Here is a 144179-nt window from a genome sequence, read left to right as displayed (position 1 = left end):
GATGATTTAACTTTTTGTGCTGTATCTGAAGACTCAGTAACATTTCTGACTGCTTGGAACCAGTTTTCATATTGTTCTGTACCCTTAATCTTGCCTATACAAATACCAAGTGTAGCAACTATTTCATTTACAAAACAAAATTCTCCATATTAAAAAGGTGATTTTCCTATTGTGACAGGGTCTTCTTCTTCACCTACTCCGGGCTTACAGGATTGCTGCCCACCCATCAAACCATGCAAACCATATGGTAGTTGGCAATTTCCAAAAAAGGGTTGACCAGCAGCAGCTTCCCTTCGCCTGCTCCCTTTGTATCTCCATTTTAAACCTCGTGCCTTTCAGCAGCTCATCAACTGGCTGACGAAATTAAAGGGCACATACTCAACCTCTTATTGAGCTTGACAAAAAGATGAACCGCACCAGTCCTATCAAAGCTACTCGGCTGGGTCAGCAGATCGTCTTCTGCATTGACACCTCCCACTGCTCCTCTACAGCCTTTTTAATACAGCCTCTCACATATGTCTGGAGACGTGCAGCCTCCCTGACAGGGACTGCACTACTTTAGTCGCCATTCATCTCTTCTCCCGCTAATGCCAATCCTTACACTTGTCTTGACTTCTATAGCGCCAAGTTCTAGAAGGCCATTGGCACTGTTGCTCCTCTAAGGCATTTTCAGGGGTGATTCTCTTCATCCTCCTCAAAAGGTAAAAGAATTTGGCCTTTTTGCAATTCCTGCATATCCATAGAATTAGCTGAGAAGAGCCAAACTTTGAACAGTAAGCTCAAAATGTGACCACCCAATTCTTGGAACATGGTTATTCACAGAAAGTGATAAGCCAAGCATATTAGAAAGAGTCTCTGGATATGAGGAAGGAATTATTCACGGTTAAACAAGTTGATCAAAAAGCCTGGTCTTTCGAACAGCCTATGGTCTACTTTCAGGATATATGGATGGCATTACAAAAGCGAATTGGTCAATTTTATACACAGTTCCTGATTGTGAAAAAGTGTTTCCAACCCTGCCTGTTTTGGCATAGAAATGCCAAGAATACATCAGGGACTTTTTTGTACATTCAGACTTGCAGAGGATGCTATATACTCAACAATATTTCAGACACCTGAAAAGGGCGAATTTCGTGTCTGAGATGTATTCACTGCAAGGTCATCATAAGAGATGGATATATTCTTCATTCAAACACAGGAAAGGAGCTCAAATGACTGCCAGCGGCTACATATACTGCATCACATGCGGTGTATTCCCTTACATGCCATCAGAGTAAAATGTTTATTGCTGAGACCAGTATATCCGAGAGCATACACAGGGCACTAGAAATAAAGTTAGGAAGTCAGCATTAGTGTGCTATTTAATAAAGAAATGCACACAAAGCTCCCCAACTGAAGTTCCAAGTAGTGGAAACTGCAAAAATGTGCATGCTTTGTGGATTGTTATGTTATGTTATTTTGCATTTATATAGCACCTTATATACCATTGGTATGGTCTGAAGGCGCTGGTAGGTTGAAAGCCCTTGGGAATCGAAGTTCAGGTCAGTAGAGAGAGTAGAGTGAGTCAAAGGTGCGTGTGAGAACCGGGTATGTGTGCAGCTCGTGCGGTATTCGTGTAATAGCTGCTTCTTAGTGGTAGGTGTGGTGGTTGAGAGATCAGGAGTATGTGTTCATTCTGGCAGGATTTATCCAGACCGGATGTGGCTGCGTTAGGCCTGAGGAGAACACCTGGCTGGGGGGGGGTGTAACCAGCAGTGTTTACTTAGAATGATGTGGAGTGAGCGGCGGATGTTGGTATGAGAACAGTTATACCGAATGATGTCATAGTATCTCTGTGTTCTATTTGAGTGGTGATGTAAAGGAGAGAGTAAGCGTGGTGGTGTGATACAATGAGTTATATGCTCTTTTGAACATTCTCTGCATTCCAAACCATACTATATACGTCACGCAATTCTATGCGCTCCAGTCGGTTCCATGCACTCCTATCCACTCCATGCACCCCAGTCTGCTCCATGCATTCCGGTCCACTCCACGCATTCGTGCATTCCAGCCTGCACCGCACGCACCAGTCCGCCCTGTGCGGTCTAGTCCGCCCCGCGTATTCCAGTCCGCCCTGAGTACTCCAGTCTGCCCCACGCATGCTCTCTTGTCTGCCCCACGCATGCACTCTTGTCTGCCCCACGCATGCACTCTTGTCTGCCCCACGCATGCACTCTTGTCTGCCCCACGCATGCACTCTTGTCTGCCCCACGCATGCACTCTTGTCTGCCCCACGCATGCACTCCTGTCTGCCCCACGCATGCACTCCTACCTACCCCACGCATGCACTCCTATCTGCCCCATGCTCTACACATTCAGCAGTTCTACATACTCATCTATTCTACGCACTCATCGGTACTGGATGCAATCTGTGCTCATTTGTTCTATGTACTCGTCCAGTCTACGCAACACGTCCGTTCACTCTGGGCACTCATTCGCTCCAGGCACTCATCCGCTTTTTGACCTCACACGTACTATGCATTCACCTGTTTTACGCACTCGTCCCTTCTACGCACTCGTCCACTCTACGCACTTGTCTCCTCTACGCACTCGTCCCCTCTACGCACTCGTCCCCTCTACGCACTCGTCCGGTCCCCGCACTCATCCGGTCCCCGCACTCATCCGCTCCCCGCACTCATCCGCTCCCCGCACTCATCCGCTCCCCGCACTCATCCGCTTTAAGCACTCGTGCTTTTCACGGATTCAACAGCAATATCCTGTTCTATATAATCATCTCTACACTCATCTGTTCTATACCTTCATCTGTTCTGTATACTCGTCCGCTATATCCACTCGTCCGCACTATCCACTCATCCGCTCTATCCACTCGTCCGCTCTATCTGCTCTATACACTCATCCGCTCTATACACTCATCCGCTCTATACATTCGCCCGGTCTGTACATTCATCTGCTTCAGGGATCTACAAGCTCTACACACTCTCCGCACTTCAGTATTCATCCGCTATCCACACTCACGCACTCTACTTGCTTCTCCTGGGGATACTTGCAGATACGACCTGGAGCCGTCACATGCTCTACATACTCATCCGCTCCACATACTCATCTGTTCTACACACTCATCTGGTTCACGCTCATCCGTTCTGCACATTCATCTGTTTTACGCACTCCTGCGTTCTACTCGTTTCCCTGTATTTACGCACTCATCCGCGCTATACGCTCGTCCTTTGTCGCTCTACACGCCAAGCCGCTCTACACAATCATCCGCTCAACATGTTCATCCATTCTGTACACTCATCCGATCTACATATTCATTCGATTTCCACACTCATTCGAACTATATCGTTATCTGTTCTTCCACTCATGCATTCTTCCACTCCACGCATTCATTTGTTCCACCTGCTTCATCCATTGTAACTATTTCATCCATGCCATTCACTTCGTTCACTCCTCATGCATTCTGTCCATTTCAGCAGTTTGATTCTCTTTACTCTTTCCGTATGATTTACTCTTATTAACCATTCTACTGCTTTGATCTGCTTTATTTGTTTAATTCTGTTTGTCGTCCTAGTTTATATTAGGGGTTATTAGCTGTCATTTTCTCGCATCAGGTAGTTTGTTGGATTGGTGTTATTTAGTTGCTGTTAGTCTGTTTGAGTTAGTTTGGTACGGGTTGGTTTTAGGGGAAGAGCCAAGTTTTCAGCAGTTTGCGGAAAGACGTTAAATCCTCAGTTAGGCGGATGTGGGGTGGGAGTGAGTTCCATAGCGTGGGGGCCAAGGCTGAGAATGATGATCCGCCTAACCTGACTGAGTTTGTCTTCGGTATGACTAGGAGGCCGGCTGAGCTTGATCTTAGGGTGTGTGGGGGGTGATAGGGTTTTAGCTTGTCTTGAAGATATTGAGGTCCGGTTTTATGCAGTGCTCGATGGGAGATGCATAAGGTTTTGAAAGATGATTGATTGGACCACGTAGAGTCTGTTGGGAAAGGAGAGATATGGAAAGATGCGCCTAAGGGTTTTAAGGTGGTAGTGGCAGGCCTTTGAGACGTTGTTGACTTGGCGCTAGAGTGTTAGGTCAGAGTCAAGGGTGCATCCAAGATTTTTCACTGATTTGGAGGGGGTCTGTGAGTTGCCCATGGCGGATGGCCATGGTAGTGGGTGTGGAAGAAGTTTGGAGTTGCCACATACCATGATTTCGGTTTTGGAGGGGTTTAACAGGAGGTGGCTTTGGGTCATCCAGAGTTCTATGTCAAGGAGGCAGGAGGCCAGGTCAGGTCGGGAGTTGGGTTTTGAGTTCAGGAGTTTCAGAATTAGTTGAGTGTCGTCGGCGTAGTTGTAGCACAGGATGTTGTGTGAACGAATTATTGTTGGGTAGGTGATCAAGTAAAGATTGAACAGGAGGGCGGATAGGCATGCTCCTTGTGGGACTCCCGTGTCGACTGGTCGGGCTTGGGAGGTATAGGTGGAGAGTATCGTTATTTGGTACCTATCTTTGAGGAATTAAGCTATCCATTTAAGAGCGGTTCCACGGATTCCTAGGGAGTGGAGGCGGTCCAGGAAGATTGAGTGATTGATCGTGTCAAAGGCGGCGGATAGGTCGAGAGGGATTCGCGCGGCGCATCCCTCAGAGTCTGCCGTCATTTTAAGGTCATCCCAGTTTGAGGTTAGGGTGGTTTCAGTTCCGTGACATGCTCTGAAACCTGATTGGGCGGGGTGTAGGAGATTGTTGGCTTCGACAAAGGCATTTAGTTGGGAGTAGGCGGTTCGGTCAATGAGTTTGGCAAGGAACCTGGTGTTTGAGATGGAGTGGTAGTTTTTGGGCTCGAGAGGGTCGAGCGAAGGTTTTTTAATTAGAGGTTTGACATGAACAGTTTTGAATGCGTCGGGAAAGATACCAGAGGAAAGGGAGGCATTTATGATGGATCTTGCGTGTTCTCCTGCGCAGGTGGAAGCGAAAATTTCTTTGAGGGTTGTGGCTGGGCAAGGGTCCAGCGGCGAGCCAGATGGTTTGCGGGCAGATAGAAGTTTGAGAAATTGCTCTGGTGATATTGGACTAAAGGATTCGAACGTTGGTTGCGAAGTCGTTGCAGCTGGTGGGCTGGTCGGTACAGGCGGATAATTGCCTGGTGGATGTAAGAGAGCCAGTTTGGTGTCTAGAGTATTTGTTCTTTCAAGAGCCGTGGTGTAAAAGTGGAGGGAGAGTGAGTCGCACAGTGATTCTGAGGGGGTCGGGACGGTCGTGGTGCAAGCCGGATTGGTGAATTCGGAGATGATTTTGTGGAGTTCTTTGCTTGGGTTTTTGCAGTTTAGGATTCGGGAGTTGTAGTGGGCTTTTTTTGCTTTCCGGATTTTGGCCCTGTACTGATGAAGGTGTCGGGCCAAGGTGGCCCTGCTCTCCTGGGTTTTGTCTTTCTGCCATTTGCGTTCTAGGTATTTATATAGTTGTTTAGTGATCTTCAACTCAGGAGCAAACCATGTGGGGAAGAGGCCACGGCGGGTTGATGGTTTGCAAGGGGGTGTGAGCTGCATCAGAGATGCGTTAAGCCATGAGTCAAAGGCGTTAGGAGTTAGTTGTTTGTTGAGATGGCAGGTAGGTGGTGCAGACTGGAGGAGTGCGTCGGCTAGGTCCGGGGTGATTATTAGTTTTTTCCAGCATTTGCGTAGATTCGGAGGCTCAGATTCGAGTACGGGAAGTGGGTCGGGTGAGCAAATGGCGAAGGAGAGAATGAAGTGATCGGACCAGATGATAGGGGTGGGGGGATTTAAATGAATCAGGGTGTTGGAGCTAAAGATGGCATCAAGAGTGTGTCCTTTATAGTGAGTCGGGCCATTTATGTGGGGTTGGAGGTTAATTGCGTCTAAACCGTCAACCAGAGAGTGTGTCATAGGGTTGGTGGGGATGTCGAGCCATATGTTGAAGTCTCCAAGAAGGGTGAGGTTGGGATGGTTTAGTTGAAGGGTGGCAATAGAGTCACAGAGGTTGTTTGCGAATTGTCTATCATAGCCAAGGGGCCTGTAGATTATTAGGAAGCTGTGTGAGAGCGACGGGGAGAGGGATAGCTTAACGAGGAGAGATTCGCAGGAAGGAATGGAAGGTTGATTGTCGATGATTGAGGCGTGGAAGAGAGACTTGAAGACGAATGCTACTCCCCCTCCTCCGGAGGGGCGGTTCAGTGGGATGAGGGAGTAGTCAGGGGGGAAGGCTTCATTAGCGATTGGGGCGAAGTCGTTGGAGAACCAAGTTTCAGTGATGAAAACTAGGTCTGGTTTATCTGAGGCGAGGAGGTCAAAGATGCAGTGTCTGTTTTTTGCTACAGATCGGGCATTAAATAGGATGCAGTTCACATTGGCACGCGAGGTTGGTCTCGGAGCTGGAGCGGGAGGGGGTGGTGGCAGAGAGAGTGGAGACTGGGGAGGCGGAGGGGTAGGGTGGGTGATGCTTGATGGGAATAGTGGGCGAGCAGAAAAATTGTGGGGCTTTGGGTGGGATTGGGTGGCTGCGGGTGTTAGGATGATCGGGTTTGGTTCGGGGGATTTGAAGGTGGGGTGTGGGCGGTTAGGAGTTTCAGTTGCAGTTGATCAGAAATTGAGGGAGAGGGGTTTCAGGAAGGATGAAGCCACGGGGGAATTAGGTGATTGCGGGAATGAGGTGGTGGGTCGAGACAGGGGGGGTGAAAAGTGCTCAGAGATTGAGGCGGACCAGGTACGTTTCCTCTTTAGTTTCTTTGTTGCTATTGGGGTGTGAGAGTGGGTAGGGGTGTCAGAGGGGGAGAGGGATGCAGCTTCGGTTCTTGCTAGGGCTAGGCGTGCAGTTTTTAGGGAGGGGAAAGGGTGCAGTCTGGGGGGGAAGGTGGCAGAGGTTTGTGGGCAAGGCGGTGGGTGGATGATTGCAGGGTGGGGTGTGCCTGTTATGATAGTGAGGGGAGCGGGCATGGGTAACATTGGCTGGTCGGTGGTGGGGTTCGGGGGAGGAGTGGTATTAGGGTGGTTGGCTCACCATCTTGCCCCTCTGGCTTGGTGTTTGGAGAGGGGAATGGTAGGGAATGAGAAGGGGGCGTGGGATGATTTGGGCGGGGGGGTGGGTCGGGAAGGCAGATCGGGGTGTGGGGGCGGTCCACGGTGGTTGTTTCCGACAAACTCTGTTGGAGTCGGTGTACTCATGCTTGGTACGAGCTTTTAGGTGGAATTTAAGAGGGCTTTCTAATTGTAGTTCTAAATTCAGTGGGGGCACACTTCCAAGTTCAATTTGCACAGAGATGATATTAGACTATTAGGTGCACTTCTAGGTTCGACTGTGGATAGAGGTGATATTAGGCTGTTAGGTACTATTAGGTACACTTCTAGATTCAACTGTACACAGAGATGATATTAGGCTATTAGGTACCATTAGGTACACTTCTAAATTTAACTGCACACAGAGATGGTATTAGGTCTACCTATAGATTCAGTATTGTATAGAGGGGATATTTAGACTATTAGGTGCAGTTCTAAATTCAACTGTACACAGAGTTGATATTAGGTCTACCTCTAGATTCAATTTTGTATAGAGATGTTGTTAGGTCTATCTCTAGGTTCAATTTTTGTGTAGAGGGGATATTAGACTATTAGGCACAGTTCGCTCAATTCGACTTTATACGGGGAGGGTATTAGGCATGATTCTAAAATCAACTTTGTACATAGAGGTTATTAGGGAGATTAGTCGATTCAACCAGGCACGGTATTAGACTAATAGGATATTGGGCATACTTCTAGATTCAACTTCCTCAGAGAGGGCACACTTCTAAATTCAACTTTCACAGAGAGGCTATTGGGCGCACTTCTAAATTCAACTTCTAAATGCACTTCTAAATTCGACTTTTACATAGTCTATTGAGCACACCTCTAGATTCAACTTTCACAGAGAGGCTATTGGGCACACTTCTAGATTCGACTTTCACAGAGAAGCAATTGGGCACACCTCTAAATTCAACTTCTAAATGCACTTCTAGATTCAACTTTTCACAGAGGGTATATTGGGCACACTTCTAGATACAACTTTCCGTGAGCAGATATTGGGTACACTTCTACATACAACTTTCAAAGAGTGGCTATTGGGCACACTTCTAAATTCAACTTTGCACAGAGGTGTTACAGGGCACACTTCTAAATTCACAAAGGGGCTGTTGGGCACACTTCTAAATACAACTTCTAAATGCACTTCTAAATGCAACTTTCACATATAGTCTATTGAGCACTCTTCTAAATTCAACTTTCACGGAGAGTCTATTGGGCACACTTTTAAATTCAACTTCTAATGCACTTCTAAATTCAACTTTGCATACGGGTGTTTATAGGTTGCACTTCTAAATTCACAGAGTGGCTGTTGGGCACACTTCTAAATTCAATTTTGCACAGAGGTGTTACAGGGCACACTTCTAAGTTCAACTCTCACAGAGGGGCAAATGGGATACTTCTAAGTTCAACTTTGTATAGAGAGGCTACGGGGCACACATCCGAAATGTTGAAGGTTGAGTGGTAGGGTAGTATGGCGAGAAGTAATTGCTTCTGTCCCCGCCCTTGCTACACTTACTTGTGGGTGGCTTCTTGCTTCTCCTGCTGATACCTGCAGATACGACTTGGAGCCGTCACTGTGGGGGCCGTCCTTTGCCTCGGGGTCCTTAGCCGATGGGGCTGCTGGGCAGGGGGCTACCCTGGGGAGATTGGCTATGAATGGAAGTCCTCTTGACTGGACCAATGGCAGGGGGTGGGCGGGAACTGGAGGCGGGAGGGGGAGTGGGGAGGGAGAAGGGAGAAAGTACGGTGCACAGGGGCTTTTAGGCCCAAGGATTTCTAAAATGCACATTAATTACGGGGCAACGCTAGGTTCAGGGCACACACTCACCGGCTCGTGTCTTGATGGCAAAGACATGGCGAGCGCCGGCAACGGGTTGCTAGACCTGGAAGACTAGAGGAGATTGCCCAATCACAGCACGGGGGCGGGCTTGGAGGTGGGAAAAAAGTTAAAAAGTTGAAACCAAAAACAAAAAGCTTTTGGGGTTTTTATTTTAGGTCCATTTATCCAATAGGCATTAATGACATTTGGGACCTTCAGTTTTCTTTCAAAAAGACTACTTTTACAAATCAGTTTTATTTGTCTATTACAAGGTGTAGTTTATTTGAGCAACAAGCCAGGTAGTCGTTAAAACACATTTGCAGCAGATTTTGATACAACAGAATGACTTGATGCTTATGAGAACAGGCCAATTTAACAATGCACTATTGTCTACAGAGTTTGCATATTAATAGTCCTCAATAATGTTGTTTCATTTTCAGATGATTTTTCCTTGTATTTCCACGTGATACTTCAGAATAGGCAGGGGTGAGCATAAGGCAAATTGTAAGCCTACAAAGGCAATTATTTAATGAGCACATGTAAGTGTCTGCCTGTTTAGAAACTAGACATAAAAAGAAACAAGTAGCGATTTCTCCCTGATACACAAATGCTTTGAATGTATTTCTATGAAGTTATTTTAGTACGTGGAGAGAGCCTAGATCTAATGTTTGTGTTTGCGTATAGTATTCTGATGTCAACATTGTTGAAGGGCTGAGTTTTATTTTTGCAAAGATTTTAAAATTAGTATTTTTTAAGTTGGTCCAGAGTAGACATATCACAATTGCATTGCTGTCTCAATAGTTAGAAACAGACAATAAAGAAATGTACCACTTGAATTTCGCGGAGCAAAGCAGAGTGAAGTCGAGTGTTGGCTGTGTTGCCTATGGAGCCGTGGAGCCGTGGCAATGTGATTCTGCTGTCTGAGAGCACTGCTGGCTCCTTGTGCGCTCTTCTCTGACATTATACGCAGAGCATTTACCTGTAAACCCTTCAAATCGACTCTGCCTCAGAGTACTTTACATTCAGCTCCTGATGCGAGAGTTGCTGGTTGACCCAAACTCATCTAAACTGAGGTGGACAGAGGGTAAACTCATGGCTGAACTCGGCCCTAAAACGCACAACCAATGCAAAAGAAAGCTTCCTGATGGCAATGCAGGACCTTCCTTATCGAGTGATTCATTTCTGCAACAACGTGGATATAAAGACGCGGCCACTGTGCCTATACCGCTTTAACGTACCAAGTCAGAGGTGAGTGAATCCCTGCATGATTCCTTTGTCCAGTCAATTGAACACTTATGAGCAAATGGTCCTGTTGGCAAAGGATCAATGCAGGAGGTCACAGGACTCTCAGCTCCATTGTGGGGGCAACAGTATTACTGTGAACCAGGAGCCTGAGTCACCCATTAGCCTTCATAATTTGTGCTGCCCCGACACCGAGCACGATTGGAACCAAGATGCATGCGTGGAAACGAATCCACAGATAATCAGTCCGCATACCAAACAAACTGTTCAAAAGGGCCGAGCAGACTGCACTCTCCTTTTGCCATTCGCTAATGGAATTGAAACCCAGAGCCCATATTCTGAGGCCATCCGTGCAAGAAAAGCAGATGAAAATACCTGCAGTGGCGAAATAGAAACAAAAGCCATAATGGACGATCTAAAAGACCCCCTTAAATTCATGTTCACAGAACATGAACTGAAGATGTATGCGCAGCGATCCGCACGCCTTTCACTAGACATTGCTGAAATCACTAATCTAATGCAAGATGCACATAAACGCAAACTTGTATTCGGTTCCACTACTGCTAAGAAATTAGCAAAAGACAAGGCGGCGGATGACAACCTGGTGGATTCACATAAGGCATTACAACAAAAAAGGAATAAACCTCAGTTTGACCTATCCATCTCCCAGCATCAGACTAATATTCCACATTGGAAATACTGCCTCCTCTCGGTATAGAAGAGAGCCAATGTACTAAAAATTATTTTATTGGAATGCCTAACGCCCTGAGCCCCATTGATGCCAGCTTGCCACGATTGGCTAATTGTGAAAATCTGCATCAGCAAACAAGAGCCACCCAAGAGATTCAGACTCGGGCCCAATTCAAACAACACAAAAAGGAGAATTCATTCTCTACACCCCAAGAAGATGATACTAAACCTCAACATCTACCAACATCAATGATGGAACTGCAAAATGTACTCATGGCTATGTTGAACATCTCTCTAGCACTATTTTTAAAACTATATGAAAGGATTAGCAAAACAATGAAAGATCAGGCTACTGTGCTAGCACTGATACATACCAAACAAATATTCATGGAATCCTTCTCAACTAATCTACAAACAAGACTTGACACTGAAGCAGAAAAATCAATGATGTGCCAAGCTCAATTACTTGACCTGGCCATAAAAACACCTTGATCACTGCACTCTTGGAAACTGCAAAATCTGTAAGAGTTGAAAGACTAACTTCCACATCAAGAAAAGCTATACACGGTGGACCTGATTATCCTAGATAAGACACAAATTAGATTACAGAGAAGATTAGATCCATTATCCAAATATGTCAAAACAACCATCTGGTGATGAATTCAGATAAATCACAATGAATGATATTTGCAGTCCAAAAAAAAACAAGGACAAAAGCTCTGTCAGTCTTCCTTAATGGAACAAAACGTACACAGGTGTGTTCTTACAAATACTTAGGAGTGTTGTTGAATACGAGCATATGTGAACAAGCCTGGGTGTCAATTCTAACAGCCAAAACAGACTCCCTCGCTAGACAGAGATTCTTCAAAGGAAATATGGAAGCTTCTCATTGTGCCCCCTTATCGCATTCTATCGTAAAAAAGTTACACCTATATTAATCTACGGAGCGGAGGCCACCCTAAATGTACTCTGGCAGATCTGGAACAAATTAGAAGGCCGATTCTGGAGAAAAGTCCCATCTCTTCGACAAAGATTTCCAATTACAAGAATACGATTCGAGTTGGCACTGCAATCATTACACTCATCGTACTCTCGAAATCCTGGGATTTATACCGGAAGACATTAAATGAGGACCATATACCCCTGTTATATATATTGATATCCAAATTTAAGGCTGGACACGATGAGTTATTAAACAAATGAAATTCAAATGTGAAGACCTTAAATACCACGGCAGAAACCTTGAAAACCAACCCAATGCTAATTAAAAAGAAAACACAGTCCCAAGACTGGATTGAAACACAAGAACTTAAAGCCCCACATAAATTGTCTACTAACTGCGCCGACAATATCCAAAAATTGAATCCACTTCCAACATACCTCAATTTAACTGTTTATCTTGTGTAGTTGATGCCAGGCGGAGCTAGCTGAGCATGCAACCGTTTTGAACAGGATTTGCAACCAATATGGCCGAGTATCTTGTGAACCGAAAAAGAGACAGGATGGCTTTGTTCTCCCCTAAAGGCACTCCTGGTAATGCTTTTTCTAGTAGTAGCTCCAAACCAGAAACTTTGGCCAACAAATTCTTCCGTCTAGAAAGGTTATCTAAACGCGAAATAAACAAATACTGGGAAAAAGTATCTTTGGCCAATTACATTGAACACAGTATGATCCCTATGGGCTTACGTATACTCATTTTTACAGATTTCACTAATGACGAGGATCGGGATCTTGCCCAGGAATGGGAAGAGAATTTAACTCTTAGCTCTGAAAAAATGTTAAAATTATTAATCACACACGCAGAACGTGAATGCGAAAGGGTTTCTACGCAAATCAACACTTTCCAAAAAGAAATAGAAAATAGGAGTAATCCAACTGCTGCCAAAGAAAAGAATTATGACAAAAAGCATACCATACATAAAGATTACCAAGACGAAATTAAAATACGGAAAGTTTGTAAATTTTTTCGTGATGAGAGAGATTACAACAACAACAGAGTATACACTTTTCAGGTGAAATATGATAAAGATAACATTGGCCCTATGGTGAAAACACCCACGGCAACACTGGTTTCCTCTGAGGTAGATTCTGAGGAAGAACAGTTAAACCAATAGAGGGGCAGGGGGGCATAATCCAACCCCTGTCTTATTTCATCGTAGAAGGGGCTTTATGGCAGAAATTAAGAGATACAAGAAGGGAAATATTCCCAACTATAGGACCACTTCTAATAAACATGTGCGCTTCAATGTCCCTTTAGGACGAGCTATCGCAACACCAACTACATCTTCAGAGGAAGAAGAGGATCAAGGGACAGATACAGGGCGAAACACAAACACACGTCAGACACGGTCCAGTCTCAGGAATCTCAAAGCCAAGTCCATTCTGAAACCTTAGTTTGTAATTTATCATCTAAACTATTAACCACAGCAGAGTTGTCTTTATTGAATAAAGGTTTGTCTTTTGCACCCAGTCGCCAGCCTGATCTGATTGATTTCCAAATTGATCTTTTTAAATTCATACGCAAGTGGAAACTCAAATTCTTTCATACTCAGGTCAAACAGTATAAGCCAAGTCAGACTCCCAAATCAGTGAGTGAATTGACCATAGCAGACATGGAAGATACCACACTTCTCATGTCTTTAACAGAAGATCCAAGTTCTAGTGAATCGTCAATACACCAGGAATTAGGCATGCATCAGTACAAACTGAAATTACCAGAATACAAACGCACACCCAAATTTGTACCACCATCACAGAATGAGAATGTAATAGACACATTCTATCAAGTGGTGATATCATTACATAGATTATCGAAATAACACGCATAAAATGCATGATAATCTCTCGAATTCAGAAAAACAGGCACTCAGCAATCTCATCAAGGACCCTAACATAGTCATCAAAGAAGCCGATAAAATCAGCAATATAGTAATACTCAATAAGTCAGATTACATCAGCATGGCCAATGAACATTTGGCCACCGCAGGGTGCTACAGACTGCTCGAAGGGAATTCAACACAACAAACAGTATCTGATTTATCTGCCCTTCTTCAAAACTGGCACTCACGTGGGTTACTCACTGACGATGAAAAGCACTATCTATTTCGACCCTGTCCGGTCATTCTGACCATGTATTTCCTCCCCAAAATCCATAAACAGTTTTATGAATTGCCACAGGTTAGACCTATTATGAGTGGTCTAGGATGGGCCACAGAAGGCCTGTCACAATACATCGATACTGTCATCAAGGGTATGGTTCCAACGCTCCCAGCCTACTTACGGGATACCAGACACACCCTACAAATATTCAATCCATACAATGGTCTGATCACTACCTGTTAGCCAGTTTTGACGTCAAAGCTTTACATACTTCAATTCAGCACAATTTGGTGCTAGACACTATAGATTTCACATTCCGGAACCATTCTTCTTCTTACACTGAGCACGTAGCAATGATTAAAGACTTCTTAGCATTCCCCTTAGATCACAACCAGTTCCTGTTCAATCGTCAATACTTTGTGCAAACCAGGGGCGTGGCCATGGGGGCCAAGTATGCTCCTTTGTTGGCCAACCTCTTTATGGGGTACTGTGAACAAAATTACATTTACAAATCACATAAATTCACTGACAACATCATTGTATGGAAAAGTTACATCGATGACGTTTTCGTGAATTTTCTGATTATCTGAATGACAACACATTTGGGCCCTCATTACGACCCTGGTGGTAAGTGAAAAACGATGCCGGTAAAGGATTACCGGCATCGCTTACCGCTCCGGCCGATTTTGACCTGATCAAGCGCTATTAGCGGCACCGTAATTAACGGTGCCGCTAAAAGCGCCATGGGCGCGGCACGCGACCTCCCATGCTGTAAATACCGGCATGGCGCAAAGTGGGGAACATTACCAGTCACGCGGACATGCAATTAACGCCCTTGTGAAGGCCGTAAAGTACCTTACCGCCATGGTGCAAATACCGCCATCGCGGACCAACCGTAAATGGCCATGTGCAGTGTTCCCAACTTCCACAGGTGCACACAATCAGCACAGGTGGAGGCAATACAGACTGGACAAGCACAAAAGAAGCACACCCCACCCCTTCCCACACCATTCACTCTCCACAATGATTCCAATACTACTAGCAATGCTGGGGCTGGAGGACCTGATTGCAGTGGAAGTGCTACAACAACAACAGGCAGCACAGAGGAGACGCAGGAAGAGAAGGAGGGAAAGGCAGGGCCAGCATGCCCCACCAGCACAGTCAGTGGCACCACGCAAGCAGCCCCCAATCCCACGCATCAGAGCCAGTCCATTCAACCTAACCGCTGAGCAGATCCACACCCTGTACCGCCTGGACCGGGACACCATCACCACCATTACGGACATGATACATGACGACATTGTCAGCCTGATTGAAACACGCACCGCCATCCCACCCCTACTGATGGTAGTGTCTGTGCTCCACTTCCTGGCCACAGGCACCTACCAGCACACAGTGGGGCACTTGCATGGCATTTCACAACCATTATTCTCACGTATGCTGAACCAAGTGCTTGATGTCCTCCTCAAGCACACAGACGACCACATTTCCTTACCACGGTCTGCCCAGGAGATCTCAAACACCAAAGTGGGTTTCCATTCAGAGGCCGGCATACCTGGTAGCATTGGCGCCATTGACTGCACCCATGTGGAATTGGTGGTCCCACATGCCATGGAGGTAGCGTACCACAACCGTAAACTATACCACTCAATCAACGTGCAAATGGTATGTGACTCGAACAGGATCATCACACATTGTTGTGCCTGATTCCCTGGATCAACCCATGATTCAATGGTCCTGCGGAACTCCACGATACCACGCTACATGGAGCGACATGCAGGGCAGAGACCCTGGCTTCTCGGTGAGTAGCATGTTATGCCCATGGAAATGTGACGTGGGTCAGTGGTTGAGGTATAGATGCATACTTCACCTGGCTGAGATGGGGGGGAGAGATGCATACTTCACCTGGCTGAGATGGGGGGGAGATGCATACTTCACCTAGCTGAGATAGGGGGGGGAGATGCATACTTCACCTGGCTGAGAGTGCCAGAGGAAATGGAGCATGCTCATACCCCAAAGCAGCCCAGACTGGAGCTGACACCTGACCACATAATGCAAGATGTAAGCAGCCCTACTATGTGAATGAAGCAGCCATTCCACACACAGCCATCTGCATGTGCACTGTACCAAATCAGACCACAGCCCCCTCAACAAAATGCAGCTACAAGCAATGACTATAGCCAATACACAGCACCAAACACCATCAACTGAAAGGACAGTCCCCCATTACTACGTACAAAGGAGTCACATGAGGGTCAAATACATCAATACACCACTACACTGACACAGAGGCACAACTGAATTGCATGACACCATTTGTTGTGCGTAGTGAGATCATCATGAGGCTGACATCAACGGTGCCAGGATGAAAGCATACAAATTACTGGACATCTGCCAGATCACAGAAACAACCGCTGTGGACTAACACAGTGCATGGGCACTCACAGGAACTGGACCCCCCTACGCACACTAGTTGATGGCATGCAAACCAGTCCATAAGAGGAATACACACATAGCAGTCACATCATGTGACTCCATTCATGCATGGAAATGGGGTTGAAATTAAGAAATAAATGCATGCCATGGTGTCACTTAATGAGGTCAAATATGGTGTGATAACTCACACATACATTGTTGCCCACATGCAGGTGATGCAGGCTATCCCTTGGAGAGGTGGCTCCTTACCCCAGTCCGGAACCCACAGAACAGGTACGAGGAGGACTATAATCGTGCCCATACACGAACCCGTGTAGTGATTGAGCAGACATTTGGCCTCTTGAAGGCACGGTTTTGCTGCCTCAGCAAGTCTGGTGGGGCACTCCTGTACCTCCATGAGAAGGTGGTGAAGATCGTCATGGCATTTGTCATGCTACACAATATGTGCATCAGACGAAATGTGCCCCTGCCGCTGAACTGCAACCACCTGACGAAGAGGATGAGGAGGGTGGGGATGGGGCAGCACCTCAGGGAGGAAGCGATGCACAGGAGGGACGTGCCATCCGTCAGACTCTGATCAACCAATGTTTCTAGCACACATGGACGAGGGTGTTACATGGAGATGGCACTCGGGGTACTGGGTGTGTCAGGGACATGGACACTGTAGACTGTTAACTAATAAAGCACACATACGCAATAAGCAATGTCCACACATGTGAATTATAAGTAACCAAAATGTGTATTGAAGAAGCATAACTAAGTGAACAAGCCCTCCACCCCACACACCCACTCCCCCTTCCCCCCTCAACTCCCCAACACACCCACTCCCCCCTGCCCCCTCAACTCCCCAACACACCCACTCCCCCCTCCCCCCTCAACTCCCCAACACATGGTGTGCAGTACTGCCCACCAGTGGACCACATGGCACCAGTACGCAAGGCTGTGCCTACTGGCATCCCCCTCTTCCAGCACCAGGTGCCCCCCTGTCTGATCGCCGCAGGTTCCTGCCAGACCTGCACACGGGGCTGGTCCTGGTGGAACTAGCAGCTGAGGATGTACTTGGCTGCTCGAATGGATGCATGTCCCGCATTGCTGCCACCATCTCAGACAGTACGTGCCACACTGCGGCTAGTTCTGCGCATATGTCCTTTGAGGTCGACTCTATTGCTGCCTTCAGGGAAGCAGCACATTCACTGATGTCCTCTCTTACACTACCACATTCAGTAATGTGCTGTGTCAAGAGGCCAGTGAGCTGCTGCTGGCGCCTTACAATGTCCTGGATCCCCTCTTGGGGGTTTGGGGCTGGGGTGGATGTTTGAGGGGTTCCCAAAATACTGTGTTCCTCGGGCACAGTTGGGTTTGGGCTGGGAGTTGCCGGCCATGTGAGCTAGAAACATAGCCAGAGACAGCCCGTGCACGCTGGTGTCAGGCAGGCTGCATGGGGACAGGTGTGGGGAATGCAGGGGGCCAGTGGGGGGAACTGGAACATGCAGCACATCCCCTTCCTCGTCATCGGAGATTGCTGCTGTGGCAGCTGTTTCGCCAATTGTGCTGCTTGCAGCTAATGCAGTCCCTTCTGCCGCCGACACTTGGGTGATGCTGGCAGTTGTGGGCGCCATAGTGGTGGACGTAGAGCACATTGGTGCTGTGGTCTGTGGTGTGCTCTTGGCCTTCTGTTGTCGTGGCGGTTGGCGTATGCCCCTTGAAGTGGAGGGCTGGTGTTGTCCCTCCTCGGCCCTGGCCTTCTTCACTGGTGTGGTACCGGTGTTCTCATCGGCGCTGTCTGATTGTGTGCCTGTGGGGGACCAAAGGAGGGAGAGGGTTAGTGATTGGTCTACGGGATTTGAGCATGCATTGGGGTGGCTGCATTGATATTGATTGGTAGATGAGTCACATTGGGGGGAGTGACATACAGGTTGTCTCACTCTTGGGTGGGTGATGCATGGAGGCATTTGGGTTGCAACACAAATGGGGTGCATCAATCATGTGGACAAGGTGATGCTCGGCACTGCCTGTAGGCAGTCTTGTGCTTATGTGTCTGGTGGACCCTGATATACATAATTGCACTGTCAGTTCATCTGGACATCATTGTGTTGGTATTGGCATTGTTTGATTTGAGACACCTACCTGCATCGGCTGATGACGGGTCTCCTCTCTCCATGTCCCCGACTCCCTCTATGGACTCGGTGCCTATGGTGGAGGCACATATCTCCTCCCATGGCTGGAGTTTTAGGGGCGACTCTGCACCTCCACCTGTCGCCATCCCGAGGTTTCTGTTTGCCGACAGTGTGCTTCTCACACGTAGACGTAGATCGTCCCATCGCTTGCGGCATTGTTTTGGTGTGCAGGGTTTGGTGCCAACAGCACTGACCCTCTGGGCGACCAATGCCCAAATCTGCTTTTTGTGCAGCAGCGCAGGTCGGGTCATTTCAGTTGCAAACACCACGTCTGCATGCTCCTGAAGTGTTTCAGCCAACATGGTGAGCTCCTCTCTGGAGAAGCGCTCCTGGCGCAGCCGATCTCCACTTTTTTTCACAACCTTTGGCATCCTAAATTCAGATAGGTGGTGGTTGAGGTGTGTGGGAGTTCTGGGGTCAGATGGCTCCTGGTTGTGGTTTTGGATTGTGATTGTGTTTTTAAAGATGGCCGCCGTGCTCTTTCCCGTTCCTGTGCGATGACGCTACTTCCAGATCCGCTTATTTACGGTCACCGCTAATAGCGGTTGCCGCTATTTGAGGTGACCGCTATTAGCGGTGACCGCTAATGCCGATGGCTAGGATGCCGGAGGTGCTATTTCCACTGCATACGATGCCGGAAAGGGGGATTTTTCGGCTTTTAGCGGCATGGCAGTGAGTTCATTACCGGCATGGCACAAAGCATCCTAAACTGCCCATTCCTATCCATTGGCAGGAACATCACCAAATGGATGATGTTAAAGATATACGTTTTATTGGCCTAATGCAAGCACGTGTTCACCCCAGGGGAGGTGACCGTCAAGCATTATTGCGCCAGTTGGAAGCACACACTATTTGCCAGCTCAGATGCACCCCTATGGGTCTCAAATACATGTTTTTCTATAGATGGCTGATGTATGGAGGCATTATACTCTATATGGATGGCAATGTAATTTCTGTTTACTGGTGCCATATTATTATTTTTGTATTTACTCTTATGAAAATCAGTATGGCAATGTTGGAGCGTGGTGCTGGCCGTGCTGCCAGTTCTGCGCCTGTTCGTAAAATTATATCAAATTACACATAACCTATTTCCAGAGTTCATCATTCAACATCTTGACATGATGAAATAGTACCCATTCTACATTCACAGCACACAACGCAGCAGTTGCTTATTCAACCACTGGGCACAGACACTGGTTATTTTAATTTTTATTTTTATTCATATTTTTTATTTTCTATTGTTGTATCCATGTCTGTTTTTTGGACCTCTTCTGTTATTTTGGACTTACAGCGTTATTCCTTATGTTCGAGTCTCAAATACAATTAGTTCGAGAGTCACACATTTCACGTAAAAACTCATGTGCGTATTTGCATTTTGATTTGAACCGGCAGTCACGTGAGTGCAAAATAGCACGTGACACGTCACGTACTAGGCACGTATTGGGTGCTTTTCTCCAATGCTATAGGATTGCACTGGCTGAGTGCAGCGAGATGTAGCAGACACCTGATACTAAGCAACGACGATAGAATATTGCAGGTAGGAAACACTTGCGTGCGGGATCAGGATTCGCTTTCAGAGCAAGGATGCCCTTTAATTGGATTCCATTGAGGCTTTGGCAAGTGGAACTGCATACCACTTCACCACTTATATTTTGGTTCTCCATTTTTCTTGTTTACCCTCCAGATCACTCCATTAATGGACACTATTTACTGATGCTTCATATTGATTCAACGCTATACATCTATCCGTGTTAGTAATAACAGGAAACAGGTAATCACATTTTTGGCTACTGAGTATTCAAGATTGGCTGTTGGGTGCCTTAACCTTATAGGCTCATGTATTTTCTCTCTGATATTCGGTACAGGCTAATTTGACCATATATCACTACTGCTTAAATCAGCAGTAGTTCACCATGAAGAACCAGACAATGGGCTAACTAGTTTGGTAATATATTTTCTATTCACCAGCTGTATAGACTTGCTGTGAATTATACACCAAAATATATTTTTAATCAAGATTCACACGCTGAACACAAGGGTCATTATATTGCACCATATAGTGAAAGTTATATCAGGTCTTGCTATTTCACAAAGGTTTGCGAACAGGCGTAATTGACTGCACGGCAAGCAGTGGCACGGGGCTGGGTCTGTTGCTGCACATGTAATAATAACACTTGCATGCCACATTGGAAACACAACCAATGATGATATATAGATCGTTTGGCTTAACACAAACAAATATTGGCCATTTGAAGAACTAGTTCTTAAACTGTATTTGAACAATGTTGGTATTATATAATGAGGCTAATTGTGCCTCTGTTTTTTTCCCCTTTCTTTTTGTTTTTATCACATGATGACATGTTCCTGAACATATTCATTTGCACTGTTTCTTGCATCATGGTAATGTATTGATTTCAATATTGTTTTTTAAATGTGTTGGATGTCACCCCTGGTATCTATGCCCTTGAACACATATGTATGGTTACCTTTTGCAATGCACTCTTGTGTAACTAAATAAATGCCACTTTGACAAATGTTTTGTATATGATTGCGGTTCATATTATTTGTTGCTTATGATACACAGAGTTTTGCCTTGGGAAAGACCGTTGAAGGTCGAAACACGTGTCGGAAAACTTCTTTGGCAACCTAAAATAGAAAAACCTGAATACAAGAATCATTTGACAACTATCATTGTTCTGCCAGTTGATTTATTGACACCCACTTTGCAATATATTTGTTGATTGTTCTATATTTTGGATCTAGCAGCGCAATCAACCAGTGGAACTAAACCCCTCCCAACTTCCAACATACCTCTGAATATTGCCCTGCTGGAAATTACGTGATCATTATTTACGCCTTAGACTGAATCTTTTACCAACAAGAGAAGTCCTGGGACTCAGAAAGCAACTAGGAGATACTCCAAACACTTGCCGTCTCTGCAAAAAGACTGCTCGGCTGGAGTCCCTATATCATGTAATAATGGATTGCAAAGCTGTGGCAGACATCCGAAATAAATATCCTGCCCATATTCAGTTACCTCCAACCCCACTTATTTAAGAAGAAAGATGAACTTTCTTCTTGAATAACTTTCTTCTTGAATATGGGTTAAGACAAATTAACAATATTTGCAGTGCTATGATTCTGGAATGACTTTTCAAATTCCAAATTATGGAACGAATTGTAACAACCTTTTTCTTTCTGTGTACTTAGAGCTTTGAAGGGCAATGTCCTCCAGTAACTGTGACATGAAATAGATTAATGAAAGTGTTTGAAACAAACTAAATGATTTAATACAAAAATAAATAAATAAAGAAATGCATTCTTTGCATGCAGTCTCATGCATTTGCTTTCTTGTTTTAGCAGTACAGAGGGAAATCCTAATGTATTTTTGCTTCGTCTGTACAGCTTTTTTGATTATACTCGCTGTCACGAGCTGAGTGAGATCCCCACACACCGACACACGTTTAGATTATCCCTCTATATATTTATTCATGATGGTCCCCAATTACTATACAATTAATCCATTGAGCTAGCCCATAGCTCCTTTCCTGCCCTCCGCCAGCTCTACATTACCCGCCTGCTTCAATAAAACCGGGAGAGTATTTTCAATGATGTGGTTTCTGGCTGGGCCACTGTTGGTGGGATTACTACTTGGGTGTGTGGGTTTGTTCTTTAAGTCTGCCAATGTCTTTATAACACAAAAAGAAAGTGTCTTGACTTGTCAGGATGGTTTCTAGTTTTGTTTGTTTGTTGGATTACTGAAAAAAAGGCAGAATGCTTAAACAACTCAAAAAGAAAACATGGCATCAGAACCACAGGATGTCTTCTCCACAATCAAAACAAAATCCCTTGTGTAATCCATATGCCTCCTTTTGCCACAAAAAGTCTTTCCAGTTCTGGAGTCCTGTCCCATAAGTATCTAAGTAGATCATAGTTTGGGGTTTAAGTGACCATGCACTTTTTTCTTCTTCTCCTAGTTTCTTTGTATTGGTTTCTCTGTTTCCTTCCTATTTTATCCTCTTCTTCTCCTGTTTTTTCTTTGGTACTTGGGAGAACCTCCTGCTGGAATCTCAGGACCTTGTTGTGTCCGGTTTAGGTCGATTTGACCGCGAACAAATGGTCGTAATGACCAAAAGTTCTAAAAATGCTACCACCAAAGGTTCGAACACCAAAAGTTTGAACCTTTGGTGGTAGCATTGCAGGTAAGTATAATTAAAACAAAAGACTGTGGAGGTTGCGAGGGTGTCCCCTGCAGGCCCCTTAGTACATGTGTTTGAATGAGAAAGGTGCAAACTTTTGGTAGTTTGCACCTTTCTCATGCGAACGTTCTGACCGTGGCCAAATCAGCCACGGTCGGATCACTCGGATTCGTTGTGTCCATACTCTAGGCCTTGCCATCAGCAGGAGGGAGGGAAGCAAAACTCCAGAGTTTCTACCCAGGCAGGGTGTGATATTGCCCTTATCCTCCCTGTCCGGAGCCTTGAATCTGTTCCCCAAGACCCCACCTTTCTTTGCCTCCTTGTCAGGCTGTGGTGATCTTGTTACTAAGGGGGACTTCATTATTGATTCTATTCTACTTATCTGCATGCTCTGTTCTTCACCTAGCCTCTCTGATGTCTCTTTGACGCCTCAACATGTGCTCATACTTCCTCCCCGCTTCTATGCTATCCTGTCAGGTAAATGACATGCCAGACATTCTTTTCTTTCTTTCCTACTTTCCCTAAGCCTTCCTTTGATGCCCCTTATCTCCTATTTCCTCCCAGTGTTAGTTGTTTCTCCTTCTACTTCCCTTCTCCTGAGGTCCCCCTCGCCCTCCATCCCTTCATTCACCTCTCCTTTTTTAGTATTCCTCAGCTCCTGCCATTTCCTCAATTTCTAACCTTTCTCCCTGCCTTTTGACTTACCTTCGCCTTCTTCTCAGTTGTCTCCTTCTTAATTAATCTCCTACCGAATTACCACTTCCTTCTGACTTTCTGCCTCTTTCTCTCTAACGTCCTTTCTCCAGTTTCCTCTCTGCTGTCTTCTTCGCCTCCTCCACTATCGAGCCTCCCTCGCGCCTCCTTCTCTCATATCTTCTCCTCACCAGCTCCTTTTGCTCCACATTCTTCTGATCCTGGGATAACACCCTATGTAGCCTGACCACCAATTTGGATCTCAGTAACACACATGCATGGGAAAGGATTGGCACACTGGAGTTAAAGCCTGCGTGAATCTGCTTTGCTTTCGTCACTCTGGCGTAATATCTGTTAAGTTAAAGGATTTTTATGCTTGAGGGTCACAAATGTTTGTTCATGCATGTCATGGGAATGCCCAGGAATAAAGCTCCTAGAGAACATGCCATTGCCCTCACCAGAATAGGTCCGACAGGGAAAGCCCCGACTTGGACAAGCAGGCTACACACACCAAGCACTCCCTCCACAAGAGCAGGCACGTCAGGCACAAGGAGAGGCCAGGGGAAGCACAGCTACAGGACACCCAAGAACACAGTAATTATGTGAGACCCAAAAATCGCACAAGAACACATGCAGGATCCTATATAAAGCCTAAGGGCACATAGTACCAGTCATTGTAGGATTCATGTAGGATTCCCACCTGGTCACATCTGTGTGTGCTAGAACATAAGTATTTTACCAGTTCGCCTCAGTCTTTGTTCTTCCACTGAGGACCTCCAGGTTGTCCTCCTACGCATCTGCTACAGCGTTCAGCCTAGAAGAGGAAATAGAGACAAGAAAAGGTTAGCCCAAGCACAAGGCCTCATTGTGCTGCGCTACTGTACTTTCACTTATCTGATAGTGGCATTGACAGCATTCCTGAGGGGAATCGGGATAGGCTCCACAGATACTTGTAATGTGATAAAGAGAACAGAGGTTTAAGACTGTGTTTATTCAAAACTAAGACAATAAGGGAAAGAGACATTCTAAGAACAATTTGTCTCATACCCGGGACGTTCAACCGCCATCTTTGGCAGGCCTGTAGAGTGAAGTGGAACTACTGCATTCAGTCCAGTGGGGGATCACAACCTTGATTGATGGACAAGGCAACGTGATGTGGACGTTGCTACCCTGGACATCTCCAGAAGCCATTGCAGTACACTCTGAGACTAAGGGGACAAGCTGGGTGGTGGGTGGTGTTAGGAAAGATTTCTTAATTGTGGGTAATTTTCCTTCTATGTGGCAACCGCTAAACTTTTTGCTATTGTTTTCACCATGATCTAGATTTTGCCAGAGAGGTGCAGCCTTCTGCCGCACTCCTCTGGGCTTTCGCTCCATTCTTACGGGGAAACTGACATGCCCTTAACACAGTCAGTACCGGGAAACGTTGTTTTCCGTAGTTCTTTTATCATGTTGCAGCTTTCGCGCAACATAGCACAAGAGGGCACTGTAAGCTAAGTTACTGCTCTCTTGGGTCTCTAGTCTTCTACAGGCCCTAGATACTCTCTTTGGATTGTAAATGAACGGTGCAAGTGAATCATGGACGGGATTGGTGGCAGCGATCGTTTCTTGTGTTTTTGAGCTCCTTTTGGCGTTTTAAGCGCGTTTCTCGCGCTTAGCCCAAAATGGTGGCCTGGCTTCCAAAATGGCCAGACCACGAGGCTCTTTGTCCTGTCCGCTGACCGTCTTGCCCCCTTCACCTCCCCCCAGGTCGGGCCGACCCGGGGCCTTCCTTCTTTGGGCATGTAATTTCCCACGGAACACAGAGGCTTTCGCGGGCTTCTACAGGCCTTGTGTGTGCCTCCAGGATGTGGGCTGGGATGTCTGGTCCCAATATACATCCTGGGCGCCAGAGAGTCTAGGGTGGTGTGAATGCCTGGGCCCCTCGTGGTTCGTGATAGGTCCACATATAGTGTGAGTGTTTTATGAGCGGATCTCCCATTGGGTCCCCTCCGTTTTGGCGCGAAGGGAACCGTGGATAAGAGGGGGCTGGAAACACCACTACCAGGTCGATCTCCTGAGTTCTCACGAATGAAGGAATACAGGAGCCAAGTATCCTCCAACTACGAGGCTGAACCGAGGAATCACTGGTGATCCGCTTAAGGACTGCTCCTCTGCATTGCTGTCGCTTTGTGAAACCCTTTCTACCTCTGATCGAACGAGAAGGCCTGTACTGGTACTTCGACCCCTTGGAATAGTGGGAACAACTATTATCGGCATCTTCATCATCTCCTGCACGTAAGCCTTCGGAAGTGTCTCTGGGCCATCCAGCAGACTGACCAGCCTACCCAGGAGTCTTGCTCTGTAACCGCCGTCAGGTTGTGTTGTATTATGAGTCCTTGTCACTCTCACACGATTTGTACACTTGGCATTCCCAGGTCTCAAGTGAGTAGTGTATATTGGGCTGAAATACACACGGCCGCTCCATTGCCCTGCTGTGGTAACAAAATGCGGGTTCACTGCGTTTGGGACATCCTCAACTCAACTTTTGCTGCTGCGGAATCTACACGACGCAGAGGCATCCCCTGCTCATATCTGAACCTGCCAGCACTGAAACTGACGCGGAGAAGCCTGGGTCTGCCTGCATCAGGGACCGGTGTGTAGCATCGCTAGGAACTGGTCGCCCTCCTGCAGTAGCCCATCGCTTTTCCCCGCTGTGTCTAACAGCACGCCTTTCCGTACTCGCGCTCTGCTTCTGCCCCCAGTGGAGGCTGCGCTTGAGTCGCGGAGCTCTGTTCATCTTCATTTGTCCATCGAACTAAACTGCCTGATTCCCTCGAAGAGACTCCCCTTTTGCCCGTTGGCACCAGCGTGTGCAGGTACTTTTGAGCACAAGGCTCCACTCTTCGTAGGGCTCGGACTTCCTTTTAGTTAGGTGCCTCTGAAGGCGGACTGGGTCTAATTATTATTTGCACTGCCTGTTTTCCTCCCCATCTAGGTGGCCTACACATTTCGTGCGTCTAACTCGCTAGACTCGTTTGTATTTGTATATATATTGTATTTGATTGTGATGTGTTTGTTTACTTGATTTTTATTGTGATTTCTCGCTACGGTCAATGTTACAAAGGCCTTGTAATAAATGTGTATATATTTTTAATATAACACCTGCTTGGAGTAATTTGTAAGTGTCCTTGCTTTGTGTGCTCATTGCGGGCTTTCAGTCACCCTCACCCCTCTTGAGACCTAGTCTTGACCGCCGCGATCGCTACCCTGACTGGTCTGGCTTGTCCAGAGGTTACCCTGTTCCAAGAAACTAGGCTGGCCTTCTGAACGTCTGCCCCTCCAGGACAGAGTTCAGAAATCCATCTTAACAAATTGGTGTACAGCGGTGGGATACGACTGAAGGTATCCAGTGTTGCGCACGAGCGAAGGCATTTCAAGTTATTCCTATCAGGACACGTAGTGAATTGTCGTAGTATAACTTTTAAAAGGCCATAGTCCTATCTAACAGTATGGAAACAAATACCTTGTTAACTTTAAATGCTTCTAAATCTGAAACATTGAAAAAGATGTGTGCGGATAGAGGTGTCTCCTCTTAAGGCACCAAAATGGATATGATCCAAAGAATCGTGGCGTGGCAAGAAGCGCAGCTTGATGCTATAACCTCTGAGGACAGTGCGGAAGGAGGTGGGGCTGCTCTCACTGGTAGAACCAACGGTTCTGCCGCTGCACTGGTCCACCGCGACCACGAGGACAGGGAGGATGAGATGTCTAATGTCTCCTCTGCCAGTGTCGATGGGGAGGCCATGCTTGAATTCAAGAAGCAAGAGCTGCTGTTTAGGCAGAAGGAGCTTGAGTTCAATATGGCCAAACTACAGGAAGAGCTTGAGTTCAATAGGGTCAAGCTAAAAATCGAACAGGCAGAAAAACAGAAAGACAGAGATCACCAGTTGGAACTGGCCAAGCTTCAGGTTGCAAATGGATCCAAGGGTCCTGGACATGGGTCTGGGGCCTCCTCTCATCCACGGTTTCCAAAAGATCTGCTCAGTGTGTATGAGGAAAAGAATGACATTATGGACTGGCTGAATACGTTTGAGTATGCAGGTGAAGTTCAACAAGTTGACAATGCTGATAAGATTGCCTGGTTACTCAGCAGACTTCCCCATTCTGGCTGAAGTGCCATTATAGAAATGTCGAAGGCCGAGCAAGCGGATTTCGCAATGTTAAAGCAAACTCTCATTTTAAAGTTTGGAAAGACTCGTGCCCAATATTTAAAATGATTCAGAGAGTATAAGAAAAAGGAAGGTGGTACTTGGGTATTTTATGTAACCAAATCCTTAAAAAACTTGACTGGCTGGGTCGAAGGTTATAAGGTTTCTACCTTTGAAGGCATGATAAGTATTGTCATGCTGGAACATATTTTTGCATCATCTTCCCCGGAGCTTAAGCAGCATTTGGCCGATTCGAAGGAGATAGATCCTAAGAAGCTTGCCATTGCCGCAGATTTATGGGTGTCACATCGAGTATCCCATAAGGACAAAACTCATCCTGGTAAGCAGGAGGAAGGGAAAAAGTCCAAAGTTAAGGAGGGTGGAGAATCTGATAAATCTTCTTCTCAAAAGGGCCACAAAAAGAAAAATAAGGGTAAGACACAAGAGAACTCACAGGGTAGTGGAGATCAGCCTCCGAAACAGAACTCTGGTTACAGTAATTTTACAAAGGTAGCGGGCGCCCCTCTCTCGCAAGAACAGACATGATAACCTGTTCAGTGGTTATTAACCACTTGAGAGTTCGCAGCCACTGCTTTTACTCACTGTGCCTTTCACAGATGGGTAATATCCATTTGCATATCAGTCTTTGTCCTGCCCAGGGGCAGTCCAGCACCGAAATACAATGGCAATTCCAATCTGAACGAGAGTACCACCAGCAACCCCATACACGTGTTTCACCCTTGTTGGGGATCATCAGTGAGGTGAAGCTGATGCCTCTCTAAGCACAGTGAGAGGGAGACCACGTCTGGTTGCCCCCAGGAGATCTAGGGTTACCAATCCCAGGTTCCTTAAAAAATAGTTTTACAAAGGTAGCGGGCGCCCCTCTCTCGCAAGAACAGACATGATAACCTGTTCAGTGGTTATTAACCACTTGAGAGTTCGCAGCCACTGCTTTTACTCACTGTGCCTTTCACAGATGGGTAATATCCATTTGCATATCAGTCTTTGTCCTGCCCAGGGGCAGTCCAGCACCGAAATACAATGGCAATTCCAATCTGAACGAGAGTACCACCAGCAACCCCATACACGTGTTTCACCCTTGTTGGGGATCATCAGTGAGGTGAAGCTGATGCCTCTCTAAGCACAGTGAGAGGGAGACCACGTCTGGTTGCCCCCAGGAGACCTAGGGTTACCAATCCCAGGTTCCTTAAAAAATAGTTTTACAAAGGTAGCGGGCGCCCCTCTCTCGCAAGAACAGACATGATAACCTGTTCAGTGGTTATTAACCACTTGAGAGTTCGCAGCCACTGCTTTTACTCACTGTGCATTTGTAAAACTATTTTTTAAGGAACCTGGGATTGGTAACCCTAGGTCTCCTGGGGGCAACCAGACGTGGTCTCCCTCTCACTGTGCTTAGAGAGGCATCAGCTTCACCTCACTGATGATCCCCAACAAGGGTGAAACACGTGTATGGGGTTGCTGGTGGTACTCTTGTTCAGATTGGAATTGCCATTGTATTTCGGTGCTGGACTGCCCCTGGGCAGGACAAAGACTGATATGCAAATGGATATTTCCCATCTGTGAAAGGCACAGTGAGTAAAAGCAGTGGCTGCGAACTCTCAAGTGGTTAATAACCACTGAACAGGTTATCATGTCTGTTCTTGCGAGAGAGGGGCGCCCGCTACCTTTGTAAAACTATTTTTTAAGGAACCTGGGATTGGTAACCCTAGGTCTCCTGGGGGCAACCAGACGTGGTCTCCCACTCACTGTGCTTAGAGAGGCATCAGCTTCACCTCACTGATGATCCCCAACAAGGGTGAAACACGTGTATTGGGTTGCTGGTGGTACTCTCGTTCAGATTGGAATTGCCATTGTATTTCAGTGCTGGACTGCCCCAGGGCAGGACAAAGACTGATATGCAAATGGATATTTCCCATCTGTGAAAGGCACAGTGAGTAAAAGCAGTGGCTGCGAACTCTCAAGTGGTTAATAACCACTGAACAGGTTATCATGTCTGTTCTTGCGAGAGAGGGGCGCCCGCTACCTTCGTAAAACTATTTTTTAAGGAACCTGGGATTGGTAACCCTAGGTCTCCTGGGGGCAACCAGACGTGGTCTCCCTCTCACTGTGCTTAGAGAGGCATCAGCTTCACCTCACTGATGATCCCCAACAAGGGTGAAACACGTGTATGGGGTTGCTGGTGGTACTCTCGTTCAGATTGGAATTGCCATTGTATTTCGGTGCTGGACTGCCCCTGGGCAGGACAAAGACTGATATGCAAATGGATATTTCCCATCTGTGAAAGGCACAGTGAGTAAAAGCAGTGGCTGCGAACTCTCAAGTGGTTAATAACCACTGAACAGGTTATCATGTCTGTTCTTGCGAGAGAGGGGCGCCCGCTACCTTTGTAAAACTATTTTTTAAGGAACCTGGGATTGGTAACCCTAGGTCTCCTGGGGGCAACCAGACGTGGTCTCCCTCTCACTGTGCTTAGAGAGGCATCAGCTTCACCTCACTGATGATCCCCAACAAGGGTGAAACACGTGTATGGGGTTGCTGGTGGTACTCTCGTTCAGATTGGAATTGCCATTGTATTTTGGTGCTGGACTGCCCCTGGGCAGGACAAAGACTGATATGCAAATGGATATTTCCCATCTGTGAAAGGCACAGTGAGTAAAAGCAGTGGCTGCGAACTCTCAAGTGGTTAATAACCACTGAACAGGTTATCATGTCTGTTCTTGCGAGAGAGGGGCGCCCGCTACCTTTGTAAAACTATTTTTTAAGGAACCTGGGATTGGTAACCCTAGGTCTCCTGGGGGCAACCAGACGTGGTCTCCCTCTCACTGTGCTTAGAGAGGCATCAGCTTCACCTCACTGATGATCCCCAACAAGGGTGAAACACGTGTATGGGGTTGCTGGTGGTACTCTCGTTCAGATTGGAATTGCCATTGTATTTCGGTGCTGGACTGCCCCTGGGCAGGACAAAGACTGATATGCAAATGGATATTTCCCATCTGTGAAAGGCACAGTGAGTAAAAGCAGTGGCTGCGAACTCTCAAGTGGTTAATAACCACTGAACAGGTTATCATGTCTGTTCTTGCGAGAGAGGGGCGCCCGCTACCTTTGTAAAACTATTTTTTAAGGAACCTGGGATTGGTAACCCTAGGTCTCCTGGGGGCAACCAGACGTGGTCTCCCTCTCACTGTGCTTAGAGAGGCATCAGCTTCACCTCACTGATGATCCCCAACAAGGGTGAAACACGTGTATGGGGTTGCTGGTGGTACTCTCGTTCAGATTGGAATTGCCATTGTATTTCGGTGCTGGACTGCCCCTGGGCAGGACAAAGACTGATATGCAAATGGATATTTCCCATCTGTGAAAGGCACAGTGAGTAAAAGCAGTGGCTGCGAACGCTCAAGTGGTTAATAACCACTGAACAGGTTATCATGTCTGTTCTTGCGAGAGAGGGGCGCCCGCTACCTTTGTAAAACTATTTTTTAAGGAACCTGGGATTGGTAACCCTAGGTCTCCTGGGGGCAACCAGACGTGGTCTCCCTCTCACTGTGCTTAGAGAGGCATCAGCTTCACCTCACTGATGATCCCCAACAAGGGTGAAACACGTGTATGGGGTTGCTGGTGGTACTCTCGTTCAGATTGGAATTGCCATTGTATTACGGTGCTGGACTGCCCCTGGGCAGGACAAAGACTGATATGCAAATGGCTATTTCCCATCTGTGAAAGGCACAGTGAGTAAAAGCAGTGGCTGCGAACTCTCAAGTGGTTAATAACCACTGAACAGGTTATCATGTCTGTTCTTGCGAGAGAGGGGCGCCCGCTACCTTTGTAAAACTATTTTTTAAGGAACCTGGGATTGGTAACCCTAGGTCTCCTGGGGGCAACCAGACGTGGTCTCCCTCTCACTGTGCTTAGAGAGGCATCAGCTTCACCTCACTGATGATCCCCAACAAGGGTGAAACACGTGTATGGGGTTGCTGGTGGTACTCTCGTTCAGATTGGAATTGCCATTGTATTTTGGTGCTGGACTGCCCCTGGGCAGGACAAAGACTGATATGCAAATGGATATCTCCCATCTGTGAAAGGCACAGTGAGTAAAAGCAGTGGCTGCGAACTCTCAAGTGGTTAATAACCACTGAACAGGTTATCATGTCTGTTCTTGCGAGAGAGGGGCGCCCGCTACCTTTGTAAAACTATTTTTTAAGGAACCTGGGATTGGTAACCCTAGGTCTCCTGGGGGCAACCAGACGTGGTCTCCCTCTCACTGTGCTTAGAGAGGCATCAGCTTCACCTCACTGATGATCCCCAACAAGGGTGAAACACGTGTATGGGGTTGCTGGTGGTACTCTCGTTCAGATTGGAATTGCCATTGTATTTCGGTGCTGGACTGCCCCTGGGCAGGACAAAGACTGATATGCAAATGGATATTTCCCATCTGTGAAAGGCACAGTGAGTAAAAGCAGTGGCTGCGAACTCTCAAGTGGTTAATAACCACTGAACAGGTTATCATGTCTGTTCTTGCGAGAGAGGGGCGCCCGCTACCTTTGTAAAACTATTTTTTAAGGAACCTGGGATTGGTAACCCTAGGTCTCCTGGGGGCAACCAGACGTGGTCTCCCTCTCACTGTGCTTAGAGAGGCATCAGCTTCACCTCACTGATGATCCCCAACAAGGGTGAAACACGTGTATGGGGTTGCTGGTGGTACTCTCGTTCAGATTGGAATTGCCATTGTATTTCGGTGCTGGACTGCCCCTGGGCAGGACAAAGACTGATATGCAAATGGATATTTCCCATCTGTGAAAGGCACAGTGAGTAAAAGCAGTGGCTGCGAACGCTCAAGTGGTTAATAACCACTGAACAGGTTATCATGTCTGTTCTTGCGAGAGAGGGGCGCCCGCTACCTTTGTAAAACTATTTTTTAAGGAACCTGGGATTGGTAACCCTAGGTCTCCTGGGGGCAACCAGACGTGGTCTCCCTCTCACTGTGCTTAGAGAGGCATCAGCTTCACCTCACTGATGATCCCCAACAAGGGTGAAACACGTGTATGGGGTTGCTGGTGGTACTCTCGTTCAGATTGGAATTGCCATTGTATTACGGTGCTGGACTGCCCCTGGGCAGGACAAAGACTGATATGCAAATGGCTATTTCCCATCTGTGAAAGGCACAGTGAGTAAAAGCAGTGGCTGCGAACTCTCAAGTGGTTAATAACCACTGAACAGGTTATCATGTCTGTTCTTGCGAGAGAGGGGCGCCCGCTACCTTTGTAAAACTATTTTTTAAGGAACCTGGGATTGGTAACCCTAGGTCTCCTGGGGGCAACCAGACGTGGTCTCCCTCTCACTGTGCTTAGAGAGGCATCAGCTTCACCTCACTGATGATCCCCAACAAGGGTGAAACACGTGTATGGGGTTGCTGGTGGTACTCTCGTTCAGATTGGAATTGCCATTGTATTTCGGTGCTGGACTGCCCCTGGGCAGGACAAAGACTGATATGCAAATGGATATCTCCCATCTGTGAAAGGCACAGTGAGTAAAAGCAGTGGCTGCGAACTCTCAAGTGGTTAATAACCACTGAACAGGTTATCATGTCTGTTCTTGCGAGAGAGGGGCGCCCGCTACCTTTGTAAAACTATTTTTTAAGGAACCTGGGATTGGTAACCCTAGGTCTCCTGGGGCAACCAGACATGGTCTCCCTCTCACTGTGCTTAGAGAGGCATCAGCTTCACCTCACTGATGATCCCCAACAAGGGTGAAACACGTGTATGGGGTTGCTGGTGGTACTCTCGTTCAGATTGGAATTGCCATTGTATTTCGGTGCTGGACTGCCCCTGGGCAGGACAAAGACTGATATGCAAATGGATATTTCCCATCTGTGAAAGGCACAGTGAGTAAAAGCAGTGGCTGCGAACTCTCAAGTGGTTAATAACCACTGAACAGGTTATCATGTCTGTTCTTGCGAGAGAGGGGCGCCCGCTACCTTTGTAAAACTATTTTTTAAGGAACCTGGGATTGGTAACCCTAGGTCTCCTGGGGGCAACCAGACGTGGTCTCCCTCTCACTGTGCTTAGAGAGGCATCAGCTTCACCTCACTGATGATCCCCAACAAGGGTGAAACACGTGTATGGGGTTGCTGGTGGTACTCTCGTTCAGATTGGAATTGCCATTGTATTTCGGTGCTGGACTGCCCCTGGGCAGGACAAAGACTGATATGCAAATGGATATTTCCCATCTGTGAAAGGCACAGTGAGTAAAAGCAGTGGCTGCGAACTCTCAAGTGGTTAATAACCACTGAACAGGTTATCATGTCTGTTCTTGCGAGAGAGGGGCGCCCGCTACCTTTGTAAAACTATTTTTTAAGGAACCTGGGATTGGTAACCCTAGGTCTCCTGGGGGCAACCAGACGTGGTCTCCCTCTCACTGTGCTTAGAGAGGCATCAGCTTCACCTCACTGATGATCCCCAACAAGGGTGAAACACGTGTATGGGGTTGCTGGTGGTACTCTCGTTCAGATTGGAATTGCCATTGTATTTCGGTGCTGGACTGCCCCTGGGCAGGACAAAGACTGATATGCAAATGGATATTTCCCATCTGTGAAAGGCACAGTGAGTAAAAGCAGTGGCTGCGAACTCTCAAGTGGTTAATAACCACTGAACAGGTTATCATGTCTGTTCTTGCGAGAGAGGGGCGCCCGCTACCTTTGTAAAACTATTTTTTAAGGAACCTGGGATTGGTAACCCTAGGTCTCCTGGGGGCAACCAGACGTGGTCTCCCTCTCACTGTGCTTAGAGAGGCATCAGCTTCACCTCACTGATGATCCCCAACAAGGGTGAAACACGTGTATGGGGTTGCTGGTGGTACTCTCGTTCAGATTGGAATTGCCATTGTATTTCGGTGCTGGACTGCCCCTGGGCAGGACAAAGACTGATATGCAAATGGATATTTCCCATCTGTGAAAGGCACAGTGAGTAAAAGCAGTGGCTGCGAACTCTCAAGTGGTTAATAACCACTGAACAGGTTATCATGTCTGTTCTTGCGAGAGAGGGGCGCCCGCTACCTTTGTAAAACTGGTTACAGTAAGCCTCCCTATGTAAACAGACCCAATGGATCTTGTTTTGCTTGTGGAGCAACTGACCACGTGAAGGGGGATCCCCGGTGTAAGGTTAAACCTTTGGGGGTCCACTCCACTAATCTGGCCTTCTCCTCCTATGAGGAAGAAGAGATTACAGGAGCATCCTTCTCCTCAGACTCCTTCCCCAGCGGGATAGAAGCTGAGGTAGTTTTAGTTTCCCTGGGTTCCTGGGAGCCTAAAGTCACAGAGGCTTATGCTAGGATTCCAGATAATACCAAGCACTACTTTAAAGACAGTGTGCTGATCAATGGAGTGGATTCTCCAGCTCTTAGGGATAGTGGGTGCAGTCGAACTGTAGTGGATTCTACCTTGGTAGACTCAGAGGAAGTTGCCAGAGCTACTCTGATGCCCACTAAGTTGGCTGACGGCCCACCTCGCATGTTTCCAGTAATATCTGTAAATCTTACTTTAAATGGTACAGCAGTCAGGATTCCAGTGAGCATTCAAAGAAACGTCCCAGGAAAGGTCTTGTTAGGCAACGATCTCAGAGCTTTAGGGCTCGTAGGAGACACGGCCGACAGACCCTGCACACGGTCTCAAACACGGGCAGCATTGGCCAAGACCAATACGCCGCCCCAGCCAAAGGGGAAACCCAAGGCGAAAGGAGTAAACAAGTCAAGACGAGGGAAAGAGAGTATTCCCCCGAACTCGCCTACCACTGCGGTGGAGGAAGTTGGTCAATCGCCCGGGCCTGACGAGGAGGTGGCGATGCCTGAAGTATTTGACCCCAACGACCATCCGGAACTAAAAGACTTGTTAGTAGAAGGTGGTCCTGTCAGGGAAGAATTCAGTAAAGGCCAACGTGAGTGCCCATCTCTGGAAGGCCTAAGGAGACAGGCCTGCTCCCAGCTTGAGGGTGAACCTCCTTGGACGCATCAGATTTATTGGGAAGGTGGACTCCTGTATAGTGAGCCCACAGAGTCTACAGAAGGAGACCATAGGAGGTTGGTGGTTCCCCTTGCTGTAAGACCCTTCCTCCTGCAGTTGGCGCATGAAGTGCCCCTTGCTGGTCACCTTGGTATTAAGAGGACCAAGCAAAGGTTATCCATTCACTTCTACTGGCCCAAGATGGGGGTGCAAGTAGAAAGTCACTGCAGAAGTTGTGCCTCCTGCCAGTTATCTGTTAAGAGTGGCTCAACAATCCAAGCTCCATTGGTACCACTCCCATTTGTGGGAATACTATTCGAAAGGGTAGGGATCGACATTGTTGGTCCCCTTGACCAGCAGACATCTTCAGGCAATAGGTTTATCTTGGTGCTAGTCGACTATGCAACTAGATATCCTGAAGCCATCGCATTGAAAACTGTAACTGCCAAGTCAGTTGCAAAAGCGTTACTTGGCATCTTTACTAGGATTGGCTTCCCTAAAGAAGTTGTGTCTGACAGAGGCAGCAACTTTATGTCAAAGTATATGCAGGCTATGTGGAAAGAATGTGGGGTTACCTACAAGTTCTCTTCTGCATACCACCCCCAGACCAATGGTCTGGTGGAACGTTTCAACAGAACGTTAAAGAGTATGATTGGGGCTCTGGAAGAACCTCAGAGAAGAAAATGGGATCTTCTTTTACCATGCTTACTGTTTGCCTACCGAGAGGTACCACCAGGAGGGTGTTGGCTTCAGCCCCTTCGAACTTCTGTTCGGTCATCCTGTACGGGGACCCTTAGCCATAGTCAAAGAGGGATGGGAGATGCCCACTCCCCCTGTTACTACCAACGTAGTAGATTATGTGCTGGGGCTCAGAAAACGGATGGTACTTCTGATGGGCTTGGCTAGTGATAAATTGAAGGCAGGACAAGCGCTGGTGAAACATTGGTACAACCAGAAAGCTTCCCTCATCAACTTTACACCTGGTCAGCAAGTCCTGATCATGAACCCCGTAAGGCGTCGAGCTTTACAGGACAAATGGCCAGGCCCTTACACAGTGGTGAAGCCCCTGGGTGAGGTTAACTATTTAGTGGACCTTGGAAGGCCTGGGCAGGCTCCAAAAGTGTTCCACGTAAATAGGCTAAAGGCTTTCGTCCCAAGAGTTGAAATCGCAGCACTGCTGCTGGCTTCAGATGTTGAGGAAGAGGAGTCTGAACCTCTCCCCGACCTGTTCCAAAAGCGGTCCTTCAGATAGCTCCTTTGAGGGTGTCCGTGTGGCCCCTCACCTGACTTCTGATCAGCAGGATGAGGTGAAAAGTTTGCTTAGGCAGTTTTCCCCCCTGTTTTCACAGTCGCCTGGTTTGACACCTTGGTGCAAACATAACATAGACACAGGAGACAGTGTACCTACCAAAAGTAGGGGATACAGGATGTCAGATAAAGTACGGTCTTACATTAAGACCGAGGTCAACAAGATGTTAGAGTTTGGGGTGATTGAACCCTCTAGTAGTCCTTGGTCCAGCCCTGTGGTTTTGGTTCCAAAGGCAGGCCCTTCTGAATTGAGCTTCTGCGTGGATTACAGGGCTCTGAATGCTGTCACCAAGACAGATGCACACCCCTTGCCTCGAACAGATGAGCTGGTGGATACCTTGGGTGCCTCCAAGTACCTCAGCACATTTGACCTCACTGCTGGCTATTGGCAAATAGCTTTAGAACATGCCAAGTAGAATACAGCGTTTTCTACTCCAGACTTTCTCTACCAATTCAGGGTAATGCCGTTCGGGTTGAAGAATGCACCTGCCACTTTCCAGAGGCTTGTGAATCATGTGTTGAATGGGTTGGACGAATTCTGTCTTGCATATCTGGATGATATAGCAGTTTCCAGTGCCACCTGCGAAGACCATGTGAAACACCTCGGGATTGTGCTCCAGGCTCTTCAGAAAGCACACTTGACCATAAAGGCTACTAAGTGCCAGATTGGACAAGGCTCAGTGGTTTACCTTGGACATGAAGTAGGTGGAGGGAGGATACAGCCTCTTCCCAGTAAAGTACAAGCAGTACAAGACTGGCCTACCCCCACTACACAGACCCAAGTGAGAGCCTTCTTAGGACTCACAGGGTATTACCGCAACTTCGTGGCAGACTATGGCACCATAGCTGCCCCTCTGACTGCCCTCACTACTCTGAAGAAACCCAAGAAGTTAACTTGGACCGACGAGTGTGAGAAGGCCTTCAACGGTTTAAAATAATCCTTGTGCCAGGCCCCTGTCCTCAGGGCCCCTGATTATCAAAGACCTTTTATTGTGAAAACGGACGCCTCTGACACTGGGATAGGAGCTGTACTATCGCAAGTAGACGAGAAGGGTAAGGAACACCCTATTGGTTTTATTAGTCGCCAGCTTAAGGACAGAGAGCTCAGATGGTCCACAGTGGAGAAAGAATGCTTCTCTGTTGTGTGGGCCCTACGGAAGCTGAGGCCCTACCTCTATGGGACCCACTTCACTGTGCAAACTGACCATAAGCCCTTAAAGTGGCTAATGAACATGAAGGGAGAGAATCCAAAGTTGCTTAGGTGGTCCATAAGTCTACAAGGCTTCGACTTCACTATTGAGCATAGGCCAGGTGTCCAACATAGCAATGCTGATGGGTTGTCCAGAATGTTTAACCGACCTGAACACGAGACTCATCCAGGGGTGGATTAGTTCCCCCTGTCCATAGTCTGGGAGGGGCGAGTGTTAGGAAAGATTTCTTAATTGTGGGTAATTTTCCTTCCATGTGGCAACCCCTAAACTTTTTGCTGTTGTTTTCACCATGATCTAGACTTTGCCAGAGAAGTGCAGCCTTCTGCTTCACTCCTCTGGGCTTTCGCTCCACTCTTACGGGGAAACTGACATGCCCTTAAGACAGTCAGTACCGGGAAATGTTGTTTTCCGTGGTTCTTTTATCATGTTGCAGCTTTCGCGCAACATGGCACAAGAGGGCACTGTAAGCTAAGTTACTGCTCTCTTGGGTCTCTAGTCTTCTAAAGGCCCTAGATACTCTCTTTGGATTGTAAATGAATGGTGCAAGTGAATCACGGACGGGATTGGTGGCAGCGATTGTTTCTTGTGTTTTTGAACTCCTTTTGGCGTTTTAAGCGTGTTTCTCACGCTTAGCCCAAAATGGTGGCCTGGCTTCCAAAATGGCCAGACCACAAGGCTCTTTGTCCTGTCCGCTGACCGTCTTGCCCCCTTCACCTCCCCCCAGGTCGAGCCGACCCGGGGCCTTCCTTATTTGGGCATGTACTTTCCTGCGAAACACCGATGCTTTCGTGGGCTTCTACAGGCCTTGTGTGTGCCTCCAGGATGTGGGCTGGGATGTCTGGTCCCAAAACACATCCTGGGCGCCAGAGAGTCTAGGGTGGTGTGAATGCCTGGGACCCCTGTGGTCCGTGATAGGTCCACATATGGTGTGAGTGTTTTATGAGCGGATCTCCCATTGGGTCCCCTCCGTTTTGGCACGAAGGGAACCGTGGATAAGAGGGGGCTGGAAACACCACTACCAGGTCGATCTCCTGAGTTCTCACGAACGAAGGAATACAGGAGCCAAGTATCCTGCAACTACGAGGCTGAACCAAGGAATCACTGGTGACCCGCTGAAGGACTGCTCCTCTGCACTGCTGTCACTTTGTGAAACCCTTTCTACCTCTGATCTAACAAGAAGGCCTGTACTGGTACTTCGACCCCTTGGAATAGTGGGAACAACTATTGTAGGCATCTTCACCATCTCCTGCACATAAGCCTTCGGAAGTGTCTCTGGGCCATCCAGCAGACTGACCAGCCTACCCAGGAGTCTTGCTCTGTAACTGCCGTCAGGTTGTGTTGTATTACGAGTCCTTGTCACTCTCACACGATTCGTGCTCTTGGCATTCCCAGGTCTGCAGTGAGTAGTGTACATTGGGCTGAAATACACATGGCCGCTCCGTTGCCCTGCTGTGGTAACAAACTGCGGGTTCACTGCCTTTGGGACATCCTCAACTCAACTTCTGCCGCTGCAGAATGTACACAACGCCGAGACGTCCCCTGCTCGTATCTGAACCTGCCAGCACTGAAACTGACGGGGAAAAGCCTAGGTCTGCCTGCATCGGGGACCGGTGAGTAGCATCGCTAGGAACTGGTCGCCCTCCTGCAGTAGCCCATCGCTTTTCCCCGCTGTGCTTAACAGCACGCCTTTCCGTACTCGCGCTCTGCTTCTGCCCCCAGTGGAGGCTGCGCTTGAGTCGTGGAGCTCTGTTCATCTTCATTTGTCCATCGAACTAAACTGCCTGATTCCCTCGAAGAGACTCCCCTTTTTCCCGTTGGCACTAGCGTGTGCAGGTACTTTTGAGCACAAGGCTCCACTCTTCGTAGGGCTCGGACTTCCTTTTAGTTAGGTGCCTCTGAGGGCGGACTGGGTCTAATTATTATTCGCACTGCCTGTTTTCCTCCCCATTTAGGTGGTCTACACATTTTGTGTGTCTAAAACGTTAGACTCATTTGTATTTATATATATATTGTATTTGATTGTGATGTGTTGGTTTACTTGATTTTTATTGTGATTCCTCGCTACGGTCAATGTTACAAAGGCCTTGTAATAAATGTGTATATATTTTTAATATAACACCTGCTTGGAGTAATTTGTAAGTGTCCTTGCTGTGTGTGCTCATTGCGGGCTTTCAGTCACCCTCACCCCTCTTGAGACCTAGGGCCTCATTACGAGTCCAGCATTAACCGAGGCGGTAAAACCGCCTGGTTAACGCCGGACTCGTATTACCATTCCGCCTCTGTGATTCCCGGAATTACCAGGGCATTACAACCCCGGTTTTCCGGGAATCACGGAGGCGGAATGGTGTAAATCCCCATTCCCATTGAGTCCTATGGGACTCGATGGAAATGGGGATCATGGAAACACTGTCAGAATCTCGTAATGCTGCCGGTGTTTCCTCGTCCGCCTGCATGCGGGAGGTGTTAAACCCGCCAGGTAGAGCTGGCGGGAACATCACCTCCCGCCTGCAGGGGTCGGACTCAGGCGGTCCGGAAACAACAGTGGCGGCGGGTTTACCGCCACCGTTATTTCCGGACCGCCTGGGTCGTGATGAGGCCCCTAGTCTTGACCGCCGCGATCGCTACCCTGATTGGTCTGGCTTGTCCAGAGGTCACCCTGTTCCAAGAAACTAGGCTGGCCTTCTGAACCTCTGCCCCGCCAGGACAGAGTTCAGAAATCCATCTTAACAGGTAGAGACAGTCATTTGAAAGAGGCATCAGGCTAAAGTGAGTCCTTTGTTCTTTGGGCGATACAAAAGAATAGAGTCGGAGACTCTGCTCACATGAAGAGTCTCTCTCTCTCTCTTTCTCTCTCTCTCTTTCTCTCACTCTCCCCTCCCCCCCACCAAATGTAGGTTCGCCTGTGCATCCTGGATACAGACAAGGATGATATATTTTACCTTGTTGCAAGAAATACATTTCGAGCTTAGGGCTAGCTGGCCAGAGACCAATGCTCTGTGCCAATACATATCTATAACCCTGAAATGCCACTGATGCTGTTGCAGTCAGAGTTAATGCCATGCAAGCCCTGGCGGTCATGCCAAACCTTCTTGGGGGAGCCAATCCTCTACCTGTGCAGTTGATCACTCCAGTCCTGGTGCCCTTGGCCCCTCCAGGATGCTTCTATGGAAACCCCACGAAGTATGCCCAGTTAGAAAAACAGTGTGAGCTGCACTTCATGTGACACCCCTAGGCTTTTCCGAATGACTCCACGAAGGTGGTCTTCATGCTCGCATATCTGGAAGAAAACACAGCTAATTGGTCGATTCCACTAGTCAAAAGACAGGATGTGATCCTGCACAACTATTGTGGGTTTAAGAAAGAGATTATTGGCTCCAAAGGACCATGCTCAAGTGTTACGCAATGAATTGTTGGGATTGCAACAGGGAAATCAGGACTTCCTGACTTACATAACCACGTTCAATCTGCTCATTGTGGAAACCTACTGGCATTTTGAAAAAAGGACCTCCCTTTTGCTCAGAATTAAAGATCGAACGAGAGGTAGGGGGACAGCAAACCCATAGTTTTTCAGCCAAGAATATCCCTACCTGCTGCACGTCCTTCCGAGGGGGCCCCAGAACCCATGCAAATCGGGGGTGTCAAGTGTCTGCTGATGCGGGAGGAAAGGGAGAAGAGACAAGCTCAACATCTTTGCCTGCGCTGCGGTTGACTGAGCCACTTCATACGGGAATGCCATTCATGCTGAAAGTGCCCACAAAGACAGTCGGTGCTATAGATGATGTTCCAAATGGAAAACTAACACACAGGGAGAAGGCCAGCACAGGGCACTCGAGAGCCTTCCTTGCTTGTGACCAAGAATTATTCCCACTGGACCTTACAAGTGGTTCTTTCGGTTTCAAATCGTAAACCTCAAGTGACAGTGGTGTTTACAGACTGTGGCACCACTGGCAATTATATGGACAGAAATTACCCCAGTAGCTTGAGAGTCACCTTAGTCCCAATGGAGAAGCCAGAATATGTTTGCACTGTAGATGGCACTAGTTTAAACCCTAGTCCAGTCAGATATCAGAACAAGCAAATCCGGCTGCAATGCATAGATGATCACACTGAATGGGCAACATTTTACCTCATGGGTGCGCTCAGGTTCAAGCTCATCCTGGGCATCCCTGGCTGACAGAGCACGATCCATATCTCCTGGAAAGACAGAACTTTACAGTTTCCTTCCCTAAACTGCCTCCGGTGCTGTTTCAAGGATGGTACACCACAGAAACACTGCTTTATAGCCCAGGCAAGCTCAAGTAACCCAGTCCTGGGAGCGCTGGAAGGACTTCAAAAAGAATATCAGGAGTTTCAGGATGTATTTAGCAAAGGAATGGTGAACGCTCTGCCCCCGCCAGACTGTACAACTGACAGACCATACATGCACCCGGTGCCCAGCTAGCTGGCAATCAAGTCTATACTCTGACTGACACTTTAGCAGAACCACCTTCGGCAGTATCTAGACGAATATCTAGCAAATGGGTTTGTGAGACCTTCCAAGTCTCCAGCAGCTTTGCCATTATTTTTTGTATCCAGAAAAGAGGGAGACCTGCAGATATGTATAGTTTAAAGGTGGCTGAACAAAATAACTATCAAGAACAAATACGCAATTCCTCTAATTCTGGTACTGTTAGACCAGGTCAAAGAAACAACCATCTACACCAAACTTGACCTATGTGAGGCATACCACATAGTGAGAATAAAGGCTGGAGACAAATGGAAGACTGCCATCTGCATAAAATATGGTCTATTTGAGTACAGAGTAATGCCGTTTGGACTATGCAATCTCCCAGCAGCATTTCAATATTTCCTCAAGTAAGTGCTCCGGGAGCTTATTGACATCTGTACCATTGTGTAAGTCAATGACATCTTAGTGTATACAAAGATCCTAGAGGACTAAGTGCAACACATAGATGCAGTCTTTGCGGGGTGTAATCAAAGGCCTCGAACCAACCGAAATGAAGGGCCCACTGGTAAACAAACTTGCCAGCATTTATAACAAAACTTTCACACCAGAAATGGGCCTATTAAGGCAGACTGTGTAGTTTCTGCAAGTAACACAAGGAAGGGCCATGTGAAAAGGCCTACCTGTCATTACAAAATGAAAAGCAGCATTTTAATTCACAAAGGGAATAGATAATCAAAGGTCCGTTTCACATGAAAAACAGGATTTTTAAATACTGACACAAAAACGGCTTTCAATGTGTGTTTGCAGGTTAAAGCAAGACATGTGAAAAATGTTCCCCTGCCAACATAAAAATATCAGGGAATAGACATGGTGTATGTTGACAAAAAAGTAATGTATATTATGTCTCGGATGCAGAATACCAGCAAACATTTGAAAAGAAAAGCCCATCCACCTACGACTCGGGGAACTGTAATGGCCATCTAAAATGGGGTTCTTGCTGATCTGAAATTGTTCAACATTTTGGAGTTGGTGAATGGGTGGAGGGTGAAATTAGGTATATGGGGAATAAATTGCATGTTCATAATGGTTATGCAAAATAGTGCAGACCTGGCTGTCATCTTATTTAATTCCACGATTAGCTGAATCAGAATATATATATATATATATATATATATATATATATATATATATATATATATATATATATATATAGGCAGTTGCAAGTAAAATTATGAGGTTTTTCCCCATAACTAGATTTTTGCCAAAATTTAAAATGATAACAAATGGTGATTGCAAATGAAGCTGCCATATTCTGCTCCAGACTCCTAAACCAATCCATTTAGAGGGCAGGAGTTGAGAGGAGAGAGAAGGGTAACTGTCCAATCCTATTTGCAGGAACTCTTCCAGGGTAATCCCCAGGATGTACATTTGGTGGTGTCATCACTGCTATATTAAGGGTATGCACTATGAGGAAGGGACAGAGCTGCTAAAATGTACCGTTAGGGAGAGCTGCTGAAACTTACCATCCGACAGCCGGTTTATGACATAGGTTCTCTTAAACAAAAAACTGCAAACATATCTTCCAATAGAGCTCCTTAGCTTGCAATTTATTTAAATGCCTACTTATGGATTCAGTTGCATACTTGTGCTTACAGAACATGTTTTTAGTGTTGCAAAGCCTAGGAATAGCTGCGAGTGAGTAAGTTGACGCTGTGGCCTCGTGCACATTTTACCAGTGTCAAAGACCTTTTGAAAGACTACACTAGTTGTGAACTGTATAAAGACTCTCCTTTGAATACGGGAGAGTCAGACACAGACAGGTGGTTCCCATGGCAAAATTGTGTGACCATGTGGAAGTAGCTGCAGCTATATAATAAAGAAAACCTATGTCTCCGGACAAAAAACAAATTCTGTTCCACTTTGCTTTAAACTTATTTCCTGAGAACAAGCGGGAATACAAATAAGTATTTTCCCACAATTGGCACCACCAGATTAGACCTTGTTGCAGTTAAGATCCATTTGGACTAAATGGGCTATGGTCAGAGAACAGGCAAAAGTGGGTGTCAGGAGTGGGGCACACTGCTGCTTTCTTTGCAGCCACACCTTCACACACCAGCTGATTTGTTCAACGCAATTGATCTCTGCAACTGAGGATCCCCGTCGGTGTGAGGAAAAGGAATTTACATTCCTGGTGAAGCACTGGAACACAATATTGCAGAAAATTAGGTGAGACCATTACAGAATTATATTTAATGGTTTGATATTATGAAAATATAATGCTGTGTCCCCTGTGGAAAGCATACTGTTAATGAGCCATAAGGGAATGCGCTTAGAAATGTAATGCTGTGTTCCCTGTGGAAAGCATGCTACTAATGAGCCATAGGGAAATACGCTTGGAAATGTAATGATGTGTTTCTTTGGAAGCTTTCTGCTAAAATGAACCATAGGGAAACATGCTCTGTGTACACAGTATAGAGGACTCATGAAATGAGTATGTAAACTGCACTGATTGTGGCCACACTGCATTTAAAATGGGACATTATCAAAGCAGCTTTTTGTGATCACAAAAGAAAAGGGGAAACAAGGTGCACAATAAGCAATAAAGAGATGGGATTAAAATGTTGTAAGAGTTAACAGGAATTAGAAAATCATGTGTCTACTTCACTGGAAGGAACACCAGGATGGGAGCTAATGATTAAAAAAGGCTTGGAGATAGTGTTGTTTTTGCAAACATGGCATAAATACACTGCCAACCACCCTGATGTGCAATTCCCAGTTCATGGCTCTTTTGACCTAGAAAAATAGGATATTTAAGGGAAGTGTTAACTGCTATGAGAAACCTGATGGTGTCTCACGTGCTAGTCCCCTGGGATCTGTCATCCATGGGGCCAGGACATAGCCATCACTTTTGGATCCAGTTCCAGGTGGTGAACCAGTGCGGGAGGATCACCAGGTAAGATACCTAGGAACTCAACCCCCCCTGTTCCCAACACAAACACTTTCCCATGGACAGTTCACCGTGAGCGACAATGGACTAACACCAGAGCTGTATACCTGACATGTCCCAATACCATGGTCAGGCAATGTCCAGCAATTACTGATCATTATACACACCTGACTTCCATCACACTTCCCCACATGGATAAAAGGTGGAGCACTCTGGGCGAAGGAAAAACACATGAGGAAACAGCAGTTCCAAGATGGCAGTTTAATACAAGGAGGAAGACGGCAAGACCAGAGAGGGTAGCAAGGAAAGAAGTTCCCTTGACCTTCAAAGACCGTTACTTTCAGAAACCTTGGAAAGTAAGAAGCCTAAGACCGGGAACTAAAGCTGAACACATCTACACTCTGAATCGAAGGTACCCGGGCCCTCCCGTGTCGATACCCTAGGCGGGAAAGAGCAATTGCCACCGTGGTACTGTCCTTGGCTCCTACAATAAAGAAGTGCCAGTAAAGACAGCACAGCCAGTGAGTTGGAGAGACTGATACCAAACCAGCCTGTGTTTGATCCAAGGTTGCAAGCGGCAACATTGTATGAAGAACTCTAAAGAGGACAGTGGGCCTCATTACGAGTATGGCAGAAGCCATGCCTGTAGTACAGGCACGGCTGCCGCCGCTTTTGATTTTTATCCGGCTTCCAGAAAAGGGCAATTACCGGGTCATTACAACCTTGGCAGACCCAGTAATTGCCCTTTTCTTGGCACCGGAAAAAATGTATCCCCATTCCCATTGAGCCCCATAGGGCTCAATGGGAATGGGGTGGGTGGTAGCAACGGTACCTTTATTAACGGTACTGTTGCTAGCATCAAGTTCTGCTCGCGGGTGCTGGCATGACCACGCGGTAAAACCTGGTGGCTGTAAGGGCACCCACGAGCAGAACTCATGGTATGGTGGTACGGTAACAAAACGGTGCCGTACCGCCATACTCGTAATGAGGCCCAGTGTGTGAAACGTATGTGATGAGCGACGCAAATATAATTGGAAACCAAAGGAGTGAGTGAACTTTGGGAGGCCATGTGAGATACCGTATACAGAGTGGTCCGGCACCACGTGGGTGCTCATTCGAAGGTCTCTGTTCGGTATACAACTGAATGGCAACTGTATTGTAAAACAGAAGTTTGTATCAAAGTGGTCCTGCAACAGGTCAAGCCAAATCCTGTGCACATTCAAAAGTCTTCGATAAACCAAGGTGAAATACAAATTGGTCCGAGCCCGGCTGAGGGAGACTAATTGAAAAAGGGAGGAATCCGAGCCCGGCTCAGGAGGATCCGGGGTGTACAGTGAGTCACCCGAGAAAATGAATATTCTCAGAACTTTGTGATAACAGCGATCTGAGCCCAGCTGAGGGAGATCCAGGGCGAAGCACCAGAGTTGAATACTTGTAAGAAGAAAAGAACTGTGTATTTTATTTGTTGTACATCAGGCCCTCTGAATCAAGAGACTTGTGATGAGAAAAGAGACTTGGGCGCAGAAGGCCCAGTTGCTAGAAATAGAACTGTATCCTCATGTCAAATAAGCCAGAGTGTGTGCTTTGCTCGAGTGAACCGCCTTGCCCCAGCTGAAAACGTGGGTAAGGGAGGACAACGACCCGAACATCCTGACATATCACTTTGTGAACACTTCTTTCTTTTCCAAGAACATTACCCCATAATATATGGAAATTAGTGGTAAGGATTGGCAATAGTTCTTTTTAGGATAGGCCCTTATATTTTGACAAGACTCCACTAAGAATGCATTAATATTATTTGATGGTCATAGCTTGCTCCCGTCTGTAGATTTTGGTTTAAATAGGCATTTATCACACCCTTGTGAAATTTCAATAAACACCCTTAAACTGTGGTCACTTGTGTCTGTCTTACTGTTGATGCCATGCCTTCTTTACTCTGCTAAGGGTGATAAGGATATCTGGCCCATACAATGGAAAGTCTTCAAACAATGGGAAGAGTTTTCTAGACATAAATCTATGAAGGAATCACAGATTAAGAAACATAAAACACAATCTGAAAGAGATAAAGCGGGCGCATTTGAAAATGTAAAGAAAATTAAGGTTTACAAAAAGGGGAGACAGTGAAGATTTAATAAGAATGAAGGGTGTGTATGTAGCCAGGGCTTACCCCTCTGCCCTGACGCCTGAATCCAAAGAAATCTTAGCGGATGAGACAGATCCATTGTTAGAATGTTTGACTGTAAAAAGGCCTCCTCCACCCCCCTGTCGGCACCTGGTGATGAGTTGATCTCCTCGCCACATTGTGCCTGCAGGATTACAGCCCATGACACAGAAACCATAGAAAAGTTAGTATTAGCATGGATAAAAGATTGCCTATTAGGAGTGGAACAGGCTAATATATATGTGCCCCAGGAGCAAGATACACGTATATAGTACAAAGGCTGGGCAAACACATGTGGGAGCTGCATAAAAAGTTAAACGTGAAGGAGGAAGTGTATCCCCTGCCAGATAATTATGAGGACGTAGACCAAGCAGTTAAGGAGTATAAACTTGAGACAAAATTCTGTCCTGCAGCAGTGTCAACATTTTTATTATGGATCATAAATGCCCCATCAAAGTCTATGGTAACTCAAGCAGTCCCAATCAGAGAGGTGCCCGGGTTTGATACTGAGAACCTGCCTCATCAGGTTCATGTCCCTTGGAACCATATGGAATTACTGGGGGTCATTACGAGGTTGGAGGTAAGTAACCGTCCTTACTGGCATGGAGCAAATAATACTGTGTCCGTGTAGTAAAGATCCCGCTAATAGAGGGCCACTACGAGTTCGCGGGCACGTTAAAGTCCCAAAAATTGACCTTAGCAGCATCATGGAAAGCGCAGACAGCACTACCGGCATCAATGGAAACGGCAATAGCAGTGACCGCTAATAGCCGTCACCGTAAATAAGTGGAACCGGAAGTAGTGTCATTGCACAGGAACGCACAGGAACGGGAAAGAGCACGGCAGCCAGCTTGGAAAACACAATCCATTGCTATCCTCAGCACTCAGGACCTGCAGCACATTGCTGATCACACATATATACCTCCCACGAGACAAACATGCCCAAGGCAGTAAAAAAAGGCGCCTCCTGCCAGCGCAAAGAGTGCTTTAATGAAGACGAACTTACATTGCTGGCTGAGACCATGGTTGACAATGCCGAGGTTGTATTCGCAACCAGCCTCAAGAGAGAGGCAGTGTTGAAGAAAAAAGAAATCTGGGAACTCATTGCACAAAGTGTCTGCGTGGTAGGCAACACCCCCCGCACAACAAAGGATGTCTGGAAGAGATGCGATGACCTGCGCCTACGAGTCGGGAACATCCTGTCCGCAAACAGGAGTCAGACCATGGCTACTGGTGGAGGACCAAGTTCACCAATAAAACTAAGCCGGTGGGAGGAGATGAGCGCCAGCACGATTGGCATAGAGGCCATCGAAGGTGTTGGTGAGATGGAGCGTGGCACCACCTCATCGGCAGAAGGAGGTGAGTGTCCTAAGAAAACACTGTAATGCAAAGTATGATGATAGTCCATCAAATTGTCTGTCTAAAGAGGCAATGCATGGCCCAATACATACACATTGCCTGCCTAGATGTCGTCCGCAGCACAGAGACATGCACATGCATGCAGCATGGCAATGCCATACCTGACACACACCACAAATATATGAAAATGGCATAAGTCACACTGCACGCAGGCCACAACAGAAATGCATGTCACATAGCATATGGCCACCCCAACATGAGTGACCCCGATGGATGCCTGCATGTTCCACTCATATAGCAAGCAACATCATCATCAAAACTCCACTGCCTAATTCTCTCTAATGTGTAGAAGAGCAATGATACAAATGTATGCATGATGCTTGTCAAACCATCACACATGCCGTCCCTCTCTTGGTCCCCCACAGGCTCAGATCCTGACAGTGAGGCCCAGCACTCACCCCCACAGGTGGCTACACCCCGGAAGAGGGCCAGGGATCAAGGTAACAGGCCTTCCACTTCCAAAGTGCCAGACAAGCCACGACAGGCATTGAAGACCAATACTGCCCAGGATGCCACGGCACTGGTGCCGGTGAAGCCCATCACCACAGTCCCCACAACACCTATGACAGCTGTACAGGAGACAGTCGATGGGGCACAATCAGCAGAAAACAGCTCTTTTGGGGAGGCGGCAGCTACGGCACCCCTGGCAGATGATGACGTGCAGGGCCGGGTGTGTGTGCCTGTTGAGACGACTCCTCGGACCTACCTGCTACACCAAGTCCTGCCCCATCCCCCCAGTTCACACCTGTCGACTCCGTCCACGACAGCACCCTGGAGCAGTCTGGGTGGGAGTCCGTACAAGGGAGCATGAGTCCCATGGAGAACCCAACTGGATTTGCCCATGTCACACATGCACCTTCCACCTCCACTGGTTACAGGCAGGGTGCAGCAGGCAGAACACGCAGCACAGCGCCAGGAGGAACTCACTGCCCTAGTGAGACAGTTCGTGGCAGACAGTGCCCAAGCAAGGCAGGAGGGACGCGAAAACACTGCATCCCTTAGGCAGGTCATTGTGGAAAGCACAAACAGGTTATGCGAGGAGGTGTCTGCCCTGAGGCAGGTGCTCACCTGCATTGCAGATTCCATGGAGGCTGAGCGTCCAGCCCCCAGAATGGAGCAAGCGGCCACCCCTTCTTTGTCTAGCTCCACCCAAACCAGCCCCCTACGTCGGTCAGTGCGCACCCTGCACCGCTTGGACATGCCACCACCAAGTGGAAGGATGTAGACGGGCCGCCTGATGAAGGCAACTGGCACATGAAGCATTTGCTTTGACACCATGTGTGGGGGAGTTCTGGGGGGAGTGGGAGGGGGCTGAGGGTGCGTGGGGTGGAGGGTTTTAGCACTTTAATATTTTTTGGACAGTTAAATACACCCGTTGTGTGAGAATACATGTACTCCCACACTTAGTGCCCTCTGTCTGACTTTCATGTCAGCCTCTGCACCCATGTGTGTCAGAAATATTGTGCAATCACTGACTGACGCACAGCACATCCCTCCTGTGCATCGGCACTGCGATGATGTGCACCCACATCTTCTTCATCCCCTTCATCATCACCAGGTAGTTGCAGTTCAATGTCAGGGGTCAGGGGGCAAGGGCACGTTCCATCGGATACACATGTTGTGCAGCATGACACATGCCATGATGATCTTGGCCACCTTCTCATGTCTGTAGTGGAGTGCCCCACCCGACCGGCTAAGGCAGCAAAACTGTGCCTTCAACAGGCCAAAGGTCTGCTCGATGACCACACGGGTACGGGTATGGGAATGATTGTAGTCCTCTTCGTGCCTGTTCTTTGGGTTTCGGACAGGGGTGAGGAGCCACGGCTTCAAGGGATAGCCACTATCACCTGCATTCGAGGCAATAAAAGGTATATATTAGTCGAATCATGATGGACAGCTGTACTAGTCACGCATGCCTGCAGATTATCGTTGGTCACATGTACATGTCCCTGGTTGTATGCACACAATTTTAATGTCCTCAATGTGTCCTATGCCATGGATTTATGGTGTGGGTTGCATCTCCAAGATGATACACGGTGTACACTGCCTTGATGTTGCTCATGCATTGTGGATGCATACCGTTGTGTTTGTGTGAAATTAGTGTTGTGTTTTGTTCTGTATGATTTTATAACTGGCAGCGTTGGCAGTAGGCTCTGCAATATTAGGCATTCAACGCAGAATATTACAATGGTGACATGCTGCACTTCTATGGTGGTGGTGGCCCTTTGCAAGCCGAGCACTCCCATGGATGTATGTCCTGTGTAGTGATTTGCTGAAGACATTTACACAGTGATTATTCGCAGCATGTTGCTGGATTGTGTTACGGAGGTTGAGGTACGATGATGGGTGGTCGACGTGTTGTGAGATGTGGGGTGTTTTTAAGTTTGCCATGTTGTGATAGGTGTCCAGCTAACTTCATTGCTACGGGAATTGGTTGTCATGTTCAGTTAGGGATGCTTTGTGGCACAGTGTTTTGTGATGTGCACATCATGCTGACACATCAACAATGACACCATGGTGGTGTGTGCATCTATCCCCTCATTTCACTGCCATGTGCCTGTCATGCAACTTACCAAGCAGCCAGGCACGTTGTCCTGCATGTCGCTCCATGTAGCGTGGTAGCGTGGATTTCCGCAGGACCATTGAGTCATGAGTTGATCCGGGATATTGGGCACAACAATGTGTGATGATCTTGCTGGCGTCACATACCATCTGCACATTGATGGAGTGGTATTGCTTGCGGTTGCGGTGCACCACCTCCATCGCATGCGGGACCACCAACTCCACGTGGGTGCAGTCGAGGGCACCTATACAATTCGGCATGCCTGCCAGTGCATGGAAGCCAACGTTTGTATCAAAGATCTCCTGGGTAGTCCGTGGTAGGGATATGTAGTCCCTTGTGTGCTTCAGGAGGGCATCCAGTACAAGAAAATAAGAGTTGTGATATGCCATGCATGTGCCCCACTGTGTGCTGGTAGGTGCCTGTGACAAGGAAGTGGAGCACCGACACTACCGTGAGTAGCGGGGGGGTGGCAGTGCGTATTTCGATGAGGCTGACAATGTCATTGTGTATCATGCCCACAATAGTGGTGATAGTGTCCCGGTCCAGACGGTACAGGGTGTGGATCTGCTCAGGGGTTAGGTTGAATGGACTGGCGCTGATGCGAGGGATTGGGGGCTGCCTGCGTGGTACCACTGGCTGCACTGCTGGGGCATTCTGGGCCTGTCTTACCCTCCTTCTCCTCCTGCGTCTCCTCTATGGTGCCTGCTGTTGTTGGTGCTGGTGTAGCAATGCAATCATGTCCTCCAGCCCCAGTATTGCTACTACCAGTGGAATCCTTTTGGTGTGGGAAGGGGTGTGGTGTGTGGGTGTGCTCCTTTTGTGCTGGCCCAGACTCCATTGCCTCCATCTGTGCTGATTGTGTGCACCTGTGGCAGTTGGGAACACTACACATAGCATTTTACGGGTGGTTCGTGATGCCGGTATTAACGGCATGCCATTATCCCCTATTAGCGCCTACATGATGCCGGTATTTGCATGTCCGCCTGACTTGTGATGTCCTCCCATTAGCGGCATCCCGGTATTTCCAGCCTGAAGGGCCGTGTGCCCGCACCCTTTGCCGCTATTAGAGGCACCGTTATTAGTGGTGCCTCTAATACCGGGGTCTTAGGTCGGAAAAGCCCAGAGCGGTATGCGATGTCTGTAATCCTTTACCGGCATCATTTTTCCATTACCTCCAACCTCGTAATGACCCCCACTGTCATTTACCAAAGATTATCCAGATATTATACACATTCCAGAACAGTGGTACATGCAGACAGACCCGGGTAATTAAAACAGGTCCACTCACATTGGGAGATATAGATCAGTTATTTTCATGTATTCTGCCAGCAGTCATATGACACCAATGCAGGATGCAGGACAGCTTAGATCCTGTCATAAAGTGGGATGAGATGACAGAAGCAGCAAAAGAAGGAGGCAAGACTGGAGAATTGTAAAGGAAATTGCTCTTCCAGCACTATTGATAGCATGTATCCAGCAAGTAGTTCCCTGCAAGCAAATTAATTGGGACAAATGGATCGCTTGCAGACAGGAAGAAGGGAAGTCAGTTGAAAGATATTTTGCACATAAAGAAGAAGCATTGACCTCATTTAGTGGAATGGACATGGCTATGCCAGAGGGACAGAAAGCCTTTTGTTCACATTTTGTAGAGGGATTGCTGCCTCACCTAAGAAATGGCATGCAAACTTGTGAGTTTACATGGCCGACTCAAGTTTCTGCCCAGATTTTGACTATGGATAGGTACTATGCCAATCACCATGTCAAAGATAAAAAGGAGAAGGAAAAGAACATGAGGGAATTAAAAACCAGAGCACTAATGCAGCAGATAAGTATGTTCGCCCTATGCAAGGCCAGCAATATTAATTTAGGAATCATTATGAAGATGACTATAGCACAAAAGACTGCGCATTGTAGGGCCGGTCGAAAGTCCAAATATCTGATCCTGTATAGTTCAGCATAGGTCCTATCTTGTGCATGGCTTAGCTTGTTGTTACTGATAAATGTGCTTTAAACCGGTTGGGAATGGATTTGTCTAAAACATTTGCATGCAACTCACCCCAGATCCCTTGCCATGGAATGCTGCTCTGCAAGAAAATGTTCATGTTTTAATATCTGTTTCATGTAATTCACCTGTTTTTAGGCACGCTTGATTTATGTTGTTTGTGCATGAAAAACAAAGCTGCGCATTATCTGTACTAACTCAACAGCAAGGGGGAAAAATAGACTCTGTGCATATTGTCTTTCAACATTGGACACAGTGGCAAAAGCACTTCCAAATTGTTTACGGGTGTAGCGGCTGAAACCCTTACAGGCCGTTGCCATAATATTAAGATACCAAGTTACATTGTTTGTGCAACATGCAATTGACATGCTATCGAATGAAACCGAACAAAAACGGTCAGGTTGAAAAGATATGAGTTGACGTTGTTGGCTTTAAATATTAACATTCAGCGTTGTGATGCTCTAAATCCTGTCACCTTGTCACCCCCCCCATAAGGTTAATAAAACAAATGTTTTTATTGACCAAATTGCAAAGGCAATCATACAGTCCCTTGTATTACACGTGTATATTAAACACATGATGCAGCCAGAAGAAATTATATGTTGATAAACATTCTTGAGATAGAGAAATCTATTTAGGTTGAGGCCACTAAGCAAGAGCTTCAGGAATGGAAACAGACTTGCGAAATATGTAGATGGTTATTGGCTAAGAAATGTAAGACGAGAAAAATTGAAATTACCACAAATGTATTTACCTTTGATGTTGTTCTATGCTCAGGGCACATTTTATGTAGGTGCAGAAGGAATGTGTAGGGTTGCTCACTACAAGTGTGGAGTAACACTAAAATGTAAGATCAGCTTGCATATTGTAGAAAAGTTTAGTATGTGTGTCCTGTATCATTGGCGAGAGTGAGGAAGCCCAAAACAAGAAAAGGCATTCTTTAGCTACCTGAATTTCCTTTCAAGCATTACAGCCAGAGTTTATTAAAGTTGCCTCCCTTTCAAAGAGAAATATGTTAGTAATAGTATATTAGTGATAGTATGTATGTCTAGCAAATAACCAGAAGCATTTGTCAGATAGAACTGTACTGCAATGATCATTGTTAAAAATACTTAGAAGAGTATTTACCCTGATTTGACATGCCTTATACTACATGGAGCAATAGCAATGTATACATTGTTAAATGCTGGCATTCAGGCTTTAGATGTTCTCTTCATGAGAGAGTCCTGGGCCGCTTAGCTGCCAAACTATCCGCTGTTAACTAACTACTGTAAGAGTTACCTAAACACTTGTTTATTCTCTGCAAACAGGTTCTAAAATATCATTGGAAGGGGACAGGACACGGCATCCAGGCTGGTGAATGGCTGTTTGTGAGCATTAGGACTGCAGCCCAGTTGCAAAAAAGGCATTACAGGCCTTCATCCTTCTTCTACCCGCACCATTGCCTGATCTGTCCGTTACTAGAAAGGTACCCCTTCAGTTGAAACATTTGACATTTTACATCATTGCTGTTCTTCAAAGGACAATTTTGGCTCAACAGAGGAGTCACAATATCCAGGACACTGGAAGCGGATCTGCAAATGGAGAAAAGGAATTCCTTCCTGTAAGGAGCAACTATAAAATGGGCAAGACCACAATTAAAGACTAACTAGGGCTGAAAAGAGACGCTCCAAGGAGCAATTTGGTTCCATAGGATTTGTCCTGATGGAATTCTACTTGGCTGTTGCACGTTGCTCCATAATAAGCTATGCCAGAACCACCCACATGTATGGCTATTTCATCCCAGAGAGGATTTGTGCAAGGAAGAGAGAAAAAGGCATGCCAGGGAGTTTGTGCCTGCAGTACTGATAAAACGAAATGTTTTTAGATTAGGTGAGTAGGTTATTATAGGAATGTTATGTAGCACTATCCTTGTTTAATATAATAATTCATGTCTCCAATGCCTTCCTGTCACATATCACAAGCACCTTTAGAATCCACTACAAATGTTTTATTGTGCAAGGAAATGGGATTAAAGAAATGGTAGCTATAGACATGACAGATTACATTTTATGTTTAAGATAACTATGTAAGAAAAGGGTTAATTGTAAGCTTTGTATTAAATAATGTAGGCTTTGGAAGCCAGTTTCTGGCATAGGTTCCCTTAAACAGAAAACTGTGAACTTATCTTGCATTAGAACTCATTAGCTTGCAATTTCAGTGAATGCCTTTGCAGGGATTCAGTTGCTCACTTGTGCTTTAAACAGGGTCAAAGACCTTTTGAAAGACTACACAAGTTGTGAACTGTATAAAGACACTCCTTTGAAAGGGGGAAGTCAGACAAAACTATGTAGATCCTAAGCCTATTTAATTAACAATATTGATTTAATTAACTCCCTTTGTGTGAACACTACGGGGTGATTTTTGTTACATTTTGAAATTAACAAAGCTCACTTCCCATAGTGCGCTGAAAAATGATAGCCTATAATTTAATTGGGTAATCCTTTTTGTCCTGTTGACTCAGATTTCTTTAAGGAAGAGGGGTGTCTTTGTTCTTAAACCAGTCCAATCTTCTTCTTGTCCAACTTTCCACTAACACAGGCCTTTCCATGGAGGGGGGGGGGTCTGAAATCCCAAATAGTTCAATCATCCTAATTCTTCTGTCAGTGTTCCCCAAGCCAGACTAAAGTAGGGCGGGGGTCCGAAAAACAAACCACTAAATCACCCTGTGTTTATTTTAAACCAAATGTGCAGGTGAAATCATAATTGCCATATGCGAATGTCCAAATCTGCAAAACCAAACTGCTAGCCTTTTAAGCACGCTAGAAAATCGAAAATGCTCAGGGCTATATCCATAAATTGTGTTTGGTGACCAGTGCTAATTATTTCTTGAATTGAAATTGAGATCAAGTATTTTGATTTGTGTTCTTTTCAGCTCGTGTTATTTATTTATGTTGACAGAAGTTTATTGTGTTGTGCCACAGATAAAGTGGTGCTTGTCATTTCAGTTCAAGTTTCATAACATCCAATTCAAAAGGATATAAATATATTTCCTGTACACCGGCCTGGTTCTTGGCTCATTGGTAGCTCTGGGGGAGGGATCCATGGGGTATTAGATGAATTGGGGATAGGGCTGAATAAAAAGAATCAACATTAACAATTTATTGTGTGACACTTAGCTTCGGGAGGGAAGGAACTCCCTGTGTCAAGGGTGGCCTCTCAATAAACCATTACAAATTGGGGGCTTGTGGCCAGGATTTGACTGGCTATTTCTGACTTATGACAAGTGCATTGTGCCAGACTATTCATTTTGATCAATTGCATTAAGGTCAAGGGAAATGCATTTTTGTTTTGTTAAAGGTCTGTGAGGATTTGACCGCTGAGTTCCACAGAGGTGTAGAGGTGAAAAATGAAGAGAATAGAGAAAGTTCTACAAAAGTTGCAAAAAGCCATTTTAAAATGACTACCATATTATTGTGTGATGCCAGGAAGCACCTTCTGACTAGGTTTTACATTTGAGGAGAATGGAGTGAGGCTGAAAGCGGGAGCTGGAAAACTAGAATGGTGCAACAGGTCCCCTCAGTGAGCACTGGCATTTGGTGTGAAGGTGGGATATTGAACAAAGCATTAGAGGTATTTTATATGACCCAAAGCTTGTGAAGAACTGAGTCAAATGGCTCAGCTCACAGCTAATTTATACTTACACTTACAGTTAGTGGAAGAGCGAGTGCAAACGAGTGAGGCTGATGTGATGAAGCAGACTGAGGCCTGGAAACCGTTAGATAATCAAGTACAGCAGAACCATATTTTCGAGATAAAACAAGAAAGCTTCATGGAACAACTCAAACATGAGTTACAAACCGCAAGAGAGTGGAATGCGTGAAACACAGTTTTCTGCACTGCAAGATGCACATAAAGAGTGTGGAAAATGTGGGCACACTGCAACATATAAGGTAAATGATCAGAATATTTATAATAGAGGGTTGTTATATGACATTGTGACCCTCAAACAACAAATAAGGGAATTGGAAAGGGAAAATAAAAGAGTTTGATGAAATGCAGCGGAATGTAAATATTCTGAAACAACGTAATTTACAACTGGTCAAAGACCAAGATGCATTTAGGCTGAAAGTGGATGCAGAGAAGGAACAGTCAGGTCCTCAGGAACTGACCAGAATTAGAGAAGAAAGGAATGAGCTAGTGGAGCCAGTGAGACAAATAGAAGCTGAACTATTAGCAGCAGCGAATTGTAGGGATGAGTAAGAAAAAGAGATTACTCTCCTGAAGGAAAAGTGCCGTGAATATGCACACAGCATACAAGGCACCCAGAGGGAGAATGAATAACTTCAGCATGAGGTGCAGCAAACAAAAGATCGGTTGGTAGCTCAGAGCAGGATGCTTGATGCTAATCAGGATTTAGTGTCAGAATTAAAAACCCAGCTCCCTGACTACCAATAGGAAATAAGGAAAGAGAGACACAAGGATGAGAGTCTCACCAAGAAGATAGACAATTATAAACAGGCCCTGAGGCACCCTGACCAATCAGGATATGGGACAAGGCCCACTGATGAAGGTAAGGCGCCCTTCCCAGCGGGGGCCTCCTGCCAGTCATTTACAACCTCTCATGTACAAATGGGAACCAACCTCATGCATGCCACCTATCAAGAACAGAGTGACATGAAGCAGTTAGACTTAACAGACCTAGCACAACTGATCCAGAAGGCCAGCCCCTCTCTAATTATGACTACTCACGTCTACCACACAGAAGGTGAAAGTGGCTGGACCAGTGTGTCCTGGGAAGCAAGGAATAATACTTTAAGTACTTCAGACCATGAAAACTCTTATAATGAGAAAGTCAGGAAATAGATTGGCTGAAGAAGAGACTACAGAGAGACCCCCTAGCTCGCATCACTGGAGACCTTTAATGCTTCTGCCCAAGAGGGGCATTCCAAAAATCTCTGCACATTCAGGGGAAGGGAGGGAATTCCCCAGACTCCCTGGAAGGAGGGATGAGGAAACTGGGTTCTATCCTGGGCCTTAAAGTAACTACAGGGAGCGTGACCCCCGATAGTTCACTTTTGCCCAGACGAGAGGAGTCCAGACCTCATGGTTCTGGGAGATATGCCCAGTCTCATAGAGATAGGTAGCACCTAGAAGATAGGGAAAGGAGTATCAGTAGCAGTTCTGAGTCAGAAGGTGAATGGACTCTGGTGCAGAAGAATAAAGACAGGGAAACAGAGCAAGAGTTTTGTGAAAGACCCAATAAGGCAATTCACTGCCATAATGAGCTTCTTGACCCCATACCATAGAATGCCAAGTATTCGGTTTGGGACCACCTGGAACTTTATGAGCAGATGATGGCATCATTCCAGATCAGGAATAATGTTAATTGGATAGCATTTGCTAAATGGACTTTATCACCTGAGTACTCCCGTTTCTTTGCAGAACTGGAGGACCAGGATCATTATAACTGATCCATCTGTAAGGCAGTCATTTTAAACTATTTCTCCTCACACAGAAACCTGCAAGGAGGCCTGTAAGGCTGCCTATAATTTGCAATGTGAGGAGGATCAGGCACCTAGGGAGATTGTGCAGGAGTTAAAACAGGCATTTGCTCAGACTTCCGACAGATGAACACAAATAGTACAGAGTTCATAGCTACATGTTTCCATGCACTCCCCAAGTACATCCTGACTCAGTTGGTTCCTGCTTGTCACAATCATAGGGCCCTGCATTGGGTGATTGAACAGGCCACCAGGATCTATGTGGTCCAGAAGGCTGCTGAGAGTAAAAATACTCCCAAAACTCCCAAACCACCTAACACCACTGCTGCTGCAGACGGGGGGCCTAAAAGTAACCCTTCTGCCAACAAGAAAAATGGTAGGCAGATGGGAACCCCAACCCAGCCCAATCGAATGGTAGTCAGGCAGGGGCCCAGAACAATAATCCCTCTGACCCTGCCACCTATATAAGGCCAAGGTACAAGGTTAGCAAACCAATCCTGGGGTTATGTATACACTCCCCCAGCCCAAGGGGGTAACCAATCAGTTAAGTACTGCTGCAGGAAACTTCCCTCCAAACTTCAGTCAGGAGAGAAGTATTACTCCACCTCCCAATCTGAACTTTTTCCCCAGAAATCCCCCGAACCATACAATCCTCTTCTCTCTCTCTCCCCAGTTCCAGGACAATAGATCCCTGAACCCAGAAGAAGGGATATTCAGGATGAAAAATTGTGGGGGGAATTTCCAGTACCGAGCTACTCCGGGAGAAATGGACAGTTACCCTTTTCGGAAGCAGCAGAGGTATGATTTGAGACCTCCCTACCACCCAGAAAAGGTCCTGAGCTGGAGCAGCAGGTCCAACAACTGACGAACGACCTAGGGTGTATGCTGTGGGCTCAGTCCAACCCTCCGCATAACCCTGCTTCCCAGAATGCCATAACACCCAAGGCTAATACCTCAGGGGGAAAATGTCAGGAGGAAATGACAGACAAAACACAGGTTCCTGAGGAGGGGGCTGGGGCGGAGGGCAGATGCTAAGCCCTGGCAGAAGCTTCCTTTCTCACCCAAACAGAACCCCTAAAAACCTCTCAGCCTGAAAGTGGGGGGACAAGGTTTACCTGTACAATTTTCAAAGGAATCAGACCAATGAGCGAACATTTCTCCCGCCTTGGTGTGGTGCCTTTCAAATTGTAGATAAAATATCCCCTGTTGCCTACAGGATCTGCATCCCAAAAGGAGAACAAACAGAAGAAAGGTGGGTCAACATCAATCAGTTAAAAAGCTGTCATCCCAGACAAGCTTTACAACAGATTGAGAAGCCAAAAGAAATTCAAGCAGAGGAACCATCCGAGGAGGGAAAACCGTGGATGGAGAATTATAACAGGTGACTATTTTAATTAATATTCTTTGGAAAACAATGTGCAAAATGGATGCTCTGAAATACTGTGCCTAGTTTTATGTAATGTTTCCCTCTTTCGAATATAAGTGTTGAAATGTGATGTCTCTTTCTATGTAATATTTTTTTTCTCAAATGCACTGTCCATCTTCCGGGGAAATATAGTGGTGTAAAAAGTACTAAACCTCTTTGTTTTTCTATTTGTTAGTTAAATAACCTCCTTCATTTTCAGCCTGAAGGCAAGAGGGGAGTCCGGTGAGAACCCCAGAGACCCCAGGAAGAAGGAAGCAAACTGTGCCGCACCCTCTAACCCAAAGATGGAAGAGGAGGCTGGGGTGCCCACTCACTAATGAAGGAAGAAAGGTGGTGCTCTGCCCACCCTCCAACCCAAAGCTGGAAGAGGAGGCTGGTGTGTCCAATCCCTAATGAAGGAAGAAAAGGGAGTGCCATGCCACACCCTCCAACACAGAGACGGAAGGGGAGGCTGGAGTGCCCACTCCCTAATGAAGGAAATTGAGCTGGATGGGCCCAAATAGAAAGAAAAATATGAAGAAAAGCAAAAGAGAAAGGGGAACTTTGAAGAAAACCCCACTCTGCCCTGCTCTTCCCCACGAAAGAAGCATGGAAGAACAGACGGACATGTGAGGTGTAATCTAAGGCCCCAAACCAACCAAACTGAAGGGCCCACTGGGAAACTAACCTGCCAGCATTTATAACAAAACATTCACACCAGAAATTGGCAGCATATATTAAGGCAGCTGTGTGGTTTCTGCAAGTAACACAAGGAAGGGCCACGTGAAAAGGCCTACCTGTCATTACAAAAGGAAAAGCAGCATTTTAATTCACAAAAGTAGAAGATAATCAAAGGTCCATTTCACATGAAAAACAGGATTTGTAAACACTAGGCCTCCTTATGACTTTGGAGGCAGCCATGCCCTTAATAAGGGCATGGCTGTCTCCAAAATCGTGTCTGGGTCCGGGTTCCCTGAATGGGGAAATACTGGGCCATTCCGAGTATGGAGGGCTCAGTATTTCCTCCTTCAGGGAACCTTGGCCCGGTCCTTCCACATTCCCATTCGAGCCCTCATAGGGCTCAATGGGAATGGGGAGGGAGCTAACAACGGGCCCATTACGAACAGGCCCGTTGTTAGCTCCCTGGTCCCCTCGTGGGACCCGCTATGGACGTCTGGAAAAACCAGACATCCAGAGTGGGTCCCATGAGGGGACCTCGTAATAGTGCCGAGTGGGTTTAACGGCGGGTTTAACGGCGCCAGCACCATTACCAGCTGCTCCGAACTTGCACAACATTTTGTCTAACATCATGAAGTTGCACAGAGTCCCTTCAGTCATCATCTCTGACCGTGGCAGCCAATTCATGCCCTGTTTCTTGACCTCTTTTTTGGCACTTTGGCGGTAGACGTCTAATTGTCAACCCACAAACAGATTGCCAAACGGTAAGAATAAATCAAGTCTTAGAACAATATTTACGCTGACAATTAACGCAAATGAATGAGGAATGGTCAGGTCTGCTGTGGGCAGCAGAGTTCGCATGACTCCACAGAGTTTTCCTTGTTCTATGCCCTATCGGGGTTTCCATCACAAAAACACTGAGTTTTACAAAATGCTACCATGTAGTGTACCATCAGTATGACAGCCCCATAGCCAGTTGCAGAAAGTCCTCGATCACCTTAAGGCAAACATCGGATGAGCAAAGACCACCTATAAGAAACAAGCGGACCGACATCGCAGATGACCTGAACCTTTGGGACCGGGGGATATGGTGTTGTTTATTCCACAGCACTTGCACTTGAAATGATCATGCAAGTTTCAACCTCAATACATTGGGCCATTTCAAGTGGAAAATACGTCTGGTTGCCCTCAAACTGACATGCGCCCTGTGTTCCATGCATCGCTCCTCAAAAAGGCCCAACCTGATCCACGGTCCCAACTAGTTCCACCACCTGGCTTAGTGCAAGGAATTCCCGAATACGAGTTTAGAAGTATACTGATCTCGAAGAGAGTGGAAAGGATGATTTATTACCTATTAGAATGGTTTTATTTCGGACCCAACAACGATCTTGGGAACCTCCCAGTAACAATCGTGCCCCTAGACTCATTCACACCTTCCACGCACAACACCCATACAAACCCCGAGTATGACGGGAAGAATTTTCGGGGGGGGGTACTGTCATGGGAACTCCCAGGGCTCAAGCCCCCAGAGAGCAGTCCATTGTACTCACCAAGATAGGGCCGCCATGGAAAGCCCCATACATGGACAAGCAGGCTACACACATGGTTCAGGGGACCACAGCATGCACTCCCTCCACAAGGTCAAACAAGTCTGGCAGCTGGAGGGGCCAGGAGAAGCAGAGCCACAGGACACCATACGATCAGGGAAATCCTGGGAAAAATTGGAAATCTCACGAGACCACATGTAGGAGCCTATACAAGGCCCTGCCTACCGGCACGTGGCGTCAGTCTTTCCAGGATTCCCACCTGGTCACATCTGTGCATGTCAGAACTTACCTGTCTTAATGGTTTGCCTCCGTCTTTACTCTTCCTCTGAGGACCTACCGTTCATTCTCCTATGCATCCGCCGCAGGCCTCAGCCTAGAAGAGGAAGCAGACAAGAAAATGTTAGTCCCAGCACGAGGCCCCTTTGTGCTGAGCTACTGTACTTGCACTTACCTGATAGTGGCACTGACAGTTTCCCTGACACTCGCAAGAGGATCTGGATAGGCTCCACTGATGCCTGTAACGAGAGAAAGAGAAAGAAGAGGTTTAAGGCTGTGTTTGTTCAATGCTGAGACAATAAGGAAAACAGACCTAAGAACATGTTGCTGCATACGAATACGTTTTGGGTGATGTTCAACCAGCATCGTGTTAGTGTCTTGGCAGGACTGTAGAGTGAAGTAGAACTACTGCAGCCAGGCCGCAGGGGATCACAACTGTTGTTGCTGGAGCCTGAGATTGTTTTATGGTAGGAATTTTCAGTTTCCTTTGGTTTGAAGACCCCTAGAACATCTGCATACAGGAAGTTTGCAAGTATTTTAGTGAGCAATGATGTAGAGGTTTATAAGTCAGATAGACAGTTTTGAAAACACAGCTTGCTTTTAAGAGAAGCCACTGGAGCCAGATCAGGACTGCTGGTTTAATGTTATTTAATTTTAGGGTGCTAGTATGAGCTAGGCTACTGAATGTCTAAGGGCTTTTCTAGGTGCTAGTCTTTTTGAGGGATACCATGTAGGAGGCTGTATCCTTTTCCAGTTTTGAGATAACAAGAACGTGTATTACACGGCAAAGGTCGGATTCTGAGATTAACTTTTAAATGTTCTTCATGTTGCAGATCTGGGAATGAGCCCCTTTGTCGTTTAGACCTAAGTGCTAAGACCATAAACTAATGTTGGCGACAGCCCAATGGCCTTCAGAGCTGAACTCTATTGTTGGGCTTGTAGGTTGCAAGCTGAGAACAGCAAAGAAGACATTCTGTTTTCATCTGGCCAAGCTTCAGGTAGTTCATGGACATCAGATCTGGATTTGTTCCAGCCAGTTGGATGGGTGCATAATACAATGTTCTGCTGTGGCCTTGAGGCACGACTGAGTATTTTCTGCATATTGCTGTATGCTAAAGCCAGTTTTTAATTAAGTTTGCCATGCCATTGGTTCATTATAGATCGAATAAAGAATGTTAGAGATATATAGGCGCCTTGAAATTGTAATATGACATAAGATGTAAATGTAGTTTCTTCTTTTATAGTTTGGGCTATTAGGTGGCGTGCCACCTATAAGACGAAATTATTGCAACTAGGAAGAAATGGAACATGAGGGGGTACATAAAGCTTGTAGATGTTGTTTGGTTATTCACCCACTCATTGCCCGTGGCCATGCTAATCCCTATGACCATTTCACCCACCTCCTGCCTCTCCCCGTCCAAAACACATCCTCCTGCGATCTCTTTGAGCTAGCTTTATTAAGCTATACCATCAGACTTTTTTCCTTTTTTATAGGTAATTTATTATGCGCCTGTACACGTGTGTGTCTCAAGGCGCAACAAGGCAAGGGCGTGTGGGTTGAGGGTGGAACGATCCTACTAGGTTTTAAGCACGGATCTGGGAATCAAAGCTGTTGCCCAGCGTGGTCTTGCTTCCCAGACCCGCATGCCAGTGTGTTTTCAAAGTAGTCTTTTTAGCGTTAATGTTATGTTAAAGGACATTTGTATCACGCACTAATGACTTAATTGGGGACGTAAACATGCTACTGGTGTAATAAACATGACTTAACCAGGGCTGCCTTCAGCTACTCGATTTATAAGCACTATGCGTGTCCTTCACTTAAGTCTGTGAAAAAAAGCATTGGTAAAGCCAGCAGTTTTGGCTTGTGTACAAGTATTCAGCCTTTCCCATGCCTACACAAAAGCCAAAACATTTGGCATTGACAATGCCACTATCTGGGATTGATTTCAAAGGGAGAAGGTGAGCCGTTAGAGAACATGCCCCCATGTACCCACCCATTCAGCATTCCGTAGTGCTGAGGAGAGTTAGGCAATCTACTGTGTTGAACACTGCCATAAACTCAAAGATTATGAACAAGCAAACGCTCTTCTCAAGAAATGCTTTTTCTGCCTACGAGCGGCAAAGAGGATCCTACCGTTCCTATCATTCGCCAACAAAACAACCACCATCATCACCCTCGTCATGTCCAGAGTAGACTACGCCAACAGCCTATACTTGGGCATGCTTGAACGACTTTGAAATAAACTACAACGTATACAAAATGCGGCAGCCAGACTGCTTTTGAAACTACCCTGAACAGAACACACCACACAAGTGCTGAAAACTCTACATTGGCTACCAATAAAACAACAAATAAAATTCAAAACAATGTGCATCACGCATAGAACAGTACACAACCAAGGCACCGAGTTCCTGAGAGACAAACTGAGTCTACATCAGCCAACAAGAACGCTCAGATCAAGCATTGACATCCGCCTGGAACCGAAACCCTACAACAAAAGAAAACTCAGAGGATCTTCCTTCTCCCACCAAGCACCGAAAACCTGGAACAACCTTCCAAAGTACATACATAACACAAGAAACCACCTACTATTCAGGAAACTACTCAAAACGTGGCTCTTCACGTCATAATTATAATGACAGGCCACAGGGGCACACGCACAACTAAAACATGGATGAACGAAGAGACAGACCCTGATCTACACCAAGCAATCGACGGAAAAAACCCTAAGGAAAATACCCCAAGACATACCAAACGATGACTAAAATGACTAACCTAGAGACAACCGTAATAGGACCAGAGACCGAATACATAGCAAGACGAAGACAGAAACACCAGGACGACTCATCAACAGGACCCTGACCCCAACCACGGCAGATAGCAAGGGAAAAGGAAACCCTGTGTCATTAGCGCCAATCCAGAGGCTGAAAAATAGAAATAAGCACCACACTACACAATGCTCATCAAGGTACAGCAGGAAGCGCAACGCGTCATCACACACATACTACAACCAGACAATAGCCCTAAGGAAGTCACCCCACAGAAACTAAAGAACTAACTGAAAGATGGTCATGATAGGAGGAAACTAACGACTGAATACACAGGCTGACCAAGACAGATGCACTAGAACCCCTCATCAACAGCATTCTGACCCGAACCATTCAAAGTTTCAACTGACCAGTGTCAAATTAGATAACAAGAGAACAGATAGTACCAACCCAGTTCCACACCCGAAGAAAAGGTTCCATACAATGCTCACTAAGATAATGCTGGATCTGTGCAGCACCACCACAGCTGGTCAAGTGGCACAGTGAGTAGAGCACTCGCTTTGACATCCGTTCAGAGCTTACAGGTTCGAATCCCGGCAGGGCCAAACTCAGCCTTTCATCCCACACACCGTGGGTAATAATAAGCAGCGCTCAGATACCTGAGGGTTCGTAGCGCTATATAAATGCTAAATTATTATTATTATGGTTCACAAGGAACCAGCAACATCCCCAACCACGGCGATACAGCTCAAACGGTACCAGACATACCAGAATCAGGATATAGACCCCACTAACCCAACCCTCAATTTTCTGCACACCCAACCCACACAAAACTGACACAACCATTTATCTCCCAGCAATCCGTACGTTCTTTACCACACCGCATCAACAACACATAAACAGCACCTTCAGCACACAAGGTCTTGCCCGATCCGATACTTGCACCAAAGCCCAGCACTTGGTGTATACCAAGCTGAAGCTGCCAACAGCACACCACCTCTCCCACTCTCCTACTCTCCTCCTCCCCTCCTCCCCTCCTCCCGACTAACCCTACCCGCCCTCCTTCCTGTTTGCAGATCCGCCAGAGCGCCTGGGGACCAATTCCATTGGTGACGGTGCGCTATATAAGTACCTTTAACATAACATAAGATAACAACATTGTTTAAATACTGACTGACATTCATCTAGAAGACTTTTCTTTGAAATGTAAAGGTTCATTTAATTTTTTGTGCATTGTTGTATTGTCATATCCAGGAATTAAATGAAAGCTCAGCCATGGGGCAAATATTGTTGAAGTCTCCTAGGTCTGTTGTGGGTATTTGTAGCAGTGGTATAACTGCAAATGCTTCTGCTTTCTGGGAAAATAGCAGCACTGCATTTAAGCCAGTGAGTGATGAGGTTTTGGGAAGATTCCTTGTATGTGGCAGCTAGTATTGATTACATTGGCAACATCATTTGGCGGGTAGGCTGAGAGCTCTAACCTGATTTTGAGTTTTTGTGTGCAATAAGGAGACTTTATGGCATGTTTCTTAAATGTGGAGTACTGTAAAAGGATGTGTGTGGTTTAACACATGTTTAACTCCAAAAGTTATTTTGGTCTAATTTTGTCAGTGTTGATTCGCCTCTTGAAGTTAAAAGCGTTGCTTTGCTTATACTGTGCTTGTACTTTTTGAACTCCCAACAACACACACACACACACACACACACACACACATACACACACACACGCACAGACACATATACAGTCACTGATAAACGCATAAAACAAACATATACTCATACACGAACCCATGTAAAGCAGGACTCTTGCGCGCCTGCACAGTCGCCCATTTCCTATGTACTGTAACACACCCACTCAAATAGGCAAAGACACACATTAAGGCATACGTGCACATACATGCACCCTTTCACTCATAGATGTTCATTCACTTTCATGCATTCACACATACAGCCAGGCATGACATGCTGGGCCCCAACCTCAAGGTTCCCCTCTACACAGAGAGCATGGAGGTTGCTGTGTCAGGCATGTCCCGCCTGCTGCCTGTATATGTGGAGCAGGAGGAGAGTATTGTCTTCTAAGAGCTAGTGCATTCACAATGTAGCATGACAACCACATGAGCTGCCTGCAGCCCGTGCCCAGGTTACAGCCCCCTCCCCCCATTATAGGCATCAGCTCTCCCTCTGCTCTCCTGATCCCAGAATCATCTCCTGAAGCCAGGCCACTCATAACCCTGTCATTTCTCCTCAGGCGCAAACACCACCAGGACACATCCTTCACTTCAGTGACCTGCGGCTTGGCACCGTATAGCAGCCCTGAATCCAAGTGCCCTTTAATGCTGTTAGCCTCTAGAGCTGCAAGTGGACTGACAGTGCAATGGCTTGCATGGTCCCTTTGGTCCTGAAAATGATCAGGTTCCTGACGCACGCTTTTGTTGTGATCCTGGAACATGGACAGCGGCTTTGAGGGGGCGGGGGACAGGGGCAGGAAAACAGTAACTTGTGTGGTGGGGGTAAGGAAAGGCTTTAGCTACAGATGAAACGCACTCCTTCTCCTCATGTCATTTGGAAGGATGCATATTTAATTTAATTTAAAGTGTAATACAGTTATTAACAATATCGTTCTGCACGTATGCAAACAATTAATACATTCGATAATTCCATGTACATTCCATACCTGTGTATATCATAATTTATTTCTAAAAAATATGAAACCATTTCTCAATCCCTGCTGTTGTTTTTTAAAATCAAATTCATTAGCTCAGCGGCACCGTGGCGCCTGTTATGTTCCAGCCCTCGGCGTGCGCGCACGAGGGCTGGAGGAGTTAGGCAAGGCCGCGCGGCCTGTGGCGCAGCTCCAGCGGGAGCTCCAATAAGTCACACGCACACGGGTGGATGGTATGCCCCAGAACTGCCTCCCGAGCGCGGGGGCGGGGCTTTTATTCAGCGCGCCCTGCATCACCGCGTAGCGGGACGCAGGCCGGAACATAAGATTTCCTCCTTTATTATAAAACAAACAAACATAACACTAACTTGTATCAAGCATTTGCTCACGCTCCTAACCAATAAGTGCCCGCCCATAATGTCTGTGGTCCAGGTACTCCACACTACCACACATAGTCATTTAACTTGGCTGGCGGTCTAGTGGCCGCTCTCAGACCGTACCGCCCTTCTCGGGGCCTGCACCCCCCCGGCTCCTGATCTGGCTCACCTTCACTGGTCAAGTCCTCGAGGCCGGGGGCCTCCAGTGGTTCCCAGGTTCCATCCGCCGCTCCTGTCTCATCCGGGATGGACCTGGGCTCGTCTTCGCTGGGCTGAGCGTCCTCCTCTTCCAGATAGCACTCACTGTCAGTCCACAGGTTGCGAGGCACCGCCTTGAACCACGACGAGTTCCTCGTCACTTGACGGTGTCCTCGGGTCACAGTCACCATGGTTCCGTGCCGATCGCCGACGGTCCATGGCAGTTCCTCGTATCTGGTGTCGAGTTTTGATTTGGTGGGGTTTCGTAGCATGACGACTTGGTCCCCCACCTGGTGATCGCACTGCCTCGCTCTCCTCTTGCCACTCATGTGGGCATTGGCACTCCTTCTCCTCATTTCCGTGCGTCCTTCATTGACCTCGTCCTGCTTGGATGATGCGGAATCGAGGATTGGATGACGGTGCCGAACATGAGATCCGCCGTTGGTATGCCGGTTGTGCTGTGGGGGGTAACCCGATAGTTCCTGAGGAATTGGTAGAGGTCGACCTTCCATGGGCTGGCGTTCGCCTTGGATACCCTTAGCACCTTGTTAATGGTTCTCATGAAACGTTTGGCGTCCCCGTTAGCCTGGGGCCACCTCGGCATGATGTTGTGATACTTTATATTGAGGTCCTGCAGATAGTTTTTGAATTCCTCCCCGGTGAACGGTGGCCCATTGTCACTTTTGATGGAGGTTGGTAGTCTGTGAGTTGCGAACATTTTTTCTATGGCTGGAATGACCACTTCCGCTGCTGTGGATTCGACTATTTCAACTTCCGGATATCGGGAGTGGTCATCAACGGCTACCAAGAGGTGGAGGCCTTCCCGTAGCTTGTAGAAGTCAATACTGATGGCCTCCCCCCGAGAGCGGCCGCGTGCCGTCGATAGAATTGGTTCTGGTTCTGGCGGGGCTCCTGTTATCTGACAGGCTAGGCACGTACTGATGAGTGTCTCGACCCGTTCCTCGATCTGGGGAAACATACCCTCTGCCGTATGCGGGCCTTTGTCCTTGCCAGCCCTTGGTGTCCTTCATGCGCTAGGGCCACTATCCTGTCTTGTATTCTGAGAGTGATTACGATGCGGTTACCCCTTAGTATCACTCCGCCTTCTGTGATTGACAAGTCTTGCCGGACGGTGAACATGCCGGACAGAAATCCTTTTGCCTCCGCTGTTCTGTTGTGTGTGTGTCTCATGACGTGTTTCCAGTCCCCTGAGATTATGGCATCTTTCACTAGATTGCAGCAGGGATCCTTGTTGGTTTCTGCCTCGATGTCTTCGACGCTCACCGCCTTTGGTCTCATTGCGCGAACCACTTGGCATATATGTTCCTCTGTCTCTTCGGCCACTTGGATCTCTTGTTGGGTTGCCGCTCGCGGGTGCCTCGAGAGGAAGTCCGCAGGGTTTCCACTGCCTGGTTGGTAGATGAGATCAAAGTCGTATTGCTGGAGATGTAGTAGCCATTTGGCGATCCGTACCGGAGGGTGTGATGACGTTCCCATGAAGATGGGTAGTAGGGGTTTGTGGTCGGTGACTGCCGTGAATCGCCGCCCATATAGGTACACATGAAAATGCCTGCACCCCCACAGCACTGCGATGGCCTCTTTCTCAATGTGGGAGTACCTCTGTTCGGTTTCTGTGAGGGCTCTCGAGGCGTATGCTATTGGTCTTTTCTCCCCTTCTCTCGTCACCTGCATTAGGATGGCACCGAGCCCAACAGGGCTTGCATCCACGAACAGTTCTGTGGGCAGTTCGGTGTTATAATACGCCATCTTGGTGTCGATGGACAAGGATTCTTTTTGATACTTTCAAACGAGTCTTGGCACTTCTGCCCCCAGTCCCACTTGACGTTTGCCTTCGTCAGTTCCCGTAGTAGCTCAGATAGGGTGGCCAGGTTTCGCATGAACCTCCCGCAGTAGGTTGCCATCCCTAGGAAACTGTGTACTTCTGTGGGGGTCATCGGTGGGCTTGCCGCCTGGATGTCTGCGATCTTCTGGGGATCAGGGGAGATGCCCGTGCTGCCAAACTTGTAGCCAAAAAAAGTGATTTCCGATCTGAGGAACTCGCACTTCTCCCTGTGTATGGTCAGTCCAGCCTCTTGTAGTCTGCCCAGTAGGGTATGAAGCCTCTTGAGGTGCTCCTTCTTGTCGGGGGCGTGAATCAGAATGTCGTCGCTCACATTGAGGACCCCAGGGATGCCCCTGATGACCTCCTGGATGGCTTGCTGGAACACTTCAGCAGCAGACGAGATCCCGAAACTCAGGCGTTTGTATCTCCTTAACCCCAAATGCGTCGAGAATGTTGTGATGTAGCGCGAGTCTCTGTGGAGTTTGAGTTGATGATACCCCGCTTTCAAGTCAACTTTCGAGAAAACACAAGACCCTGTGAGGTCTGCCACGATTTCGTCGATCGTTGGGGTGATGTGGCGTTCTCGTTTGAAGGCAGTGTTAGGTAGACGCATATCAATGCAAATCCGGACCTTTCCGGGCTGTTTAGGCTTCCGCGTGACGACCATCGGGGAAACCCATGGTGTGGGCCCTGTCACCGCCTCTATGATGCCAGCTTCCTCCAGAGCCTTGAGTTCCTGCTCCACTTGTTCTCTCATGTGGAAAGGTGTCCTCCGATGCCGTACGGCCTTCGGCTGTACTGTTTCGTCAATGTGCAGCCGGATGGTTTTGCCCTTTAAGCAGCCTATTCCCTCTTGTAGCTTAGGGTTTTGACTTAGCATTTTCTCCACCTCTTAGGCCACATCAATGTGGCAGATGAATTTGACCACTCCCAGATCTTCTGCGGCGTCCCCACTCAGGAGGCTTTCGATTCCTGCCTTCACGACATAGACTTTCGACCACAGTCTGTTTTCGCCGTGCTCCAGCGTGGTGCGGAACCTGCCCATGACTGGTAGGGGCTTCCGGCTGCCGTAGGCATACAACAGCGTGTCTGTGCTTTTCAGGACTGGTTGAGGCTTTAGAGTCTGGACTATGCTTGTGGGCATCACATTCCCCGAAGTGCCGGTGTCAATGGTCATGAGAATGCGCTGGTCTTGGACGGTGACCATGCACTTGCGCCTTCGGACAGATTTTCTTTGTGTTTCTTGACCTTGGCTTAATGCGGACACCAGGTATATCTTTCTTCCTTTCCTCTCGTTGTCCTTGCCGGGATCCTGCTGCCCTGTCAAGATATCATCCCCTTCTTCTTCCGTGGAAGAGTTGGCCACTGCGACCCTCCCTGCACTGGCCTGCTTCTTTTTCTTGGTCGCGTTTTTGTCTGAAATGTTCTGTGGGGGCTGCGTGGAGGCGCCCGATGATCTGCACACCTTTGCATAATGATCCTTCCTGCCGCAGGCGGTGCCTTGCGCCTGGCAGTTGCGGCGGCCATGTCGTGGGCCACCACACCAGCCACACTCTGTGGGCCCAGGAATGCGCGGTTGCCACCTGTTCTGGCCATAGCCCCCACTGTATTCATCCCTCGAGGATTGTTTGTTGGTGATCTGGGCGACCATGGCTGTGTTCAGGACAGGTTGCAGTCTGTGCAGAGTGGCCTCCATGTTGGCTGCTCTGGTGTGGGCTAGTTCCCTTTGTCGTCCTAACTCAAGGATTCGCTGCAGGGGGATGCCTCTCTCGCTGAGTATTAGGTGCCTTAGTTTCTCTGAGTGTACGCCGTTAATGATCTGCCTCCTGATCCCCCTCTCAACATTGGTGAACTCGCAGGACGTGGCCAATTATCTTAACCGAGTGTGGTAGGCATCCAGGGTCTCGTCTGCTGCCTGTATGGTGGTGCAGAAAATGAAAGTCTCATAGTCCGGGTTCAGTTGGGGGAGAAAATGAGCTGTGAGGGCATCTTTTGCGCTTTGGTACGCATCTTGGCCATCGGCCACATCCAAAGAGTTGAAAATGCGCAGTACCTCGTCACCCATACTGAGTAGTAGGTGCGCCTTCATCTTCCTGGCCGACGCCACATCTTTGCACTCCATCGCCATCTTGAATTTCTGGATCCACAGCTGCCATCTGGGTCCACTCGAAGATGGGTCGGTAAAGGGGTCAAAAGGCTGGACCAGTGTCGATGAGCCTCCTTGTGTGCGAGGCTGTGGGGACGTCAGCGATAGGTTTGCCGCAATTCTGGATGGCGTGGTGGGCCCAGGGGTGGATGTGCCGGCCGCCATGTCGTTGTGTACCTGTGCAGTGCTGGCGTGATCTCTTCAGGCAACCACTAGTGCGGTGAAGTTGGGCCTTCCCTGGAGTTGTTGTGGTGTCCAAACGCTGTGGCGGAGACTTCAGGTGCTGGTGTTCCCCTGTGGTTCCGATGCCACGTTGTGTTTGGGCCCCTGGTGTGGGAGGCCAGAAGTCAGATGGCTCCACACTGCCCAGCCATCACTTGTAGGGCGAGTGACGATAGGATGATAGAATGAGAAGAAAAACTTTTTTTTTTGTTTTTTTTTGTGGGGTGGGTCACGTGTGCGATTCCCCCCCCCCCCCCACCGGGTGTCCAAAAATTTGGCCGCGATGGCTGCAGGCCATCTAGGCGCTGTGAACGCAGAGCGCGTGTTTGTTCTCGTTCCACCTCGTCACCATTGTTATGTTCCAGCCCTCCGCGTGCGCGCACGAGGGCTGGAGGAGTTAGGCAAGGCCGCGCGGCCTGTGGCGCAGCTCCAGCGGGAGCTCCAATAAGTCACACGCACACGGGTGGATGGTATGCCCCGGAACTGCCTCCCGAGCGTGAGGGCGGGGCTTTTATTCAGCGCGCCCTGCGTCACCGCGTAGCGGGACGCAGGGCGGAACATAACAGCGCCTTGGAAACTAGACGACACAAACAACACAGGTTGGATCCCCGGGTCCGCGCTTAGAACCCTCTGGGTGTTTAAGCATTATAAATACGCAACTAAGACACACAAAAAACAATTACGCAACCAAAAAAATTATAATTTCTGTAACAGCGCCTCGATGCCCGCGGGCTGTTTGAGCGCTTTAAAAATGTAAAATAAAATAAACAAATGATTATCTTCCACAAATTCATCATTGAGATCACTAATGACAGTTATTTTCCCAATAGACAGCAAACCCAAAATTCACTTGTTTCAGTTTGTTCATAGGTAGGCACGAATTTGCCTAGCAACCATATCGTCTCCTTCTTCAACGTGTCACATTTGATGAGCAGATGCCTGGGTATGTGATATATTTAGGTCTCCACATGCTCTACACTAACGCGTATTCTGATCTATTTTCAAGCACAGGCCTGTAACTGCTAGGCATGGGAGTAGATTGAGTTTAAATTGTATGAAGAGTTTACGAATCCAAGGGCACGGAAATCTTAACAGATAATTCTACACGAGGTCTTATATTCAATACATTTTTGAGTGCGTTTGTATTGAGTTAAATGTAAAATGTTATCGCACCTCTCCCAGATTTAAGCCTTCACCACCAATTATTTTAGTGTCACAAAGTCCATATTCCAATCAAGACTCCATTCAATCAAGTTCACAAATGTATCAAAACTCTCTCTCAGCAACTGTTTTTGGATCTATTCCATGCATATACATTCGTATACGGCAATTTTTGGTGGCAAATCTTTTAGAATAGTGTACAACGTCTTACATTTAATATAGTGTTCAAAGCCTTTATGCCTAGTTCAAGGCTTAAAGTGTATACAGAGACAACGTTATGTAGGCCCCGCATGCGTGGTGGTATGTTCGCTTCTAATCGATGTAACCATTTAACTTTGATGTTATTGTGGCATTCTAGCCCATAAAAATATGTATGGTATCAGACTCTGTTTATACACCAATACCAAGCCTTTTAGGCCATATTTACAGTTGCTTTTTATGAACGCCATGCCGAGTTTACTCCTAGCTTTCAATTTGGCAAATGTATGAAGTTCTATCTCTGTTTTTTTTTTTTACATGATATGAAAGCATCTTAAGTAAACATATTCTGTGACTCTCAATTCTGAAGTTACTAACTGCCCACTGTATTTATAAAGGCTTTTCCTTATTACTAAAACACATAATTTTCGACTTTTTCAATTTCATGGTCAAACATTTACAGGGACGTCATTTCACCAAAATGCCAGTGGTAGCGAGAGCGACATCACACGCAGGAAGTGATGTCATTTGACCCGGCCCCAAGTAACATCACAAGAAGTGATGGCAAACGACCTTCAGATTTTTCAGATGCACTAGCACCCGTGTTTCCAGGCGCTCTCATTGTGAGGCATGATTTGTCCACGATCACACATTTGGGGAATGTCATTTTCCAGGTTCGACATGGGGTCTATGTGTAAAACATACATAATGCCGTATTTTTAACAGGTAACCAAAATCTGTAACACAGGGTACAGCTACTGTATGAAACATCCATTGATCCCCAGTCTCCAAGGGCCTTGCACACACATGGATCCCCTTTGACCCACCGGTTACTCACCCATACATCCCCTCTCACATTCACTCACACTGGATTGACCATAGAGGCACATACCAAACTCCACCCAGAACATTCAAACATACACTACCACATCCATACACATTCACCCATCAGTCACTCACACCTTCTTTTACATCCACTCATTGTATTCTCTATACAGGCACACAGAGAACATTCAAAAACACACCATCACATTCATACTCACTCATACCTCTACCCATTGCATCTCTACACAGGCACACACCCACCCACCCAGAACATTCAAAAACACACATCACTTCTCATTCACTCACCAGTCACTCACTCAAACCTTCTCTTACATCCTCTCATTGCATTCTCTACACAGGCACAGACCCACCCACCCAGAACATTCAAAAAGACACATCACATCACATCACTTCTCATTCACCCACCATTCGCATAGATGCATCTGACACACACTTCACACATGCAACATACACATCTTATTTTTTTTTTTTAAAAGCCTTGTTACCTTTTTATTGCAGCATCGGTCCGTCCTTCAAGGCCACCCTCGGCTCCTCCATGCTGCTCACAAACAGGAACCAGGATGCTGCAAGAGCTTTCTGGTTCCTGTATGTGAGCTGCAAGGAAGCAGATGGAGAAGGGGTTGGAGCTGAACGTGGCATGTGATGAGCCACATGTCATGGCCAGCTCCAACCCCTACTGAGCACCTCCCTGGCCCGGCCTTCACCCAGTTGCGTGAGAACTTGACCAGGGAACCACCAGCCCTGGTGTGGTGGGTCCCCACTACGCAGGAGCTCTGGCTGTTTTTTTAAAAAAAACATTGGGTTTGCAAGGGAGTCCCCAAGGGTTGCAGCTATGGCCTCCAGGGGTCGCAGCTGTGACCCCTGACGACCCCCAATGATGTCCCTGAACCCTTAGCAGCTGAGTAAGTTTTTCACATGTTACATAGGGCATGCAATGATATCACAGCAGATTTTTCTAGGCCCAGTACCACCAAACTTAAATGCTGTTATGGCTGGTGGTAATTTGGGTGTCAATGCCTCATTACAGTATTACTGCCATCAAGGTGGTAACATTGACAGATTTACAGAAATACCACTGGCGGCATTCCAGTAAATCTGCATACATTTTTAGTTTGAGCTTTAAGGTGGTGCTGTTAAAAGCCTGTTTGTCTTTTTACCCATCCATTTGACCATACTAATCCATGTGGACATTCCCACCCGCTACTCACACATACACATCCAAAATACCCCCCCTACAGGATCTCTTGAGCTAGCACTATTGTAAAGGAGCGGCAGGGGCACTCCTAGCAGCTACCCCGATTACCAGCAAGAGGGTACTTGTGCTCCGACAAAATCCCTGCCGCAAGAATGGAAGACTCAACCATAGGGCAAAATGTACTGTCTTTATTACAAATCAAAATTGACAGGGATCACACTAGAACAGCATGTCGTTTCCAGAGCTCTCGTCCTCGAAACGTGTGTCACACCGTTTTAACCCTAAGTGAAATCACAAAACATATCTTATCACCCAAAAACCTATCAGGAAAGGGGATTGGTAAGTTTAGGAAAACCATATATATGATACACAGGGGTATGTTTGGTTATTGGATCCCAGGACCACCCTTACATGCAACAAATACAAAGTTGCAGGCTAGCAGAGAAACTATTGGCCGCTGTAACATAATGTGCACCTATGTCAGTGATGCTGTCATTAGCTCTTTGAGATTATGATCAATCAACTTGTTCGATCGATGACAACTCTGTCTTATTGGTCTGGTATCGTTTGAATATCTGTGCGAGAGAGTAACTTTTCTCATACCTGCCGTACATCGACGATGGTGGTGAAGGATTCAGAAGTGATATACATCTATCATTTCCATGCCTTCGGGCTGCGAGTCGGATGAGCCAAGAGGGCCACACTTGGACCTCCGTCTTCGTTCCCGCCTCTGGTCGACGAGTCGACCACACTCCCCAGATGACTCTCATGTGTATTTTCAGTAGTTTTCCTGCATTGTGATATTGCTACTCTGATAAATCAGAACGAGAATAACACTAGTATCAATGCTGCTATCAGTACCATCAGTCCATTCGCCATCCATGAGGGTAGAAAAGATGTATGACAACCAGTCGTCCTTCCCTACAGCATTTGTCTCTGCCTCCATTTTAGCATGCAGGTCTTCTAGTTGAGTGATAGCTTTTGTCAGGGTCCCATTTTCTTCATCATGGGTGGGTGTGAATGTGCAGCACGAATGCCTGGTCTTGGCGCAAATGCCTTCTTCCATTGCTGTGAGAAGGTCTAGAATGTATCGGTTATGCAGGACCATTAACCTGACAGATCTCAATTCTTCTTTGATGGTGTTGAGCCCCTTAACGGGTGAGTTTATCATCTGCATCAGCTCCCATCATGTGCTTTGAAGCCACTTGGCATTCACATCCGTTTGGATTGCTCGAATGATGGATGTAAAGAACATCCCTGTCCTGTTGAACAGCCTATGTTGACGCTATGGCATCCAGTGCATCTTCCATATTCTATGACGCATAGTTCCCTCTCTTCACTCTTGTCATTTCTACACATCTCTTCTTCCTTTGATGAGCGTCCATCTTAGGGAATCCATCTGCTTGTACGTCTTTCTAGGGTACTACTAATGCTGATGTGTTTAACTGTATGAGAGAGCATATTCCTCTCCAGTCTGGTGGTAGTTGCATATATGCCTTCAACCCGCAAGCCCAGTAGTGGTTCATTAGCACTCTGGTGCCAACCTTCATGCCTGGTATCTTTGATATTTGCTTGCATCCCTTATTCTCCCCAACCTTCACGGGACCTTCATTCTGGAAACACAATGAAGCACTCTCAATTGGTAATATTGGAGCATATGACCTGCTTCATTCTCTACCGATGTGAGCAGTTTTGCACTTGCTTCCCATTCCTTGAGGCAGTTGTCGTTTTCCCTCTGTACCACTTCTGCTGGAACTATTAGAATCCCTCCTATTTCCTTTTGTCCTGTCTTGGGGCATTGTAACTCCTTTTGTGTAACTATATTTGCTTCTCCTTTGTGTGGGCTATCACACATTTTCTCTATTGCCTCGTCAGTGCTCCAGTAGTCATCTATCATATCTAGAGTCTTGATATAACTGTCGTCATACGGAAAAATCTTCTGTGACACCCATCTTAATGTAGCCCATCTCCCTTGAAATCGGCCTCTGGTGGTGCAGAGCGACAAGTGCCTGCAGCATTGTGCTCTGGTGGTCGTAATTTCAGTTGCGACAAATGTCCTGGATGTACTCATGGCATAGGGGACGAGGGAGCACAGATAACAGCTCTCCTTTGTAGTTTCTTTCCCCACCTTGGTCATGTGTTTGTACCACATGTTGTTGGCGATATGGGCCAAATCATTTAGTTACAAATTAACCTGGTCAAAGTATACGTCTACACTGTGTTTTATTCTCTTTATTTCTTTGGCAGCATTAGTCATCTGCCCAGATACGGCTTCCATAAAAGCATGGATGGGGGTTGCTTTAGTAGGGGCCAAAGCATGTGCATGCTTCCTAATGCATGGAGGGAAAAGAAGAAGAGACAACAGAAGGCACAAAACAGCAGTTCAAATTGCAGTTCCCATTTTTGTAGCACAGAGTGTCCTCTGTATTGTTCCAGAAATCCATATGTTCACCTGAAAAGCCTATAGAATGCTTAATTATTGTTTAGTTTGTTAGTTTAAGCTCTTCATCTAAAATACTGAGACAGTGCTGCATAAAAAAAACATTCCCACACCAAATAGGCTCTAGCACTACTTCGCAATGTTATGACAGAGGGGTTGCCATGGGTAGGACGGGGGTAGGTTTGTGCCACGTACAGCAGAAAAGCATGAAAGAAACAATCTGGGCGGAATCATATGTTCACTCTCAGTTTCAATTATAAATCTAATAAAGTGCTCTTCAAAGGTTGTGTGCAGGTACAGAATCATTTATTTTAGGCAGTCCTTTTACTTTCACGATCAATACCTAGTGTAAGGAAAGATAGTGTGCCTAATTTAATTCTGCGTTTGTCCTTCCCTAGCTCTAGTCATAGACCGGGTGAACCGTGGTTGTGATGCTTCTCCTTTGCCTTGTTCTTCTTGCATCAGATCATCTTTGTTCTGGTGGGAGAAGGTCTCACCTCAGCAGGGTTTGATGTCTCCAATGTTGTTCCAGGCTTTTTTCCCACTTAGCTTGACAGTCCGATCAGTTGTCTGCTCCACAAGATAGAGTCCCTCAAACCTTGGCTTAAACCAAGCCTAACAAAATTCTGCAAGAACATGGAATCCCCTGGATAAAGTAGTGGTGGTTTCAAAAGTTCATGGTTCGGTTCTGGTGTGTTGTCTTCCTCGATCTTCTTTGACCTCTCCCACCGGGATTGAAGCTGTTGAGAGATGAAAGAGGCACTAGCCATCATCGAAGCAATGTAATCATGCATCGTTGACTTCAAGGAAGCTTTTGATTCTGTTGATCGATCTTTAATGTTGCATAAACTAGTTACCATGGACTGTCCTTTCTCACTAGTCAAATTGATATCGATGCTCCATTCAAATACTTCTGTACGTATCAGGCTTTCTCTCGATGGCCGACTTACTGTTCCTATCCCGTGGCTTTAAGCAAGGTCGCATCCTTGCAGCTACCATTTGCAATCTTTTTATCCTTGATATGGGCAAGAGGTTTGTAGATATACATTCTGATGCCCCAAAACTGGGCCCACATCACATCCCATGGGCCCTATATGCTGACAACCTTATTCTTCTATCTAAAACTCAGGTGGGTCTGCAAAGATTTATTAATGGTTTAACATCCTATGCAGCTGAAAACACTATGACCATTAATTTGGCCAAAACTCAGTTCATGGAATGCTACAATTGTAAAATAAAGAAACGGAAGCAATTTATTTGGACTCTTGGGCAAGAACGTATTCTAACTACATCTGCATACAGATATCTAGGAGTTACGGTTAATAACTCTGAGAGTGATACTATTCATGTGGCCGACATAAAATCAAAGCTCCAGGCCTTAATCTCTCAAGCAAAAGCTATCCTTTACAAATTCTGCACATTTTCGTGTAGCCACCTTCTTTCTTTCTACTCCTTGAAAGTGATACCTATTCTATCCTACAGTTCGGAATCATGTGCTCCAAAAGCCCGTCTTTTCTGGGACCGATTGGAGGGTAGGTTTTGGCGCTCGATCTTTAATTTGCCCAAATGTGTACCTATTGCCCTAATCCGTTTCGAACTAGGCCTACTATCTTTGTATAGTATGATTGCATGGAAACAATTGCATTGTTGAGAAAGTGTCTGCTCTCTCTACAATATGTGGACATTTCTGAGATTTTGGTGCAATATTTGCTACAATCAAATCACGAATATCCTCTAAATTGGCGAAATGTGGTCACAAACATTCTTATTGATGCCGATATCACAATTGATACTTTAGTCACAAATCCTAATCGTGCCAAAACAAAACTTTACCAAAGAGATTGGATTTATACTAGAGAATTGTGTTTAAGTTACAAAGATTGGACCCCTGTTCAATATGGATATAAAAAATATAGAACTCCTGAATCATATCTAATTAAATATCCTTCACACAAATCTAGAGGAGATTATATGAGGTTCCGTCTTAATCTCTGGCCTACTAAGGATATTCAATGTAGACAAAAGATCTTGGCACCTAATGAGAATGTTTGTAGATTCTGTAAATGTACTACCCACCCAGCAACTCTGAAGCATATCATTGCATACTGGCCTGAATTACATGTTAAACGCTGTAAATATTTTCTGCGATATTTTGCACAACTGAGATCTATCGACAATGAAACATTTTGGTTGCTAGTATTTGGTACTAAACAAATGTCTATCAAATTAGCTACTATTGGCTACCTGAATGAATTGGATTTGTAGATTTTAAATTTCAAATATTAACCGGGTGTGGAAAGATGTAATTTTTATAAGAAATCTTACTGTATTAACTATGAATTCTTTTATCTCATGTTTATGTATAATTGATTCTGTTTTTATACATTTGCTCATAATTGCATTGATGGAATTATCTTTATAAATTGAAAGGTTGCTTATTCAGCCAAAACAATAATTTAAAAAAATCATGCATCTCATCTCCTAAGACAAAAGCAGAATTGTGGGTGTCTATCAGTGCTCTAGTGGGAGGAGCAAGTGGAAGTCGCATGTGTCATCCTGTCACCAGCTCATGGGGGGTTAAGTGATGGTCGGATCCAGGCTGATTGCGCAATGCGTACAGAGCTAAGGGCAGGCAATGAAGCCATCCCTTTTTCAATGTTATTTTAATTTTGGCAATTTCCTCTTTTAGTAGGCCGCTGAGGCAGTCACATATTAGATTTGCTTGCAGGTGACACACACAGCAGAACCTGTGCTTGATCTCCAGTACAGCCGTGATGTGCTCACAGGACTCATTTACAAAGTGAGGTCCATTGTCAGATTGCAGGACCTCGCACGCCCCCATCGTGGGAATACCTCTCTAATGAGGAATTTTGCGGCTCTGAGGGCATCGGGGTGTGAACAAGGACCAGCTTCGATCCGCCAGGAGACTGGCAATATGACCAGTGTCATGTAGTGGTAGCCCTGGTATACTTGGATCATGTCAACATAGTCTATGTGAAGATGTTGGAAAGGCCCGATTGGGCGGGGTATTGCTTCTCGCACTACGCGTAAAGTATGGCCCGCATTAAAGTTTTTATAGACAGTACAATTTTTCATAAATGCAGTTATATGCTCTGCCATATGTGGACAGAACCACGCCTCCCCAATGTGTGTGGCAAGTACGTCCCTACCTAAATGAGTGGGATGATGTAATTGTGTGAGCGCAATCTGCAGCAATGCTACTGGGATCACTAGCTTGCCTGCGCTCTCCTGTCACCATAATGCATCTGTAGGGGATATTGAACAACCCCTCTTCACCCACAATTGCTCTTCTTCCAACGGTGCCCTACCCTGAAACTCCTTTATCTGCGTGGCAGACAGTGAACGATACCCTTTCTTCAATATCATATTGCGCACACGTAGGCGTGTGTTCATTTGAGTATCAAACTCATTTATTTCTGTAAAAGTTGCTGCACGCTTTGCTTCTGTGTCTGCGGCATCGTTGCCACAAGAGACTAGGTCCTCCCGCTTGTGTGGCACTTCACGACCGCTATGGATGGTGGGAGTTGTAGTGCATCTATAAGTCTGCCCAATAGAGGCGCGTGCTGCACTGGTGTTCCGTCTGTACATCAGAAGCCCCTTCTCTGCCATTGTGACAGCCCAGCATGCACTGTAGACGTCACGTACGCTGAGTCGAATTACACTGTAATCTCTTTGTCTTTGCACACTTCTAATGCCATTATGAGAGCCTCAAATGTTGCTGCCTGTGCAGAAAAATATGAAGGCAATCTTGCGTTTGTTACTACCTCGGCTGTCCTGACCGATCTAATTTTCACCACTGCTGTCCCAGTATGCCTTTCTCTTGTTGTCTGGTCTATATTTGAAGACTCGTCAATGAAAAGCATTTCTCCCCCCTCAAGGGCATTCCCCACCACTTTAGGGATGTCATGATGATTTTGTTCCATGTACGTAGTACAGTCGTCCACATAGTCTCCCTCTTTCACTGGTTCAGCTAAAAAGGTCGCTGGGTTTAGAATTCAGCATCTTACTACCTTTATCGCTGGATTTGAGATAATTACCTCGTATCCAGATGTTTTCTCGGTGGTTAACGTGCTTTTGGGCTTTTCGAGTATCGCAAACAGGGCATGCTCCATGTATAGTGTGATCTAAACCCCATTGTGATACTTGCTGACTTTTCTACTGCGAATGCAGCAGCAGCCAAAGCTTGTTCACATGGGCAATGTCCTCTCATCACACTGTCTAAACATCCACTATAGTAAGCCATTGGTTTGTGTCCTATGGTGGTCTTCTGAGTGAGCACTGTAGACCTCACTACTCTGTTGGAGTGTGAGAACAGGTAGAATTTGTCCTATTAATTGGGAATCCCTAACATTGGAGCTGTGCATATTGCTTTCTTCAGCTCCTCAAATGCTTCAGTCACTTTGTGTGTCCATGCTAGATTATCGTCCCCTCTCTGTGCCTCATGAATCCCGCTTAATAGGGGTCTCACATATTTGCTATAGTCGAATACCCAGGCTCTGCAATAATTACAGAGGCCCAAGAATTGTTGCATCTCTCTCACTGTCTTTGGAAGTGGTGTCCTGAAGATCGCCTCCACCCTTTCTGGAGTTACCTTTCAACCTTCCTGTGATATCAGCTATCCAATGTACAACACTTTCTGACAGTACTGTAGTTTCACCTTGTCTACCTTGTAACCTTTCTCTGCTAATACTGTCAACAAGTGCACTGAGTCATTTTGACACTCATTTTCAGCGTTGCTACAAATCAAAATGTCGTCTATGTACTGGATGACGTTCTCTCCATCTGTATGTTGCTGAGGTCCATTTGAAGGACTCTTTTAAAGATACTCTTGTGGCAATCTCGTGCGCTTCCACTTCCAGTTTCTGTATAGGAAGGAAGTCATGTCCTGTGACTCTTTGTGAAGTGAAAAGAAGGTATTCTTCAAATCTATTACTGTGAAGTGGGTAGGTTTGGGTGGAATGCTACATAGAATTGTTGCTGGATTGGGAATTAACAAAATTCTGCCTCACTAATTTGGTTCAACGGATGTAAATCTTGAATGAAATGCCATGATCCCCTTGTCACTTTCTTCTCTGGGTACACAGCAGAGTTACACTGTGACTCCAAAGGGACCAGAATGCCTTTATTTACTAAAGCGGCGCTCGTCTCATAGGGCCTCATTACACGGATGGCGGTAAGGGAATAACGATACCAGTAAGGGATTACCGGTATCGCTAAATTCCCTTGCTAATCACGACCCGGATAAACGCTAATAGCGGCACCGCTAAGAACTGTGCCTCTAATAGCGGGCAGTCCGCGGGTGCGCGACCACTCATGTCGCAAATAGCAGTATGGCGCTAATAGCAGACCATCACAAGCCATGCGGACCCGCAAATAGCGGCATGCATTAGGCCAAAAAAGGCCATACCAGCATTGAGGAAATACCAGCATCGCGGACCACCCGTTAAGAGACATGAGCAGTGTTCCCACCTGCCACAGGTGGCCACAATCAGTACAGGTGGAGGCAATGGAGACTGGGGCAGCACAAAAGGAGCACACCCCTTCCCACACCAAGATGGTTCCAATACTCGCAGCATTACATGGGCTGGAGGACATGATTGCATTGCAGCACCAACAACAGGCAGCACAGAGGAGACGCAGGAAGAGGAGGAGGAGGGCGAGACAAGCCTAGCAAGCCCCACCAGTGCACCTAATCATACCCCAGAGGCAGCCCCAATCCCCAGGATCAGAGCCAGTCCATTCAACCTAACCCCTGAGCAGATACACACCCTGTACCGTCTTGACCGGGACACCATCACCACCATTGTGGACATGATACACAACGACTTTGTGAGCCTCACAGACATCCGTACTGCCATCCCCCCTCTACTGAAGGTGGTAACTGTGCTCCACTTCCTGGCCACAGGCACTTACCAGCATACGGTAAGGCAGATGCATGGCATATCACAACCAGTATTTTCACGCACGCTGAACCAGGTGCTCGATGCCCTCCTGAAGCATACAAGTGAACATATATCCCTGCCACGGACTGCCCAGGAGATCTCTAACACCAAAGTTGGCTTCTATTCACTGGCAGGCATCCCAAATTGCATCGGGGCCATCAACTGTACCCATGTGGAATTGGTGGTCCCACATGACAATGAGGCAGTGTACCGAAACAGAAAGCAATACCACTCCATCAATGTCCAAATGGTATGTGACTCAAACAAGATAATCACACATTGCTGTGCCCGATATCCCGGATCAACCCATGATTCAATGGTTCTGCGGAACTCAACGATACCATGCTACATGGAGCGACATGCTGGACAACGTGCGTGGCTACTTGGTGAGTTGCTGGGCAAGCACATGGCAGTGTGATGTGGATAGTGATTGGGGGGAAGAGATGCATACTCCTACTGGGTGTGGACTGTCGTCTGTAGAATAAATGGACATACAGATGTACGCCAATGTCCACCAGGGCAGCCCACAATGGACTGGACACAAAACCACATGCAAGTTGAAAGCTGCACAACAAAGGAATCAATCCAATACGCCAAACATGACATATCTATCCACATGCACATTGCACATCATACCATACCCTATATGACACAAAGCAGCAACATGCAGCCAATATGCAAAATGGAAATGTGCGCTGAACAACATCACAACAGATATGCGCCCTTGAATGCATACTAAGGGATCACCTGTAGCCATTGTACTGAACCACACCCATACACCACTACTGAAGTGCCGCTTCACAGCATGGGGACATCGATTTCAGAATGGCAGTACAATAGCAGTGTGGTACAAACCTTGCCCGGGCCCTGAAACACTAATGACCTGTCCTCACCCAGAACATGGCAATAACTGCCGGAGGCATGCATGGTGCATGTCCACTTGCAAGGACTAGCTCACCTTCCCACATTGCAGTTACACTGATTGTCTCCATGTATGCTGGGATTCGTGGATGCCAATCACAATGCAAAGTTAATTTGGGTGATATGTACAGGTTCCACTTGATGTAAACAGTAACACATCCCCATTCTTGCACCCATGCAGGTGATGCTGGCTATCCCCTGAAGAGGTGGCTCCTTACCCCTGTACGGAACCCACAGAACAGGCACGAAGAGGAATACAATCGTGCACATACCCGTACCCGCGTCGTAATTGAGCAGACATTTGGCCTTTTGAAGACACAGTTCCGGTGCCTCAGCAGGTCGGGTGGGGTACTCCTGTACTGTACGGCCATGAGAAGGTGGCCAAGATCACCATGGCATGTGTCATGCTGCACAATATGTGTATCAGACGGAATGTGCCAATGCCCCCTGACATTGAAATGCAACCACCTGATGAGGATGATGATGGGGATGAGGAGGGAGGAGATGGGGCTGCAGGTCATGCAGGAGGCGATGCCCAGGAGGGATGCTCTGTGCGTCAGCATCTAATCAACCAAATATTCTGATTCAAATGGTCCTACTCTGTTGAATGGATGTGGGCATTTGTCCACTGGGTTTTGTGGTGAAGGGCACACTGGGCCCTGTCCCCCAATAAAGCTCACATACACAATGATAAGGTCCAAGCCTGTGTTTTGACTTGTCACCATCGTGTTTAATATATTATGAGGTAAAGAAGTGCATGGACCCAACTACTCAAACACCCTTTCCCCCCTTCCCCCACAACACTCCCAAAACACCCTTTCCCTCCTCCCCCCACAACACTGCCAAAACACCCTTTCCCCCTTCCCCCACAACACTCCCAAAACACCCTTTTCCCCCCTCCACCCACAACAACCCCATGTATGGCTGGTACAACGCTGTTGTCTTGCTGTACATGTGTCAGCTACATCGGGCTGGTCCTATTTCCCATCCCCAATCCCATCATTAGGGGGTTGGAAGGGTGTGCGCCGCATGGATTGCAAGGACCGGCGCCGGGGGCTCGTCTGCCTTGAGCTGGCAGAGGAGGAGGTGCATGGTTGTTCTTGTGGCGGTGGGGGGTTCTGTCTGTCCATAGCGTCAGCTATGCGTGTAAGGACCTGCCTCACTAGTGCCATTTCCTCGCAGAGCCTGTTGGTGCATGCTTCCATGCCCTGTCTGATCTCCCTTGCATTCTCCCTGTACTCCTCCCTCAAACGTGCTGCCTCATCAACATGCTGGCCAACCAGCGCTGTTATCTCCTCCTGCCGCTGTCTGATGATGGCCATGTCATGGCCACTGTGTGTTGCTCGTGGGGTGGGGGCCACACCTTGTTCTATGGGTCCAGCATCAGGTGAGGACACCGGTGGACTCCAACACCTTGCCACCATTTCATCGCCAGACTGGGCATGGCTGCTGGATTGTGATGTGGGGCGTGGGCTTGGTCTTTTTGATTGCTGGGCGCTGGGGGTGTGCTCCTGCATGGCCAAGTCACAAGTTTCCTCCACATCGGACAGCGGTGCTGTGGCTGCTGCCTCGCCAATGGAACTGTTGGCAGCAGACAGTGGCCCTTCCGTGGGTGGTTCGTGTGTTGGGGGGATCACTGGAGTGGGTGCTGCAATCGTTTCTGCCATGGGTTCACGGCTTGGTGACGTGGGTGGTTTGCTCTGTTTGGCCCTCTGCGGGAGTGCACTCCTCCCTGTGCCCCTCGATGTGATTGCGATGTTGCCTGCCTCCTTTCCCCTGGGTTGTTTCTGGGCGGGGGGAGCCTGTGTCTCAGTGTCCTGCTCATCGCTGTCAATCTGTGAGCCTGTGGGGGACAAAGAGGGGGATGGCATTGGTGATAGGTCAACGTGCTTCATGCAGATGTTGTTCATCATGCTGTATTATGCATTTGTACTTCATTTGTGGGCATACAGGTCGTAGGACTGTTGGGTGGGTCATTCATGCATGGGTCTGGGTGGCACGTGTCCGTGGTGATGCGTGCATGTGTGTGTGTTGGGATGTGACCCTCACATGGGCAGGGTTGTGTGCATGTATGTTTGTGGCCACATCCATGCGCCGATTTAGGGCTCAGATTTGGGGGAGATACCTCATCTTTCACAGTGCAGTGTTTTATGTGGACACTCACCTCTATCTGACGATGTGGGTGCACCACGCTCCATTTCGCCGCCTCCCTCTATAGTTTCCACACGTATGGTGCTCGCGCAGGTCTCCTCCCACTCCATCAGTTTGATAGGGGATCCTCCACCGCCTCCTGTGGCCATGGCCAGGTTGCGATTGGCAGCCAGGATGCTGCGTACACGGAGGCGGAGATCGTCCCACCGCTTCCTGCAATCTTTCACAGTGAAGGTGGTGGTGCCCACCGCACTAACTTTGTGGGCCACCTCTGCCCAGATTGCCTTTTTCTTTATTAGGGTGACACACTGCATGTCATTTGCGAACTCCACCTCCGCGTTAGTGGCAAGCGTCTCAGTGAGCATGATGAGCTCCTCATTGGTGAATCGCTCCTTCTGCAGCCGCTCCGCTCCTTTTTTGATTGCCTTGGGCATTCTCGGGGGTCTTGGTTGATTTTGTATGGCACTGGTGTGGATGCAGGTCCTGGGGGCAGAGGATGGCAATGGATTGTGTTTGTAAAGATGGCTGCCATGCTCTTTCCCGTTCCTGTGCGATGACGCTACATCTGGTTCCGCTTATTTACGGTGACCGCTAATATCGGTCACCGCTAATGCCGTGTTGCAGGAGGTCGGAAGTGCTATCAGCGCTTTCATAGGTGCTGCTAAGGGTTTTTACGGGGTCTTTACTGGCATGGCAGTAGGGTCAATACCGGCATGGCGCTAAGCTCGTGCCCGCGTACCCGTAATGGCACGCAATTAGCGGCCTCTCGCCTACGCGGACACGTTGTTAGCGCCATGCCGGTAAAGGCGGTATCTTACCGCCTACTGTGTAATGAGGCCCATAGATGCCTTGATCTGCTTCTCCAGATAAAGGGTATTGTTTCACCCTCAGTAAAATAGCCCCTGGCTCAAGCTTTATTTTGACAGCTCCTATTCCCTTTAAGAGGCCCACGTCATATGGACTGCTGGTCCATAGGACACTGGGGACTCACCCCAAAGTCTTCCTTGAGAAATGGTGGTGGTGCCTTTTTGCAGCAAAACCATTCTCTGTGGCACTTCCCTGTAACGTACCCTCAGCCAGTGGGTAATGCTCATGAAAGACACCGTCCCGTGATCTGAGCGATCACCTCTAAACAGTTCCTCATCTGTCAAGTCAGTGTCTGTGCCCCCTCCCACTGCTATTACTGTCCTCCATGATCGTCCGTCATCAGACCCATGCAACACTACTCTCTCATCTTTCACTATAACTGCTATTTCTATTGGTATCACCTGTCTTTCCTCCACATCTAGGGGAACCTCTGGTCTGAACAAGAACTCATTGGGTATACATAACAATTTGTCTTGTATCACTGGAAGCCATGCTATCAGCACTTCTACTCCATATTGGAAAAGCTTGGGATTTGCTGGCACCCCCTCTGTACAATCTGCCTGCAGTATGCCTGAACGAGCTCCCTCACGTTCATATAGTGAATTCCTGCAGTCAAACACACTATCCCCTGGTCAGTAAATGAAATGGTCATGTTGAGTCAGCTCATCATGTCCCCACCATTATGTTTACTGGTGTCTGTTGGTCTGTTGGGAATATAACAATCGCATGGTCAGGTCATGATCTCCTACGGAAATCAGAAGTTTGTCAGTGAAAGGAACCAAATCTGTAGCCCCAGAGAATCTGTGCGCATTTATGGCAATGTCTGACATTGGGTATGTACCCACCCTAAGACAGTATCGATTCACCTCCGTATCTACGTGAAGGAAAAAGTCTTGTCACCTATTGTCACTCCTATACGTGGTTCTTCGTTCAGGTTGGTGTGATGGATAGGATCAAACACATCAGGTTTGTCTGTGGGCTGTCCTATTTTGGATATAATGATATTCCCGTTGCTGTGAAAGCATTACCCCCCCACTACAGTCACCCCTCCCAGGTTCCGTAGGGGGTGTCTTTATCGTGGAGTCTGTGTGTGTCATCGCTACAATGTTTTGCTGCATCTGTGCTTGCTGTACTCCATGCAATGGCTGCATGTGTTTCTGTGCTTGCGGTGCATGTGCAATGGGCTGATATGGCGGCATTTGCATGTTTTGTGTTTGCGCCGGTTGTGACGCATATTCCTGCGCTTGCGTGTGATCCTGAGCATAATATTGAGTTTGCTCTGTCTGATATGTTGGTTGATGTGACATTCCCCCATTCTGTTTCATTCCGCCCCTGCTCCTACACATTCAAGAGATGTGACCTAACCTTCCACATAGCCAGGATTGTACTGGACCTCCCATCGGTCTCGGCTGTCCCCAATTAAATCCATCTCCACCCTGTTGCATCGAGTATCCAAACCCTCTTCCCGGGGCTCTCCTCCCTGTCCCCTTGGCGAGTGATTAGCGTTGCCTCTTCATACGAAGCCTCCCCCTACTGTCTGTGGTTGATTATGTATGTTTTGGGTAACTACTTCCTCTCCACTTGTCAACATCGCCCCTTCCATTGTGTACTTTGATAACTTCTTCTGCACTAACTTTGCTTCTTCCTGCTTTCTCTCCTCTTTTTCTTGCATTTTCTTGCATTAACCAACATTAGTAACCTGGCGAGAGACAATCAGAAGGCAAGAGCCATTCTGATTGGCTCTCGCCAGGTCCCTACCCGGCCGGGAATCCCTTCATCGGGATTCCACGGCCTTTGTTCCCGGCGGGGGGTGTGGCAGCCCCTCAGCCAATGAGGAGGCTCGAAGCAGGGCCATCCCCACTCCGAGACTCCCCACGGCTGAGAGGCTGCCTTCGCCCCCCGCCGGTGACTCGGGTAAGTCTTTTATTTTTTTTATTTTTCCCCTCCCCTCCCCTCCCCTTCCTCCCTCCCTCCCACCCGCCCCACCAACTTACCTTCTTGATCCTGCGTCCCCGGCGGGGGACGAGGAAAGCCTCCAGCCGTGTGGAGACTCGGAGCGGGGCCATCCCCGTCCCATTCCCGCCCTCCCAACCCCACTTACCTTTTTCTTCAATCCTTTTTAGGGAGCAGACGCGCTGGGAACACTTGTTCGCTCGGGTCCTTACATATGGGCCCCGGGGCATTACCTGAGTTGGTAATGCCCCCGCCGCTCGGGTTCTATTGCTTAAATAGTGCACTATAGTTAGCTGGATCTCTGACCATGGTTTAGCCTCCATCCCCACTTCTTCAATTGTTTCCATACCTTTTCTGGCAACCCTTGACATTATATGTGATAAAATAACCCCACTGTTTTATCCCATGGTGCTCTCGTCTCGAGACGCCAATGCTCTTGAATCTCTTGAATGTATTGAAGTGGGTCTTGGTCCTCTCACATTTTGTGTGCCTTAATCACGCTAATGTCAGATGTGTTTGGGTACTGTACTCTTAGAGCTTGCAATACGGCTGCTCTGCAGTTATTGAACGGTGCTCCATTGTGCGCTGTGTTCTGTGCTGTCACTCTGGGGTAGCCTGCTCTTTTCCAAACATCGTCTGCTACCTCCTCGAGAATGGCTGAGAGTAGGCTCTTCATGTCGCTCACCGCCAGTGTCGTCCCTGCTGCCAGTCTTTCAATCTTGTAAAGCCAACAAGGGTAACTTACACCTCCAATTGTCCTTATCCATTTGTTGCCATAGTATATACTGTGGTCGTCCGTCAGCCTTCTCTAGTAACGGAAACTGTGTCAGTCTCATTCCCCCATCGTGTCTCCCCATGTCTTTAGTAGCTGTGAATGTTCTTGTCATCTCTGCCCATTTCCACCATCCTTGCATGGCTCTGAGACTCTGCGCATAAGGGGTAATCTCGTCTGCACTATGTGATCTGTCCCTAAGACGCTCCAGTAGTCCCTTGGGTTCTCCCTCTTCTCTTCCCATGTCTTCCCTTACTCCCGACAGTGTGTCTCTGTCCGGGCTTGTTTCCCTGGAGCAGTGGCAAGGCCTCTCTGTCTCATCATCATCACTTTCCTGTTAGTCTTAGTCTGGGCCCATGGTCCCGATACTATCGTCGTTGTCTCCTTCCCTTTCATCCTTGAAGCTAAGTCTCCTTAACATCGGTTTCTCCTATTATTTCCCCTTTGTCTTATACTAAAGGTCACATTCCCCCTCAACAAGGACCATGCTGCACTCCTACTTGCCCTCAGGCACCCAAGCTATATCTCCTGCTACTGTACAGTCCCCCTATTCTTCATCGTATCCTCTCCCTCATCGTCATTCAGACGTGTTAAGCCTGTTTTAATGTCTATTGCTTTCTTAGAATGTCTTGCCCTACTTTTGTCTGCCTCCCGTTCACATCTCTTATCCTCTTCTTCTCTGTGTCAGCGCTCTTTAACGAGTCGCGTGACTGCCAATCTTCTTTTCCCTCTCTTTATTTGCAACTCTCTCTCCTTCTCTTCCTCTGCCTTCATCATCGCTGTCTCCTCTAACTCTCTATTTTCTTCTTTGTCCTCTTTCCCTCTCTTCTGCTTGCTCTCATACTCTTCCCAACCTGTTGTGTTCCTTCTTTTCTTCCCTTTCTCTTCTCTGTACTTCCTCCATTACCTTCTTCCTCCATATCTTTACGATTTGGAGATTCCTCTCCCATATGTACCATCTCGCTTGTGATCTTCCCGTCCAGTTTAAGCAATATATGTGCACTTACCCATTCATTTGGCGGGACTATTGCCTCATGATCCCCACTATGTCCTGTCCATCCCTCATCGTCTTTACTCAGCTTTGCTTGTAAATCGCTGTGCTCCTTATGCTCATCACTCTTAACCCGTGCTTTCTTATTCACCTGCTTTGCGCCACTAAGTGTGCATTTGCTGCTATACGCTGGAGGTGCAAAAATAGGGTTGGTGTATCCCACTGCTGCTTTCAACTCCTTTAAGGGGTAAAATCCCTGACTTTCTGCTGTTTGTTCTACATCCGCAATTTGGGGAGTTGGAGGGGGAGCCGAGGGTGGTTTGCCTTCTGTATCACATTGACTCAACATCCATTGCTTTTGGATCGGGTCCCCTTCCTCATCTGAAATATTTTCCATAGCTCTAATATAGCCAATCGGTTACTTAATTTCTTCACTTTATAAGCTGCATGGAAGTACGTGGTCATATGTCGCTGCACACATTTGGAAAAGCTTCCGTCTTTGGGGCATGGCTTCGCCAATTTGCCCTCTGTATCATGAGTCCATTCTGTGTTATATTTGCGTATTTTGTCTTCATATCGCGGGAAGGAATTGCATAAATATTGAATGTGTGCATCCCTCATTTTGGAACTTTTCTTTGTAATCATCAATACTTACTTGACCTCAAATCAGGATTTCGACATGTTCAATTTACCTTTGTCAACTTACAATTTACATGATTAACATCCACTGTTTGATCAAATTTCTCAAAACCGTAACAATCCAAAGAATCTTTTCAACAGCCTCTCTGGCAACCATGATCAACAGGAGCGTGCTCCGTGCACCGCCCACACTGCGTTTTCTGCCCTTAAGGCCCAAACCTGGACTTTATTCATGTGCTCCTCGAGCCTTGCCCAAATGGCATAACACTTTTTCATTCGATCCAAACAGTTCAACAACAGAAGCCACCACCTTCTAAGCACCTCAAGCCTATTCAACAACCTCACAGGTGACGTCACCAACTGCCCATAGGAAGATCCCTAATACTTCGATATATGTCTCTGCTTTTGACAATACAAACACGATAACAAACATAACATAACACACTGCCGTATTCCTGCCTCACAGGGTATCCCAAAAAATCATGTGATCCTTCTTCTATACCGCCGCTTATAGGAATACATCTCAAAGAGATACATTTAGAACCCACCTTCCGTGATATAAGCTAGCATCTCCTGCTAATACCTATACACAGGTAACATATATAATCTGACCTGCCTAACCCATAGGTATCCTTTTTTTTGTATTTTTTTTTAAAGTTTTTCATCCATAAACTAAGCTTTCGCCTTGAATATAGGTAACTTTTTATAACATTTTTCTTTTTCATCCGTAAACTAGGCAGACCGCCAAAGCAACGGGTAACCTTTACACAGAAACACAAAGACACAAAATGACAACACTAAGCAGAACTTTTCCCTTTCCCTCTATTTGCCATATAGTTGAGTTTATACTTACACTCCATGATCCACTGAAGCCCCTCGGACACTGACTCTGCAACAATCTGCCACCTTGCTGTCTGGTCTGTTTGGTGTCCCACGGGCAGGGGGCATGAATTTCTCTAAGGCGGCTCCTGACAACCTCTTCATTTGTTCCCACGCGTGGTATTGGGGTCCGGGCCTCGCGGGTTGCTGCATAGCCCTTTGGGCATGATATGATATGGCATTTATAACGCGCCCATACACAAGAGTTTCACACTGGACATGCGGTGGGATGAGGCGTGCTTAATGCCGAAAGCTCTTAGCGACCATCATTTGCTGCCACTTGCAAAGGAGTGACAGGGACACTCTTAGCAGCTACCCCGATCACCAGCAAGAGGCTACTTGGGCCCCAACAAAATCCCTTCTACAAGAACGGAAGACTCAACCACAGGGCAAAATGTACTATCTTTATTACAAATCAAAATTGACAGGGAACACACTACAACAGCATGTCATTTCAGAGCTGAGCTTTGGTCCTCTAAACGTGTGTCACACCATCTTAACCCTATTTGATGTCACAAAAAATGTCTCATCCCCAAAAACCTATAGGGGAAGGGGATTGGTTAGTTTAGGAAAACTTTATATATGATAAATAGGGGTTAGTTTGGTTATTGGATTGCTGGTCCTCCCAGGACCACCCTTACTTGTAACAAATCAAAAGTTGCAGTCTAGCAGAGAAACTATCGGCCACTGCAACATAATATGCCTTAACATGAAAGGTAGCTAAGGATTGGACAGACATGTCTTCCCAGTCTTGGGACCTCGGACAGCTACCAGGCTGAGTGAACCTTTTTAAGGCGATGCAAACGATCACAAAGGTGCTGTATGTTCCCTTCATGTTGCCATCTTTGAGCGCGTAGGCCCTGGCAGAGTGCATCCAGCTTTGAACCTGTGTAGCAATTGTATCCTTCCACCTCTGGTTCGATGGGAACATCTTTCCACCATCTACCTCAAGTGAATGGGCATTGTCCTGCTCTTCCAAGTCAAGTGTGTGTGGACCACAAAATTGAGCTCTCTTGCTTGTAATTACGAGGATTTTAGCTGTATTCCTTGCAGGTGTCTCATTGTCTTGGTTAACTGGAAACATTCCATCCGTACTCGTCCTTGGTTAGGATGTGCAGTGTGTCTGTGCTGGAAGCTCTGTCTGTCTGCCTTTAGCTAAATCAGGCTGGCCGCTTTTCCATGTGTTTGACGTCTGTCTCACCTTCCCATTCACTTCAGTGCACCTATGGTTTCCATCTCTGTTCTTATCACTCTCTGTGTTATTCGCAGTTAGGCATGTGCAAGCTGGATTTATGTATTCTTGGCATCTTGCAGTTTTTGCTGCTTAGCAATGAATATGTGCGTGTCCGTCTTCTATTCTACTTGAGTCATAAGCATTTGTTTAGTGTCTATCTGAATTAAACTAATGAATGTTCGTGTAACTTTGTGCATGGATGCCTATATGCTTCATGTCTATGTGCACCTATGTCGTGATTTTAGTGATGATGTCATTATCTCTTCTAGATTATAATCAATCAACTTGTTCGATTGATGACAACTCTATCTCCCCTATATTATCAGTCGGTATGGTTTGAATGGCTGACTGAGCAAGTATCCCTTCTCACACCTGCGGTACATCTACAATGGTGATAAAGGACTCTGGAGTGATGTACACCTATCATTTCTCTGGCTTCGTGCTGCACATTGGGGGTGGGGCGTTTTTCACGGGGGCCACACTTGGACCTCTGTCTTCACTATCATGCAGCAATATCAAACTATTTGCTGTTATGGGCTCAAACTGTTAATTTAAAGCATTCTTCTTAAAGGTAATGGCTAACTTTACAATGTTAATCAAGTGTAGTAAAAAAGCCTTAAGTAAGTGTGCCTACAGACACCTGATTTGTAAGCAATGCCTACTTAAACTAGTTTAAACTGCAAAGCCTCAAATGTTCATTTAATGGGTCACGTTGCTTACTACTGTGCAATGATACAGTACTAATTATGCTTAGGTAGGTATGGAAGTAGTGATTATATTGTCTTCAAGCTCATAAGTTATTTTATCAACAGGCCAGCACAAATTCAACCCCATAAACCCACCCTCTTCACACTTCACTGGCTACAACTGCAAGCATGAATCTATCACCTTCCAATCCTAATCCATCATCTACAAGGCTGTCACCATCAAGTCCACAGGCTTTCTCGTTGACAAGCTCAGACTCTCCGGATGTCTATGATCTACCAGAAGTAAGGACATGTACCGAACTCCACCGGTGCAAGAAGGAAATAATCAAAAGACAGGCCTACCCAATCTACACCTCCCGAATCTTCAACCTCCTCCCTGTGAACATGAGACTCGCCCTTTCGCTTCTACATATCAGGGTGGACCTTGACACCATGCTCTTCAAGGAATGGCTCATCCCTAATAACTATGTCCGCACGCACTCTCCACCTGACCTGAGACTGGACGTTCTGCTCCTCCTTTTAGCTCACCTAGTTGCTTGTCTATCCCTTGCTGGCAAATTGGCCACCCGCCTTCGTTGTTAGCTTCCTGCTACCTTGTAAATCTGCTTCCCCCTATGACTTTTAACACACTCTGTTGCTTCCCAATGCTAGATCCACACTCAATAAATACCCTAACAATAAGAATAATTCATGAAGCCCGGCCGCGGAGTAAAGGGCGGTGCTTTGTGTGGTCTCTTGTGCTGTTTTGCTGCTGTGGCTGTGGTGATGGGACTGCCAGAGCCTGATTTACTGCACTTTTCACGTGTTATCCTCATAACACGCACCGCACGTCGAGCGCATTCGTATTGCCATTGTATTAGGTGCCTTTATCTTTAAGGTGACTGGAGCTGCAAGCCACGCCCCCCCTGGCAACAGGAAGTAAAAAGCAGAGCACCGAGCCCTTGCGGCGTGAAGCCCGGCCACGGAGTAAAGGGCGGTGCTTTGTATGGTCTCTTGTGCTGTTTTGCTGCTGTGGCTCTGGAGGCTTGGGGTCATAGGAACTTTCAGCTGAGCCAATCTAAGCTATCCCCTCTGGTGTCGAGTGGCAGAGACAGCCGTGTGCCCCGCATAACAACTACTTCCTGCCCCAAGAAAGGATCGCCACAAGAAGGTAACTGAAATAAAACTGTTTGATCTTTGGAAAACACTATAGACTATCAGCTGCATAATTACTGAAAGAATAAAGCCAGACGAGGTGCAAGGAGGGCAGGAAGCAGGCGTCACAGTGGAGCTTTTCAGCCCTACTCGACACTGCTTGGTTACCAACACCTCCCCCACCTGCATAAAACCAAGTCTGACTTTTGTGCACAGATTTTGTGCTAACACACCAGTGATTGAGCGTGCCACATTGAAAGCCCAAAGAGGCGTTAGCCCTGTCTCATAAAAGGGTTCATCTTTACACTAATCCTGGTATTCACCTTGGGAGCCTTGCGTCTTATTTGACCAACAAAAGATCCTTTTAAAAATGAGACTGCGTAGTACCCCCACCCTGGGGAGCACACCCGATCAGGGTGGCTCTTATCTGGAACAGACACAGGGCAAAAGGCAGGGCAATGTGATACCCGCATCAACAATTCCAGCACCACAACAGCACTTCTATAACGACACCTGCTCTTGTTCACACGTACATACATCAAGCAGTTGGGGAAGATGAAGCACTCATCTCATTAAGAAAAAGGTGGAAGTGGGGCTTGGCATACATCATAACAACAACAAAATCCAGAGCAGAATCAAAGACCATTTTCTTAAAAAATTAAACAAAAGTCTAAATGATACAGAAGATTTTGAAGACAGAGTGTGGCAAACCAGAGAACAAATGCAAGAGGGAGAAGAAAGGGTCCTATCCACGCACAAGGATAACAGAGAAAACACCCCTATAGAACCGAACAATCAAGGAGAGGTGAGTCAGATTATAATACAAAATCCTATAGACAGAACCTCTGAAGGCATACAATACACTTTGCCACAGGCAAGCAAAAGCACATTGTCGGCGCTAAGCTTTGTGCTAAACTCACTGGTTTCAGTATTCGAACTACTGAAAATGGAAGTGCGAGCACAAACTGACGTCCTACTAAAACTAACAAATGAGACGGCAAAAAGCGAATCGGCAATGGTGGGCCTTAGCAATGTGGTGAATAGCATCTTGATTACAACCCTCAAGGAGACCCAACTGGAAGGAGGGAAACAAGGGCTCGACATTGCCCAATTTACCACTTACTTAAGACAGGGAAAAAGGACAATGATACTACACACAAGCTCATAAAATAACTTTTGGTGGGTCTAATGCCACCCCAAAACCCCGGACAAACATCCTGCGAAGAGGGTCCATACGTCAACCCAGCATTTGACGATACTCCATTTTCCGAATCAATATTGGAAGAACTTCGAAGATTAGAAAATGTGGTTGTCGGCGACGGTGTGGTGATCATAGTTAAACCCCTGATGAGCGAGGAAGATACCAATCTAGGGATTATTCCTAAAGAAGACACTTGGACACCAGCGTCCTGCCAAAATTACAAAGGAAGAAGAACAACAAAACGGAAAAAAAAGGGAGCAGAAACCGGTCAAGAACACCTCTCCCACAGGCAAGAAGAGTACAGAGAAAGACAAAAAAAACAGAAAAATCAACGTGCAAAGATCACAAGAGTAAACCTGTTTTTGAAAAACCTATCATTGCCAGTGGAAAGCGAGGTTGTCGAAGCTACTCCCCCTGTCCCCGTCCTACCAGAACCCACCCAGAGCAAGGACGACATACAAATAAGGCCGAGCGAGCCTTCCCTTAATAAATCTGGGAAAAAGGGTCAGCAAACGGGGAAAACCTTGGGCCCAAAGGGAAACAAGATTCAAAAAACAAGCCTACAAACAGATCCATTGGACCACTCCCCAAAGACTGTGAGCAAGTCAAGCAGGGGAAAAGGGCAAGCCAACATCAAAATAGCCCCAATATTTTTGAAAAAAAAAACAAATCAGGGACCAAAACATCATTGCCGAACCAGAAATCCAAAGGGAGGCTCCAAAGATATTGAAGAAACTAGCACCGATCTTCCTAAAACAGATTGGGAAACCTGCACCCCACTCGGGCACAAAACCAATCATACATGAGGGAGAGGAGGCTTCCCAAGAGAAAATTCCTAGATACAAGGGCACATGGAACGGTTCGGGAAAATGCAGAGAATTGTGTAATAATTACAAGGATCCGGTCGCATAAAGGTAAGTTCTTCTGCTCTATTGTCACCACCAAGTAATCAAGTGCATGAAAACACTGGGATCCCATCCAGCCAGTTTCATCCTTCTCCTTCCACTCCAACGGCTACCTCAGAACCCTCATACGTCACTCACCTCTCAACATTCCAACATTCTCACTGCAAGTGCTCATCACAACACTTCTCCCCCAGTAAGAACCAGAAAAAATAGGGATGCTTAACACAACCAACTGATAACTGTACCAACTGATAACTCTATTCAAAGCAAACTCCCAATAACACTTCATAACATTTATCACTCTTCCCCCCGTTGGCACTAACCTAAACCAATGAAACACATAAACCCAGAGTGGAAAAACACTACTTAACCAACCACCTGCCAACAACGTTTGGCCACCACGCTATCAACAGGTACAGCAACACCCTAAAGAGTTACTCCCACAAGGTAAACCAACCGGACACAAATCAAACTCCATACCAATAAAAAAAAAAACTCTGTATGACAACAAAAATGACCCCTTGTCACCAATGACAGGTACACAAAATATCTCCACAACTACTCACCAGTCCCTTGATACACAACCAACCAACCAACCAGGCACCAACCTAGGAGAACGAAAAATAATAAAACGAACATCCACCGTCCTGAGCTGCCCCTCAGGACTGGACCTGCCAGATCCACTACTCAGTCAAATGACAACTCAGAAGGTCAATGACAACTTACCTAACTTCCCAAATCCTCAGTGCACTAACAGCCTTATGCCCCAAGCTGCCCCCCAGACCTTTGGGCCTGCCACGCCCAAACACAAACCAGCCCTGACCAGGGCAACAACAAGCACAACACCAGATAAGATCCCTAGTCCACCACCAAGGAACACCCAAAGATAGCAAACAACAACTGGTACAACCATCACCTACACACATGACTCTGCTTCACCCCATGTGACCCCTAGTCACTGCCACCACAACAGCTCCACACCTCCTTGTGACCCCAGGTCACTGTCGCCACACCACATGTGACTCCTAGTCACTGCCGCCACAACTGCACACACCTCCTTGTGACTCCAGGTCACTGCCACCTCAACTAAATGTGACCCAAAGTCACCGCCACTAAAACCGCTTCACACCACCGTGTGACCCCAGGTCATTGCCACCACGCCACATGTGACCCCTAGTCACTGCCACCACACAACATGCATCAACATAATGCTATCAGCCCCTCTACGGCGCCGCCGATCCTCCACCTTGCAGAGTGTCCCAAATGGGACACCGGTCCCAGGCGCTGTCGGGCCCGCTTCGGCGCCGCTGATCCTCCACCACGCAGAGTGTCCCAAATACGACACCGGCCCGAGGCGCTATCGAGCCCGCTACGGTGCCGCTCTGCGCAGGCACAGGGGACACTGCTGCTAAAGAGAAAGTAATAAGAAAGGGGGTAATGTTGGAGAAATACAAATGTCAGAGTCGAGCTCAGATCCATGTACAAGCACAAATGGAAATCTTTTGTCAAAACTCCCAGAGATCATCTCTCAAATATTTTTTAAACTAGGAGTGTAGGCAAACTGTCTTTAGGCCTGAAGCTGGTGAGCTGGAACAAGCGAGGCCCTGGCTTCCTCAAAAGGAAAAAAACTAAAAGAAGATCTTTTGGGGCCAAATGACATTTTAATACTTCAGGAGACCTGGCTAGTAAATCCCTTTGAGATTGAGGGCTTTTCTATTCAGAATCTTCAAGCGTCTCAAAAAGCCAAAGGGAGACCGTCGGGGGGCCTCCTACTGGCTTTCAAAAACTCCATTGCTAAATCGATCACTCCACTGTGAAATAATGCAATGGGAATACAAGCCTTTAAAAATGAGTTGCAAATAGACATGCCGTTCCCGAAGTGGCAATCGTTAACATCTATTGGAACCCCGCCAGCTCAAAACTCCAGCACGTTTTAGTGGAAATGGACTTGCTATTTACAAGGGTGAAGACAGAGTTTGAGGGAATAAATATTCTTTTAGCAGGTGATCTCAGTACATAGTGCATCAGCTATGATAGTAGCAAGCCCTGTCAAACAGGAAGGAAACCATCAAGAAAAGGCCAAATATGGCTGGATTCCCTGACCTCTTGGGATCTAGAGATGATACAGGGGAAGACTGCGAAAGGTGAAAACGCCTCAGTGACCTGGCGCCGGGGCAACTCAGCATCTACTTTGGATTATATTTTCGTGTCACCAGGCTTGTCTTGCCTTCATTCAAGCCTTGACATAAAACATGAAGGTGGGAGCGATCATGCAAGGTTGGAACTGTCCTTTCCTGACATGCAAAGTCCCCGATGCATCAAGAATGGGCAGGAAGTGGAGGGTCTTAAAGGAAAGCTGAGAGTGACAAAATACAAACAAGGTCGGATAACCCTAAATGAGAAACTAGTAGAAATATCGAGCTCGACCTGGAGGGAAGAGACTCACCCAGAGAAATTTGGAAAGTTCATCTGGCCTATACATCCACCAAGCAAGATAGGTGCAATCCCGAAGCAAGAACACTTTCACATCTTTGATGAGGAGACCCAAATGAAAAAAAGGGAATTTAGATGCACAATGCGCAATTTCAAAAAAAAGTACAGTGATTCTTCTACTCTCCATCACAAATTAAAAAAAGCAAAGCAGACCTATAGGAACGGGCCAAAAAATCAGAGGCACCAACGTTTACAGCAAGATGGAGAACAAATGTTACACCTATTAAATGCAAACAACTGCAGGAACTTCTGGGCCGTGTTGGCACAATTAGAAATGGGGATCAACAGCTCCTTGTGTAGCCTAGTCCCAGAAGCAAAATGGGTGGAAAATCTCTCAGAAAAATGTAAACGTCCAGGGACAACAGAAAATACCATGGTCATAAATGCTGAGTGGCAATACTCATTTGATGAACACAATATTCTTGAAATAATATCTAAATCATCTACATTCAAAGCTGCAGGCCCAAATGGCCTAACCTACCAGGTTTTGAGAAACAATCCAAAACTTTGGGCCAAGATACTAAACTATGTTTTTCGAGAAATTTTAAAGACCTGTATATTCCCACCTTCCTGGAAGAAAGCACTCGTCCTTCCATTCTTCAAGGAGGGCCGATCGGCTAAGTCCGGCAAACTATCGCCCAATCGCCCTCCTTGACATTGACAGCAAGGTCTTCATGAAGTTACTTCTGAGAGAGCTAACATATTGGGTGGAGTCAAGGCAGATTCTATCATGCCACCAAACAGGGTTTAGACAGGGACTGTCCACCAGTCTTAATGGCTTAATCTTAAACCTGGTAAGCGAAAAGACAAGGGAGAAAGTGGATACCCCCCTTTATGGTGCTTGGGTAGATTTATCCAAAGCTTTCGATCATGTGGATAGATCCCTGCTCTGACGAAAACTACACAGCTGGGGGATCCCAGACTCCCTGTTAGCAATGCTAATTGACCTGCACCGAAACACCACCATAAGACTGCGGTTGGACGAACAGGGGTACTTGTCAGAACTAATACATGTCTTTAGAGGGGTAAGACAAGGCTGCCTGGGAGCACCACTGTTTTTCGATCTTTTCCTGTCGGATCTAGGAGTACTTCTATATTCGTCAGCGTTGGCTAGTCCAGTGATAAATGGAAGGAGGATACACTGACCGGCCTACGCTGACAGCATAGTACTGTTGGATAGGTCTTCCGCCCGCTGGGTTTTGGATGGGAAAGCCAACCCACGTGTTGAAGAACTCACATATCTGGGATATAAGATATTTGCCTCCTCAGCTAATAACAAAGTCAACACAGCAATTATGGAGAAAGCGGCACAAATAACACTGCAAATGAAAAAGCTAAATGCCAAGTACTGCAGATCCTCCATCCTACCTTTAATCAGATTCTACACGGCCGAAGCGATCCCAGTCCTACTCTATGGCTTAGAAGCAGAACCATTGCTTTGGCTCACAAACTGGAATAAACTGGAGGGCCTCCTCTGGAAAAGAAACTCTGGATCTCCTGATGTGCCCCCCAATCTCGAACCTACGATTTGAACTGGGCTTAGTATCTCTGGGGTGTTGAGCAAACTGGAAGCTCATCACATTATATCGTAAAATAATTACTGCAGAGAAGGACTCACTCTTTATGGACGTGAATGAGCATCTTAAAATATCGAGATCTCACATACTCCTGAGCCTGGAGAAGAAAATAAGAGAAATCCTGAACAGACTCGATCTGAACTTGGCAGCCCTAGTTTCAAACCCATTGAAAGTGAAAAGATCATTAGAAACAAGCGACTGGATAGACACAATCGCTGGTGTGAGATCTCTCAATCCCCCAAAACGTATTACTAAAAGTGGAAAAAAAAGGTTACTTACCACGATACCTACAAAAATTCCCAGACTAAACAGTGAGAAATAATGTTTTGAGACTCAGGCTAAACATCGCCCACAACAGGGAAATATTGGCAAAAAGAAACCAAGGGGACCAGGCAAAAAAACTCTGTGGACAATGCGAATCACCCTGTAAACAATCACTAAGACACTTATTAATGGAGTGTGAAGGCACCTGGGAATCCAGATTATTGCTATTCAGGAGATTCATGGTCGTGGCCAAAGAGGAGGGCCTGATATAAGAGTTTTTTTGGGACAGAATGATAGCCGGACATGAGACCATGCTGACAGCAACAACAGTACAAGTTTTGAAAACAAGTACCATCATAATATAAAGGGAAAACAAATGTAATACAAAAGACTGTTGCTATGTTATGGCTGCCCCCCCTGTGGCCCTATGGTCTCTTTTCTTTTTTTTTCCTTCCTTCTTCCTTTTCCTTTTTGCTGCTGCTATGTGACTGTGCCTTTTGTAAAGGTTTTGCTTTTTAAAACCAACACAAATAAATAAAAAAAATATTTATTCAGCACCATTCATCGCTGACACACAGTTTCTTTTCCTCATTTATACAGGGTTAAATATGTAGATCTATCATATTTTTCCACAAACCCCCAAAAACTAAATGTTTGGAGGGAATTTTTGGCAAGTGAAAATGAAACCTGCATGTTGCCATGCTTGAGTACCCGCTTTTTAACCAGCACATCCACGAATTCTGGAACTTGTGGTTTAATTGTCCTCACAACAAGTATTCGCACATTTCCAACATGGATAGCTATTTTAGCAAAAAAGGCAGGACTGGTTCAAGGTGTCACATGAGAAAGGTTCCCTCACAAACCTCAACAATATGAAAAGCTGTTGTTTTTTCTTTAAATAATTCAATGCAAGGTATATCTTCACGTCATACAAATGTGCAACTGTGAGGTTGTTCCTTTCAGGGTTTCAACAGAGTGCAAACCTTTTCCTTTGTGCACTAGAAAACATTGCTGTTTTAAACCTTTGTGACCTGGCCTGTTTCTTTTGCACAAGGTGACACAGTGAATCGCTGTTCAAGGAAACTATGATTCTGCTCCTGTAGAATTCTTCAAGAATGCTGTTGGCATGCCGATAGATTAATTTTCCAAACTCTCTCACGTCCTTTTTGTCCGTGGTGGGACAATTCTTACTTCTCCTCCCAACCCTGCCTTTTTTTCATTGTCTTTTCCCATGTCTGCCTTCTGGCCTCCCACCTCTCCCATCTTAACTCCCATCTCCTCCCTTCTTCCTCCACCTACTTGTCCATATGTGTTTACCACTCAAGGTTCTGATTGTTAAAACCCTACTATTTTGGATGTTTTTAGTTAATTTAAGTTTCGCAATTAGGTGCATGCCTCTGGAAAATGTTTTTGGGTTGTGGAGCCAGGACTGTAAAGAGAATCTGCTGAGTAAATAGTAACATATTAAGTGCAACCAACCCTTTACATTCGGAAGAACCGTGGGGGAAGTTGGACTCTATGCTTCGAGAGGAGGCGGGGCTGGCCAACGGACGACAGCCAGGTGTGTTGAGCGGCAACCAGATCTGTGCTGAAGATAGCTCTGAGGCACTGTCAAAAAACGAACCGATGTACTAACTAATCCCCCCATTCCTGCTCCTCCAACATAACCTGTCCCACTTTCCACGAGTACGGGCTAGCCACACTACACCTTGCATTAATCTAATTCTGGCACTCAACTAACTCTCTGACTCTGGACATAACCTTAGAAGGAACACACCAATGCACATAATCCACAATTCCATCCACACTACACACAAACGCACACCAACACAACTCCATCAAACACCTAATAGACAACCACGATAATAGACTCCCCTTACGGATACAACTAACCAGTGCGCACAACCGTACCTCCACCCTGTCTGCATACGACCTACAAACCCAACATAAAACACTAGCACACATCCGAGGCACTGAATCCTACCCCTATGGTTACAACAAGCCGGGCCTCTCAACCAACTCCCACACACAAGATAACGCACACAGATGCCAGTTTCTACTGGTTCTGAATCTATCCTATAATTCTATCCTCACTAACACACCCTGCCATCTTCTCTTGCAGGGCCACTAGGCTGACCCTGGGTGGTAGCGGTGCACGGTATTAATCAACATAACATAACATGTCCATTAATGTCGGATATTTCACTGTTTTAGTGCACATTTCACCACCTGTTACAATGTTTACATGTTTCCTCTTCTGACTCGGTGTTATCTATGAAAAACTGGCAGACAAGATGGTTCTTATTCTGTGCCATTAGATATGTTTATAGAATGTCTCCCTTCCTCTTCAACTGAAAATTCTGTGTTTCATTTCATAAAACATATGTACATATGTACTGAGAGGTCATTAAAGGACCAACTGCAACCTAAGAACATCATTGATAACTGATCTTTGAAACTTCTTCATACACACTTCCTTATTAATGCTTGTAGCACATGGATACATTGGTGCACTTCCTGTACGCGTGTAGACATCCTTCTAAAGGGTTATCCAATAAGTGAGCATGAAACATGTTTAAAGGTCTCTTTTTTTAGTTAGTTATACACAATAAAGTATATTTATTTTGTCTCGATGCCATACCACCTAGTTATGTAAAAGAAATACTTGGACAGTCACCATCAAAGTTGCAAATTGGCCAATAAAATAGCCCTGTGCCACTACTGGCCAGACAGCGGCTCTCCCCATTCTGATACTTGTAGTTTGATCATCCTCATTCTAAGTAGTATGTGGCTACAGTGAGTTGTAGAGTTATTTGTGCACACAGAGGCCATACCTTTGATATGTCTTGTGCATGCAAGAGGTGGATACAGTGAACTTAATTGGCTTAGTCTCTTATGAGACTCACACCATTTGGTTACCTAAAAATCCAATCTGTCGGTAAAAAACTATCAGTGCAGGTATCCAGATTTGAATCAATATTGGGCTACTTTTTGGGGTGGTATAATGGGCATGTCCTCAAATTTGTTCTTTGCACTGAAGTCCTGCTAATACTGGTTTGGCTCTTGTCAGGGCATGGGATGGGCATTTGCCAGGCACTGACATTTTATGGCATAGAATTTACACCACGTGTCAGCTACTGCCATCTTATGTCTGGGTAGTTAATTATTTTGGTAGTGCCTGGCAAATGCCTTTCCAGTGCCTACACAAAAGCCAAAACTGTTGACTTTGCCATTGTTTGTATAATTCTGTTTATTCTGTTTATATTTCTATCCTCCTCATGAGGATGGCTCTTATATATGTACAGTAGTCGATCACGCCATTAGTGTACATATATATTAATACAGGAAAGGGCTATATCGGACCCTTTCATGCATTTTCAAAAGAATATCATTGCAGAAGAAATTGGATGTAATAGAGGAGAGAGGAGGGTATGAAGGGGTAGATGGGGGTATGCTATATATGTATACAGGAAAGCATTTATAAAGGGGTGGGAGAAAGGGGGAGGTGCAGGCAAGTCTGAGGGAGATAGGGGGAACCACACCATTTAAAGAAAAAAGAACAAAGCGCAACAACCAAATTTAGGTTGACCAAATGTACCACTTTCAAATTTTAAAACAACGCAGACACTATGAGGCAAACACAGCCAATCTTGTTTTGCGGATTCGTTAATCTCCAGTTCGCATTTGATTGTGGCAATAACACTATCCTTTGGGTTAAGCTTAACAGCACTCTTATGTTATTTGCATTGGTCTCCAAAATGGATCAAGATACATCCCATAACGTAAACAGACATTATAAACGTAGGAGGTGTATCTAGAACTCCAAATATAAAGCTTTTCCAATCATAAAATATCCTTGCTTACTCTTGGAGTGTCATCATAAGTTTGGCGGTAACAGTAAACATGGGCAGAATTGCAAAAACAGCCTGTCCGCCTCATTAACGACTGGTATCCCATACAAAACATTCTGCATGCCGTATTTATATAAGAACCACATACTGTAATTACTGCATGATTATTGGTTGGACTGGTGCCCATAAAAAACGAGTGTTGTACCTCCATCCAGAGGGGGGAGGTAAACATATTTCTTTGCGTCCTGTTCACGAAGCCAAAAATACCATAGGATTAAATCCGAGTTGGCTTTGATTCCTTTCTGCTGCAAAACTGTTGTAACATATGTGTAGCACTTGTCTTCGAAGGGTTTGGGTTGGAATGTACAGCTGGCGATTTTTGAGCTGGGCCGGCTCTGGAATAATGGAGGACTCGACAGCGGAGGATTAGTTGCATCTCACTTTATTAACCTCTAACTACGTACTGACTTTTACTTTCCCTTTTGTTCTCCCCTCCCCGTCCCACATCATGTCTCACATGACCGCTGCCCCTATCTTAAAGGGGCAGTACCCTGTAACATCATCCCCGCACGAAATGTCCTGATGTCCACCTAACACTCTTCCACTAGGAGAAGCGGCCTCCTGATGTTTCGCTGGGGGCTGGCGCTTGTGTCGCCGTACTCGTTGACCCAACTGCTCGGCGTGGTTCAGACTGGTGGCAAAGGTTTCTGTCTGGCAGTCTCCAGAGGTCATCTCTGGGTTTGTGAGGTTCCGGGTCAGGTTCAGGAGGGTGTGCAGTCATAATATCGAAAACAAAAAATCGAAAGTCAAAATCTCGAAAACAATAATGTCGAAAAAAAAAGTCCAATGATTAATTTGTTTTATTTACATTTATTTTTTGGCTCTAGCATGTAAAAAAAAGGTAAAAAAAAAAAAGGAGGGGGTGGGGGGCAGAAGCCCCCCATTTCGAAAAAAAAACATAATAAAAAATAAATGCGACTTTTTTTTCGACGCTTTTTTTTCGAGATTTTGACTTTCGAAGTTTTTGTTTTCGATGTTATCACTATAAACCGTTCAGGAGGAGGGGGCCGTTCGTCTTCCCTCCTGACAACATGCTTGAAAAGAGAGCTATTCCTTGTCACTTCACTATCTGCATTGGCAGCTGTGACCATGGTTCCTTTTACTGCTCTGACTTGCAGTGGTCGGGCGTGAATCGGCATCAGTTTTTATTTTTATATCTCTTGCTGTACCCACACTTCATCCCCTACTTGCAATTCTTTGGGCCTGGCTCCTCTTCTTTCATCCGTGTCCACTTGCGTTTTCTCTTTCCTTGCAGTGTCTCCTCTTATGGCTGTCTGATCGCCATCTGCCTGAAGAGCGGGGTGTCTCACAAACCGAGTGCGAACACCATACCTCATCATGAGTTCGGCCGGGGTCTTGTTGGTTGCCCCATGGGGGGTGTTACGGTAGTCCCGGAGTAGGCGGCATAGGGCTTGATGTGGGTTGGCTGCCTCTACCCGGGCTGTTTGCAGGGTCTTCTTGATTGAGGCCATGAATCACTCGGCCATCCCATTGGCTTTCGGCCATCGGGGCATGATTTTCTGATGGGTGAAGCCCATGTGTTTCGCGAAGGCTGCGAACTTGTGTCCGCTGAACGGGGGCCCACTGTTGGACTTGATGATGAGTGGGATTCCCCAGTCACTACTTCGTTGAAGATTGCTGCTACTTGTGCAAAGGCTGTGGATGGTGTCCTCTTCACGATGGGGAATCTGGAGTGCTCATTTATGGACAGGAGGAGGTACTCCCATGACTCTAAAGGTCCGTATAAATCAACAACGACCCACTCCAATGGATGGTCGGGGATGAGAGTGGGTTGAATTGTGGCTGGACCTTCTGCCCTAGCCGTGCATTGGCACGCTATGCAGGATTGCACTCACCGGTCAACCATTGATTCCAGGAAGGGGAACCACACATGGCACCAGAGCTGGCGTTTTGTGTTGTCCGCCCCACGGTGTCCCTCGTTCACTGTCTTGATGACCTCAGCTCTGAGGGCCACAGGGATAATGAGTCTGCATCCCCGCAATAGAACAGTCTTGTCTTTCACAGCCAACTCAGTGTGTACTTTGGTTAGCCTTTTCAATTCCTCTTTGCAGACACCTGGGTGGTGTAGTAGGGATCGCCAGGGCCATGGAGGGGTCTGCTGCAGAAGCTGACACAACCGCTTCTTGTGATACAGCTGGTGGGAGTGCATTAGAGGCAACATAATTGATGTATTCGGCATCTCCGGGTCCGGCGATTGGTTTGCCGGCAGGGTGTCTCGGTAGATAGTCTGCGGGATTGTTGTCACCCCATGGCCTGTGGATGATCTGAAAGTCATATTCTTAGAGTCCGATGCCCCAATGCTCAATCCTAGGAGGCATCTTGATCCTGGATTTCCCAAACAATCAGAGCAAGGCCTGATGGTCCGTGATGAGCATGAACCTTTTTCCAATCACATAGTCGTGGAAGTGTTTGCATGCCCAGGCGGCAGCTAAGCTCTCCTTTTACGTCTGCGAGTAGGCAGATTCCGGTGGGGCTTACACCCTGCTGGCATAGGCAACAATGTGTCTCGGGTTCGTGTCAGCTCCACTGCTCTGGGCCAGTATGGCTCCTAAGCCCACCGGGCTCGCATCCACCAAGATCTCGGTGTGCCACTCCGGGTCGAAGTAGGCCAGCTCGCGGGCTTCAGCCAGTGTCGGTTTGATAGCGTCAAATGCTCCTTGACATTGGACTGACCAGGTAAATGTTGTGTGTTTCTGGAGCAAACGACATAGGGGCTCGGTGATGGAGGCGTAGTGCGGGATGTAACGCAAGAAGTCCCTGCCATCCCCAGAAAAGATTGCATGTCTGCCGCTTGAGTCGGTTTTTACAGGTTGAAAATAGTAGAGACCTTGTCAGGGTCCGGCGTCATGCCATCCGCAGAGAAGACGTGGGCGAAAAATTTCAGTTTGGTTTTGCTGAATCAATAATTGTCAATGTTCAGGGTCAGGCCTGCATCTTGGATAGCCGTGCAGGTTGCAAGCAAAGCGGTGTCGTTTTCTCTGCGGGATTTGCCAAAGACGAGGATATTGTCACTATAGTTTAGTGCTCCACGTATCGGTCGGATAATCTGCCTGATGGCCTCCTGAAAGCTTTTGGCCGCCAACGAGATTCCAAAATTAAGGCGTTTGCACCGGAATAGGCTGTCATGGGTTGCGAAGGTGGTTATGCCTCTTGATTCAGGATGGAGCAACCTCTGGTGGTAGCCTTGATTGAGATTGAGCTTGGAGAACAGGACTGACTTATTTAGATGGACGATCATGACATCTATGCGCGGCCCTGGGTGGCGTTCTCTCTGTATGGCGGGGTTGGTCATTCTCATGTCCGCACAGAGCCTTAGCTGGACTCCTTCCTTCGGTACAAGAACTAATGGCAAGACCCACAGGGTCGGTCCTGTGGCTAGTCCGATGATGTCATCGTTCAATAGCTGCATGAGTTCCCGCGAGACTGCAGCCTGTAGGTGGAACCCTACTCTTCTCGGATGTTGGGGATCTGGCTGAACTGTCATGTTGATGTGCAGCTTGGCGGGGGGGGGGGGGTTCTTAATTTTTCCTAGCCCCTTAGAGAGGAGTGGAAATTCTGCCAAGATGGAATCTTTGGAGACAGGTTTGTCGAGTGAGTAGTCGATCCCCACTGTGCAGCGGAGTTCCTTCAGTTCATTGGGGGGAGCGGTTGATTGTATCGAGTCACCGTCGTGTCCATGTATGTCAATGAGTCCCAGACAGGACGCTGTGCGGAAACTTAGGAGGCATCTCACTTTCGTCGGGCTTCTGATTACGTGGATAATCATGTTGGTGGACAACCAAAATGTCCTATGGACTGGAGGGGAAGGTTCCCTCCCCACTGGAAGATCTTGGAGACCGTCTGGGTCAATGGTATTTGGAGAAATTCCTTTTCGCCCATTATATTGACGGTGGCTCCCGAGTCGACCAGGAACCAGAATTGTTTGCCGCAGCTGCTGACGGTTATCCTGGGTGCTTCTCTCGCTCCTCTATCGTCCTGGATGAGGTTGACCTACTCATTTTGCTCGTATTGGTTGTAATATTCACTTTCATATGAGTATCCGTGTGGGACTGATGCATACGGATGAGCTTGTGGTTGGGGTGGTCCGTCGTACTCACCCCTGAGATTTGTGTTGTGTTCATCAGTGTCGGGATCATGTGGGTCGTCTTCGGGATAATTGTCTTCAACTACCCTCACGTATCATCTGGGCGCATTTGGTACATTGGAGTTGGCAGGGTCTGGCTGGATGTTCTGCACTGCGGCGTAGGCGGTGGTCACGTAGTGGGGAAAGGCCTGTCTTCTCTGCAGGCAGCTTGAAAGTGACCTTCTCAGCCACAGTTGCCGCATCTTTGGGAGAGTGCGGGACATGATCCAGAGTGTGGGAACGCCCTCCCGCATCGATAGCACTGTCTTTGCATTCTGGGAGTTGACTGATATCCTCCTGTGGTGCCCCTGTCACCTGCTGTGCTGCTGGTCAGCTGGACTGCTGCGCTCTTGTCTGGTATGGTGGCGTTGCCCCCTGAAATTTGGGTGTCTTGTGTGTCTACCCTCTCGAAGATGCGGGCTATCTCACTGACCTCGTTGATCGAGAGTGGCTTCTTAAGTAATTGTTTTTACAGTGTCTGGGATAGGCACCCCTCGATGACCCTCAGCCGGATGGCTTCTTTTAACAAAAATGCGTGGAACTGGCAGTGTGCGCCTTTGTTCCACAGGCGGGTGATACATTTGTCGACAGTCTCATCGCTCCTTTGGGTACACTGATTAAACATATACCGCTCATAGTCGCGGTTGGGCTCAATAACAAGTCTCTTATTGAGGGCGACTATGAGTGTGGCAAAGTCTGGTTGCTCTGCAGGGGAATGGTCTTGATTAGTCTCTTAATTTCACTGCCAGTGATATTGAGGAACACATTGCGTACGTTCAGTGAATCTTCCTCTCCTGCGGTTTTGATAAAATTGTTAAAGTCATCGACCCATTACACCCACCGAGGGCCGTTATCCACTTGCGGGGCCATGGAGAACAGGGGCGGCATGTGCCATGCTGTGGTGGTGGATTTAATGGTGGGAGGTTGTATTGCGGGAGATGGAGATACTGGGGCATCGTTGGCACTCATGGCGGTGACTGTGCGAGGTGGTGAGGCCTGGCCTGGCGTCGACTCCTGTGGTACCCTTAGGGCAGTGGGGTAGGCAAGTGTGCAATGAGTATAATGTGTATGCTTGGAGGTCCAGGGTGTTGCAGGCAGCGTGCACGTAGCAGTGTGGGGATGAATGGTCCCTTTGGTTAGGCTTTGCAGATTGTGGCTGGTGATTTTGTGTCCATGCGTGTGTCACACTCGGCATAGTGTGCACGGCACATGTGCCAGGTCTCAGGAGTCTACTTAGTTTTGTTCCTTTAATTTGTATGGGTGCTAGGATGTTACCCTTGTTATCTTCTTGTAAACCTTCCTTAATTTTTTTTTCTAATTTTTTTTATCAGTCTCCCTCTAGGTGGCGTGTACCCTGGGCGTTTTCGTGGCGGCAGTAGGGCCTTCTATGTGGCCTTCTATGTGGCCTCTGGGGGCCTGCAGGGAAAGCAGTGGGGGCGTGTATCATCCACTTGCTGGAGACATGCTCCGGCACGTCTGAATGATGAAAAACCGCTGGCGGATTGCCGCGCGGTGGGGAAATCCTGAGATTTTCCTAAAGCTCCACTCGCAGTGCGAGGAGCCTGGAGGCGGCGTTTCGGAGGAGGAGGAGGAGGAGGCCTGGGATCAGACATCGGGTCGTCGGTGGGACTGCCGTGGCTGTGGGGGCAGCAGGAGCAGGTTGCTGCAGCAGCACGTGACACAGCGGGATCGCTTGCCAGCGGGAATCAAGAGGGCCCGGTGTGCGAGAGGAATAGCCTTGTTGCCAGTTGTTGAGCCAGGCTGGCTCTTTAATAATGGAGGACTCGACACCGGAGGATTAGTGGCATCTCACTTTATTAACTTCTAACTACGTACTGCCGTTTACTTTCCCTTTGGTTCTCCTCTCCCCCTTTACACGTCATGTCCCACATCACCGCTGCCCCTATCTTAAAGGGGCAGTACCCTTTTACAGCAATGATGGAATAACTCCATCCTCCTGTAGTACCTTCTGATTTACCAAGGAGGTGGTATGTTCCATGGTGTGCTTTTGTGTACGTTGTCTAACTTGTTGGATGAAATCTGTTAATAGAAAAACAAAAGTAGCCTTGGGGAGTATTTTATCTGGTCTTACTTCACGTTGTGTATCCTTTGTCTTTCTGGAGAGGCCATTTGTTACCACGTTGTTGGTGCCTGCAACGTAGATAAGCATGAGGTCGTATTGGGCATAGAAATATGCCCATCTAGTTTGGCGACTGTTTTGGAACTCAGTTTGCTGGAGGACGCTAAGTGCCTGCTGGCTGGTTTGAATTTCTACAGGATAACGGGAACCCAATAAGAGGTGACGCCAGTTCAAAAGGTGTGTTTCTTGGGGAACAGCTCTTTTTCGAACATTGAATAGTTAACGCTCTGATTCAGTTAGAGTTTGATTGAGGTGGGCTCTGTTCCATCTCCTAGAGTTTGAGTACAGCACCAATGACAGTGTTGGATGCATCAAACTCAACTATGAAGGGTCTTTCAAGATCTAGCTGCCATAACACTCAGGCTGTCATAAAGGCATGCTTGAGTACCCCAAAAGCTAGCGCCACAATGCCATCCCAAAGGAATGTTCTTCCTTTCTGTAGAAGTCTGCTGATGGACTGGAAAAAATATGATGGGGGGTATAAAACAGAGATGAACTTCCTGTAGAAGTTTGCAAACCTGTTAAATCAGTGGATATCTCTGGATATCATGCACTGTATGAGACACAGGCCATTTCAGGACCTTGGCTACTTTTCTAGGAGCCATGCTGGTTCCCATAGCTGAGAGTACATATCCCAAATGTGAAATCGAGGACTGATGAAGGAGATACTTTTTTCAGATTTGGCTAGTAGATTTTCTATAAGACATTGTAATACTTCTCGGCTATGTTGTACACGTTTCACTTGGTCCTTAGAAAAGATGAGGAAATCATCAAGATATGCCACGACAGAGTGCAGTAGGAGCTCTGAGAAGATGTGATCCATAAATCAGTGAAAAATTGAAGGAGATTTAGCTAATCCGAAAAGCATCACCTGATCCTCATAGTGTCTATATGGAGTGCAAAACGCCTCCTTCTATTTATCTTTGGAATCGGTTCAAATCAGGCGATAAGCTCCAATGTGGTACAATTTGGAAAACCCCTTCGAGTCACGTACGGCTTCCATAATATCTGGTATAAGTGGTAAGGGATACAAGCCACTATATTTAAGCTGTGCAAATCAAGACAAGGCCTCAGTTGAAGCACATGTGGGAGATTTGGAGTCAGTTATCAATCCATTACGCATTTTCATTTGAAGAAAGTCATACAGAGCTTTCTTTTCCACAGTAGATAAGATGTGCATACACCCAAAGCTAAATTGCACGTTGGGGTAAGATCGACAGATCAGTCTTCTGTACAATGGGGCAGCAGTTTCCCATGATCTTGATCAGAAAAAACTTCAGAGATGTAGTGGTACTGCTCTGGTATCTGGTGAATGATATTCACCTTAACCAATCTTGTCTTTCTGTTTGTTACTGGGCATAGTGTGCAGACCCACTGAACCTTGATGGACACAATTGATAACACAATATTCGGAAACCCAGGGACTGTGTGCCTGCAGTCCAATGTCACGACTCGCTCCCTTCACTCCCGCTCCCACAACTTGGGGGCATGATTTGGGGTTTATTCCCTACTGGACTTTTCCTCCGAACCTTATGTTACAGTGCTGTGATGATTTGGGAGAGCTAAATCCCTATTTTCCAAGCTACTTCCCTTCCGGATCCATTGCAGGTTTTTGGCAGCCAGCATGCTTCTTTAATCAAATGACTATGCTTCCCAGAATGCCTGGCCCACTGCTTCATCTCCACCCTTGCAGGACAAGGTTGGGTGGAGGATAGGCAACACCTGTGGGTGCAGGTGCAGCAAGCAGCACACCTGAGGCGTGTGCTCCTTAAGCAGCTTCAAAAGCCTCAGTTTGCTTCAGTCCAGCGCTGGTCATTGATGCAGTGTTCCTGTTTGTGACTGGTCCCTTGTTCCTGGTTCTTAGCTTTGTGCCTAGTTCCTAGTTTCTATTCTTTGTTCCTTAACCCTGGATTTCGAATTTATGTGCTTAATTGATGTCTGCTTCCTAGATTCCCTTTCTGTATTCCTCTGTTTACAGGCAGCTTTTCTCAGTGCTTTCCCTTTTGGTGCAGCCCAGTTTGCATGTGTTCTATTTTTCTTTGACTTTGTCCTTTGCTGCTGTAAACCTTGATGCTTTAGTCTTTCCTCTTTATAGATTTAGCTTCCTGCCTTTTTCCATGGAAGGGTGGGGGAAGTTTGCCTTTGTAATGTTGTTTTCTCTGCTCCTGCTCCTTTACTTTCTTTTGGAATCCATTGCATGTCTTCCCTTGCACTTTCGCATTTATTTCCCATTGATTATTAGGTGTGGTGTGCTGTTGTAGCTAGCTCCTGAATGAATGCCTATGTTTTCCTCACTATTCTGTAATCACTATTCATACTTGCCCCTTGTCTTGAGTCTTATGTATTTAGTTATCCTCCCATTGCTGTTATAGCCTTTCTGGGTCCCTGTTTGATCAACAGGGTTCGTGGGCTTGCTAACATTCAAGTGGTATTTCTCGTCCTCTTGAGTACTGTTTTTAAGTTCTCTTATTCAATACCATCAAGAGTGTTAGCTCACAGATCCTTTCGTTGCTTGCCCTCTACGTGGGCTTAGAGCTGTCAGTACCTGTAATAGCAATTGTGGGTAAGGAGCTTGCCGACTTTCCTTGCAGTCATAAGGCGTTTCTAAGTGCTTACCCCACATCCCTTTTCATATATTTGTATTGTTGTCACACTCTATTTGCACTCCTGGGTTTTAGTATACATGAGTCTTGGTTCCTGTGTGCACGTTGTTTGATTCAAGGCTATTCACTGTGTGATTTTGTGCACATTTCTCTTGCCATATTTGCTGCCTTTGTCCTCACCTGACATCCAATTACTGAAGGGGTTGTGGTTTCAAAGCCATTGTAAAGGATAACTGAGAATGTAGCCTATTTTGATCAAATCGAAGGCATGTTTCTCATGTTGGGACGACAGTGCAATCTCTAGTGTGGAGATCTGCTCTCTGATGGGCTTTAACACCAAGGGATGACCATCCACGCCTGCCATGGTTAAACCATATTTGCGAGCAATGTGGAGTATCCTATGGGCTATGGCCCATTGGTCATCCATAAAGTTCCTGCCGCCCCTCAATCCACCAATGCGGATTGGTGTTCACAGAGAACACTAAGACAGAACATAGGAAAGTCCAACTCACCTTAACAATGCACCGGAGAAGGCCCTGGTGAAAGAAGGATAGGCAAGGCTATAGTAATGAGAACCACCCCATATAGAATGAGGACGCCCAAGAACAAATATACGCATGGTGCTCCCAGGTGGCAACAAGGGTGCAACTAAGGTGGGTTGGCTGCAGTTGTATTCTCAAATCCAGGAGCAAGGTGTTCACTAATAATGCCAACTAGGCAAGGTCAGGGATCAAGGGTCCCACAGGAGTCTAGTGATCCAAGAGTCCAAGTAGGTTCCAGTCCATACCAAGCATAACGCAGGAATCGAGGGACTGGCCAGGGTCGTTACACGGGAGATTCGGAAGTAGTGTCAAACCACGGTAATCCAGAAGGCAGGGTCTGGGTGCAGGCCTTGTCAGTACACAATAATGGTAAATGCAAGAATGAGTAACACGGAGAAGAACGCTAGACTTACTGGATGTTTATCGAGTGCCGCTCCATCAGAGCACCAGGCTCTTTTCCTTTGTCTTCCGACACCTCAACTTCATGGGGTGACATGTTGCCATGCCAACCATGACACGTCAGGTAGCATCCCAACGGCGTGGGTTTCCCACTAGGCATCTTGGGATTTGGAGTCCTTGTTTCCATAGCAGCTTCCATTCCATGCCATAACGTCCACTGTGATACAGTGCTAGGCAGCGTGGGTGCCCGTAGCCCCTGTAATCACCCCTGCCAACAGGCATCCAATGTCGACAGCAGGCATGTCCCTTAAGAAATATCTACAGCAGCTGAGGGGTATGATCCTCAGTCCCGTAACCTTTCCAATTAATTAGCAGGTGGGTTTTCCCTCGCTCCTGTCGCATGTCTAGCATAACACAGACTTTGAACTCTTGGGAGCTGTGGACATGTAACAGTGCTGGCTGCAAGGATATTCGTGTGATGTCTTTGAACAGTTTGACCAAGGACACATGAAACGCAGGATGCATTGGCCCCAAAGGAGGCAGAGCTAGCAGAATGGTCACTGGGTTGATTTTCTGTATCACCTTATACGGACCAACATATTTCAGCAGTATTTTTCTGGTAACCTTGAGTGGAAGGTGCTTGGAAGACAACCACACTTTGTCTCCGGTCTTGTACTCAGGAGCTTCCCTCCTATGTTTGTCTGCATTTTTCTTGCTGGTACCTCATATGCACCAGCTGTTGTTTCATGTGATCGTGGGTTCGGATGAGTTAGAAAACACAATCATTGGTGGCAGGCACTTCAGCAAGGGTTCAGGTAGCATTCAAGGGTGTATTCCATGATTGGTGTAAAATTGTGTTATTTTGCTGAAGAACTGTCGCACGTTGTTGTATGCAAATTCTGCTGTGACTAGGAGATGGAACCAGTCCTGGTTTTGTAAGATGCAGCAACAGAGGTACTGTTCAAGTGACTTTTTCAGGTGAGGTGTTCCGTTTGACCACCCATCTATGGATGGTAGGTGGTGGATAGGCGGTGGTCTATGCCTAATATCAGTGTCAAGGCAGTACCAAAACGGAGCGTTAATTGGGTATCTTGGTCTGTTGTTATAACGGCTGGTAGTCCATGTAAGCAAAAAACAATGAAGCCAGTACTGGTGCTGATGGTACCTTTCGAGTTGGAAAGAAGTGCCCCATCTTGGTGAGGCTATCAATTATAACCATTATAGTGTCAATGCTAGGGTTCTTCATTGACCCGGGTGACTGGCTAACCAGGCATTGTGACACCATCTTAAAGCAAGGCACTGCATACATCCGTGAGAGAGCCTCTGCCTTTCCGTTTCAGGATGATAAATAACCACAAAATCATATGCGGAAAGTAGATGCCAGTGAACTTGTCGGATGTTGGTACACCTAGTAGTACGGAGTGGGAGTTGGTTCAGATGATCTGTGTATACCAGGAACTGGTGGCGGGCCCCCAGGAGATAGTGTCTCCACTCCTTAAATGCTGCAACAATAGGCAACAGCTCCTTGTCCATGATGGAATCATGTCTTTCTGCTGGGAGCAGCTTACTGGAATAGTAAGCAAATGGGTGCAAGCTGTGGGTTTGTGGACATCTTTGTGACAGTACAGATCTGACAGCATAGTCCGAGGCGTCTGTTTCAATAATAAATAGCAGTTTAGATCTGTGGTTGCAGATTGCAGGACAGGAGCTACGGTGAAGGCTGTTTTCACGGAGTCAAAAACGCTTTGTTATTCTTGTGTTCACATGTAAGGGCTATTTTTTTGAGTTAGGGCTGTCAAAGGATGGATTATGTCAGAGAATCTATTGATAAATCGGCGACAGAAATGTGCAAAGCCAATAAAAGCCTGCAGAGCTTTAAATATAGTAGGAACCGTTCACTGTTGGACCACGTGGGTCTTGCCTTCACCCCTCTAGGAGTTTATACTTATCCTAGGCGCTCCACTGATGCAGTGTGGAGTGAACATTTTTCGGCTTTTAACAGACTATGTACCAGATGATTGGACATAGACTCAAAAAAGATCAGGATATCATCCAGGTAACAAATGACGTACTAGTCTAACTTGTCTCATAACACCTTGCTCATGAGGTACTGGAAGGTGGCAGGTTTATTGTAGAAACCAAAAGACATCACGTGATACTTGTATAATCCATCGCAAGTCCAAAAGGCGGTCTTCCACTCATCGCCTGATCTGATCCGCACCAGATGGTAGACCTGCGTTAATCCAATTTAGTAAAGACAACCAGCCTTTTGAGTTGGTCCAGCAAGACAGTGATAAGGGGTAGCGGGTCTCAATTCTTGACAGTGATGGAGTTTATCGTACAATAATTGAAGCATGTATGAACTTTCCCGCCTCTCTCCAGTGCAAAAAAGAGCAGTTCTGCTGTAGACTTGGAATGTCTTATGAATCCTGACTTGATTATGCACCAGGTAGTGCTGTAGATGTAGGTCCTCCTTCTCAGTGATGGGATGAATCTTTCCGCAGGGAATGGTAGCAGGGGGAATCAAGTCGATTGGACAGTCAAAGGACCTGTGTGGAGGTAAGGTCTCTGCTTTCTGTTGATCAAACACATCTGAGAGATCTGTGTAGCAATCCCGTATCCTCGTTTCAAGGGCTGCGATGTCATGCACTGCGGAGAGCAAGGCTAATCAGGGTCCTGCTTGCGCATAGAGTTCTTCTCAGCGGTCCAAACAGTAAGTAAAACAGTCAGAGGACTTGAACTGCACGGTACCACTTCCTCAGTCGATTGACGGGTTATGTGGCTGCAAACAACAATGCCCAAGGGTAATACCGTAATGTGGGGTGTCAATCAGGTCAGTGGATAGGACCTCCCGGTGGTGTCCTAAACAAAGTAGAGTTATCTGAGGGGTCTTTGCGGTAATGGGGCCAGATGACAATTCCTGTCTGTCTACCACAAAAGCTTCGCAACCTCTAGAAACCCCAGTGACTTGGCATAGGTCTTGTCCATATATACTATGGTGACCTCTGAATCAAGTACAGCTGTAGTGTCCACTGGTTCTTCTTCCTTCATTAATAGCCAAACAGGAAACTGTAGGAGGGTCACCTTGGGCTTGGCGTAAGAGAAGGTGATGTAGGATATCCTCAAGCTCGTCCCTATGCTCCCTTTCAGGAGTGAGCCACTGAGTTTCCTGCTTTCTTTGCTGGGCAGTTAGGACAATTCCTAACAAAATGGCTACGCTGACCACAATATAAACACAGGTTTTCTCTTCACTGATTCCTCTCCTCCTGCCTCAGAGGCCCTCTTACTGCTCCTATTTGCATATATTCTTACATACTGCTGGTGCCACCAGGCATAGATATGATATGATATGGCATTTATAACGCGCATATACACAAGTGTTTCAAGGCGCGACAAGGCAAGGCAGGGGAACAAAGGGAGGACAGGCAACGATCCTACTAGGCCAGGTGTCATTCAGATCGTACAAGTGCATGAGAAGGGGGCAGGGACAGTGTAGTACATGGGAATAGATAAACAATAAGTAAAGTAACGGCCATCATGTGGCAAGTGCATGGGTAAGTGCAGACATCAGGTGTCAGGGGCTGGGAGGGGGACTGTAGGGATACAGAAACAGTCCACAAGTGTGGGGGTTGCCAGGTGGGCAGTGCAGGTGTGTGATGCTGGCGGGGGGAGGAACCTGGGTCTGAGATCAGAGGGTGTCCAGGTAGCCGGTGCAGTTCCAGTAACACCCAGGAGGTCAGGATAGGAGAGGAGGAGAAAAAGCAGAAGCAAAGAGAAAGGTTTTGAGGTGCTTCCGGAACCAGAGATGGTTCTCCTCAAGTTTAAGGGAGGCAGGGAGGCTATTCCAGATGAGGTTTTCTCAGCTAAGGTGAGGGAACGAGGTGCAACAATTCTTTGTTCACTCTTTCTTTTTGCTTGCCGAGCATCTACCTGTAGCACTAAATACAAGAACGCATGATAGGCCGTGGGAACAACTGGAACAACCAACAGGGCATCCTTTATGTCCTCATGAAGGCCCCTGTAGAACACTGCCGCCTTTTTATCTTCCGTTCTTGTGTAGGATGGTATATCCTTAGTACCTTGTTTTATGTCCATCAGAGACTCTTGAGCATAAAAGGCCAACTCTGTTTTCACAAACATGGCTCTGACTGTTAATGAAACCCGGATAGCTATCCATAACAGCATAAATGAGTCACCAAGGGATTATCCCAAGCAGGGACACTCCCAACAAGATTGGATATCATGTATCCTACTTTAGCTCTCTCATTGGGAAAGAATGATGCCTGGAAAGTATACTGAACCATGCAGGCATCAAGGATTTACTTTAGCCTTTTTAGGCTACCATTAAATTTCCCACAGTGAAGGGGCCCTGAGGGTGTGCTGGACTGGCAGTTACCATTTACCTTAAGGCAGCATTCTTTGTCTTTAATGACTGCATCAGCACCTCTAGTTGTATTTAGTCCATGGTGTGGGCATTGCAAACTTTCACTAAACTGAGAATGCCCAGGCTCCAGGCACTTGTGCACAATGATATGATGGTCTCCTAGAAAGCTCTGACAGACTGGGCAGTTCTCCACAAGGCGTCCACCTAAGGCAAACTCTCAGGGGACAGAAAAGCTTTGAGTTGGCCAAGATCTGCCAGATATGAAGTGAAGAATCCAGAGGACAGCAAGCAAGAGAACCTCTTGGCATGATGCAGAATTGAGTAATATCAAGGTACTGATGGGGACAGAGGATAAGGAAGAGGACAGAAGGGAAGAAGAGCCACCAAGAGAATCGACGAAGAATACAAAAGAAAGGATGCAAGGACGAAAAAGGAACAGCGACTGCACTGGAATAACAATAACCTGAGCTTTTTGACACGCACATTGAATTCTCTACTACATCTTTTGGGAATCGCTGTTCAAATGGCAACTGACATAATTGCGGCGGACGTGTCCCTTGCATCCGTCATCCAGCATGAGGATAGATGTCACACTATGTCCGCCATCTTTGTTGGGGCAACAACTTCCTTTAGCAAGATAAAGCTGCCACAGGGACCATAATGTAAGCTGGGATCTGACACCCATGTGCATTTGAATCCCTTGAACAGGGATGACAATGCATTTTTATATTAAAAACAAATGCAATATTCCAGCAATACTTTAATGGAACTCCCCATTAAAAGAAGAAAAAGAAAAATCCCACAGTAAAACCAACCATCAACTAACTTCCCACTTTGTTATTTATGGGGATGAAATCATGTAGAGCCCTCAGCAGGCAGCCGTGAGTACTGCATGTGTCATTTAAATGAGGAATACCGTATTTCTCCTAATGACCACTACCATGAAGCCAAGTGGATTCTAAAAAGAGACCGACACTAAAATTGACTGATAGTTATATTTTTCTCGGTTAGTTCTGGCACTAGGTAACTCAAAGAAAACAGAATGGCCATTCTTCTCAGAATATGAAAACCATAGGGATCAACAAGTCTCTATTAAATGTCCACACAATGGTTTCTTTGATGGTGGGTTATCGGTCACTGTCTCTTGCTGAGCTCTAGTCACAGTGGCTTCCTGCCATTTTTGCTGCTTGTGACATAGCACCGCCTCTTAATTTCTGGACTTTTTGGAGCTAAGCCAACAAGCCAAGGTGGAATTGGAATTTGTCAGCCTCTGCAAGCTGTTGACAATAAAGAAAGTCTTCCTCAGTTTCCACAGAGACTCTCTCAGCCATCTCTCCCCTGTGACATAACTCCTGATTGTGCTGCCTCTTAACCTGTCTGGATACTCCTCTCCACTCCTGTTCTTCACCTGCATTTCCTCAATGCTTCACTATGTGGTATTTCTGCCTCCCTCCCAATGCTAGGTTCACCCCTTCAGATCGGTGAGAACTCCTGTGACCTGCCCAGCCAGACATGCCCATGTCAAACCTTCCTACATTGGCCTTCTAGCTTCATATGTAAGCTTTCTCCTCCTTAGCCCTGCTACAATATCTCTCCTCTTGTCAGCTCCTGCTGTTAACTTTCTCCTCCTGCTACAACCTCTCTGTTCTCATTCCCCCCTCCTGATGTTTACTCCCTTCTTTCCTCCTCTTGAAACATTCCCTTCCACTTTCCTGCTCCTTCTTCTAACTCATTCCAAACACTTGGTGCCTCCTTGTTCAACACCCTACACTCAGCCTACTGCTATAGGGCGCCTTGTAGGAACCTAACCACTCCATGGGGTCATGCTCGCTGCAAGGCCTTGCACAGGGGGGTTGTAGTTTTTTCTTTCTCGGGATAGGCTGGCCAAGATTCGGTTAATTATTTCAAGTAGTTTTACTTTAAGGGTTCAGCTCTCTAACACATCGCAAAGTGAATCTGTAAAAGGCTGGTCTGCCATCTGTGTTTCCAGTCAAGGTTCATTTATGTGCATCAGAGTCGGAGCTGAAGAGTATACACGCATGAACGGATCTACTGCAGCATACTTCTCTGGCTGCCTGCAAGTGATACCTCAGGGAATTCTGACTTTCTCTGTGTCTCGCCTGGGACTGACACATAAGAAGAATTGCTGCCTGGTAACCCTGGACTTCAGTCTTTGGAATGCACAGTATGATTAACATTTTCCTGGGTCAGAGTCGGGGAATTTCCATAATGTACGTGGCAGTTGCTCTGGGCTCCCTAAGTGTGTCATAAGTCATGTGGCTGACCTGTGCCATATGACATGGATCGGGTGGGGTTGCCCGTGGATCCTCCCAATACTGCTCAAGGCACATCATCATAAACAGGTTGGTTACACCAGGCCTTCTTGGTCACTCCACTATTAACTCCAACAACCAGGCAGAGGACTATGTCCAACCTCTGCACTTTTTCCTGGATTTCCCTAAAATAACCTTTTTCCATTCCCTTCATTTTATCTTTGTACTTTTTTGCATATTTGAGTTTCCTCTATTTTTAACCACAAGTACATGAATTGACATCAGATGGGATATGGATGTGGTTTCTGCATACTGTGATTGGAGGACAGCCGCTACCTGATCCTGATCCTGGGGATGGTTATATGAGGAAGGACCATCTGGTTGAAGGTGACTCTCAGGGAGACTCAATGACATCGTTGGAGGAAACACACATGCCGTCCTTTCCCCTTCATGTATGTCTCCTTAGTCCCTCAATGCTTAATGGCATATTGTCACACTCATCCCCCACCTCTGTATGAGGCTAGTGTGTCTAAACCCCAAACTCCCATTTTACAGAATATATTGCTTACTGGGATGAGGAAGAGGCAGCGAGTGATGAAGATCACTGCCGGGAAGCTCAGCATCCACTTCCCCCAAGTCATTCAGAAACCAATTACAGAACAACTGACATGAGGAAGAGTGACCGAGTAATGATGATTATAAGGACCGAGAAGCAAACGCTGCAGTCTAGTTGGGAAATGAGTAACCAGACCGTGAAGTTTTAAATATGGGCCGCTCACAGCTGACAGAATGCAGGAGAGAGGAAAGCTGACAATGTTGAATCACCTTGCAAACCATAAGCTTGCTGAACACCGTGTTGAAGGCAGGGACGGCATGGCAGAAGTCGGAATAAGTGAAAATACAGAGGAGAGAAAGTAACCCTCCTGGAAGTTGATTAATCTTTTGTTGAACTGGTGAAAGTTGATCTAAGGAGCCTAGGGAAGAAAGTACATCCCTGAGAAGAAGAGCATTGTTTATGAGAAAAAACATTTTGTTGAATTAGAACTTTTTGTTGAACTTGTACATTTGAGCACTTGGAAAAGTCAACAACCCATTGTTCATGTGAAGAGCCTTTTTGTTGGATTTGAACTCTTGTGTTGAACTTCAATCTTTGAGCACTTGGAAAAGTCAAGAAACAATCCCCTTTACACCTTTGGAGTTTATTTAGAGTGTGAAGGCCAGAATAGGATTATGGACACAGGACGGATCTTTTGTTTGGACATCTTGACACTGGACAGACTCCGTAGTTTTTGGTTTGAGCTAGGAAAATCCCTCCTAGAATCGGGATAATGAGTCATTTCTCAACTCTAATTATTTTAATAAAAGTGTATAACCAAAAATATGTCTCCTCTGTGTCCGTGTCTCATTCATGGCTCTTCGCAATACCCACCAGAGCATCATCAGGGCAAAGTAAAAGAGTGGAATAAATTTGATTTCACACCTGTTTACATACTTGCAGACATGCCACTAACAACTGGTGACATATTTATGTTAAGCACCCCAGCGATCCTTCTACGCCCATACCTCCCATAGAGGTTTATACTTAGTAATCCTGCCGCCATAACAATAAAGTATTATTGCACAAGCACTGCAAAAATAGGCAGAACCTCAGGACTTAACTCCAGTGTATGTCAATGAAATGCAATTGTATTTAGCACTGGTAAAACTAGTAGAAGATGTATTAGTAAGTATAGCACTAGTTGTAGCAGAACCAATTGTAAAACCAGTATGAATAACTTTCAAGTAGTATGGGATCTTGAATTAATAGAAGTAGTACTGGCAGTAGTACTACAAGCAGGGTGCACAGTGTAGATAGCAATAGTAGTACTAGCAGTACTAGTACTTGCTGTTGTAGTAGTATACAACTAGTCATTGCATATGTAATAGTTAATAGCATTGTAAGCAGTTGTGCTATGCATAGTTGCACTTGTAGAAGAAGTAATAAAAGACATACATTTAATAGGAATAATTGCACCTGAAACACTGCTAGTATTAGTACTACCATTAGTATTCGTATTAATGATATTGTTATATTTAGTGTTAGTATTAGTTGTATTATTACTAAAAGAAATTGTAGTAGTCGTGTAAGTAGTATCAGTTACTACTTTGCAGAAGTAGTAACAATAGTACTACCAGTATTGGTACCTGTTTTAGTAGCACTACTATCAGAAGCTATAGATATAGCACTAGAAACTGTAATAGTAGTTATAGTGGTAGAATCAGTAGTGGTACAATTATCATTAGTATTAATAAAGGTAGTACCAGTCAGAGTATGTCCAGCGATAGTGGTCCATTTTGTAGTAGTTGAAACAGTAGTAGAGGAACTGCTAGTAGCAGTAAAAGTATCAGGCCTGCCCTTGCTTGGGGCCTGGATTGATCGATCTAAAGCCTTCAATCAGATTTATAGATCAAAACTATGGATCAAAATAAGGAGGAAAGGAATCCCAGAAACACTGTTATCAATGTTAATGGACCTGCATGAGGGGACGACAGTGAGGATACGATTGGATAATAAGGGCCACCTTTCAGAGCCAGTCAGGGTCAACAGAGGCGTAAGACAGAGGCACTTAGGAGCACCCTCATTCTTTAATTAACCTTGTTTTAGCAGACGCAGGGGAACATCCAATATCGTTGGCTATGGCAGTCCAGATCTTAATGGGAGAAAGATATTCTGGCTGGCCTACGTGGACGACATCGTCCTGTTAGATGGGACTGCCATTGGCTTGCAGCACCTGCTAAATAGTCTGGGAGAATACACTGCCAAAAATGGGTTGGTCATAAACCCGAAGAAATCAAAGATCCTAGTCTATAAACACCCTAGGAAGAAGATCAGTTTCAAAAAGTGGTTCCTAGATGACCAAACGATCCCTCAAGTGAAAGAATTAGTATACCTTCAATACAAGATATATGCAAGTCCAGCAATCTATAAAGCAGAAGAGGACATTCTCGCTAAATCCCTCTCCATAGTGCCCCACCTGAAAAAAATCAACTCAAAGTACTGTAAGTTTTCCATCCTTCCAATGATAAGATACTATGTGGCAAAAATAGTCCCAATAATACTCGATGGTTTAGAGGCCAAACCACAACTATGGGATTTTAACTGGCCCGAACTGGAAGGAAGAATATGGAAGGATGCGAGTACCTTGCGATATTTATTATTTTTTTTATTTTTTATTAATTTATTTGTATTTGGTCCAAAAAAGCATTTCATTAGAACCTTTACAATTATTAATCAAAAAAATGATCGAACATTCACAGAAGTGGAGAAAAGAAACCAAGATTTATAAAATTAATAGCCTTTTACACATAATAACTTCAATAAAATAAATCCATTCTGCCCACTTCTTAAAATCGATGTGGATCAGTTACTCCCATTTCCTCTGCCCAGGTTTGTATCTTTAAAACTAAGGAAATGTGGGCTTACCTTTCACCCTTGCCCACCTCGTGTCAGGGATACTCTCGTGCTCTTTTTTCCCCTATGATAATTCAGCCAGGACCCCACACCATCTTGTCAAGCCAGTGTACTCTTCCCTTCAGATCTAATTTAGCAAGATCAGTTTTTCCAGTATTTCTACCACTGTTGCAGTAAGCTGTACTTCTTGGTCTGCAATCATTCTTTCCCAAAGATGTTCAGATACAAGACCCTCCTCCCTGTGGGTGAATCTTCTTAGCTTGGCTAGCCTCAAAGCCCAGGTACCTTCGCACTCCATTAGAATGTGACGGAGTGACTGAGATCTTGGGTTAGTGCAGATTTTACATAATTTAATTGCCTGCTCCTCCAAGACTTCACCAGTGGGGAGGAGATTCAGTCTCACCCGCAAGAAGTTAAATCTTATTCTAGGATCAGGGTACTTTACTAGATAGCGAGGAAAGTGCCCTACATTCTTTTCTGCCATTAAAAACGCATTGCGTGGCTTGGAGCTTCTCACCATAGATATGGTTTCGATCCAGTCCAAACTTTCTAGATAACGTTTTACCTTGAGAGGGTTGATAATCGGGGTCTCAAGATCAACATCTGTTCTATCCAGAATATTTTTTAACCTTAACTCCAGTCCTCTCAAGATACTTGATTTGGAGCTTTTTAGGTGAGCTCTAATATCTTCATACAGTGATCCGAACTTGAGGGTTATTATCTCTCTGTAGAGTGAGACTAATTTCCACTCCGCTCGACACTTTAGTGAGATAAGGCCCAATTCGAAGCACAGATTCCAGCCTGGCGTACTCAGGGGGAGATTGAGGGATTCTTTCCAGATTCTACCCTCTACTTTGGCCCAGTTTAGGTTCCAGAGTGAGGTTTTGGCTTCTAAGCCATACAGAATAACCAGTATTATTTTGGCAACATAATATTTGATCATTGGCAGAATGGTGAATTTACAATACTTAACTTTGATCTTTTTCATGTGGGGGATCAGATCATATACCTTGGCGAGAATGTCAGGCTCCTGATTTCTCGGGCTAGCGTAAATCTTATAGCCAAGGTATATAAGCTCATCCACTCACGGTATTATCTGCCCGTTCAGGGACCCATTTTCAAAGCTGATTTTCTTTCTCGGGTGTTTAAACACGAGTATCTTTGATTTTAACAGGTTTATTAATAACCTGTTTTTATCTGCGTAATCACCCAATTTAGTCAGCAATCTTTGGAGACCTATAGCAGTTCTGTCCAATAGAGCAATGTCGTCCGCATAGGCCAGCGAAAAGATCTTACTTGCATTAAGGGTTGGGCTGGCTAATGTGGACAGTTCTAGTTCATGCCCCATATCTGACAGGAAGAGGTTGAAAAATAAAGGCGCTCCCAGGCATCCCTGCCTTACTCCTCTCTGTACTTTCAATGCATTTGACAGATGTCCCTTATCATCCAATCTTACCCTTACTGTTGTGTCCCTGTGCAACTCTATCAGCATAGCCAACAGAGGTTCTGGAACTCCCTTTCATCTGAGTTTTTCCCATAGTTTGCCTCTACTGATCTCATTGAAGGCCTTGAGAGGTCTATCCAAGCCCCATACAAAGGCAGTACCCCCTTGCCAGTTGTAGGCTCACTCACCAGGCTCAAGATTAACCCATTTAATGCCGTAGAGAGCCCCCTTCTATACCCTGTTTGAAAGCGGGGGAGGGCCCCCACGTTATCCGCCCAGTGTGTAAGATCCTTAACCACCAGTCTCATAAAGATCTTGCTTTTGCTATCTAATAGGGCAATTGGGCTGTAATTAGCTGGGTCGGTCCTGTCACCCCCCTTAAAAAGTGGCATAACCAACGCTGTTTTCCAAGACGGGGGAAGTGTTTTGTAGACAGAATCACCCTAAATAAGTTCCTCAAAAACCCTGCCCAGAACTCTGGTTTGTTTTTAAGGACCTGATACGTCAACCCACTAGGGCCGGCAGCGTTGGACAATGAGGAACTCCTAATTATCTCCACAATTTCATCCTCCTCCAAGACCAGAGACCATTCAGTGTCCAACTGCTCTATCTCTCCTTCATTGCTTGGTTTCTTGAACATTTTTTAGAGATGTTCAACCCATTTGTTTTTTGTTACCAGATTGCACAGGGAGCTATTTGATTGACAATCTAGTTGACCCATGACTGACCAAAACCCTCTAGTGTTGGTCTCAGCCAAGAGCTTTAGCATCTGTTCCCCATTGTTTTGTAATCTTGCCATTCTGTGGTTTTTTGACCAATGGCTATATTTGCTCCTAATAACGTTTGCTTCCTTTTTATACCTATCAGGGGCCATATTCTGTCTTTTCAAACCTTGTAGCTAACTTCTCATTTCTCAATTTTTTGACTTTGATTCCTCATCAAACTCGTGCAGATGCTGCTGCTTACCTTCATTTGATGGTATTTTGGGGGTCACAGTTGACCAGATAAAGCTAATATATTTGTCTGGTTGACAGTGGTCTATTAGGGAGGAATTTGGTATTCTCTTTAGTTATTTGTTTAATCCCCCCCCTCACCCTGTATTTGACTAGCCTGAATCTGCTCCTAAAACCCTCCAATTTTTGCGTGTGTAGCCATTGCAGATGACCTTGCATATCTGGGAAGGTCAGCTCCAACCTGGCTTGTAAGCCCGAAACCAAGTTCCCTTTATGAGGACATTAAGGTACATCTTGGTTATTCAAGGTCTATTAATCTTCGAGGGCTCGAATCTAGAGTAAAAGCCGCTATGGCCAAAACAGATTTGGACCTCGTAACCTTGATTGCGAACCCACTGAAAGTAAAACGGGAGTTGGAGATTTTGGATTGGATTGAAACCATCTTGAAAGTAAGGTCTTCAATCCCCTATAACACATTTTTAGTGGTGGATAACAAAGTAAGATTTCTTCCACAATACTTAGAAAAATTCCCAGATCGTAAGATCAGGAACAACTTTTTAAGGGCTAGGCTCAATATATTGGCCACTGGCGAGATTTTAGAAGCTCGAAGGCAGGGGGACAAAGAAGTCAAACGCTGTTTGGGCTGTGTCCTACACTTAAACCAATCTCTCCGGCATTAATTAATGGAATGTGAGGGTACATGGCCCTTGAGGGAAAAAAAACTGGGAAGATTTGTGGCAAAGACTGAATGGTTAGTATCAGAAAACTTTTGGCACAGAATGACATTGGGTCACGAAGTGCTCTTGACAGCAGCAGTTGTAGAAGTTTTGAGCGCTTTGAATTTGGTAAATTAAGGCAAACTAAATATTAAGGAAGAGAAGTGTTGTGGAATGTGCCCCAACAATGTGGATATAGTTTCCACTACACGGAAAGGACAGTAGGAAGAATTATGGTGAGGGGAAGTTAACCAAGGCTTGGGGGAGTGGTCCCCGATGCCCAAAGATAGGCAATTGGGGCACCTCTGTTTGGGCTTTGGTCCTTCCTCCCCAAATGTGTAGATTAGGACTTGTCTCTGCCTTTCTTTTTAAAGTAATGAAGTTTAATTGTGAAGATTTATTTTTATTTTTTTAGTATGTAACAAATTGGTCGTATCAAATTGTAAAGGTTTGAAGCTATTGTTTCAATGGTTTGCAAACCAAACACAATAAAAAAAAGTAAAAGTATCATAGCCTCTCTTATTTCAGATGCTGCAAAAGACCAATAAAAAATGGCATGAAAGCCCACTGCACTATCATGATCGGTGAAGTTCTAAAAAAACGCCAAAAAGCTCACAAACTTCCTATCTTAACTCGCTGCACTGCTGACATCCGCAGCCTCAATCCCCACCTCTTCTGATATTTCTGATTCCTAGCCACATGCTTTATCTATCATGGGATTTGAGCTTTGCAACCACCTTACTGTGAGCAGAAATTATCCCTGGCAGGAAAAACTATGTTTTAAGCCCATTCATCTATCTTCTCCAATGGGCTTTTAAACCTCCACAAATTCCTCCTCCTCCCTATTAATTGTTTCACCTCCTTTTAAACGAGTCATATGTTTTCATAAAAATAAATGATGTTGCTTCTCACTGTTAATGTTGTATTTTCTGCCAATTTCTAAGCCAAAAACCCTTTCCATCCACCTTATTTTTACATGTACGTTGTTTTTCTTACTGAGACTCTCTTCCATTTTATGAGGAGAGGAAGAGGAGAAGACGTAGAGGTTGCATATTCATTATAGCAGCAAGAAGCAAAGTAAAAGGTCTGCATTTTCTTTAGGCTTTCACCAACATAGTTAGATATCTAGTAACCCTATACAACTTGTAGCACTATTAGATGTACCAATGGTAGTAATGGTGGCAGTAGTGTTAGTAAAAGAAGTACTCTCTGAGGTAGTAGTACTCACAATACTGCAAGCAGTAATAGTATGAGTACTATTAGTGGTACTGCCTATACAGTTAGTAGTAGTATTGCTCCTATTAATAGTATACCCTGTAGTACTTTTCCCACTCCTCCTCCTATTTCTACTGTTACTAATACTCATCGTAATACCGCATCTTCTAGTAATACTAGTACTAATAGTTATACTACCAGTAGTGGTAGTATTCATTCTTCCAATACTATCTCTAGATTTAGTATTGATAGTAACAGTTCCTGGAGTACTTGTAGCACTACCAAGTACTAAAACTGCTACTGTTACTGCTAATGTTACTGCTACTTCTGGTAGTACTATTACTACTTTCAATACTTTGACTAGTGGTAGAAATTAAAAGTCAATGCAACATGTAACTTTCCATCTTCGCTACCCTAATAGATCTCAGATGTTAGTCTCTGTTTCTGGGTTAAGAAGCACTTTGCATAATGGAGAACTAAGTAACTAAGAGAAATGTGCACACAGATGTTGAAAAAACATAGTTGGAAACAGTTTTTGGTTGGGAAATGGTCAGATTATAAATAATTAATAGTAAGAACCAGTACATTTTATTTTTGTAAAATCTTTATCAGTGGAAGAAAAAACCCCTCTGTACCACCACACCAAAGAACTACCACCCTTATTTTGAGGAAACAATGTTCTTGACGATAACCAAGCCAGTCATATTCCAACTAGACAACATACACATTCTTGTAGATGCCCGTGACATTGTCACTTTAGGTCTCCTGCACCTGTTGATAACATTGCTCGTTGCTAGCCACCCTATTTGCCTCTCCTGCCTCTTCTTAGTCAGCCTCCAGAACTCTCTCCTCTCATGATGGATCGCTTCCTTACTCACCGGTAGAAGCCATATTGTTGTTTTCCCTCCTTTCTAGTTCGAATCACATTTCCTGGGATATAGTGTTTCCCAAGCCTTGTCACTTTTTACTCCTCTCTTCAGCATTTACCTTGGCCCCAGGACTCGTTTACATGTTGCATTGGCATCAAATTCTTTCCTATTAGTGGTACTGCCTATACAGTTAGTAGTAGTATTGCTCCTATTAATAGTATACCCTGTAGTACTTTTCCCACTCCTCCTCCTATTTCTACTGTTACTAATACTCATCGTAATACCGCATCTTCTAGTAATACTAGTACTACTAGTTATACTACCAGTAGTGGTAGTATTCATTCTTCCAATACTATCTCTAGATTTAGTATTGATAGTAACAGTTCCTGGAGTACTTGTAGCACTACCAAGTACTAAAACTGCTACTGTTACTGCTAATGTTACTGCTACTTCTGGTAGTACTATTACTACTTTCAATACTTTGACTAGTGGTAGAAATTAAAAGTCAATGCAACATGTAACTTTCCATCTTCGCTACCCTAATAGATCTCAGATGTTAGTCTCTGTTTCTGGGTTAAGAAGCACTTTGCATAATAGAGAACTAAGTAACTAAGAGAAATGTGCACACAGATGTTGAAAAAACATAGTTGGAAACAGTTTTTGGTTGGGAAATGGTCAGATTATAAATAATTAATAGTAAGAACCAGTACATTTTATTTTTGTAAAATCTTTATCAGTGGAAGAAAAAACCCCTCTGTACCACCACACCAAAGAACTACCACCCTTATTTTGAGGAAACAATGTTCTTGACGATAACCAAGCCAGTCATATTCCAACTAGACAACATACACATTCTTGTAGATGCCCGTGACATTGTCACTTTAGGTCTCCTGCACCTGTTGATAACATTGCTCGTTGCTAGCCACCCTATTTGCCTCTCCTGCCTCTTCTTAGTCAGCCTCCAGAACTCTCTCCTCTCATGATGGATCGCTTCCTTACTCACCGGTAGAAGCCATATTGTTGTTTTCCCTCCTTTCTAGTTCGAATCACATTTCCTGGGATATAGTGTTTCCCAAGCCTTGTCACTTTTTACTCCTCTCTTCAGCATTTACCTTGGCCCCAGGACTCGTTTACATGTTGCATTGGCATCAAATTCTTTCCTATGCAAATGATACCCATGTCTTGATGAGGACAGGTAAGAACCTTAACTCTAGCTCTAACATCCTAACCTCATCCAGTGCATGGTAGCAAGTGATCACTGGATGCATTTCAACCTTTCTGAAACGAAACACGGACACACTAATAATAGTAACACATTGTGCTCTCACATAGAACTTCATTCTGGTTTCCTCTCACTTCTAGGCACAGTAATAACAGGATATATTGCGTTTTTTAATTGTACTCAATTCATCAACCTGATGAAAAACTGGGTTGGCCCTGTGCAGGAATCGAACTTGGGGATTGCAGACATGCCCTTTTCCAAATGTGAGCAAGTAACCTGTGAGCTTTCCACCCAGAAACTAATCATAAACCACACAACCTGCAGTGGCCTTCCTCTGTTTTCTCTACCCATCTCGGCACGCACCTAGACCTTTACAAAATCCTGGCATCTATCTCCATTCTGACCTCTCCCAGGTTCCCAGATTAGCTGCACGGTCAGTTCCTGCTTCTTACCTCTGACGCATCAAAAGGCTGTTACGTTACCTAATGTTTCTCCACAAAGTGATGGCAGTACATTCCCAGATCTGCACTATGGCATTAGTATTTACCTGGGCCTTGCTTCCATCATTCCTCATTTGTAAAATCCAATAAGTTCGGTCGCCAATACCCAACTCCTATTGAACAATTCAAGAGCATACCAGCGGGATATATTGTGTGGTAGGAGGCTGCTGTCAAGGTTAGTGGAGAGTTCTTATAAAAAGGGCGCAAAGTTAACCTAACCAGAATAGGGACAGTTTACTGTGATTTTTTTGCAGAAAGAATCATGACGTACAATTACAAAGTGCGATAAATAAGGCAAGAAAAAATATCGACATGCCTTTTACATTTCCCATTGTAAAAATATATGTTTTTAGGCTGCCGCACGCCCCCCACTGCAGCCCAACCTCTGCTTAACTCTCCTACTCCTAAACTCTCCTTGCCTCCCTCCCCTTTATCCCAATTTTAGCCTAAATCTGTTTCTTTTTTTAACACCTAAAACTCACTCCTATCATTAGACTTTATTGCCTTTATTTCGAAATATTTTCTGCTTCACTTTATTAATTAAATCAAGAGGAACAACCACATCTCTCAATCTATTTATGCTTTCCACCGGCTAACAGAAAGCATAAAATTCAAAAATTCAAGGGTCCCTGAATAACATGTTAGAGCTCTCCCCAGAGGCATCTATTTGGTGGTATGTGACTGTTGCCCAAGTTACTGGTTCTGAGCCGGACCTCTAATGATGTAGATGGTCACCTGGCACACAATAAAGCCCAATGGTGAGGAGGAATAGTTCATGGGCAACGCAGAGCAACAAAGGCTTGAATCCCGATCCCACGCTTAGAGACCACTCGCTGGTATTAAGCGCATTATAAAAGAACAATTATAATTATAATGGTAAGGGTTCCAATGCTATTAGAGCTTGTGCAGGCAGATAAAAGGGAACGCGTACTTAGGGTTTCCAGTGACGGAGGCTTCTACTGGTGGTTAGAGCATGAATTCTACAACTGATTGTCTGAAAAAACGAATAAAACATACTTTCATCTTTCTTTGTGCCTTGAAAACCAAGGCCAACTTTTCAGTACTTCCATATTTCCAATGACAGTCTCCTTTCCATTACCCAATTTTCACAGCGATTTCAGACACGTGGGAGAGCCATGAAAGTTATTGCATTGTCTCGGGAGGATAGCTCAGGGGCAACGTTCTCGCCTTCGAAGCAAGCCGACACAGAGCAACACAGGTTAAATCCGGAGTCAGCGCTTAGAATAACCAATCATATCAAATCACTAGAACCTCACTCCTTTGAGTACTAGATCCATCACGAACCACCTTGTCTTCCACAAGGCTTTCAATACTTTGCACTAATTCAGCCTACTTAACAAATAAATAAGGGTACAAGGGCTGATCCACCGCTTATCTAGAGCAGTAAATAGTAAGAATAATAAAACTGTGACTGGCAGGAATGTAAACTTATTGTTGGAAAGCAAAACAAAATACAGCATTTTTACTTGCACTTCTTGTCATACTCCAACATACCTTTCTGATTTAAATATTGAAGTAAGTTCACAAAATGGTAAGTAGAAGGTTTACTCTCTGATTGTTCCAAATCCCTCTCCTGAAACTCTACAACCTGTTTCCCTACAGCCATTCCAGTAGGCATCCCTCAAGGAGCAGTCCTGGGACTATTCCTAATCACCCTCTACACCTCCTACTTGGGCAAACTCCCCTTATCGTTTGGCTTTCACTTCCACCTCTTTGATAACAAAAACACAGAACAACGTCTCCTTTCCCTCAATTCCTCCTGGCATCTCCGAATGCATCATCAACTACCACTCTGTCATCCACAACAGAATGGCTCTACGCTGCCTGATGCCAACTCCTCCCTGATGGCATTCATCTTTTGCGCAGCCTCGATTGTCAACCTGGCTCCCCCATCCGCTATCATCTGATCTCCTCACTCTATCAACCCTGGCTGGCAATCTTGGGGTCCACTTCAAAAGCAACTTTAAATTCAATAATTTCATTAGAGCCACTATGACCATGGCCAGCATCAACTTTCTTAACATTCGGGAGATCTGCCTGCACCTCACTCATCACTCTGCAGAAACTCTGAACTTTATCTTGGTATTCAGCAAGCTAAACTACTCTGCAAGCATACTTCTGGGCCTTCCTCTCTACGCCTTCATTTCTCTCAAAAAGGTTCGCAACTTTGCTACATGCACCTTGTAAAACCAACCTACATAATCTCCCAACTCAACTTACCACCATCACACTGCCTGGATCTCTATGCAGAAGCACTCCTTGTTTAGGTTTTTACTCCTAGTCTTCGAATCAATTCATCATGGCTTACCTCCCACAATCTTAATGACTCCAACTCACAATGTCTGCAATCCTCATTTGTCATCAACCAATCTGTTTTCACCCTCCAACCAACTCCTTCCACTTCCTCTTCTCATTACTAGCACACATCCACTGAAAGGCTCCCCCCTCCTGCCACCTACACAATCAATGGAACAGTTCACAACCAGACTTAACATCACTTTCTAACCGCCGAAAGGGCTTCATCAACCCCCAATGATCCCTGCACGTCTGACCACCCTGTCTAACTTTCCTGGATTCTTTAGATTTCCATGCATATATGTGCCTGTTTAGGGAGGTGTTCTGGTTTCGGCTAGTGCTGCAACTACTACTGACATTGTGAGGACTCTAACAACTACGTTCCCATACAGTACCTCACCACCCAGTTATCTATAAACAGCTACTAGGAGAGCTTAGCTCTGTGCCTGTTTTTGCCTTGCCTCAAGTGTCTGTTGAGGGTGTCAGGTGACTTATTGTCGCGTTCCACGCCCTTAACCTAAAGATTTGGTATATGAAGGGCAGGAAGTTAAGGGGATTTTAATGTTTTTGCCCATTGTTTGTCTGTGGCTTGCCATTGTGAAGCTCATGAAAACTACTGTAAACTACTCTCTTCTATTTTTGGTCCTGACATTTTGTTTTAACTTCCACTATATTATACGCTATGTGTTATTTAAAATGCTTATCCAAAATTCCTGGTATAGTCTCTAGTCATCTTCCGCAGTGTTACAAATGTAAGAGCAGGGACCCTTCAATAGACACTTCTATTACTGTTCCTTTAGCTTGTTTGGAATGTTATTTTTGTTGTACGAAAGTGTTTTTAAAGCTATTCTGCTAAATGTTCAATCTGCTTTCTTCAGTGCCTCTGATATATCTGACGTATCCTTTCTTTTTCTTGATTATTTTATTTTATCAGCATAATGATTTTATCCAACATCTGCAATTTGCTTTGACGGATTGATTTCTGGTGACTTTTCTCTATTCCACCTAGAGGGAGCAGGTCAATGGGGTTTGCAGGGAAGGAGACGGGGTTGTTTACAATCAATTGTAAATGACTATTGTTGCATCCCACTAATCTTTCAACTATTCAACCCCCCAAGAGATGATTATCTTGATGTCAACTATGCTTTTCAAATGTATCATGAGTCAGCTGTCAAGTTCATTAATTTGTCTATACCTATTTCTCTAAAAAGAAGACCAACCAGTGGTTGACAACCAGACAACTAACTTGAAAAACTCTTGTAGAGAAACCCCTCAACGCTCACACTAGAAAAAATACAACCCACTAGGGAAAGAGGCCCAGCACACCTTTTGCAAGGAGCACAAGGTTTCTTTCCATAAAAAGGTCAAGACGCGCCAGCAAAGAACTCTGCTGCCACCGAGCACGAAATTTTAAATGTTTACCGGAGTTTGCCGAGGACTGTGTGAGAGGAAAAGTTTGTTACCATTGCACCACCTGTACCTGCCCTGCTTCTCCATTCCCTAGTGAACCTTCCCCAAACCTTGAAGAGGAAAATAGACGTTTTGACGAAATATCCATCCCTTCTTCCCCTCACAAATCTTCTTTGTACAGTAGTTGTAGTGAAAGAGTTTGAGTAAAAAAATAAAATTGTTTTAAAAAGATGTAAAATGTTCACGAACAGCGCGCCTGTTTGACCTATCCGCAAGGAATGGAATGTGGGTGCTAAGAAGGCAGTACACCTACCCTTACTAATGTCAAGGAAGATGGATTTGATGGTTGACTGCACCATCTGTAGAAGGTGTGAGCACATAAACAGAAAGGGGCATCCTAAGGACATTATACCTCGCCGTACTGCTTGCAAACTAGATGAAACATGTTCGTAGGACACACCAGATGTCCGGAATGGGTGTAAATGAGCAAAATGGGAGTGTGTGAAGCACAGTATACCTGTCTGTATCGGGTGCAGCCAAAAGGGTGCCGTCCGTAGAACAGGGGCAGTGGCCGGCAAGTTCGTAGGCAAACAAAATGGAGTTGTCCTAAGGACACTGGAACTGTCCGTACAGTGAACATATCATGTGTACACATGCGCAGTACAACCGTACGTATAGCGAACATTGCGCCTGTCCCTAACTGTCCATCTCACGTGTGTCGCACTTTGAATTAGTTGGAAAACCTGAACACTGTCCGTAGACACTTGCGCATGCGCACGTTGGGTAATCTGCATTTGCTGTCCAGCGGAGTCCCATTTCTGGCGCGGATGTATTGAGGACGTCATCATGTGACCGCACCCACGCTGAGTGTGTGGACTCATTTGCGCAGTTTGTGTGCTTCCGCAGCAGTACAAAAGAACTTTTGGACACAAGGTAAAGTATTGTAGAGTGTAAAAATGTAATTTCACATATCCCAGACAATAGCTGACCTGAAGACTTGGTGTGTAAAATTTTTGTACCGCTTTGCAGGGAAGAAGACGGTCACGAGGCACACCCCTCCACCCCTACAAATGGCCACACCCCGAGCGCATCTTCATTGTCCTTCTAGCTATAGCAGATTGAGGTGTACTGCCTTTACTGCTGTAGTGACCAAAAGGAAACTAATTGGTATGGCTTCCATGGCTGCTGTGGGTCATTAGCCTCTGAACCACCCCCAAACCTGCCACCACCACCTCCCCAAGGGCCTGCAGACAGATATACGGGTGAGGATGTAGAGAGCGAGGAAGAAGAGGAGCAAGAGAATGAAGTGGAGGAACTCCGCACTAGGAGCACTCACCGCGAGTCGTGGGTGTGGTGGTTGTTTTCCGTTTATGGGAACGTACCAAAAGCACATGCAAACCTGGTGAAGTGTAACCAGTGCGAGGTGGTGCTGAGTCGCGGGAGTCTTGGTGCGTACAGCTTTGGTACGACAACCATGAAGTGACACCTCACGTCGTTCCACACTGCGGACATTCACAAGGTGGTGCCATGTGAAGAGCGTAGTCGATTGAATTCCTCCACAGCATCCTCTGTGTCCGATCCTCCCACCACAAGAGACACTCCTGTGGGGGAGCGCCTCCCTCCAGCTGCCTCACAAGCCATTCACAATGCTGTTGACCCTTACCTTTCAAAGGTGACAGTAGTGTGTATGTATTGTGACGCAGTACTCTGCAGGGGGGAGAGTTTTCGAAGTGCTTTTGAGGCTGCAGTCACAGAGCACCAGAAGATCTGCTTGTTACCTAAATGAAGCTCACCCTATATCTTTCTCTGTTCACTTGCCCTTTCTTATCCCCATGGCTGGTGTCCCTTCCTTACCCTCCTTTGGCCTCTTCTCCTAGTGTGTCGTGTGCTGTGAAGCAATAAACATGAAAAGAACAAAAATTACAGAAAAGGCTCTTTTCAGAGCCGCCTTTCTCAGTTTAACAATAGAACTATGAAATAACGGTCGTAGACCCCCGCAGAGTTGTCGGAAAGTTCGCAGACAGTCGTAGGGGAAAAAAAGGAGGGTGCAAGCTGAGCAAACACAATGAAGTGTACTCTGGGAGTAAGTGGTGGCCCTGAAAAGAGCCTTTCGGTGGTGTGTTGTGTGGGTCAAAAACTGTGGATTGGAGAAAACGGATTGTCAGATAGGTTAGTGTGATTTCAAAAGAGGTTGCAATGCATTTTGTACATTGCGAAGAAAAATCTGATTGCCAGCATATGTGAGGTGGACTCCATCTCTGCGGAAAATAAAAGAGCTGCGAAACGAAATGTCTTCATTGTGGAAAGAGGACATGCCAACATCTCTTAAAAAGGCACAAACAGCCTTATTCACATTGTGTCTTGCTTTCTCCATTTGTGGACCAAAAGCAGAAGAACGCAGCCATATTTGTCTTTGCGCAATACGGGAAAAAAGTATTTGCGAATTTGGAAACATGTCCATGAGCTTCGCAAGTCCTTTCTTCATTGCAAATTGCAAAGAAATTCCAGAGACATGGCCTAAATTGTTTCCTCCGCAATGAATGATCAGTATATCTGGAGGACGCTCTGTCAGTAAAGTAACACAGAGAGGTTCCGAGTCCAGCCACCTCATGCCACGCACGCCATGCCAGTGCACTTCTACATGAGGAAATCCGAGATCTGCAGATAAACTGCAGCTTTCTGCATGCACCTTCAACCAATGTATCCATGAGTCTCCCAAAATCCAGATAATCTGTTTTTGAGCATGGAAAGCCATGGCGGTGTGGTCGTCTGTCAGGGAGAAGACGGTTTTACTAAAGTGCGCTGGTCAGAACACACCTACTGAACTTCATGGACCAATCCCTAGCTCCGCTCAAACTCATTTGCATGCGTCTCCACCCCTGAATCCCTGTTGGTGATATGCGCTGGCTGCAAACTACTGCCATGTTTGCAGACATGTATAGGAGCAGAGCGTGACGACGGTACATTAAAGTAATATTCCCCGTTTTCCCCTTTATGGTGGGCTCTGAAAAAAAACGTTTTAAAAAAAAGAATTTGGCCAGATACCGTACAGACATCTGTTATTTAATTTTTTTTGTGTATTTTTTGTCCTTGCTTGGCTCCTACAACCATTACAGAACCTTCTCTAAAGCAAGCCTTACGTTCCAAAAGAACATCGCATTTCCCAAAGAAGATAGCGCAAGACCATCTTCTTCAAAATAATCTGCATTGCTTGGAGCAATGTTATCGTGGCTGCAGAAAAACATATCAACTCGTAGCATGAATGCACCCATGCCACGATTGATACACCTCCCAATGCTTTGATCCAGACAGAAAACAGAATTGTTGTCCCATTTTACTCTAGGGAGTAAAGCAGAAAAAATGACTTTCGTTGTTGGGAAGATGGTCATGAGTGCTTCAACCAACTGAGCCAAATCTGCCAACAAAGTACGTGAACTCACGTATCCCAAATGGCAAGCACCGTTAGTGCAAAATTACAACATGAGGAGTGGTCATTGTACGCATGTCTCTGCAAACTTGCAGAATTGCCACAGCATTGGCATCAGTGTGTGCACTCCACACGACCTCCACTCCTCTGACATCGAAATGGTGTGCAACAGGCCTACTCTCGGCATAGTGTTGTAAGCCATGCACAAAAATGTCTCCAAGCATCAAAACCCTGATCCTCTCCACCTCTGCCATCTTCAGTGTGTGCACCGTCTTTCGACACAAAAAAGTAATGTGAACATCGGATTGGCTGATGCCTACAGTCCCCTTTCCATGCAGGATTAGCTGTAGAAACCTGTATGTTACACGCCCTACCTGGGGAAAAGCGTTGCCTATATGAGGCACGTAACACTTACCCAGTCCTTCCACCCTTTCCACAGCGGTAACAAATCGAGTCCCTCATTGGACACAACTAAGCAGTTGCACAACCATCCACCAATCACATTAAACATCGCTAATTCTAACTCCGTCATTAACATTGCGCACCTCAAAATTACTGTCGATGATTCTGAATGGAAGTCGCATATCACTGTAAAGTACCTACTTCACAAGCTACTGTGCAAGTACTGCGAATTTCTACGTACAGCTCCATGCATGCGCAAATGCATGAGTATAGAGTCAGGTATGTATATTTTAATCAGAGAACATGTGCAACCCTTATGATTTAATTTAGACAAAATAATGCTGCTAAATGTGCATAGGCAATACATACGAACGCTCTCCGTTTTAAGTGCAGGATGTCCGATTTGTCATTGACAAACCGCACGACTGCTTACTGTCTTCCGCATAACCTGTACATACGTTGCAAGCATGCCTATTTAGGGAGGAACTCAATTGTGTATGTGGAAATGTCGGAGTTGTGTACTGTGTACGGCCTGCAGTAATGCTACTTGCAATGTAATTGTATGAGAAAAGTAAGCGCTCCCGATTGCTGTGGTGACATCTCCCTCTGAGGGTCTCCCGATGTGTTGGCATCGTGCTTTTAGTTTGCAAGTAGACATTTTTTCCCCATCTACGACTGTGCCCTATTGCTTAAAAAACCTCTCTCCTATGCATAGTGCACCTTGTAAAAAACAAGGCATTTCCATAACCTTAAAATTGTTAGCATTTTTGAAGGACTTTCAAGTAACATATTGCAAATACCATGCAAACACTGCACAGAGTGAAGTGAAGTGCACACAAGCACTGGGTTGAAATATGAAAGTAAAATGCTCTGATGAAAGAAGTTCAATTAATGTGTGCAGTATCTTCACTGCTGTAAACACACAAAGTAATTGATTTTGTTTTTTTCAATCGCAGTGAAGACTACTCTCCTGAGATCAACAGCATCTACACTGCAGACGACATGTCCGAAGAAACCTGGTCATCTTGCAAAAAAAAGTAAGCACAGTACTACCTTTATATTGTAACTACTCCTCAAAGAGGCTGCGTAGGTTATTTGGTTATTTTGGGCACCAAAGCAAACATTGATTTCTAAACCATTCTACCTACAAATATCCATTTTTTGAACAAAGAATAACAGGCAGAATGGCTGACAAATCCCTGTATGTTTGGAACTCAAATAACATACGTAATTCTTAGAAGGTAAGATTTAGGAAAGAAGTTGCTGTTGCAAGTTTATGACATTTCGTTTATTAATAATGGTTCTCGTCACAAGTAGCCCACTATGTACTCTGATCTGAAGCACATTGTAGTAGTATACAAACAGTAAAGTAGCCTTACCAAATCATTGCAAGAGTTCAATGCACAATGACCCACCATGACAAAGAGCTTCCCCATCAGGCGCATGCACTCATGCACACAGCACACATACATTGGACAACAGACCAAAGTATACCTTTTTTTCAACAGACACCAAAGAATGCCTACCAAAAAACAACTCTGTGGAAAGGAACGCAGAAGTAGAGCAAATAAAAATAAAAGTGCCCAATGTAAGCATCCACCTGTTGTAGAGTTTGTAGAGAATCTTGGAACAAACCAGCTAATGCAGTTGGTTAGCAAAACAAAGGAAGTCTCAACTACCGAAACTTTACCCCCTCCATCAAAATGTGTCACAAAACACAAAAATGTTGGCAAATAAATGGCTACCAGTACAGCTAACAATGCTCCTAATAATCCTGATAGTGTCACAAGAACCCATAGTAAAAAAAGTATTTTATCAAAAATGTTTTGTCACAGAGTCCTTCAGAATCTTCTAAGAAGAGGACCGAAATCATCCTCACCCCTTAAAACCTACCGTAGAAAGTTAATCCTACAAGCTCTTGTGGACAGTGCAATCCTTCTCAAAAGGAAGTTGTTTATATTAGTGTTAAATAGGATGAAAGCACTAACAAAACTAAGTACCAAACTACGAAAGAAACTCAGCAATAAACGGAATGTGAACAAAAATAATTTCTTGCATGTTTGTGGTGGTGAATGGAGTCACACAACAACCACAGAAC

At 46.1% G+C, this 144179-nt stretch overlaps 1 long non-coding RNA gene across 1 annotated transcript; it reads left to right on the top strand.

Annotated features, from left to right (window-relative positions):
• Positions 1-19927: 19927 nt before the first annotated feature.
• LOC138581144 (uncharacterized) lies at positions 19928-21840 on the top strand. The gene is made up of 3 exons (XR_011304451.1): positions 19928-20049; positions 20197-20283; positions 21097-21840. It is a non-coding gene; the product is annotated as an uncharacterized lncRNA (long non-coding RNA).
• The last annotated feature ends 122339 nt before the right edge of the window (positions 21841-144179 follow it).

The sequence above is a fragment of the Ambystoma mexicanum genome, chromosome 3p, assembly GCF_040938575.1.
Source record: "Ambystoma mexicanum isolate Mex_15411 chromosome 3p, UKY_AmexF1_1, whole genome shotgun sequence".
Lineage (NCBI taxonomy): Eukaryota > Metazoa > Chordata > Amphibia > Caudata > Ambystomatidae > Ambystoma > Ambystoma mexicanum.
The sequence above is the reverse complement of the archived record's forward strand: the minus strand, read 5'-3'. Positions and strand labels throughout refer to the sequence as shown.